The sequence below is a fragment of the Acipenser ruthenus genome, chromosome 23, assembly GCF_902713425.1.
Source record: "Acipenser ruthenus chromosome 23, fAciRut3.2 maternal haplotype, whole genome shotgun sequence".
Classification (NCBI taxonomy): domain Eukaryota; kingdom Metazoa; phylum Chordata; class Actinopteri; order Acipenseriformes; family Acipenseridae; genus Acipenser; species Acipenser ruthenus.
The window spans coordinates 4,493,847-4,615,941 of record NC_081211.1 but is presented as its reverse complement, the minus strand read 5'-3'; the positions used below and the strand labels follow the sequence as shown (position 1 = coordinate 4,615,941).

Genomic DNA, 122,095 nt, shown 5'->3' with positions numbered 1-122,095 from the left:
GTGGTGATAATAAGAGGAGTGATATTAAGGAGGTTTTTCTCTATTCTCTGCAGTCACCAGTACCTGTATAATTCAGTGAATTAACTTAAAAAAAATAGCATTTACGACTGTGTTTGTATTTTATTAACAGAAAAACAAACACAGAACCAAGCATTTTTAGTGTGGCAAAGCCAAGCAATTGATGTTGAACACTTAATTTAGCAGAATAGATTCATGTTGCCATCATGTTTCCATGGTATTCACTGAAGATGGCTGCAGCAGGCGCTGCCTACAGTTACATTCCTACTGTGTAATACAGTACAATTGAAATAGCTGTGTACATGCTAACAATTAAAACAATTGGATTTTGGCATCTTAATTATTACCAATTTAAAATGATAAACAGGAACATGGTAAGGGGCACTTTGTGCTCACAAGACTATGGCGGGCCACAAAGTTACTGCACCAATTATGAGCAACTCTATAGAAACATAGAACCGTTCATACTGACTATTGTTTTACTTTTTTTTAAATTACTATTTGAACCAGCAGGTGGCAGAATTGTCTAATGCTTCACTGGATCTTTTCTTAAGCTTAATGCTAAATGGAAGGCGGTGATGACAGTACTGGCTAGGACTGGATTTGGCCTTTGCAAATAGTTCTCTCCTGTTGAAAAGGATGCAGATATCAACTCGGAGATCTATCAAGCAAAAGAGGCCCCCAAAAATATGAGCTAATCTGAAGAACTGTTTAATGCAAATCAAACCGTACAAAAAAGTTTCCAGTTCAAGATTACATTTTAATGTTATTAATCTGCCCCAAGGCTAAGAAACTCCTACTGCAAGGTATAGGTCATTCTGACTTGATTCCAAAGTAGAAAACTCAGCTGGTTTCCCAGATCTTTTCTCCCCCTCAGTTGTGTACAGAGCTTTAGGAGGCTTGAAGTCGTAGAAAGTAACGGTATAATACAATACTGGGTAACAAAGAAGACACTGAGCACAGGTAGGCATTTTTCTTTTTAACAACCCCTAGGCAGGTGGGTCGATGTTTATTGTAATACAATAAAGGGAGAAACGCCTGAGTCCCTATCTCTTTCCTAGGCTTGCCAGACACACCTCCGTTCATAATCCTCTGACTGGACTCCTAGCTCTCCATGCCAGTGCTTTGTCAATCTCCTGCTACAATGTCGACTTGCAACAAAAATAACCCAGAAGGTCACTAGGTCTTAGTCTTGGGGGTGTGAGTGACTCGTGTGGTGAAGGCATGAGTGTGTCATAAAGTCAGGGGAGTGCAGGATTGCGTCATGGCTGTGTGAAGCCATCCATCTTCTCTGGAGATACCACAGGGAGAGCTGCACTGGCTCTCGCACTCCCACTGCTTACTGAGGCAAAAATTGTCAAACTGTTGCAGCCCAATCAGGACATTGAATACAGTACTCAACATAAATTCTGAAGGTAAAACTAAAAGAAAAGTCAAGCAGACACATGGTTTTGACTAATGCCTTCTTCAGTGTAATGTGACAAATACAGTTTCTTCTTGTGCTAAGCCTAGCTTATTAAGCCAGAGACAGTTCATCTAAAGTTCAAACAATCACAAACTAAAAGCAGGTGCCTTCTTTAATGTAATGTGAGTGATACTTGTGAGAGAGTAGTGTACGTCTGTAACTCAGAGAACCAAATGTAAAAACTAGAAAATGGTAACTATAATATAACTTCAGTACAGTAGTTCATTGTGATGGGAATGTGGATGAGTCAAACATCAACATAATGGTACCTTTCTCAGCATTCCTATACCGGCTGCTTTATTAGGACCTGTCTACCTGATTGGATAGAGTTGCAGATTAGGTTGATCATGTGATGTGACATGTGATCCCTGCAGCACTGAATAGCTGCTGGTTTACTTAAGCATTCCTGAGGATAAAGTCCACCCAACAATCATGCACCTAGTGTATACTCTGATGGACCACAATGCACCCATACATGTGCCAGAACAAGCACGACAGAGACTTCAACCTCCATGGCCTGCGCAATCCCCAGATCTCAGTCCAAACGAGCATGTGTGGGAGGATCTTTGCACTAACTGCATGCATTATTAGTGAATGGATTAATATCCCTTGAGACACCTTCCAGCACATTGTGGACTCTGTGGCATGTTCCCTTATAAAGAGTTTACCATGGAACTTTTGCACGGTATTGTTGCACCTTTACCATGCTTTTCCCATGGTTTTACAATACATTTATAATAGTTTACCCTGGTTTGCCATGTTTATTAATATGCTTTACCATACCTTGTTAGTTTTTTTTATACTGTTTACTTATGCTTTACCAGGTTTCCACTGAGCTTTATTACACTTTGCTGTGCTTTTAGTATAGTACACTTTAATAAGGGTTATGTGAAGGCTTTAGGGAAAATGCTGTCCCAAGCCTGTATTTGGTAATTGATAATTCCGTTTGTCGGTGCAACACTAGTTGTTCATGTTCCTATGTTTTAAAGTGCGTCATTGCTTTCTTCAAAAGCCTGACTGTTAAAGGTTACCTCTTACTAGGAAGGCCTGAGGGAGCATAGCACAATTCTGTACATAAAGGAATTGATTCCTGTCTCAAATGGTTCAGAAAAGCCTCTTATTGTAGAGACATTAGGGGCCAACCACCTGGAGCTTCAGTGAATAAAGGAGAAAGACAGCTTGGGATTCCGTTTTTTTTAGGTCTGTTTGTTTTGCTATTTGCACAATAGAATGATGCATTCATTTTAACATGTCCTGGTCTCCCAGGGACTGTGCAAAATGGCCTGCTTTGTCTCTCCCTCCTGGGTAATATTGTTATCAACTGCTTGGGGGATTTGGTACCAGGAGCCACGAGAATCTTCTATAATAAATCCCACTTCCTGATGTTTAGCTTGTTCGTTTTACACAGCAAGCATTCATCAGCTTCAACCTACATGCATGCAGGCTGTAAAATAGAACTGCAGTTTTCATACTGGCTGTCACTTGTAGGCAAAGTTCTTGTTAAACCTTGACAGGGATAACCATTGGGAATCCCATTTAGACTGCTAGCTTCTTTGCCCTCTTTCTGGATTGCGTGCAAGCAAGCATGCATGTACGCACAATGCCTGTCGCCCAAACACCACGGCCAGCGCAGCCAATTAGCATCTGTTTTCCAATTCAGAAGAAGAAGAAAAAACCTTGCAGCAATGGCAAGGGTTCTGGTGACCTGAGAATAGAACAGTGCAACGTCCCTCAAAGCAAGAGCAAATGTAAATGATGTGCTTTGATTGAGTCACTTAGTCCCAAGGAGTTCCTACGCATAAGGAAACGGTCGCACAAGCCAGGCGTCCAATCAGCGGTGATAGTAGGAGATTACTGTTAATTTGTATTTCTTAATATTTTTAGTTTGGCATCACCTACTTACGAGGATGATCTCACTTGGCAAGAGCTGTTCTCAAGGGAATAAAAAAAACCGTCAGGGAATGGCCGCAGGTCCTTTCACACACCAGTGGATCCTTAAAGTCAGAATAAGCTTTTTCATCTTTTTAAGTTTAAATAGTTGTAGCCTCAGCAATGATTTAATAGACAGATGAATGGAAAATGGCAACAACAACAACAAACAAGACCCTGAACAATAATTAAGCCAACCCAACAAGCGTTACAGATATGAAGCATTACAAACAGTTTATACCCAAATTCAATCTGAAAGGTCTTTATGAGAGTGTTAAGAGATGACTTGTGAAAATTCAAAGCAGGTATTGTGTTCCCCATGCACAGTGTGGACAGGCAGACATGGGTACCCATTTTGATCCTTATCAGCTGTAGTAGTGTTATGCGTCCCCCATGTGTTGCTACAACTGTTTAAATAATGCACCTGTAATTTCTCTTTTCATTGTTAACATCTTGACAACTTCTTACTTCTTACACTTATAACTTTAAAATCTGTTTCAAAGCTGTTTTCAAAATGGCCTCTCTAGTGCACTGGGGTTTGAGATCAGTTCTCTAAATCAGTACTAAATCACGGCAGGAAGAGCGATTAAAAAAAAAAAAAAAAAAAAAAAACATAACAAGAAGTGCTCTGGCTTTTCTGTTCCGTACCACATGGATCGTTATTGCTGTGTTACCTGTTTGACCATATGGGCAATAATCCTTACACTATCAGTGCACTAGAGTGGCCATTTTGAAAAGAGCTTTGAAACAGACTTTAAAGTTATAAGTGTAAAAAAGAAAAATTACAGGTACGTGTAACCCTATATTTTTTGGAACCCCTCTACTTACTCTTTAACAAGTTGTTAAATTGATGTTAACAGTTAACAAAATGTGTTAATTGAAACAAATTATTTGAAAGCCTGCCTACTTTCAGTGGCAGCTTCCCACTCTTCTCGACCCCAAATCTCTTTTTTACTGAGCTGTTCTCTGATAAATATGTAAGCCTGCCACACCGCCTCTTCATTAGAGTCGTGTAGGGCTTCAGGATCGTGGGATAGAGGCGGGTTGTCACTTTCAGAACATAACACAAACAAGACTGTGTGAGGAGGTGGAAATGGCAATTAAAAACCCACATGAAAAACAGCCTTGGCAAAACTATAATGCGACATAAGTTGACGAGCAGGGAATGGGCTGTAAACATTGTTATCAGCCTTGTTTTAGTGCTGCTAAACTCTTTATGCAGACGCCAAGAGAATGTCTTGTGTGTTTCATCTGCCAGCTTAAATTGGGCATATTGTTCAACTCCTGCCCAGCTTTACTGAGCCATCACATACTTCTGTTACTGCTGGAATCCTTTGAGAAACATTGACATTCTTTTTAAGATTAATAGTTTAGCTTCTACATTCAGCCCACCAGGTGGCGCTATGCGTAATGTAAAAATGCAATGGTCTGGAGGAGGACGTTTATCCTTATGTTTCACCTGTATTGCTCGAGTCAAGTAAACTGCCTTCTCCTTACACATTAAGCCATTACGGTACCGAGCGGAATAGCTTTCTGGTGTTTTAACTATATTGATTTCGCAAATGGTTTTTGGAGAGTGTAAATTGCACTTGCAAACACGCAACTCAAAACGCTGCAATTGCTTTTTCAAAATCCTTGTCCTGTGAAGGTTTCAAACAGCAATCACTTCAAACTGTACAAGACATGAAGCCACAGACTAACAAGGGCAGCCAATTATTGCCACCACTTAAATAAATTTTAAAAATCCATTTCACTTACTTTTAAAGACAAAGAGGCTCACTGACTCCACTACAGATGTTTGTTTTCACACAGATCCCTTCTTTTAATCATTTAAACAATGGCAGCATGTAGATCCGTCACCATTTAGATCACTTGAATAAAGCCTATAACCTCCTGCTGCTGCAGGGTGTAGCAGGAGAATGCCTGCTCAGTTCACAGGAGGCTATTTTGAGAAGGGAGGAAGCTAGTGTGCCTGTGACCATTTAAACAAACTAGCTCTCCCAAGTTGTTTTCAGCGGAATTCCATTTTTCACTTTCTCTAATTTCTTTATGCTATTCATTGAATGTTTTGCCCAAGCTTTCCCAGATTAATACTATCCACAGTTTCGTGGCTGACTCAGTGCTTTTTCAACCGTACCACAGTATCTGCTACACAGATAAAGTAAGACAAAAAGGCAGTCATAATTCATGCCTTAGTGTAATAGACATTTATGGATGCAAATGAACCTGAAATGGCAAAGCAGGTTTCAGTGTGTGGTAGCTGCGGTGATAATATGGGCTACATCAACCATAAAGGTACCCTGCTTCAACTTGACACATTCAAGAAGGTTATTTGCTTATCAGCTGATGTTGAAAATGTCAGCTCTATAGTATGCTGTGAAATGTTGGAAGTATAATAAAAATTGCCTTTTCTGTTCATTTTCCCAAGCTGCTTGCAGATGTCATGTATAACCTCCAACTGCTGTAGGTAAGGGAGAAGTAACTAGAGACGCTACCGTAGAGAAAGTATGGACAAGTTTATTAAACAGACACAAATATGGACAAGTTTATTAAACAGACCCCCAAAAATCATGATGATGAAAGACAAAATGCAGATTGCAAGGTCATATATTTGTTCTGTGGCTGAGTAAACATCAAAGTCCAGGGTGAGTTGACCAATGGAACAGGTCATGTGGACACAAGCAACACATGTTTCTAAACTGGTATAGGTGTTCACTGCTGCATACTGCCATCTGATCCTTTGCCTTCCTCAAGCCAGTAAGTCATGTCAGTCATTTTTAATCTGTTGACTCAACCTGCTTGAAAGTACAGTATCACATTGTGAGCGTTGACCTACCTTGCTTTAGGAAAACAAAGACAAGGACCAGCAGTTAGCTATCATACAATGCTGTTTGGATTCATTTACATATACATATTTATCAGGTTTTCACAGTTAATGTAGAAAGATATACTACCAACTATGCTTATTTAAAGCTTTTTAAAGTAAAGTAGCTTATGTTGCTTTTTGACAAGGTTCCATAGCCCAATCCATCGGAAGTCTTTTCCTTGCATATCAATCAAGCTGTTTATATTGGTGTATACTATACTAAAGTAATAGTCTTTGGTATGTGTTGGTTGTCACAAGGGTTCCCCCCCCGTGTAATACTGACTAATTAGTTCCTAATATTGGCACATTATAAAGCAATATAAAGTTCATCTTCTTTACTAAATGACATGCGAAAAATAGAATTCATTATTATTATGTATTATACTGTGTTTACATTTTTTTTTTAAAAACTATGTAATTAAAGTATGGAACCCCTTAGGACTATGTTAAATCAATGCAATTAATGGATTATGGAGATCAGAGTTAAAACACAGGGTATGCAGAGATTTTATTTTATGAAGGGATCTGCAAGAATTAAAAAGAACCATGGCTCTTCGTTATGAAAGAAATTAGCCAGCAGAGGCTTTGCCAGCAAAACAGATGGAGAAACTACCCTCTAACCTTGTCATGATGTGCAATCATTCTGTTGGCTCTTATTGCAAATCATCAAATGCTGTGTTTTCTTTAGTTTTTAAAGTCTGTGTCTAATGGCTTTCAGAAGCTGCTATTTAGTTCTAGCTGCCTGATTCACGTAACCTAGGTTAGATCAGCCAAAGTGCCTGTATAGCCACCAAGTGATGAGTCACTTTGGAAACAAGTTCCTATTAGTTTTGCTGGCAACAGACTGCGGTGCACAAGAGAGTGCTGGTGCTTTCAAATATAAAGACACGACGGTGTTGCACGCATAAACTCAAACTGCAGAGGGTTAAAACATGTCCTGCTTTTAATTTATTCTGCAAAGACTGTGGAGACAAGAGTTACTTGCTGGCTGGAACGACCATAACAAATAACTCGCTCTTGACCCCTCTAAACTTGGCTCCGCTAAACTCCCTAATCATGTAACGCAGGTGGATTAAACCATATTCCAAATGCGAAGAAAAAATAGGTGGGTTTCAGAACAGGCTCATTCCATTAACTTTGTTCCACAGCGTTACTGCTTATTTTAAAGTAAATCTTTAGCTAATAACACTTACATTTTAGGGGTCTACACTGGCTACTCTAGTATGCAATACATATGACTATGGCATATGGCGTTTTTTTTCCCTGTGGAAACCTGTTCCCAGTTCCTTTTACTGCTTTCATATTCGTTTGATTATGACTAACAGAGGATTGTGCGTTTTTTTTTCCAAACACGACTATATGATAATGCAACTAAGTAGTTTCTTTCTAGTTTACAACAGCATCATGTTTCTATTCCTTTAAGAAAATTGTCACCCGTTGACCCCAGTGTCTTCATACATGTGTCTTATCACAGTAAGTATATTCTAGTATATAATATTTAAAAACGGAGCAACTTATTTACATTCTGTACACTCTTAATCAGTGGATACACAGCTTGAATCTTCTTTTCAGATAGAGATTGGTTGCTTTTATTGCCTTGAAGCCAATCGTAGAAATAGGAATAGTTTCTGCATTACCTGAAAGGAACAAGGTTGGTAAATAATACGTAGATGTTTTTATATTGAGACTGCCAGGACATCTTGTGCTGTGAATTCCATGACTCTGTAAAACATCTCTTTATATTTATCAAGCTCTTCACCACAACATGCAAACTGCACCTTTTAAAAATGTTGTACTGTGAAACATGTTACAAAACTAGACTACTTAGGCATGCTTTTGAATCATTAAATAAAAGCCCCTTAAATAAATAATTTATTTATTAATAATAATAATTAAACTTTACTGATGTTTCCAAAGATATTGATTAAATGTGTAATAAATTAAAAAAAAAATATGGTGGTATAATGAGATGCAATGGGTAGCTACAGAACAAAAGGCCACATGAAAAGATGTAGAAATTAAAAGTTAAACAATGACTGTTTTGTCTATGAAAACCGGATGGATCTATGATTATAAGCAGTGATACTCAAAGTCATACATTCACCATTATTGCATTTAGCCTGCTTTAATACTATGTTTATACACTTTTTGCATACACTAAGGACCGGTGTGCTTTCATAATTGAACACACTCCTGGCTTTAACTGTATTTGCCTTCCAGCACTGGTCTTAGGGTTTAGAGGCCAAGCCACTAAAAAGGAGTGGAACATCTGTAATGTGATAGAAAAACCTCAGGTGGAATGGTTAGCTGTCACTGTCACGGGTCCCTCATAAAAGAGCCATCGCTTAGGGTGATTTCAGCTTTATCTTGAATTGAAGGGAATAGCTAACTGCTGATAGACAGGGAAGCTGGCTCCTCGTGTAGTATGGATGTGCCAACATCCAAACGTGCAGAGCAAACACACGCCAGACAAGGGCTGCAGGTGCCAGATTAATAAACCACATTTTAATCCCTGTGATAGCTGCCATTATCCATTAAGAATGGTTTAAAAACCTGTAAAGATGTTGCAAAACTGTGCGTACTGAAAGATAACAAGTCTAAACTGATATGTTAAAAACCCTTTAAGAAACACCCTTTTTCACTATTGTCTCAATCAGGATTACAATACATCACTGGGAAGTATAAATTATTCAAGAACAACCCTAGTGCATATAGAGGGGGTGGACCACAAATTGGAAACACAGCTAATATATGTACCCAGCACAAAGCTTTGTGCAAAAGGTAACATTCTGTAATATATAAAAGATGCACTTTCTGAAAATGTGCAATTCTGATGAAGGGCTGAGGGTGCAGTATTTGCTGCCTTGTCCTAAGGACACTGTTATGGCAGGTCCCCCCCCCCCCAACACCTGTAATGTAGAGTAGGCAAAATGCTGCAGCATTAGAACCCCGCGTTGTATTTTTTTTAAGTGACCACTCTGTTTTTAAACCCACCTTTTTAAAAACAATGATGCGGAAATGTAATTACCTTACAGACTCCCCTGGTACCCTTAATGCTTTCGAGACCATCGACAGCGTTACGTGTCTGTGCACGTCGTATGGGAAGCAGTGTTCCATACAGATGCACTTTTAAATCAGCTTTCTGAATGAGGCAGAGTCGTGAGGGGAAAGGGGTAGTGCTGACACTGCTTAGGAAGCAAGAAGCGGATGCTACAGAGTCTGTCAAAACAGATGTGAATAATAAAACCGTAATAATAACACAAAACAATCTGTGGGGCTTCACGGAACAGAGTTTATGGGAGGCGTGCATATACGTACACGGCAATACAAACGGATTAAAAGATGATAACATTTTAAATAGTTGGGATTCGAGTCCTACGCAAAACCTACTGTCAAATCACACGTCGCTTACTGCAGCGGTGTTCAAAACTTGATACTGACACACAGACCACCCACTTGGAACTTTTTTTTTTAATGCTAGTGAACATCATCAGTTACAGCTGGTAACTATAGTTTCTCTTTATCGGTGTTACAAGCTGACACCAATCAGCATAAACTTCACAGACTCTCAGAAACATGCTAAATAATCAAGGTTGCGTTTGCACGATCTAAATAATGACGCATTCCATCTAATAAGTTTTTGTTAGCACTGTAACATTTGTATCATATTACTTCATTGAATATGCGTCAGAGCTTTATGTTATCAAAATATATTGTGCAATTTATAAAGTGGGTATAGCGCCTTGAACAACAACAACAAAAAGCTGCAGAAATGTTTATTATAAACGAGTTCATGGCGCTCGTTTGTACAAGAAATCGAATTCCGTCTGTTCTCTGCAGCCCCCACAGACGCCTTCAATCGGACCGCCCTGGAGGCTGTCTTAACCGGTTAGGGGCGGACTGTTCGTGGTCCTTTTTTCGTTCAAACCAGCTAGACTGTATTTTGATTAGCTGCTTTATAAAGCAATCATTCTGTGGTCCTGCCCAGCGAGGTTGACAACGTTGTACGTTTCACCCAATTTTTCAGCGTTTATGATGAGGCTACAGAGGAAAAGAAACACAGCATAATTTGATAGAGGTTGCAATACGCTGATTTTCACTGGTCTTTACTGGGTTGCATTTTTTTAAAGCTCCACGCTTGCCTGTTTGGAATAAACCGGGTGTTTGCAGCTCGCTGAAACTGTCTGGAGTTTTTCCCCGTTTTGTCAAAAAGAGAACCTAGACATTTTTTTAGTAGTGTGACAGACTGCAGGCAACTTGGATTCGCGAAACCGCGTTTTTACGAGTTATTGTACATCTTGGGGATAAAAAAAGAAACTAGGGTGCTTTTTTGAAGAAGAGAGGACAAGTCCAGCTGTGCACAAATTGCAGAGCTACTGAACTGTGCAGGAACCATAGATCAAGGCGACGCTGGAGATACCCATATCCGCCGATAAATGACTATTTATACTTCAGTATAGTAAGTAACGGGAAGAAAGTTTATATGCCTTTTAAACGTTCTCTTGCATGGTAATTGAATGGATTAGGAAATGTCTTTTCAATAGAAGAAAAAAAAAAAAACTCTGAACATCCCGAAGTTACACAACTACTGGTGTTCCAAATTTAGAAATATAATGTGTTAGCCCGATTCATTCGTAAGATTATTAAGTTGACCAATTTCACGTTAAGAATTGATTGACTACGTTTTCACTGCATTTATGTACGTCACGATTCGTATTTTTGTACATTTGTAATGACAAACCTTTTTTATATTCATTTTTTTAAATGTAAAATGGAATCGCAACACAACTAGTAGTTTTCTTAAAGTTGGACTGTACAGTATGACGTAAGTGTTGTTTAGTGTCATTTCAAACAAATCAACATTCCTTTTTTGAAAAAAATAAATAAATAATGCTTGAGTGACCTGCACGGCATCAACTTTATTTTATAAGCAGAAAGTAAAATTAAGAAAAAAGGGAATAAGCGACACAATGTTTTTCCGAAAGTTGCCCGGCGTGTCAGCATCTGGAATGGGACTCCGTCTGTCTCAGAAATTTATATTTTTACTCTTTTTATCGGGACTGGTAACACTTTGTTTCGGAGCTCTTTTCTTTTTACCCGATTCGGCCCGTATAAAACGGATTTTCTTACCCAGGGCAGAGAGCCAAACGCCAGCTGTGGAGCCAGACACGACTGCCAAACAGCACAGTAAAAAGAGCGATAAAAGCCACGACCATTTCAAAGAAAATACCCCGGCTGAGGCGGTGACCAGTTCAAAAATCAAAGCCATCAGTCAGAAATCGTCCCCGACAAGTGAGAAAAAAGATGCAGAGAAAGTAACTGTTAAAAAACAGGAGGATCAAAATGAGTCGAAGCGGCCACCGCCAGTCAAGCCTCGGTTTGCGGTGAGCAAACCAGTCGAGCAGGAGATGGAAAGAAGGACGGTGTCGTCCAAGAAGGGCAAACACGGATCCCCGTTTGATTATGAGAAGTTTCGACAATGCCTGCAAAAACCGATCCTGGGGGTTGAGAATGGACAACCAAGTGATCCCCAGACTCGGGAGAGGAGGGAGAAAGTCAAAGAGGTAATTCAGTCTACATTAATTTGCATTAGCAACTCGGCAGCCTAATGTCAGATGAAGATGTTTCACCAACGCTCGTTAAACATCATTCATGGTCCAGAAAGGACCCATGTTAAATATCCATGCTGGTTCAAAAACTGATGCAAGACAGCATGCGCATGTCTGAATTCGATGTTACTGTACACCCAAACTGGAGGCTACTAGAACAGCTGGGTAACCAGTAAGAATCCATTAAACATGCGCTGCAGTGCCCAACTGTTGCTAGATCACCAACAGCAATTTTTCAGCAACAGTATATATATATATATATATATATATATATATATATATATATATATATATATATATATATATATATATATATATATATATATGGCAGTGGCATCCAAAAGACACCCAGAACATTTAGTAAGCAAAAATAAACTTTTAGTTTTAGTGCATTTAGTAGACATTTTGAGTAGTCATTTATCTGTGTCTTCATGTCTAGTCAAAACGTTTGCCACTGACTTCAGAAACTTTTTTTTATTGTTTCATAGACAAAGAGAAGGAGGGAGCTGATACCTTGTATTTGACTAAATGATCCTTTTATCTCCAGTTGTATACCTTGTGCTGTGAGGATGATATTCTGCGTAGAGATATGGAGACAGGTTTTGCATCTGTTGGTATTGCAGGGTTTAGGGCTATTGTATGCATTGGACAGGTTAGGTGGTTGTCTGAAGGCCAGGAGAGGTGTTGCCAAGAAAAGATGTATTATTTAAAATGTAGCAATGTTGAGCGTTTAATTTATGGATGATAATATTTAATGCAATGCAGGATTCCTAAAGCTCTCGCCAGCATCATGTCTATCATAGCCCGATGTCTATAAACCTTTTAACAGATAACCTAATAGAGTATAAATTATAATTTGCATTCATTATAAAATATACATGTGTGCGGACCAGTCTAATTTTTAATTATTTTAATGCTGTGGTTCAATTGACATTATTGGCATCTGCTTTCCTTGCCATTAAAATGTTCAGCGATGCACAAAGCTTCATGCATAATAAGTTCTTCTTTAACACTTTAGTGTCTGTATATAATTCTGTACAATAACAAATTTGAACATGAACTTTATTGAAGGTGCAAGTTCCCTGGGCTCCCACTAGATGGCAGTAACAAGTAGAATGTTTCCCACTAGTGGACCCAGGGCCAAATTTTGCTTGGAGTTGCTGGTCCTGGTTTCTGTCTATTACAGTCAGATACTGTATGTCAAAAAAATAACGTTCTTAAATGCTAAATTAAAAGAATAATTTATGCATTTCATATGATGGTGTTAGTATGTAGAGATAACGCAGCCATTAAAGGGTTACATTATTTTATTATTACACTTTCTAAAAGGCAAATAGACTAGGATCACTATGCCAGTGGAGTTTGTGATGGAAGAAAAAGTGTTGGAGTATTAGCTGATATATTTCCACAGAAACTTGAAAATGAGAAGTAATAACATTTAAACAAGCAAAAAATTGAATTTTTGTGCCTGATATACAGTATATGCAAAATAAATAAATAAAATATTCACACCAAATCCCAATATCTGAATGCATCAATATCTGAATTAATTTGCTGTGAAATATTTACTCTGGCACTGCAAGGCTTTCCGCTGTCTCAAGCAGCACCTCTGAAAAGCAGCACCATTATAATGACATTTTTATTCCCAGGTGTGGTGATGTCACAGAGTCAACACTTTGTCTGTGTCCTCTTCAAGGGTATTCCTCCGAAGAGGGAATAGAGATTTCACTGCTAGGAATCAGAGGAAAACGTGCAACATCCATTTTTTTTTTGCCTGGTTGACAGACTTCAGGGTATTTAAGGTCACAGAGCAGTCAGTATGTTGCGTTTGGAGTTTAGTCTTATCAACTGTTGGCATCTGAGGTCTTTTTTTAAAGAAGTGGCAGGCACCTTGCATCATTTCCCTTTCATTAAAAAGGCTTCTTTTCGCAATGAACTTGGTTCTAACCAACCTGTCCCAATGCAACACTCTTGCTTTGAATATCCAAAGTGTCTTCCGACTTTCGCTGTCTCTGTCTGTTTTCACCCGACTCTTAGCCCATTGTTTCCATCATAAAATTAAACTCTTTTCTGCTGTTTTCTGACAGGTGGAATGGGTGCAATTTACATAAAAGTGGCAGAAAAACTATTCAGTATTCAAATGAGAAGCCTACGTGTTAATGGTGCAAATGACATGTCATGTCAGGATTTCAGTCAATGGACAGGTGAGATTGAAAGGTAGTAAAGGCGGAGAAAAACAAAACAGGCGTGTGTTTCAGGAGAAAGAAGAGAAGATACATTTAATCAGGACAAAGAGAAAAAAAGTAAAGTTAGAGAGCCAATTCTAATGTAGACTATACATTTTTTTTTAATGTATACTGTATTATAGTTTTGGTTATGGAGGATGTTTTATGCCAAGATGAAAAATAAATAAATAAGTACATATTTAAATGAATGATAGAAATAAATAAATACATGTCTAAATAAATACATATAGAGACATTGATTTATCTCTATATTTGTTAGTTAATTAATTAATTAATTAATTAATTAATTAATTAATTAATTAATTTTTCATTTTGGTATAGCATGATCCCTTTCGTCCTCTAAAATGGCAGTACTCTAGCAGCACACTGGGCTCCAGAGTCACTGCACCCACATCAGACGCTTTTCATTTTAGACAGAGCCTGTTTGAAATAGGTTCCCATCTCCATTAGGACCCTTTGAAACAGGCGGAACGACTTTATTAATCTCAGTGTATAGCTCATTAGGCTGTTGCTTGGTTTTACTGATACCATGTCAGTTAGTGAGCGAGTCATTCTCGGGAGAGAAACTGGACACATTAGGTTAGCTCTGGATTTTCACAGTTTTGGTCCTGATGTAGGGCTCTAATATAGGAATAATAATTGTGCCTGTGTCTGATCAGTAGCTGCTTCTTAAGCTTACCTGGTACCCAGCCAAAGGGTTGTGCGTGCAAATCCTGCTTTCCCCTATGTAAGGTTGCACAGCTCAACCCCTTACACTGTACGCAGAGTATATTTGAAAAGATGTTACGCTTTGAATGCTTATGCTTAATTGCAGAGGAACCTCCACATTTGGAGTTGGCAATTGAAGAGCTCTGCGGCAAGATTTTCAGTACCTTGGTTTTTTTTGTATATTTACATGCACCTAGAGCACTAAAGGCCTAGCATCCCATATTACCATGCTTGTTGCCAGGGAGACAGAGTACGGTTGGGTTACCATCCCTGCAGCATCTGAACCCAGGACCATCTGGACCACAACAGAGAGCACTTCCTATTTAATTGCCAGAACGGCTGAGCCCGGACATGGTTGAGTCATCCGTTCAAGACTGGCAAGAATCGAACGATGTACTTGAAGTGGAAGCTAAAAGAAACCTGTATGTGTTGTGTTGAGGGATGTTGGGTTTAATTTAGCATTTAAAATCTAAGAGCAGGCCTGTTTAAACTGAAACACGTAAAAAAGGTTTGTAACACATTAGAAATCCTGTTTTTCAATTTGTTTATAACTTGGTAACAACATAAAGCAACGCGAGCAAGGGCGAAGGCAAATTTTCTGAAAGGAATAGAGCATTGGCATGATACAAAGGTAGCAAGAAACAACTTGGTTGCAGCTAGGAGCAGCTGTTGTAAACAATTTTGTGTTTTTTTTACACTGTTGAAATTGTTTATTCTTGTCAGAGAATGTACTTTTAATGCTGAAACTATAAATACCCCTAGGCTATCCCTTGTGCAACAAACACATTATTAAAAAAATAAATAAATAAATAATGTAATCATAAAATGGTCTGCGAAACCCTGCGAAATCTGTTACTGAATCTACATTAAGATTTGTTTGTTTACGGATACCTCTAGCTCTTCTGAAAAGAGAATATTGTAAAAGAGACCTGGTCCCAGCTGCTGCAATCTGAAAAGGGACCCGAGGCAAATATTTCTTTAAAGCTTGTCACTCCTCACAGAAACTAACAGAAACAAATACATATTAAATACAGTTGAATTGCATCCCTTTGGTGTTGAGCTTTTTGCCTCAACAAACAAACCAAAAAAAAGCAACTGGACTTTTGATTTCAGATTCTCTCCTCATCTGTCTTTAGTGCCAGCAGCTTCCTCCACATACTGGCTTGCAGCGCTGTCAGAAGTCATTTCTAGTTGCTACCAAAAATGCAATGCATTAAAATGGTATATTCTGAATGCATAAGAGGATCCAGTACAATTCTGAAGCTTGCATTATTGACTTCGCCACTGTAGTGTAATTAACATAGTGTCTACTTGGACTGTTGTGTGAGTTCTAATGTGGCGATCTCTTCTGTAAGGTTAAAAGGCATCTATCAAAATATGATTTCTTTTTTTATTAAGTTTTTAAAAGTGGTGGCAAAACTGTGCAGCATTAAATACAAAAATATACACAATATACAGAACCTCTCAAAAGGATATCCACCTCCACAGTTATGTCCATATTTTCACAGTTTCAATATACGTTTTGTGACAAAAACGGCTAAATGTTGAGCAAAGCCACATTTCCATGTGCCACTGGGATCGTCTTGAAAGCGGTTTGAAATCAGGTTTGTTCATTTCCATCAGCAGCAGGTCGAGATCAGCCCCGGTTGGGATTGTGGGCTGGCAGAACTTGATCTCTGCAACTCGCGCTGATGTTGGAAGTTCTCAATAAGCGGCCAATGTGAAGGACGCGAGAGGTGGGCTTTCAAGCTCTGAAGGCTGTCCGGATGCAAATGGGATCGTAGATTGCAGAATGCTGATGGAACCAGTTGCAGATGAGGTTGACTTCTTCAGACTGGTTGCAGATGTGTGGTAAGACCCAACTACAGGGATTTCTCAGTAGTGCATTATTTCTCATGCAAAGTAGACAGGTCCTTGATGTAACATCTCATCCTTGGTTGAATCCCAGTCTCTCCTATTGAGCCTCCAGCAACACAAGCCTGTGTAGGGTCTCACAGGAAGAGAATGCACAGCGGAAAGGTTACAGGATATTGTTTAGGAGAGCAGGGCTACGTAAATACAACCGCAGATCAAATAGGAAAGGCCAGCAAAATGGATGACTTAGGGGGCATTTTATTCAGGTTCCAGAGAATCTGCCCTGAAATATTCCACTAGCTGCCTCTGCACTTTTTCTTGGAATATGTATTGTGTTCTGTCAATTATATGATTAGATATTCAGTTTTAAAACAAATAATAATAAAAAATAAATAAAAACTCAATAAAATATATTATACAGAAAATGTGTGCGCTTCTAACTTTATTATATTTTATCTCAGACAGCCACCAGCGTTATAGCAGATCTCCAAAAAATGACTTTAGGAAATCGGTTGTCAGCGGCATTCCTAGCGGAAAATATTTCTCAATCATTATTTAATTCCCCATTTCTGTGGCCTAGTACAGTACTATCTTTTGGCAGCTGTCAGGAGAAGGTTATGCATCATTCAATTTAGAAGTATTACAATGCCGTTCACAGTGTGAAATTGAAAATAACAGAAAAACAAGCTGAATGTTTTTCCCCCTGTTTAATTATGTTAATAGTGCTTCATTAAACATCAAAGGTACATTTCTGATAGTCAGATAATCCAGGCCAAGTGAAATGGAAGATAAGAGGCCTTGCAAATATACTGTACAGACTTACAGCTTTCTGGTTGTTAGTGCAGATAAAAAAAAAAGTCATTAAACACACAAACATCACCACAGGGCTTTTGGCTTTCCTTGAAATGAAGGATTTTATTCAGCTGTAAATATTAGCTGTTGGGACCGTCTGTTTCAACTACATAATGTTTTTAAACTGAACTCTTTAAACCCTTGTCTGTCTCTTTTACTGAAAAATGTATCTCAGAATTAAACTGAATGAATGGAATAATTACAATGGTCTGTAAGCACAGGATTAACAGCACGGTTAATTTTGAATGTTGTAAAAATTGCATACAGAAAAGAAAACCGGTATTGATATGTAAAAGGGAAAATGTTTAAATGCAATTTGTCCTCAAAGCTTATGCTGGATTAAAATACTGCTGATGACACTAATATAAACTATTAATGCACATTTTAAGGCTAGAATTTACTGTTATTATTGCCAATTGTCAAAATATTGTAGTGAAATATATTGTGATCTCTGTTAGTAGTTTGAAAAATAAGGCTGAACTTGCAGTGTTACATTTTTTACATTTAAAAGTATCTGATTTAGATTTATGTGGAATTTTTGAAAACTGCTGTCTGGTACAGGCTTCAATTACAAAAATGAAAGAAAGGCGATCTTTTCATGAATCCAAGCTACAATTCACTTAGACGATTTCCTGTATGTGTGCATTTGTACATGTTCTGGATGCATTAAACCAGGGAGCATATATTGCTAATGCATCCAGCAGCTTCTCCCGTGAGTCAGTTTGTCTCTTATTGTTTGCTGCCAGGTATGGTTTCATTAAAAGTGCATTGGTGGCATCTCAATGATTTTTAAAACCCCTGAAGAAAACTCTGATTCACCTTGCAGCTTGAGTGAAGCCTGTGCTCTGCACTCTGCTAATTAGAAACCATGTGGAAGTAAATCTGCATTATTTCTCATTTGTTTTATCAATGTCGAAATACCAAGAGTAGAAAGCTGTCATTTTTTAAAGATCAATTTCATAATCATCTCATAATGTCATTCAGTTGAATATATAGCGTCCTATAAATCTGACATCATGGGCAACAGTATATTGTGCTTTTCTCTGTTATATCAGAGGACCACATCCTGTTGACTATCTGCATCACACATCAAAATGATCTGAATTTGTTAATTTCACATCTCAAAGAAACAGACGTCCGATATGAACAATTATGCCTAAGATGTCTGGCTTATGGGACGCTCTGAACTTGCAAAGAACATGATATACAATTAGTTCAATTATTTTATCCAACAAATAATTAGGATAGGATTGACCTTTTCCATCCACCCCAATTCACACTGGGTCAGCATGTGCTGTATAATTATATATAGGACATTGTGTTCTTTGGGTCTCTATGGTGGGGAGGTTCTGCAAGCTCATTTTATCCAAGCGATTTATTAAAATGATAATTGAGCCAGTTGTGTTTTACTGGAGTCATTTTGTAATCAAGGTAGTACACAGACAGTGCTCAGAGACTAAATTAAAAGCAAGGCAATACATATTCACCAGCAACAAAAAAAGCAGTTCAGTTATTAAGCTTGCAAGGAGCTGTTGATTATTCCTATGGGAAGAATACTTCCAGAATGTGTGAAAAAAATAAATAAAATAAAACACCCCTAGAGTATTGTCACTTTGTGAGGCCTTTTCTGTTTTTTTAAAAAAAGAAGTCAATTAACTTCATCTTGTTTCAAATAGTAAATTGCATATCAGTGCAATACAGAGGCTTGGCTTAAGCCTGTCTGAAAGGCTTAGGTATTTCCATCCTGCGTGGTCACTGGCGGTCACTGCGGGTTGCTGTTAAATGAGAAAGCCAAGCTGATTTTATGTTGGAAATTAATGACTTGTGGAGGCCAACATAAAAAGCATGCATACATATAAGGCCTTAACAAGAAAGGCTTTAGTGAGATCTTAGTAATCTTCTTACCTGCTTTATTAACATTATCACCCCCCCCCCCCCCCCCCTTTGTATTATGCTGGATGATGTTTTTATGAAATACTCAAATGCAATGCTTAGATAAAGTGCTGCATCCTAGTATGTTTGCTGTACTGTAGGTCACATATACAGTACTCAGGAAGTGATGAGATGCCAGGAAGCAGCATTAAATACAATGTTGCCTTTAAAATATATGCAGATTGCAAATGTATACATAGAATGGAAGCAGTGGATCAAAATGTCTTCAATTGAAGAGTAAAGGGCCAAGGATAATATAAGCAAACAACATACAATTGAATATATGCAGGCTGCATGTTAGGCATCAATAGATCCTTTTTTTCGGAGAGATCAACGTCCGCCCCCCAGTGTATTGCAAATTACAGTGCAAAAAACCATTGCATAACGTGGCTCATCCTTACACAAAACCTTTTCTTTTATTAGCAACTAGAAGCATTCCCTTCTCGTGTTTGTACTGTTCCGTACTGCTGCATTGAGAGATAATAGCTGAGGCTGTGGAGGATGTTTTCAGCAGCAGTTGTCATTGTAATGCTGACACTGGAGTAAATGCCAGGGTGGGGTGTTGCTCTATAGCATCCGGTTTACACACCGCAACAAGTGTTTGGTTTTTTTTTTTTTTTTGCTCTGTCAGTAACTGCTACTGGGGAAAAGCAACAACTGAACCACGACCCTTGCTGACAAGTTAGATTAATCCTCTCTTATGGCTCCAAAGGCTTCTCAGTGTTTAATGGAATTGCATTTATATGACGAATTTGATAAACAGAATGTGTTATTTAATAATGTGTTTTGCACTCGCATTGAGCCACATTTTTGGTGCAATTTATATTATAATATTTTTTTTGCACCTTTAATGTGTGCATATTAGACCCTTCCTTATCAGCTTTGTAAACCTGTCAGTGTCAACTTTGCTCTTTCTTGAAGTGCTGTTAGGTTAGCTCCTTATTGGCTGATACTGGTGTAAAAGCTGCACTGCTATTGGCTCAGAACGCAACCAATCTTCCTTATTTTATCAGCAACAAGCAGCTCAGACTCCACGGACGGCTCGCTGTACAAGCATATCTAAAACTGCCAAGACTATTTACATTTCTGAGAGCAAGGGTACCCGACCAAGTCATAAGTCATAAAAGGAGGCTGTGTGGTCCAGTGGTTAAAGAAAAGGACTTGTAACCAGGAGGTCCCCGGTTCAAATCCCACTTCAGCCACTGACTCATTGTGTGACCTTGAGCAAGTCACTCAACCTCCTTGTGCTCTGTCTTTCGGGTGAGATGTAATTGTAAGTAACTCTGCAGCTCTTGCATAGTTCACACATCCTAGTATCTGTAATTCGCCTTGGATAAAGACGTCTGCTAAATAAACAAATAATAATAAATCAACAAATCATTTATTTTTATAGACAATTTTACATGTGAAAAGAAAATGATTTTTCTAATACAGAAACCAAACAAACCAGAATGTGTCCCAATACTTGCTTGAGTCTAGTTTGTGAGGTCACAAGGATGGGTCCCATGAGGACAAGCAAGATTGTATGTAACTGCATTATTAAAGATAACGAATCACGTTGGTCAGAATTGTGAATGCCAAACAGTATTTTTGATGTGTTGTCTTGCATGCCAGCTTGTGTTAGGTCAAAAACTGTTTTGTCAACACATTTCCTGGGTTTCTTTTGTCAAGCGTTACATTATGAAATTTATAATTAAAGTTCGGGAGGAGGGTCAGACACCAATCTCCGCATCACCAAATTGAATCATTCAATTTACACATTAGCTAATTTAAATTGTTAGCACTATAAATACCCTCTTCACTTATCTCTCAGTTGCGTTTTGATTTCATCGTAACCCACCACCTCCCCATCTCCACCTTTCTTAATAACAGTTTTTATGTTTTATCAAATGGGGGTCTCAGCCTCGTCCAGTTGGCCAGGCAGCGAACCCTCAAACCAAGTTAGGTTTGATGCCAAATGAATGTGTATATACAGCATACTTTTCTGTTAAATCGCATACTCCGCATTCTCTACAATAAATATTTGTACTAAAACATTTTGTGATTGGTGTTTGTCCCGAACTACTGAAATTATAATTAATTGCAAAATGATTCTTAAAAAAACAGTGTTTCTAAGCTACTAGAAATTCACAAGACTCAGCTGTCTTTTAATGATATGAGTGACATGGATTCCAAAGGATGGTCTTCTCTCAAAAGGTTTAGAGGTTGTGACCCGGTGTACAGGTGTAAGGTTTTCCCAATAAGCAATACAATTGCTATAATAAACATATTTGCTTTTTCACTATCAACATAGTGTTAGGCTACCATGGAAAGCCAAGATGGCACTGTACCAACTTGGCAGCGAGCACTCAAGGATTTAAAATTGTTCTAGAGGGATAAGTGATCGTTCTTCAAGGATTACCCCCACCCCTAATGGCTTCAGAGAAGATGGGGTTGGAAATATGCAGATTTTCCCTGTACAAAGTTTTATTTTGATGAAAGGATTCATCTCAGGAGACACAGCCTTCACCTTGCATGATTGATCCACAATTCCAAGAGCCTCTGATCACATGACTGAGGCTGCTTCATATCTCATGAGATTTTTTGACGAGAAAATTGACAACCCCCCCCCCCCCCCCGCCCCTCACAATTCAGCAGGCAAACATTTTCTATTTTTGTACAATATGTGACTGAAATCAGCTTTGAGATAAAGATACTGGGAGTAGGGAGGAGGCTTTCTATAATTATGGTTCAGTACTGTGCCATGCAATACATTTCAGACTTGGAACACATTGGTGGGGAGGTAGTGCAGTAGCTCTATAACTCACAAAGGTTACTTAGGGGAATCCTCAGTGGGCACTTTATCTTTTCCTGCACAATAAGTTAATTTGCTTCAGCTTCATCAATAATTGACGCTGTTTAAAACAGAATACATTCAGCGGTTTCCTGGCCTGTCAGTGTGATCTTTCATAAGCTTATCTCCAAGTATTCGTGTTTGCTGTACACAAGTTTGTATCCTCCCTCAGTCACAGGGTGTGTCATCCTTAGTGTGTGGAAGAATTCAAGTTTAAAAAATATGCAACTGTGATGCTTTTTCTAGGCTTTTGAGAATTTCTACCCAGGTGCCAATTGCATTGATATGGATGGGGCAGAAAATGAATTGAGAACCTCATTCACTCTTTCCCAGGCCTTCAGAAGTGAAAGACTGATGCATTAACCCATTGGGACATCCCTTGTATTTATATCATTCGATTATTAGTAGTACCTTTTGATCCACGAGTAATTGTAACAGGCAGTGGTGCCAGCATATGAACACCCTCACATGTTAAATGTATGTAGAAACTTATTTTCCTCAACAGTTCAGTCAGATAGAAGGAAATAAAAAGACACTTGTTTGATTTGAGCTCACTATTCATTTGCACTGTGCCTCCTCCAAAATGTTTGTTTGTCTTATTGCTGTTTACTCCGATTCGTTGGGGATTGAAACGATCCTGAAAGCAAATCACAGGCATCAAAATGACTGCACTGTTCAAACATCAAGAAGAGCTGAAATGACCTCTACTTTTAATTATGCAGGCTTCCTGAGCATCTTCTTGGCAGAGGGCTGGGCAGTCTTGTCCTGGGAATATCCAGAGGAATGTGGATTTACTAGGATTGGGTAAAAGAAGTATCTGACACTGTGTAATGTACAGTATTTTATAGACTGGATCTGAGGAACTGTGCTCTGTATGGTATTGGTCTAGCAAAAAGAAATGTGCTCTGTCCTGGGCTTTCTATGCTACAGTACCTTGTGCTTGGATTCTAATACAATGCCAACCGACCCATTGTTGTACATGCTTGATTGAGCACAAGTCTATGACCTGAAGTTTTACGATGTTTAAATCACAAAGCCCTGTTTTGATCTGATTCATATTGCAGGGGGAGCATGACCTGCTTTTAGTAAATAAATGGAAGTGATCGTTTAGAATTATTATTATTATTATTATTATTATTATTATTATTATTATTATTTATTTCTTAGCAGACGCCCTTATCCAGGGCGACTTACAATCGTAAGCAAATACATTTCAAGTATCACAGTACAAGTAATAATACAATTAAGAGCAAGATAAATACAATGACTTTGGTTCAAGCAAGTACAAGTGTGACAAAATACAATTCAATAATACGACAGATAACAGTGTCAGTGATAGTTACATCAGGATATGATTAAATACAAAATACTACAGATTAAACACTTGGCAGATTACAGTACTCTGAAGTACAGGATTAAATGCAGTAAAATAGGGGGCAGATAAGAGAATTTGAAGAATGGGTTCTGAAAGAAACACTTTCTGAAGGCCAGACGACACAATGGATGAACTTAATTGACCTTTGCAAGTCTGGGTTTCAAATAAACTTTAGAAAGAAAAAAAACAAACAGTTGCGTGTACATTAAAAAAAACAAAAAAAACAAGGCATTTCTTCATATCACACTGAGTTACTAAGTATAGCTTGCAGGCAACTTTTAATAACAGTAGGAATCATTTATCACGTGCTACAGCAGATCTGAAGAACTCAAGCATTCCAGGCACTTCCAAACAAGAACAAGTGAGCACACACTTCCTGAAACTTATAGAACTACAGTACTTACATTAAATCTCCTGTCTGAGCTTCAGTTTTCAAATGCTGATCAATGAGATGAAGCCATTATTCCTAGACAACAGCTGTTGATAAACATTCAATCTCCCTTTCTTGTACTCTAAACACTGCTTTAAGTTTCTGTAATACCACACATGTATTGATAGCTGGATAAAACCCTGTATAAGTTGAAAATAAGTGAAGTTTGAGTTTATTTATTTAATAGAATTGAAATACTTCTTCTGATGCGTGAGACTGTTTTTGTTGAGGCGTTTTTTGTTTTACCTGTGTGCGGTAATATTTCTTGGATTTATTCTGTTAATTGAAAGCTGCAACCATATCAGATCCTGTTTGCTTGATGTACCCCCCCAGGAAACTAATGAAAAAAGTGATGTTATCATCTCGTTGAGAATTTTTTTTTGCGAACTTTATACACAGCGCTGGCATATCAAAAAGAGCTTTTAAATGGTAAGCATCATACTCAAGGTTTGTACTTTTCACATTTTATAAATATCATTGAAATTCCGTCTTGGAAAGCCAATAACAAGCCGTATGAACAGTGACAAGTGTCTGTGCATAATAACACCTAATAAGGTTTGTGGGTCCTTGGCTGCTCTTTTACAAAGTATTCCTTCAAGTTTAGGACTGAAGACCAAAAGTATCCGAACTATAGTTTTATTTGGCACTGTTTTCGATGCAAAATTCTTGTCCGTTTGCCAGTAGAGTTCCGTAGAAGTTTCTAAACAGATTTTTCTTCCACAGTAGTCTGACTTTGTTAATTAGCAATATCCATTACCTTTTTTTTGTGCATCTGGGGTAGATGCAGCTCTCGCAGTGATGTTAGTCATTACAGACTCACTGTTAAAGCAACATTTATCTGGAGGACAAGTCTGCTGATCAATAAAGCAATTTCATTGAGGCCGACAACTGACATTGGAAGCTGTTGGTGTTATTTAGCTCAGAAACAAGACAAATGTAAGAGAGGCATTTGAAAGAGCCACTGCCCCACAGCTGGGTTCAGATTTAATTGTTTGGTTTCTATGTACTGTAGGCTTCTGCACATGACATACTACATCCTTCTTGAAAACAAGTTTTTAAAAATAGGATGATGTGCCTTTTAGGTTGTTTGAGGGCTGCCGCTGCCTTGACATTCAGAAGACTGTCAAGTGAATTATATGAACCTTGTTTTCATGGATACCATTGCAGAAGTAGCTACAGCTATGGACAAACGTTCTGCATCACCCCATGGAATTAACTCATTTTGCTTCATAAAGTCGAATGAAACCTGCTGAATAATGTTACCTTAACATATTGAATTACATACCGCTTTGTAGTTTTCCATATACTTCACAAAAAAATGGGAACATTTCTATATAATATGAAATACTGTACTACTATACAGTAGACTTTTGCAATGTCATTTTGTAGTTTGATTAATTACATGAAAGTACATTTTTAAATATCTAAATTCTGTTCATATATATATTAGGTTTCAATCCTATAATTCTAGGTGATGCAAAACTTTTGGCCACAGCTGTAGTATTATCTGAGACATTCTGACCTGCCTTTCAAATTCCCCTTTGATAGTTGAGTTTAGTGTTATATCCAGAATACAACACATATAAGAAAGTACAACTGTTGCAGGGGCACCCACAAAGATACAGTATTGTGTTATTATATATCTCTATAGGTGTCACAGGGTGCCTCGTATCCCTTTTATGAATTTTGTTTAGGTAAGGCCCAACCGAGCTGAAGATGGAGTGAGACAGCACTCTCAAACAGTAAGGGGTAGCCCGGCAACATGTAAATACATTTGCTGTTTTCTTTTTTCGATCTGGGATTCTGTTACCATTAAGGAAATACATGTTAAGAATTTTATTTACGCCCTTGTTCATGGGACAACAATCATAAGAGATGTATTTCTCAGAAGAAACAGAGACAACATGACTTATAATATGCATACATTGTTTGGATGACCTATATGTTTGTTGAGGAAATAATATATCTGCAAATCCTAAGCAGGCAGTGAATAAAGTTGATGTACTGTATGCGTGCTTGAATACAATTCACAAGGGATTCATACTAAATAGTGCAGATTTAGCAGGAGACTTCTGTTACAAGATCTGCCATTGAAAACAAGTCTTTAATTGGAAGGCTTGATTAGGGTATTTGATTAAAGATAATTTATAGGATCATTATGTGATAATATTTTTTATGCTTGCAGCACTGGGGCCTCATCTCATTTGAAATATATCAAGTTGGCCTGTCAGGTTTTAAATTATTACTTTTGTAAAACAAATGATGTGCACATGACACTGACAGTGATGTATTTGTTTCCAGTTGACAGAAGTGCTTGCTTTTAAATATTAAAGGGCTGCATTTGTTCTTCAGTAAAAAAAAAAGAAAAAAATCTGTCCGGTTTAGCATAACTTGAATAAAATGGTTGTCTGGATGGCTCCGTCAGTGACAGAATGGTGCATCTCTGTGTTAAATGCAAGCATAATGACCTCAGCTTAGAGGGAGACAACTGCTCACATACAGATGGAAGGATGAGTAACCAATGCAGTACATTTGCTTGAGTTGAGAAACGATTTATACATGGTAGTTGTTTTTGAGAATATTCCTGTCTAGATCAAGGAGAGGCAACAGCAGTCACTTCCAGTCCAGGTCTTTGTTCCAAGCGTGACCTCATTTATTACATTGCAGCAATTAAACCAGGTCCTAAAGCACTCAGTCATTCATTTCTGCCTATTAAACATGCAGCGATCAACACAGGATACAGTCTGCCTACTCCTACTCCCTTCTAGCTCTAGAAGTGGACGACTGCAAAATTTACAGGCTGGTCATAAAATTGTTCATCCACTTTTCACGGCTGTTGTAAAAAAAACAAAAAAAAAACCTTACCAAACTGATGAACACCATTTGTCAGGAGGTGTTTTGTAACGCTGGATTCTGCTTTTTATATGGATGCTGGACACCCTCTTGAAGAGAAATGATGGTCATATAAAGCAGTAAAGGGCTTTTATGAAACGCATTAACAGCTGGTATTAGCTGCAGTGCCCTCGTGACCCTTGATGTTTGTCCTGTAATCGAGTTGCCCTTCATTTTCATTGCTGTACCCTGAATGTTTTTTTAATGTCGTCTTTATCCCTTTAACCTGTAGATACAGCAGGCTTTATATCCACTAATATGACCGTATAGTTTATTCAATAGATAGCTACAGGGCTAATCAATGAGGAGAAGCCTTCCGAGTGGATGAAATCTGGGGCTACTAAGTGAGGGAAAGTTGTCCCCTAGTTATAGCTATTATATGTCAAGTGTTTTTGGTCTTTCTTTTTTAAGCTCCTGGATTTAAAAAAAAGTTAGTTATGAATTTAAACAAACAGACGCGCTGTCAATGGAACCTTTGCAACGTTTGTTTATTCGACTGTGCTGTGTCGTGTTACTGCAGCATCTGCATGATCAAAAGTGAGAATCAGACAAAGGGTGAAAAAATACATATCAAAGTGGTTAAGGAAGGGTTGAGACAAAAACAAGATTGTTGAAAGGGTTACTTTATAAACTTTTTTTTTTTATTGAAGTATAACGTAAATAAAAAAAAGCAATTGCTAACAGTTCCATTAATGTTAAATACATTATTGGCGTCACAGTCTGCTAATTTAAGAACTCTAAAGTTGCACGGTAGAAACTACAGTAGGTGGTGTGAATTCTAAAAGATGAAAGAGATGTGAACCTGTTTTAATGGTAAGCCACAAAACGCTTTGGGTAACTTTGATGCTGTTTCCTACAGTACTACAAACAGGTGCTACACAATGAAAAGATTTTTCTAGTATGAACTGCTTTCATTGTGCTTCTTTATTAATAGAGCTAACGCCTCAACCTGTTGATAGAAAAAAACACGCAGTCATCCACAAAGTCTTGATTGTTTGATGTCTGCCTCTTTTTGTTTATGAGTAGCACACCGTCACTCACACACCGATTGAAATAGAGTTGCATGCAGTACATTTGTTTTTATACCAGGTAATGAGGGTGGTACATTTAAACGGTATTGTACTTTTCTGTGCACACAATCATCATACTGTTACCAGTTCAGTTTGTGAAACAAATCCCCTGTCTGTGAGTCATTTTCCTGATAACAGAAATCGTCTATCACTCTGACATCCCCAGTGGTCTACTTCCTTGCCATTTATTAAACGAAACTTCACACCCACGTCACTTCAGTATCCATTCTCTCTGAAACAAAGCCCATCGGTGCTGCCATGAAGTTTGTGCAGCTCGTTTTTGTAATATTAAAAAGCTCCAGTGTGTAACGCAACCCAAAGGGAATTTTTAAGATTGATTTCCCATGAACGGGGACTCAATTGAAGCCATTTTCCACTGCCCATCATCTAGGTAGCAGGTGCTGATCCTTTTAGATGAAACATGATTATCGACGGAAACATTATTTTGTGTGTGGCTCCTCTGTTGTGAAGATGAAAGGGACAGCGTTCACCAGGAGTGGGCTGTTGCTGTGCAATTGGAGCCTCTTTCCACCCCTGCATAGTAGCTTACAGTCGACACCAGGAAAGGTGGCTTTTTGCAGTTCTGTGCCCTCTCTGCAGTTTATAACAGCTGTCATGCCACAGAGGCTGTTGTGCTGAGTTTGACTGACCCATCAGTGTTCTGTATTCTTGCATGCAGCAGCAGTGCCAGTGACCCATACCAGCCTCTCTGATCGGTTGAGATAATTACTGTAAGTACCGTGCGACCTTCAAAAGACAAAGTTAAAGTGCAGCAACATTTTTTCAAAATCGAAACTGAAAAATAAAAAATAACCAAGACTTCCGTTTGGTTATTTATACCCCAGGAAACCCCCTCATGAAAACACGTTCATTTCTTTTTTTTTGTATTTCTCACTAAAAAAAAAAATAAGAATGACTTTTCCGCTGCTAAATGGAATTGGTCTTGCATTTTGAATCAGCGTCTGTGGCTCAAAGCCAAGACAAATCACTAAAAAAGAATGAATGTAAAGGATACTTAATGTTATGCTAATTTTATCAAGCTGCCCACCGCTTAATAACAATAACACAGTTTTTTCTGGGAGGTAACTAGATAAATCACTGATCTGAAATTACTACTAAATTCCCATGCATTTTTCTTTTTTGGCCAGTCATTTTACTGCAGCTTATTTCCTCATTAATGTATTAAATTAATGAAAAGGTCTCGCTCACAGTGAACAAATCACATATCCAGAGGCATTCTGTTGCCAGGCAGTAGCTCAACCCCCTTCTCTCAACTTGCATGGGAGCATATTCACGCAACATGTGTTAAATAATAGAATAATTAATACAGTCACTAATTATTAACTAATTGAAATGCTTGGTTGCTACTTATTTGGAATCAGGCATGCTCCTCCCTCAAAATTTGCATATGACCACTCAGGGCTTCCACAGACAGCACCACAAAGTCATAGATGGCGCTTGTCTGTCAAGCTTCTACTGCTGGTCTTGTTCAACCGTTGAATAATTACATTAACATATACACCTCTATGTATTATATTGTACAATACTGTAGTGAAGTTTTATAGAGTCAGGACCTGAGGCAAGTGGACGATTTATTGGTACCAGATAATAACCATTCCAACATGAAGATACCTACAGGGCAACGGTTAATTTACTGAAATAAGACTTATTAGTCGGAACCTTTATAGAGCTTGGCAGGTGCCATAAATCTTGATGCGTAATTACGTTATGCTGAGATCATAGGTATTGGATAGGTTTAATCTGCAAACAGCTGCAATCCAGGGGAAACTAGAGAGGCATGCATGTTGTATTGCTGAACACACTTACAAGTTCTTGTGTAACAGAAGAACCTGAACATACAGAACAGGGTGCTAAAGAAGTAGCACAGCCATTGCAACAAATACAAGTGTATTATCCAGAACGAAAACCTAAAAGAACTATTAAAGTACCTCACTCTCACCAGAAATGGATTTGAAAACAATATGGCACTGTGGTCCTGATAGGGTGTGGTACCATAGCGTTGCAATGGATTACCAGTGTGTATTGGTTCATACCCTTGTGTTACCATTGGTACTATACGTGAAATACAGCATGGTAGCTAATACCTTAGTACAGAACCTACATTGCCAGACTGGGATGTGTTAAAGAATGTATACGGCAAGTTGATCTGCTATGATTGATTGTACTGGACATTATGTTCTTAGTGTTTGGGATTTTACCACCACAGCACCGTTAGATGTAGTAGAAATAATACATAAATACTAAATCAGCATTTAATAGATAAAAAAGCATAAATGTTGCAAATGGCCTGTCCATCACTACACAACCTATTCAACGCTTTGCATTGGACATCCCTGTCCGAAGTCTAAAAACAAGAGTTCAAAGACTGGAAGGGCGTGGAAACTCAGCTGCCCCCTCAATCCCTGAAGAAAGTGTTTCCTCCAGGGGAGGCTTGAGGCAATGTGGCGATGCTCACTTCAGCACTGTGAGTAGATAAAGCGTTTCCAGCCTCTTGCGCTTACGCGAGAATCTTGGGGTGGAGGTGGACAACAGAAACCAGGGCAACTACAGGAGACTGTCGTTTAGCCAAACCAGACAGGACCAGACTCTATTCAGATTAGCGTGTTGTTCTGAGAATTGATACTGTCACTATCTGTCGCATGCTAGCTTTTTACATAGAACTGTGATATTCAAGCATACAGCTGCTTTCAGCATTTCATTATGTTGGTTGTTCAGATTATTGATCAGTTCGGATTAGTGAGAGTACTGTATGTGTCAATCCTAGAAATCCACATAAAATCATTCTATTCAGTATAAAAATACCATAGGTAACAACCAGTACTGGGAAACAATAGGCAACAACACAATTACATAATCGAGTTCTTATTAACATATTACATCCTTGCAGAGTGGCCTCTGGCAGCAGCCTACCTCTGAAAGCGATGTTGAATTGCAACCTTAAACCTCGTAAGGATTAATTATGAGAGGGAAGATAAAGAAAGGCACGAATGTGTTGGCTCCTGCCCGGTAATTATGCACGGTGCATTGAAAGTCTTTGTCTAGACAATGGGCTGGATGGCACCATCCTTTAGTTTTTCATTTTATTGCTTACTACTTTTCAATCAATCAATCAATATATATATATATATATATATATATATATATATATATATATATATATATATATATATATATATATATATATTACTGCACAGTGTTTACTTTTTTTTTCTACACAGCTGAAGGGCTTTTTATCCAAAACGTCCTTGCTTGTATCTAATTGTCCTGAAATAAAGAATTTTAAACCATTTAACCCTTTTGCGCACATCCCCAAAACAACAACTTTTCATTTATATAATAAGTATACATGAGAAGATATACCAGAGCAGTAAGCACACGATACAAGAGATTGTATTGTTGCGCTATAGAAAGCAAGGGAAACATTTGGGCACAGCCCTTCTCGTCAGCACTTCTGAGTGCTCAAACTGCTTACTACACAAGCTTCTCCTGCAGCCTGCCTCCCACAGAGAGTGTCCCAGCCCTGCTTATATATGTGGGAGCACTTTTTCTAATTGTCAGTTGGGGTCAGTTACTCTCAATCACCCCCGGTTTCAAATGCACAAGGATTTCTTTCCAATATCCTTGTAAATAGGGGTGGCTCCACATACCTACAGGGAAGGACACTTTAAAACCCACAAGGAGCTTTTTTTATCTTAATGCATCCTTAATATGAGATGGGGGGAATATGCAGTGTCTTTGTGTTAAGTCTGTTCATCCCTCTGATAGTAGCGTTGTTCTGCTTTTCTTGTGGCATCACATACATAAACGTATCAAAGCTGACACTGCTGTGGGCTTTTTAAGACTCATTCAGCTAGCTACAGATTCCAGATAGGCCCTTCAAGGCTTACCCCTGGCTAGTATCTAATTTTCTTTTGAATTTTCCAGATTTTTAGCCTCGTATGCAGTTAAAACAACTCTGAATTTACTTTTACTCAGCTTCCACTTGTGCCCAATGTTCCTGATATTCCTTGGGGTAACCTTATCGATAAAAAAAACAAAAGAAAAAAACACTGGGGGTCGTTTATGTGCTAAAACTCAAGGGTGCATTCCAGGACTGGTACAGCTGATAAATACAGGGCTCTTAATTAATTTGGCTCTACGATATCAGAAGATGTCTGGAAGTTTGTGTTCTTTTCTCCCTGGGGTGTGTTAAAGAATTGAAACCCTTTTCTTCACAGTAAAAGTATTTTTTAGTTGAAGTTCAGTTTCTGACACCTGCCTTGATTAAACTGGTGATGGAAAGATAATTCCCGGGTCTATAGTAGTCATTTGTATATTGTTGTGAATGGTATTTTCTCATTCTTCCAGCCTTTCGTGACAGGGCTGTGCAGAATGAGTTCAGGGCAGTTTCCATACATATATATTTTTATTTGGGGGTAAGCACATAAAAGCAATACAAAGTGAAGAAGTTTTCAGGCGCATTTCTGTGCTCTAATACCACTTCAGCTATCAGTTCGGACTTTTGATGTCTTGGTAGCAACACCGCAGAACAAGAGGCACTTCATACAAAGCACAGCGCAGTGTTTAGCACTTTTGTTTTCAAGATACTGTACAGAAATAAATACATTCATGAATGGGGGTATATGCAAACTACTGTTGCTAGACTGTCAGTCTAGTCTAAAGGCCAGTTTGAAACACAAACTGTACTGTGTTTTAATGGGAATGTTAACATCTGTAATAAGCAGCAATGCTGCATTGTAAGAGTCTGAAACTCCTATTTGTATTCCTGAAAATGGGCCGTCCCTTACACGACTAATTAACCTGGTATTCAGATGGTATCCCTGATGTGTATTCTGCAAGCTAAATAAGCTGCACTTGTTGCAAGTCAGTCTTGAAGAGCAAGACAGAAGCGGATTTGACTGATGGCTTATAATGGGCGCTGGGTTGCATCCATATGCAAGACTGCACAATCTGTTTTCTTGTCTCATAGAGAGGGTTTTGATAGATCGGGTTCAGTTTTTCAGTAACTGCTTTGCATACCGTGAAGCAGAGCGTTGGAGATCCGATGACATGGTTTAGAAGAAGAAACAAAACTCTGTCAGGGTGATGGACATTCCACGTCTGTGAGCTTTCTGAAATGTGACCTTCACTGTACTTGACAGCTTTACTCAACCTGCAGCAAGTGACCTCCAGGCAAGACAAGCAGCATTCTACTTTCTCAGCTTGTTCCGATCAGTAGTGGCGAGAGGCATGATTGGGAGATCAGCATTTTAGAATTGAAGCTATTCCAAAAGGATAATGCAGAGGAAGACTGTTCTTAAGCCAGGTTCACTTAAGCTTTTGTGCCAATACAGAGCTAATGGTTCACTGCTAATGTTTCAAATTAGATGACGCTGTGAGCCTAAGATTCGAGATGCTCATTCTCGATTCGCTGCAGATGATTTAACCATCACATGCTATAGAGATGTGGTGCCAAATCCAGACTGTCCAGATGATATAATGACTGTTGGCATGCATGAATGGCAATTGCTTCAAGTACTGTAAGCTTTTGGCTAATGCTAGCTGCCTAAGATTATTTGATTTGTGTCGAGGCAGTCGTAGAAACTGTTTAGATGTATCTCTGGGTGTGCCTTCAAAAGGAAATCTGCAGATCCTGTGTTAAACACATTAATAACAATTTATACATCAGTCAGACATTGTTGCAGGATGTTTTGCAGTGATAACTGCTAAAGATACAAGTTCATGTATGAACTGGTGTTTTTCTCAGATATTTTATACGTATGTTCAAAATAAATGAAATGCTTTGTTTGTTTATTTCAATATATTATATGCATGTATTATTTACAGTACAGTGGAGGCCCAGTGTTATGTAATTTCCAGTGCAGTATTAGAAAAGGCAGGCAAGCAAGTCAAAACATTTCATGTAACATCTAAAATGTTATTATTAGTTTTCAAAGCTTTTCTTTCATTATGCCTTTTATGATTTAAATGTACAAGTTCAGCTTGAAAGTTGAGAGTAGCGCATTGTTGAATGCCACTGCCAATGTCGTTCAGTAATTTTCAACAGTCTCCAACTGGGCAAAGTTAAAAAGAAACATTCTTGGCATTTACAAAACTTCCAAATAGCTCTGTTTGTTTGTCAATTCCACTGCAGTGTTTCAACAGTAACCTTTAATTGGAATTGACTGCTACATTGTGAGAGAGAACGTCAAGGCAAGTCAAATGAAAAGTAAATAATTGTTGTGCATTTCAAAAACGCCATTTGATTAAAAAAAAAAAAAAAAAAAAAAAAATTACCCTGCGACTATTGATGTAGGCTATAATTTGGTATGTGCCTGCGTGCCATGAATAGAAAATATTAGGAGCCTTTATCACTAAAGCTTTATGTGTTTCTATCACACTGCAATGCCATTTTGTGTTCAACATGAGAGCTCAATGGCACAGCACACATGGTAGCTGCAACACAGCAGTCAGAACAGGCACATTGCTACAATGTATAACGAGTAAAGGCAAGCACGCATTTCAGATATTTTATTTGTGAATGCAAGTGGATATGTTGCACACAAAAAATCTCCAATGACACTCCCACTTTAATTCCACTCTTGTTCCTTCATGCGTTTACTGTTCGCGAGAACAGCCATGACTTGTCCATCAAACTGCACAGCAATTTGATCCTGGTGAAAAGAAACAACAACAAAAAAAAAGAAATTCAGTATTGTGTAAAGAGACATCGCTATTTGATGTATTACAGGCAGTCATAGTACAGAATAAGTGCAGGGAAATACACAGAAAACAGCATTTCATGCATGGGTATTTTTCATTATTCATGCACTTTTAAATTACGTGAGTTCATAGTAAGCAGATTACGAAATGCAGAGCCTAAAGAAAAGTGGAAGTGGGAATCAGGTGTGCATTCATACTGAAAATGCACATTCACCGGCTGCATATTAAGAAGCACTAGGTGCAATCAAATGAACAGGTAAGTGCTGAAGCCGTATTTGCTCTATAATATACAATCTTCTCCACATTTTGAAATGCCCGCTATGAATCTCGTCTCAAAGCTGCACCCTACTGTGGCAAAGTGCCCCGCCCCTGTGTGCATTTGTGTGTTCTGTGTTGTATATATGCGTGCGTATGTTAATGGTGGTGTATAGATTGGTACACGGGATATAAACGGGTCTGTGTTTCACGTGTGTAAAAAGTGTATATTTGTATTTAGGCACGGGATTGCACATCACGCACGTGCATTTAAAATGTAATATGTGAGCACGGGGTTGCACAGAATTAATTCACGTGCTGGGATTCAAGTGAATAATTAATTAGTAATTGAATCCCAGCACAACAGTATATATAGAGACACGTAGCACTCAGTCAGGGTTGGTGTTCGGTGAGTGGAGAACGAGTGTGGAGAAGGAGAGTTAAAATAAGAACGGAAGAACGTAAATATAAAGTAAATAGTGTTTTCACTCACCGTGTTTGTTCGTCCCTGTTTGTTAGTGTCTGTCCGTTTTTGTCTACCTGTTTATTTTGGCGTGAAGTGCCGTGTCCCGTGTTTTGTGCTGTTTTCAACCCTTTTATTTGTTAATAAACGCTGAGTGCAGCCATTGCACTCAGCTCATCATCAACCACTGTCTTTGTTTTGAATTCCTGTCTGGTCTGACGCCACCCACTCTGGCCGTCTTTGTGACACCTACGTATGAACACACACTGATGGGCTGAAGATTAACATGCAACTCTCCGTTCCTGCTAACTAGCCATCGACCATCTCTTTGCTCCCGGCGCACCGAAGGAACAGATATTGCCAAGCTACTGAACCCTGGAAGCAAGAGTTCAGCCTGACTGGACTGCTTCTCTGCATCCAAACCAGTTGGCTTTGCTGTGATGAACTGGCCCCATCTGAATTTCCTCCCGAGCTCGCAGGACTGCAAGGGCTCTGTGGGTCCCCAGCAACCTTGCGGAAGTGCTACAGGATATGAGCCACTGGGGTCCCCTACATTATCTTGCTTTTAATAAAAGGGAACTGGGTGGGGAATGAGTACAGTGTGTGTATTGGCCTGCATGAGTGAATATGTGCATTTCAGATAAAACTGAAACGCCTTCTGATTTTTTGGTGTGCGACTTTAGTGCTCATAAAAGATTAGTGGCACTGCACTAGCTATAGTTCAGGATGGTACCGGTAGACACCATGACACAGTCACTGGCCTCGCTCATGCCTGCCGACTGTGCCAGATACAATCATGACTTGTTATTGCTATGACTGTATACCACAAAGTATTGGGACAGTAGTTCCTCCATATGTCTTTAAGGAGTGTGGGCCGTCACACAGTTTTACATGGCATGAGCTGCATATTGCTTAATATATCGTACAGCGACTTTTTGTGTAATGTATCATTTTTACACACTATTATTTATGTTTCTGTGTATCCTGTGTTACATTTCCACAGGGGGCAGGCAAGCGTTTCTGTGCATGTGTTTTCTTTGTAATGAAGACAGATTATGTTTTTGCTGGATCCTGGTTTAGCGTGTGGGGTGTTTTACTGACCTAATTCACAGGGATACCATCTCCGCAGGTTTTTTTTTTTTTTTTTTCAGTGTAGCAGCCTGTGGCTGACCCCATTGTTATGCCACTATGTAACAAGTTCACAATGCACCATTGTAATACTCATAAACATTCAATAAAGTACTTTTTGTTATTTTTTTCCAGAAAGAAAACTAGGGCATATCTCTTTCCTCTTGTTCTACACTTCTAATTACGTTTTTTTTCCCCATCAAATTAGATGCTTTTTGCTTCTGCTGCAAACCTGTTGCAGCGTTACTTTCATCACTGCTGTCAGATTCCATTAAATGCAGGTCTATCTACAGATCCAAGAGCTTTCATATGAGCACGATTTAATCATGTCAACTGTATGTACTGACATGGATGTCACATTGCATCTAGAAAACGCCACACGTGTGGAAGGCTTCAAAACAAAAATTGGTTATTTTTGGCAGTGAAAACAGAATTATTATTTTCTTGCCCCATTGATTTCTCCACATTGGTTTAACATCCCCACAATTAAACTGATGGTTTTATCGGTTGAGTAATGAAAAATGAAATGTTTTATATAAAAATTGCCTGGTGTATGGTTTTAATGTTCATTGAAGCACATCCTATATTTTAAAACTGAAATAAGTTTGTTTGAACATTGTACAGTTGCCTACATGTACCAGAGTCTGCCAAAAGTTACAGTTGTACATAGATATTGATGCAATCATTGGAAGACAATATACATCAAACAGCTGTACGAAAACTCACAGTAAATGACAATCAAGGGATTCTTTGGATGTAGACTGAAAGATCCCGATTTAGTGGTATCTTTGAAATCCCTGTGATTGATGACGGGGAAAACAGATTAACAGCAATGATTAATTTAACCTCTTGAGTGTACAGAAACATTTAAGAGGGCTGATGGATTACCCGTTGTTAAAGTGAGACTAAAGCATCATCCTGTGCACTGCTAGCAATCTTCTTTCAGAGATTTGGATTGGACTTTTCCTTGAGGAAGGGTTGCAGTTCGCTTTCAAAATAGTAATTACAGTAATCAACCACCAGGTGTCTCTGTCCCCAATGTCTCATTGGAATGGTTTTGAACAGGAAACAAGCTCAAATGGTATGCTTTAATGCACAGCTGAAAAGTAGTTCTGTCTTAATATGTAATGTAAAGGTTCTGCTGGTTTTACATTTTTTTCTGTATTGATCTGTTGTGCTTCTGCGGCTACTGCTAGAATGGTAAATTACAATTTTGTTCTTGGTGTAAAAAAAAAAAAAAATGTTTTTAACTTTTATATAAAAAAAAGAATAGCTTTTATTTACCTCGCTGGTAAATGGACCACTGAGCATAGCAACTCTCTCTGTTCCGACACAGAATCCAATTTTCCCAGCCTCTCTTTTGTTAGATACCCTGGGGAGACTGCTGTCTCATAGTAGGTTGTCCCGTCTGTATGAGGTATTAACGGGGTAACTACCTGCCAACTGCAAACTACTTTCGAGTTTCGGTGTAGTGTTGCATGTCAATTCTGTGTGTGAGTTTATACTTTACAGCAGGTGATTGCTGCAATGCAGGAAAAGTACATCATTACATTTGTTTTCCAAGTGACAGGCAATCATTACAGAATAGGAGTTTTTACCTGATAGTGTAGCTGACAGATAAAGAAAACGACAGATGGTTCTAGCTGGTCCGGGCTACAGCAGCAGCATCATCCAGCTGTCTTCTGTGGAGATCTAATGCAACAGAATAGAGTAGTAACACAATTCTGCAGGACTTCTTAGAAGCAACTGAGAGTAACTGCATTTTAAGCTCTTAAATAGTTTATATATGTTGGGCAGTTTTAAAGTTAGTATGACAATTTATAACATTTATATCTGCTACAGTGATCTGTTTCCATGCCTGACTTCATTTGTTACAGATGCACTTCCTAGGTCATTTCACCTCACCAGTGTCTTATGGGCCAAAGCATGTTACTGGCTGAAAGCATGTCAGTCAACTGGGAAAGCAGCTGATTGGTTAATAAGAGGAACAAAGCTTTTGAATGGGGTGGGGACAATTTCACTCTCCAGGTGAAATGAAACACTAGTTGAAAGCATGGCTTGCTAACAGAGATATTTTTTAACCAGATATCCTGTTTTTTATTTGCTTTTAAATCCATGTTTACTGCATGTGTTTCTTTAAAAAAAATGCACATTTTAGACTTATAACAAATGAAAGTCAACAGGTAAGGTCTATAGAATTAGTATTATTAATATTTTCTAGCTACAATCACTTAAGCAGGTAATACAATAACACTTAAGTTCACCTGTCCAGTTTCATTGGTCAGCAGTGAATGTTTTTTCTTAAAAAACTTTTAAAGTGATTGCTTCGTCGCTTTTACACCAAAAATAAAAAATAAAATTACCACTTCCAAATAATCAGTACTGACATTTGTGTCCTTATTATAAAAAAAGGACTGTAAGCAGTTTGGTTATGTTTTAATAAAAGCTTTCGGCACTTTTCTCATGAATATTATTTTCATGATGTTGCAACGCTAGCCTCCCTAGCTGCACAATCAGTATTCTGTTCTGTTGCTTTAGGAAAATTGTCATCCAGGTTTAACAGTGGGGATTAGCTAGTAGGTGTGAAAAACATCAGCAATTATGCTCAGGGAGGTGTTAATATCAATGGCATCACAAGCCTGTGGTGTTCAACACAGCAAGCCTGAGCAATGCTGCAGAAGTGTACTTTGGGAATCCAACCGGGCGAGAGCACTGAGATTTGGGGTCCTTCACTAGACCACATGTTCCTCAGCAAACAGGCAGTGTTTTTTATGGTTTTGTTTGGGTTTAACAGCAAGGGAGAGAGGTCTGTGTTTTCATCGAAGTCAAGTGATGCTCAACTTTGGTCCTTGAGGGTCATTCCAGACCAGATCTTTGTTTCAAACAGGTACTAAATTATTTAACTAGCGTGTTCAAATGAAAAAAAAGAGACTGATCGGAAATAGAGTACCCCTGCTGTAGATAGTTTAGAAGTCTGTTGGCACGTGTGTGAATTAACTTTGGATTTAGTAACTGGGAGATCTAGGTGGAAACAGAAGGGGTTTATATAAATTGCAGCGGATCAAGATACTGCCACCCTTGAACATATATTAATGCCATTGGTGTTTTCCCTAGGGGTCATGTTTTTCCTCACATATCTATCACTAATACACATGCTGTGCACTAGATTGGAGATTTAGATACTGTTTAGATCAGTAAAACACACTTCAGTATTTTAAAAATTGAGTAAGTGTCGATTCTGCTGTCCTGCTTTTTGTGCTCAGTTCATTTCACTATGTGTGGACGTTTCAGTGAAGATCTACAGTATTATACAGTTCTGGGCAGGCCAGAGATTGCAACCTAGTTTCAAGATCATGAAGCAGCTGTCAAAGAATAATGTGTTAATAAGATGACATATTCCTTTTAATTACACTGTCAGTGAGCCATATTTTTATGATCTGCTTATTATTGTAGTTGTTTCAGCATGCTCTTCTGTATGAAAACATGCCTTTTAACCCATTAAGTACAAAATAATTGTTTCTTTGAAAAAAAGAGCTGTAGGTGTAATTTGATACATTTAGACGTAACTTTGGCAGTTAACAAAATTTGACTAATTTATTGTAACAATGTAAATGAGAGGTAGATAGATGCCAGTTAAAATTGCTCCAAAAAATTACAAAGTAGCCTGTCCTCAAATGGGTTAATGGGTTAAGTTGTTGTTTATAAAGTGGAATACCCCAGTTGTGCACCTTGAGTTTTAGCTTCATGTCAAAAACTCTGCTGGTTTGTTTGTCCCGATAGACAGCAGACTGCAATCTGTTGTCCATCGGGACTCCAGAAGATATGTTATCACATTTGTATTACTTTATTCTTATAAGAAAAAGTGGACTTTACTGCAAGTTTCTAGTGAAGAAATCGGAAAGCAAAGGGGAGTTTATATGCAAAAACAGAATTGCATTGTCAACCCAGGATGTTATGAAGGCATGGCAAAGTAACCATCTGGTTGAAGAATAATCTCCACCAGGTTATTTTTCATGTTATGGAAATCCAAGATAAAAGCAATTCATTGTGTTGTACCGGCAGGTACTGTTTAGAATAATTAGCAGAGACTGTATACGATTTAAATATCTTAGACTCGTGCTTGTATTTATAATTCTGACAATATTTTAACTGTACATTTAATTATAATCCATGTAGCTCCTTTATTCTCTTGAGTAAAGAGTGGATTCGAGGGTGCTTATGGTTGTTTTTCATGTTCACAGTTGGAATATCATTCAATGGTGATCAGAAAAATAAGTAGTAATATACAGTAGTTATTTAAAAGCGTGCTTTGATCTTGTATTGAAGAAGCCATTATTGAGTTTTTCTTTAATGTCATGCTAATGGAATGGTTTCAACACATGGGAGAGATTGACTGTACAAGTAACCCAATTCACAAGCACTCTCTTCAGCACCAAATCTTAACCACTCTACCACAGAGCCTAGGTATATTTCTTTTTGCATGTATTACATTTTTGCCATGTGTCACATTAACAACACTAACTAGTGAATTGAATATTATATAATTAGGGAATTTTTTGGAGGTCAAAGATAATGTTGCCATTTTTTTTTTTTTTGGCGATGTGAAATGAAATATAATTAATCATTATTTTCATTTCAAGAGCAATGAGTGTGTGTGCTACAGTATATTCTATTGCAAATCTCACACCCCTACTTGTCATTTCAATGCTGTCCTCATTACAGAAATGTTACCTTGCTCAGGATAGCTCATAATTTATTAAACACTTCAAATATCCAGTAGCGCAGCAGCAGTAATAAATCAACAGATTAAAAACAAATATTACTGTACTCGGCATTCTTTCACCCTCAATTCAATATGGACGTGCACACTGGCGATACTTCAAAATACAGAAACTTAGAGGAATTCCTAATCATATTAATACACATATGAGTCCCTGTTGTCTGTCTGCTTCAGTGCAATGTCTCTGGCCCCAGGGCTTGCTAGTGTTTTCATTACGTTTGATAGAATTTGAAGTTCATTGATTTGAATTTCTAGTGTGTGGGTGAGCAGGGGACACTTGATTAATGAATCCAACAACAATAAAACTGCCGTGGTGGTCATGATTTAGCCCCTGTGCCTTCTGTTTGACACCCCTGTTTTCAAAGACCTGCACTGGCCGTTGCTTTGTGCTATTTGTACTGTGCCTTCTGTGTGAAGAACAGCCTGAAAACAAAATCAAAAGAAGCAACAGTTGTTGAAATAAAGTGTCATTATTTTGTGCTGTACTATTCTCTCTCAGAAAAGATCAATTTCTGCAGACCAATTTCACTTCAGCTTGGTGCCATTGTGTTATGCTGTTAGCAAAGACTGTTTGTAGTTCAGGGTGAGTCCGCATCTCAACAATGAAGGTTTGAAGGTTTGTTGTGTTCCATTGTTGTTAGTTAAACACGCACATGCCGCTTTCTCTTTTTGTTTGGACAACAGCATGAGCAGTAAACACTTTCAAAATCAAACAGAGGACTTGGTAATGGACAGTGAGTATTGATCTTATAGGCAGATAGCTGTACGTTATACAGTAATTTGCATTTAACTTTAAACAATTATTTTGTGTTGGCCCTGTGTTCTTGTGATTTCCTCTCTGATTTAACCCATTTTTAAAACAGCCCCAGACTTCAACTTCCATGCTTGTAGTGGGTTTCCGTGCTTTCAAAAATGGGTCCGATTAACATTCAGCAGTATTTGTTAGTCCTACGAGACTCCTCAAGCTTTTAGTATGCTTGTTATTTTAAACGTGCACTGTGACGGACAAACAAGAACTGTGGAATGAACCTGCAATAAAACATTTAGAACAAAGCGGACGTAAAATAGCAACAAACCTAACTTGTCTTGTTGATTCCACAGGTACGGTACTGAATTCCAATTTGCAGCATTCAGCTTTTGTCTGTTTATTTATTTATAAGGCTCCTTACCGTCATCAGCTGCATTGTAGTCACTACAGCAGCTTTGCACTTTTCATCGTGGTCCATGTAGTATCATAGTAACACATCAGTACAGTTCTGTGCAGGACCGCTGGGTATATTTTGTTCCCGTATTTAATGTTGTCCTTGCTGGTAATGCTGTGGGCTCCTAATGGTTCTGCTATGGTTTCTCCCTCCACCCCAATAGTATTTTGTAAACTTTTCTATAAAGCTACCCTCATGAATGTAAATTCACACAGTAACTCTGCAGTTTTCCCATGCTTCTTTTCCCCATGTTTATACCATGCATTGTCCATAGTTTACCATGGTTTGCCATGTTTGTTTTTTAAATATGCTTTACCATACATCTCTGGGCTTTACAATATTTAGGTATGCTTTACTATGTTTTCACTGTGCTTTATTACCCATTGTCATGCTTTTACTATGCTAAACATTTAAGGATACAGGTGGAAGGCAGAGCATGCTGTTGAAATGATTAAGGTACTGGATATCTAATCATTGTTTAATTTAGTAAAGAAATTGATATTATAAGAGTCTGCCAACAGTTAAAATACTAACAGATGTCTGAAACTGACAAGGCTTGCTTCAGCATGACACTCAGATCAGCTAGCTTGATTATTTTGGAGAGATGCAAGACTGCTGATAGCACGCTTTTTGCTGTATTTGGTTGGTTTGTTTGTCTCTGTCAAACAAAGTAGCAGCGGGAATCATTTTTGTTCTTAATAACCATACTTAATTACATTGAGTGTGAATTTCATTACAGCCTTCAGGCGCTTGTCAGTGAAGAGAAAATGTATTGTTCAGAATACAGATTCAAATATTAAAAATAAGTAATAGTAAACATTCTCTTCACAGAGACTGGCACAGCTCCATTTGTGGCACATAAAATCAGAGGCAGTGCAGGAGAGGTAGCAGCATTGGTATTGCAATGGTATTAATGGGGCCTATGGGAAATATACTAGCCAAAACAGATGTTTCTTAAACCTTGGTTCTAAAACCCACCTTGTGATTCATTAACACCATCACTTATCATATAGTTTGCACTATAGCCTCAGATATCCTTAACAACGGTATATACTCATAGAAACGCTATAGCAATGGTAATTATACATAGCAACCGTTCACATTTTTTTCCTCAGCTATCTGAAGATTCAACAAATTCTAAGTGAAAAAGGTGCTAAAAACACAAAAGCTTTAATAAAAACATGTATTGTTAACTTTAAGAAACAACTCTAAAAACACAGACGTATGGAGATAGAGCAGGCTTTGTATTTGTATAATATTGTCTACATTTCAGTTTCCACCTGAAATGGTGTTCGCTGAAGCGAAAAAGCTTCAGCGAACACCATTGCAAAATGCATTCATACAGAAAAACAATATTTCGGTTTATAGTAGCATGAAGGGGGGTGTGGCTTAAGAAAATGACTCCATAAATCCTATCTGCCATGAAGTTTGATTCGCTATGTCGGCCTTATGAAATGTGCAGTTTAGAAAACATGATGTCTGGTGCTACCCTAGGTTTGCCAGCCTTGTTGTTAGTAAGTCTACTCTCTTGGTCATTACCCAACCAGCTGCTTCCCCTGTTGTCTTTACAACCAGGAACATGCTTTGACCCAAAATACACTTCTGAGGTGAAATGACCTAGGAATGGAAACAGTAACAGCACAAAGAGCTTTCGCTTGACCTTGTGTAGTACCAGATGAATTGAAATGATAAACACACACACACATTGTGGCTCCTGGCTGCTGGTTCTGTGTTCCTCTTTTTTTTCTTTTTTTTTTTGCGTTCTGGGTGCTGAAAGTTAATTAAAGAGGAAGCCTAAAAAATGTCACAACATGATGCTTTTTGTCACAAACCCCAGTATTAGAAAATAATGTAAATTAACCAGAATTCCTTTAAGGAAAACAGTGTCTTATAGCCAGTTTATAGTTTAATCCTAGCCAAAAGACAAAAACACGGGTTGACTGATTGTCATGTCAGAAATGGGATATATACTTAAAACCAAAAGTCCTGCAAGACCATTACGTTTCCCACAGGATCCATTGCAAGACTGTTGGCTAGTAAACGTTGGCTAAAATACATCAACTAAGTTGTTTTTAAAACATTAACATATTGTTGCAGTGGTTTTTGTATTATTAATGTGAGACTGACTATATTTTTATTATAAAGTTAGTCTGATCATTTAAAATCCTGAAGCTATCATAGTGTAACAAATTCACGCTCCGTCTTACAACAATGCTGGGGTTCTGCTGAAAATGAATGGAAGAGGACAGCAAGAAGCATTGCAGGAGGAAGTATGAACTGGATACACTGCAGTGCTTGTGAGAGAAATTCTCTATCTCCCGGCGATCTCTCCTGAGTTAAAGTTGTGAAATGTATTTCCAACAGATTTATGACCCATGATGTGTGAATACAAGTATCATATTTGGGTTTTGGAATAAGGCTCCGTGATACAGACAGCATGGGATAGGTAAAGAATTGCATTTCTTGACAACGGCAGGAGGTTCTGTCGTCTCCTCTAACTCGTATGGTGGAATGCATGCTGCAAAACCAAAACGATTTTCAAAACGACAAAACAAAAAATTGTCAAAACTCAAAATCAGTAAATCAGTAAATAATTATTAAAAAAAACCCCAAAAAACAGTATGTCTTATTGAGTGATAAGCATGTAATATGATAATGAAAATGAAAAGAATTCAAGCACATCTTAATGCTAAGACTTTTAAAATACACCATCTGGACCGCGTAAGCCAATCTCCTAGATCGTGACATAATGTAATTTTAATTGTAATGCATCAATACAAAAATGTACACGAGGCACTTACTGTAAGACAATTTAAGAATTACAATTTTAGCAGATCATAATCAACGTTCAACCACTGGGTCTATTTTTGTGTCAGTGTATCTGTTCTGCTGCATGCCCTGTTCTTCGGGTCTGCAATTAATAGAAGCCTTGAGATTCAGACCAACTGAGATTAGCAAGCAAGGAAGGGGGAGTGTGTGGATTCTGGAAAGCTTCTCCTCAATTAATGTATACAGAATAAGTGGTTACAATCCACATGCATCTTCAGATCAGAGGCCAAGCAGTAAACGTCTGATTGGAGATAGAAATCATAAAGAGTCTTTACTGCTGCTGCCACAACTCATTTGATCAGAACCGGACGGATTAACAGGTGTCCTACACCAGGCAAAGATTTTGCAGATGGATTTCATTTTTTTCCTGACAATTCAGTTTCTAATACCCTGAGCTGCGGTTCAGCAAAGGTGGCGGAAGAATGAATAAACACATTGGACATGCTGTCTGCATTCCAGATCATTAAAACACACTCATTAATACAGAGTTAATTAATAAAAGGGTTGATTGCTTTAGGGAACAGATTCAAGACGATTGTTGTTCTTCTCCTGTTCATATCAAACAAACCTGTGTCCTGCTGTGCCTGTCTGCACAGGTGAGGATTATGACTTGGGCTATCCATTTTTTTATGCTTCTCATCTTGTACAGATACTGATATGAACGATGTAACCATTCTGAGTGATCTTTGCAGAGCTTTCTTTGGTGCAGTGTTTATTGGGGCTGCATGCACATTGTGTATTGCTAACTTGCAGGAGAGTCTGTCCGCACCGTTGAACACTGAGTGTTGCATATTCTCTTCCAGCTTTTTTTGTGCATGTTAAAATCAAATCAATGCATATATTGTAATAGATGCTGTGAGTTGATTAGAAATGAACCAGCAACATTATATTGCAGTACTCAATAGCAATAGCTGGAAATGAGTTGGTTGTTTTGATGTTTCCAATGTGGATCAGCTGAGCTACCACACTGAGATTAACCATCATTTTCAGACTATGACACACACACACACTTTAACAAATTCTGTTGGAACGTCTGCATGTTATATACAGGTTGCTATACAATGTGCCCAGTATACTCGGGTTGAAGCATTCTGTATACTTTACAGGCACTTTTCTTTTGTTTGCTGATACATTAAATGTGTTTGCTGTTTTACAAAAGAAAAGAGCACACTGATATAAAATATATCATGGTGTTTTTCATAGGGTAGTGTAGCAGAATTGCATGTTAAATGTATAGATCTAAAAGAAATGGCTTATTACGTAACATTTCAGATGAACTGTAGTTATACAGAGTGATTCATAATTCGCACAATATTGTCGGAGCATCGCAAAAACTGGAGGTTACATGGAGAATGATATGCAAAGGAAAAATATTGTGACGCACTATTGAACCACCAGAGGGTTCTTCAATAATGTCAGCATTTAAGTAGAGCTGAAAACAATGCAGAACAACAGTGCTACATGAATAATGAATCTCCCTGTCTGTTTGGTTCATTGTGGGAACTTACTTATTTTCATAGAGCAACTGACATTATCTCTTTCATCAAGATAGACTATTCTAGGAACAGATTTTGCATGTGGTGTTGCTTTATTTTTCAGCAGTGTGGTTTTTACATTGGACACAAACATGAATACCGAAACCTGTGTATTAAAGTGACAAGCATGAATCATAGATACTCTTCAACTTCCCGTTTTCTGTTAATAGACATAGTAATCAAACCAGTGCTGAAGCCCATAGGTGAAGCATTGTGCAGAGAAACCTTTGCAACACTGCCAGGCTCCCCCAGATCACTGCCCCACGATCAGCCTTGAGGAATCGTTTCAGAAGCATTTGTTGGTAAGAGAATCAGACAGAATCCACGTTTCAGGATGTTAAACAGGAAAGAAATGAACTATTCAACAGCAAACGGACATTGCATTGATGGAGGCACTTAGCTGCAGTGTTTTCGTCTACTCGAGTTTCTTATAGGTTTTACCTTATTACGGACGATTGAAGTTATGAGTGAATAGACAAGGCTATGATTGACAAAAGCTGAATCGCTCCCACGCTGACGGAGGGAGACTTATGAAAGAAAAATGTGCATGTATAAAGCTTCATCTATTCACACATAGAGGTACCTCTCAGCCAAAATACAGGAATTTCATTTATTCTTTTTTTTTTCACTGCTAGTTTTTTTATTTCATTTTTCTTCTTTATGACAACTTTCCATTATTTTCGAGAGACCCTGGAAGGCAAGGTCTGGGCATTCAATTAGCTTTTTTTCTCGTTTTTTTCTCGGTTTTTTTCTCGTTTTTTTATGGCATCAGCATGGCTATTTTTTAACTCCATGAATTTTTCATGAAGTCTTAACGCTTCAGCAGGAAAACAGCCTGATTATTGCATGAAAAATGTCCAGGCTTAATGATCATTAATAGTGTACTTAATGTCAAGATTCCTGTAGTGAATTACTTGCTCTACACAGTATACAAGGGTGTAGTGAACACATCAGTATGTGTCTGTGCCAGTGACTGTGCCCCATGGCCATTTCATAGTACCTGCTTGGTTTTGGACAGACTACCGTGTAGTCTGATTCACACAACTTAAAGGACAGTTTTTAAAGTCCATTTTGATTAATAAAACCAAGTTCACGACATCTTTTTAAAATGGTTTATTAGTTTATTTTTGTTTTAAAAGCACTTTTCAATAAAAGAGAAATTTCATTAAAAAAAAACAAAAAAAAAAACATTCCTTCAAACTGTCCTTTAGGTTTTGGCAATAGTGCCCATTGTATTACAGCAACAGTTACAATTTAGCATATGAAACAAAAAGTATCCAAGTGTAAAGGGCTTAAAATGGGCTTGTAAAATGTTAGATTCTGACTTTAAATGTTGTTCTCTAACAAATAGCATGCAACAGCAGGCTTCATTCCTTTATGAAACGCTAAAACAGCCCGGAGGGTACGTATTTGCTACCATTCAGTCTTCTCCACCCTATTTCTATAAAAGCTTCATCTGTGTTATTGGCTGCTTTGTTCTTTGTTTTTTCAAGTTTTTTTTTTTTTTTTGTAGTGTTTGCAAATTTAGTTTCCAAACAGATAGATCGCCCAGGGCAGGTAATGGCTGATGATTTAACAGCGAGAGTATTGGTACAATGGCTTATTAACAGATCAAGGAAACAACTCCGCAGAGCAGGAGTTCATATGAAAAAGCAGGTTCCCAGCCTGCTGGCCAAAGCAAAGAGTTGAGTTATAGCCCTCCTATACACCTAGAATTCTGCAGAGCCACACAACCGTTTATCATTGCAACTTTTTACACTGGTCATAAAAATGGTCTGTGGTGTTTATACCTGAGGATGTTTTTACCATTGGAATGAAGAAAGTGCAAGTGTAGTTATTTCACCCATAACTCAAGCTTCAAAATATTGGACTATGAAACTTGTTCACAAACTAACTTTTTACCTTTTTCACTGACGTTTTATTGGGGCTATTCTAAAATGCATCCTAGAATCACTTCGATGGTGCAGCATAGTAAAAAAAAACAAACATTTAACCATTAGGAAATGTATGAATATGTTCATATTGATGCAATATTTTGCACTTGTTCTCTGTCTGTCTATAATTGCAGCAAATGAGAGATCCACTACCAATACCATCTTGGTGCCATGTGAAAACAGTGTACATAATATTATAATGGAGCATTTTTCAGAATTGCAGATTATGGCAAAAATGACTGCGTCTGACCATCATTCTAGGTGCATTAATAATATAGTATTTTTCAAAATTATAGGCACCCATTGAGAAGTATGTGTGTCATACAAAGCAAGGGGAAATTATTTGCCATGTTGTTTTTTATTTTCATTTGATGCACTTCTCCCAAGCTGCAGTAACCTGAAGACACTGGACAGAAGCTGCAGGGTAGAGTGGAACTGTTGCAGTATATTGCTCTAGCATTCCAACATACACACAAGCAAGTTCCAGGGAGCACAGCACTAGAGTTTTCAACCACCTCAGGCAAGTGAATAAATGTAATCAGGTTAGCACTAGACATTCCAACCTGAAAAAAAAAGCCCTAGAGGAAAGCAAAAGGAAAAAATGAAATAAGTTAAACTGTTTTATTCTATGAATCACAGAAGCACATGATTTACTGTTGATGAGGTAAGCTTATAAACTGGTTATCTAGTGTCTAGTTTGTGAATGCAAGCTAGCAGATATTTCTCCATAGAGTTTACATAGAAGCGTGTGCAGAAAATTCCAGCACAGTCCTACAAAACATGTACTGTAATAGATACTGGTGTGCATCAAGATGGTTCTGCTAGCTCTAATGATTTCCGTAGTATATTTTTTGGTTACTGTATATTACATTTTTACAGCAGCAGTGTAGTCTGTGAGCTGAAGCCAATATGCAGTTTAGACGAAATTGTCCCCCTGAAATCCACATGGTTATATTTGAGGGTTGCTTAAGTGCTTGAAAAGTATACTGAACAGGGCAGTAGGGCTATTAACTCTCCTCTGTTTGAAACTGTTTGCTGATTTTTTTTATTCATGTCTATAAGAAACATACAACAACGATGACATTTAGTTTTAACTTCTGGCAAAGTATGTGTCTGAATCGTTTGATAGTGGATATTAACTTGGGTAAGACACATTTTTAAACGGATTGGACATAAAAATAGAAACGACTGCCATAACACTGTCAATAGTGCCACCATGGGCAGTCACAGGACGACTCTGTTGCAACTTGACTGCAAAGTGCTTGAATTGTCTTAGAGAAATGTTACCATTCCTCATCTCTAAATCTTTTTAGAGGGAAATTGGAGGTGGAAATCTAAATCAAAGTCTCCAGAATGGCCTACAGAGTCATAAAGCCCATGTGCTCTTTTGTATCGTGAAACCATAATTTGTGAAGTATTAGATACAGAAGCACCTGCCAACCGAGAGCCAATAACTAAAACTGACTTGCAGCAGGGAGACGCAGCTTTTATTAATTACAGACAACATGTCCCTCTGTGTAACAAGGTAATTTGAGGGACATAAAAACAAATACAGTAACAAATATATGTGCCCGTTTTCCCTTTCGTCTCTATATGACGGTGCATCCCTGCTTTCTGCTTCAGTCTTCCAGTGTTTTCCCTACTGCAACCTGTCGCCAGTGTTTGCTCCCATATTGTTTCATCTTTTGTCTGTGGCAGCTGCTGGCTGCCAGGCGGCTCGATGCCGTTATCAGTCACCTCCTTGTGTAGTTATTTCCTGCTACTCAACCCCTTCATCTTGTCATGCCAGCCTTTCTTGTCTTTCCAGCTTGCCATTTTTCTGTCTTTGCTGATTAACATGCATGCTTTTCAAAGAGCACATCAACACACACACCTGCTTGGATTGTGCTCTGTCGCATCGCCATGCACCAGCAATTCAAAATAATGCATCTATAAATCTCACCCCAGTAGGTATTGATTACAGTAGGTCAAACCCAGAATGTAAGGAATAGAACCACTGGTAATGGTAAGAGATTGGTAAGGTTGTGAGAAATGCTGTGTATTGGGATCCTAATTCTTTAAAAGATATCTATAGTAGAGAGGGGCAAACCGGTATTCCATTTTGCTGCTTTGGTGAATCCCTTCGGATATATATATATATATATATTCCCCATATTAAATACTAATGACTGATTAAAATTCCTAATTCCAGCAATACGGTTGCTGATCATGGGGTTGTCTGTTCCGGCTATTAGATCAATTAGATCAGCCTCTGTTCCCTAGCCAAACCTAAGCAATGGATGTTATCCAGCTACCGGACCCTCGAGGGAAGTCCCTGTCCAGACTCGGGAGTGATGAACTGTCCTGTAAATAGAGAGGATGCCTGTGATTCTCCAGCCGAGATCAGCAACCTGGCATGAGCCTGACTCTCTGGCATGACTCAGCTTGTACTCCAAACTTCAAAGCTTTTACTAGGGAGACTACCATGGACCTTATTTTTGATACATTGTAGTGCACCTAGACCTGGGACCCAATTCGCTTTAGGAACATTTATATTCATGCAATAAAGAAACATGAAGACATTTTGATTTGATCAACACCTCGTTGAATCAAAACAGATATGTGCATATGCGCTCTGTTTATTTGCTGTTACATGCATTTGCAAAATTTACAATACATAAACCAGCCGCAATGTAATTTAATTGGCCCTTGGTATTTATTACAAAGGAGATGACGGTTTGATTTGAGTCAACCATGTGAATCACTAATTGATTTACAACATCTGTAGCCTGAGCTAAGGTCCCAGGTAGCTCTTTTGCTCATTAGACTATTTCATGAGGCTATCGTCAAATTCAGAAGGTAGCAGGAGTGTTCTGCAACTTGCAGGCTGCCATCAGGCATCTCGACATGCTACTGAAATGAGCGCTGACAATAATCATACCCTGCTGTTAAAGTATTCAGCAAAGTGCTTAGCATGCAGACCGTGACCCTCGATAGATTGAGTGAAAACAACACCATTAAATACTGTGTTTCAATCATCTGCACAATGCTCTAGTTGCACTTTTTTCATATTGTGCTTACTACTTAAAAGCATAAAGCTTTTCATTTTAGCTGCAGAATATTCTTTCCTGATGCCACACGGGGTGATTGGTGTTTGTTAAATGACGTGCTGATTGCTAAATCGATTATTAACAATTAGAGATTAATCAACACTGCTGTATTTTGGATAGAGTTGTGCGCAGAATAATCAATCATTTAGTTTGGGACACGGTGCATAACGAGATTGTATATTGCTAAACAGGCTTCCCAAGGGAGGGACCAGCCTCAGAATTAATGGTACTTGGAATTCCTACAAGACTTCATCTTATAGACTTGTTTCAGATATTACGGGTAATAGGGTATTGACGTGAGTGTGTGTGTGTGTGAACCTGTTTGTGCGTGCTCCACTATGAAGGACATTTAAAATGTAAACTTATAGCTACCTGCTTGGTAATCATACATTGCCTTGGCTGATCAGAGCAGAAGATAATTGAAAATAATGTTTTTAATCCTGAGTGACTGCTGCAGTACCGCATTTTCGTGCAGATATAGAAAAATGGATTTAATGTAGTTTATTACCGGGAGGTGAATTGATGTGATGATTTGCATTTTGTCTTTTTTTCTATATGCTTCAACCGTGAAGACTGCAAAGGGGAGGGGGGGGGGGGGGGGATCGGGCAGGATTATGAGTGCTAGGCAACGTTCATATGAAAACTATGGCTTGATTATAATTATGTTCCTTGGACACCATGTGGTGAAATATTGTAATTGCATTATTTGACCATTCAACCTCAAGTGGACCTCATTCTGCAGAGGTGTTTCATCCATATGTGGTTGATGAGAAGAGCTGAGTGACTCATGCCCCACATGGTGAGAATGTGTCTGAAAGACTGCAGAGGCCCAACCTCCAATTCTGAAAGGACCACACTATAGTATATGGGAAGCATGTATTAATTCATGAGAACTGTACAACTGCATAACTCATATGAGACACAGCTACTGGAATGGTGTTTTTTTTTGCATTACCAAGGATTTGAGACAAGACAAGAACAGCAAAAAGCAACACATTCAAGGCAGGATTTACTACATTAACTTTCTATTTAACTGCCTGTTGTGACCACCATTTGGGCCGGGGTTTGCTTCCCACAACTGATTTCCAGTAATCTCTCTTCTTGTCTGTTTCCTGGTATTATGCCTGGTCAGCCAAGATCGACGCAAATCAACCTTGTTTTTTCTCTCTGTCCCACAGAGGGCAAACAGTATCCCTATTAATCATTTAGAAAAAGAGTACTCCCTACATCTCTTCCTTGGCTCCCATCCCAAGCTCTGGAGGATATAAACTTTTGACCTGTTGATACAGGGAGGAGTACATTGCGCACTGGGCCACCATACTGGTGATTAAAAGAAAATGTGGTTTTTTTTACTGCAGACCTTTATTTTTCCCTGCTGAAATGTTCAAGATTTTCTGAGGTGCTCATTTTGAGAAAGGCTGGGTGACAACAGGCGAAGCAGGTTAATGCATCAGCTCTTCATCTCCGTGGTTTGAATCTGGAATGGTTCACAAGTCCTTTGGAGCCCAAACTGACTAAAAAGCGATCTATACAGGACCGAGCTTTATGGAAAAGATAGGGGATTGCTAGAGCTATCCCAGTTGTTTCACCAGCATGTTTCTAGACAGCTCTAAAGACTCAAATGTCACAAAACCTCAATATGCTAGATTAATTATTAAATTATTATTCATGTAGCTACTAGTTCCTATTGCAATACAACGAGGGTCCAAGTTTACATTAATTGTTTTTTGTTTAACTTAGCCACTTTTAGATTATATATTTACAGGACTGACTCATTTTTTTAAATGTACTTGGCTCTTGTAGATGTGACATCTGTATATGTCTGTTCCCATTATTCCAACTTGGCTGTTTTTGTAGTTGTGAAATTGTTTTTGACAGATATAATTTACTTAAGCCTCAGTGCGGCTGTGCTTTAAGAATATTTTAAAACCTTGACATCCTAATAATAGGCCCTTGAGTTTTGCCCTCAAACTACTTGGTACTGAAATGAAAGTATTTGAAAGTGTGGGTCTGCTGTCATGGCACTGTGTTTGAGATATAAAAAGGAAACTGCTAACACATTGAAATTACCATCCTTATTTATAGGTGTGAGATGTGGTGTGGTGGTACCTATGTGCTAATTATTGGTCTTCAGACTGCAGTATTTGAGGCCTTAATAGAAATTTTCTATTTTCTGTTTTCCAGATGATGAAGTTTTCCTGGGATAACTATAAGACCTATGCCTGGGGAAAAAATGAACTGCAGCCACTGACAAGAAGTGGACACATTGGGAACATGTTTGGTGAGTACCAAATTCATTCACCATTAAGTGGCCCCTGAATCCATTTCAGCTCTTAATTCAAAACCAACCCGTCACCAGAGGGTTTAGCAAAATACCAGTGTAGTAGCTAACAACAAAAAACATACAGTAGCACTTACTAGAGTAGCACGTCTGTTACGCAAGACCTGCCTGAGACCTCCCCAAGATGGCTGCTCCAAGCCGCTGTCCAAATTCTCCCAAAGACCTTCTCAAGATGGCTATTATTGTTAATAATATTTTGACAGCACAAGCAAACATAAACAAAGCCCTGAATTCCCCCTTTTGTTTTTGTTAAAAAGTGACTTGGATTGCAAACATACCATAATTTATTATTTAAAATAAAGTTTTAATAGAAAAGAAATATTATAAACTTTTAGAGTTTAGAGTTTACGGTAAGAGAGGTTTTACCATTGTGCCAAGGAAGTGAACTCCACTGTCTGAGCCTGTTGAGAGCACATTTCGTCACCCTACACGGTTATAGTTCATAGTCATGCACAATTGAATATTAGTCTGTTTAGTGCAGGGCAGTTCAGAGGAGTGCTCGGAGGAGATTAGTAAATGAGTTAAACACATGCAAGGAAGCAGAAGCATGCAATGGGAATTGCAAAGCAAGGGGCCTGGCTTTGACTGCAGCACAGACCTTCCAGCTGCTGGATTATGAAAGGCTACATCCAGCTGCTGAATTATGAAAGGCTAGATCCAGCTGCTGGATTATGAAAGGCTACATCCAGCTGCTGGATTATGAAAGGCTACATCCAGCTGCTGGATTATGAAAGGCTACATCCAGCTGCTGGATTATGAAAGGCTACATCCAGCTGCTGGATTATGAAAGGCTACATCCAGCTGCTGGCCTTGGAACAAGCTTTGCAGCTCAGCTGTAATGACCGCTTTGAACTCAATTGCCTGGTGGTACAGATGCAGCCGAATTGCTTTGTGGCTTATGTTTTCTGCATTTCCAGCACAGTAGATATTTTGCCCCTTCATTCAATGAATGTATTCCTAGAAAAAAAAGAGTGAAGAAATCTGAAATGAATCTACCTTTGAAACTTAACTGTGACTGATTCATTTATGTCAGCCTTAACAAAAGTGTCAGAGTGCAGCAGGCAATAAGGTTCCCCTTTGGACAAAATTGTGTTTCAGGACAGCATTTCTTAATTTCCTTAACGCAAAATACTTCAAGGCAAGCACACACCTGTACAGTATACGTCTCACTTTATATAAACATACTATGCGATGTGTCAGCGTCAATTACTGTATCTTTGCTAAAAAAAAAAATAAATAAATAAATAAAAACCCTCTACGGCTGACTGAAATACTGTACTGTTTGATCTTGTTTGCAAACTTTAAATAAAAAAAAGAAGCAGTCACTGTTGGTAAGTGAAGAAAATGGTTTTCTACTGAATCGCGGGGGTGGTTTCTAGCTGTATTTTTCATACCACAGTATGATAGGATTTCTGGAGTTATCCAATAAAAGCAGATGATAGTCCCATGTGGAGTTATTGACCTGCGATTTTCTTGGATAGTACAGGTATTAAAGCTGCAGTGCCTGGAAATCATATTCAATTTTATACTAAAATAGCACTTTTGTAGGGTTGGCACTTGGCTATTTTTTGTGCTGCCTGGCCATACCGGGAATCATATAGTTCTGTATTTGTTTTGTCCAGCTAAAGCCTTCAGCAGTGTAGTTACCCAATGTAACCTATTCGCTTGGTCATTGGATTTGAATGAGTGTAAGACAGATTCCAAATTGACATCCAGTAAAAAAAATAAATAAATAATTCTGTATATGAAAAAGCTATTTGATTCTAGATATCTCAATGCTGGTTGTATCAAGTGTAATACAATATTTCACTGCACAAGTACACCACTGTATGCTTACTGTGTATGTACTATTTTTAGTTTTGGAGGAGGAATTATGAGCCCAACAGAAAGAAATAATACTGTATATAAGTGTTTTTTTTTTCTTCTGTTAAATAAGACTTATCATTTAATTGCACTCATTGCTAAATGAAAATGGACAGTGTAAGATAACACCACAAGGATTACCACTCTTCCTTCCAGTGTTATGTATTTATTTTAGTTTTGAAATTACTTTCTTTTAAGTCTGATGACTTTATGTAAAAAGAACAGCTAAAGGATCTGATAAGTTGCATATTCATATTTAAAAATGAAAGTAGATATCATATGCTTATGTAAACTGTGGTGAATATATAGATATTTTTTTGTTCATCCTTTTGTGAAACTGTCGATCAATGGGAGGATTCAAAACCCCAGTTGAAAGTAAAATCTAAGTAGAATTTGCATGTATCCCTCAAGTGAGAAATACTGATGTGCTGTAGAGTAAATCACTGGTGTCTTCTTTACTTGCAAGATATTCTGTTAGCACTCTCGTGTGTTGAATGAACCTGCGTTGATCCTTATTGTATATCTTCTGTTTTCATTAATGAATGCTGTTTCATATGAGGTTTTATATCCTCAAACATGCAGCATATTGATATTTGTCACTTACGAAAAAAGTGAAGTGCAGTCCAAAGTTTTAAAATGAATTTTCTTTGCTCTTATTATCTTTATAAGCTGTATTTACATTACCGGAATACTGTGGTTCTTTTTTTCACATTCATGTAATGCTAATATTTTAAATTGCTGCATTCCGGAACCTTTGCTCCAGGTCACATGGTCTTTCATTTTTAAAAAAAAATAAAAAATACACTGTGCGGCCAGTACTAAATTAAATAAAATAAAATAAATAAATTCAGTTTGCACTTGACTCGGGAAATCTAAAAATAGATTTAAACTAAAAATATTATTACAGTTTAGATGGAAAGCCTGAACAGATGTTAAAAGACACTAGTGCTAATTTGTGTGAATTAAATAATAAGTCTAGCTGTTTATTAGCCAAATGGTCAGGGTTGTTTTAGAAATGGAAAATAAAAATATGGTATGTTTAATACTCACCTGGTAAAGGCATAACCTTGTGGTGTGCCAGGTGAGTCATGCAGTCAGGAGAATGCTGGGGCTCTCATAGTAGTGCAATGCTGCCGTTCTTTGCTTGTGATTACTCTACACAGGGAGCATTGCATTGGCTGGCTGTCCCACAGGTTAGGGAGGCAGAATCGTCATGGGCTGTTTCTTCTTACTGCACATGATCCCTGCAGTAATGGCCATCAATTGTAGAGCTCCAGGACAACCATTGACCTTCAGTTCTCCTGAGCTGTTGTGGGGGTTGCTGCAGTGAGTGAACTTAATGGCACACTCTAAATTGGGAATAAAAACAGGAGTGAAATAATTAGGCAAACTGAGGCGTATTTATTACCATTCGGGAAGTTTCATGGTCTTATCCTCTTGGAGTAAAACGAAGACCTATAGAATCTTCTAAAATGTAAATGGATGTAAGTGCCAGCAGATGTAAATGCTGACCAGTGGGGTGTTTACATGGACCCACAGGGCGATACAAACCCAGCAGCTTTAGCTTCAGCAGTGTGTACAGACAGGGTTGAAGCAAAGTGCATTTGGCAGGCTTTTTAAAATGATTCTAGAGCCAGAAGGGAGTATCAACAGCCTCAGGACATTTTCAATCAGATCATTTAGAATTTCAAGTTTTAACAATTAGTGGTCGTATCAAGGGCACAGGAAATCCTTAATAGTTGCTGGGTTTTTTTTTTCAGCAGCTAGCAGGTATTTATTTGTATTTAACCCTTTAGGTCCTGGAACTGTAAATACAATTTATTCTTGACACCATGGTGTTTTTTTGGGGGAAATATGTTTTTAGCTCACAGCTCAAAAAACATGAAACAATCCTGTAAGCGACACCCCCCCCCCAGTCCCCCATAGCAGCACAACATTTGAGCCATCAATGGCCTTAAGAAGTAGATCAAGTGACTTACATCCACTGTCTGCAAATGTAAATATGTAATTTGGCATAGAGACGGACACGTGTCCATATTACCTCAATAACATGTACTAAAGTATGTACAAACCAAGTTTCATCATGAACGACCAAGCTTTTCTCTTCATATATTGAAAAATTCAAGCATGACAGACAGACAGACAGACAGACAGACAGACAGGATGCCTCATTAAACCCCAGATTCTTATACTCTTAAAAACCGGTACTAAGGAATGACCTTAGCAAGCTCTATCATAACTGGACAAGCACCTTCAGAGTCAGTAAATACACTAACATATGTACGTACACCTGCCTCCACTATTACCCTCTTTTATATGTTTTCCTATAGAAGTACACAGTACTTACTTTTTTACTAAAACAGCATAACAAATCTCCCACTCTTGCAAATAGTAGCAGTAACAGGACCATGTGGCTTCTTGAGTATCATAGAAAGAGACCGTATTAAAGGGGAGGAGGACACTACTATAGGGTCCCTGCTTCTAAAAGTAACCTTTTTTGGAGTATGTTAACAAACTGGACTGTCAGCAGAAAGCTGAATCTGGAAAACAGACTCTGAGGGTTTGTGGACACGGCAACTTTGACGGAAAATGACCGCAGTTCTTCAAAACTTTGAATCTGTTCCGTGTAAAGCCTGAGTACCATTACATATGGGTATGAGGTCTCAAGCTCACTCCAGTGCTGTAAGGTTCAAGGGACGCACACGTTTAGAATAACAGAACAGCAGCTGTGACAGATTCCATACACCAGAGAGTGGGATCGCTGGCAATGCTTTGGATTATTTAGAAAAGGAATAAGCTCTTTAAAATGTGTCCTTCTGACCCTGGACGTAATGGCAGTAAATGTATTCAAGAAAGCCTTTTTTTTTTCTTCTTGAGATTGGCTTGGTCTCTGGGCCAAGTGACACAGTGGAATTGTCTGAAAGCAACATTTCCCTGCTGTTTCAGCCATTGAATAACAAACAGTTAGCACACATGTTTGTTCCGTATATGCTAATGATGCACAGTGTGTTGCGGCTAATTATAGAATGCGAGTATATGGAGATACTTTGAAGTGCAAAGGTGAATTGTTAAGGAAGAGTGAAAAATGCAAACGGTATAAAACTAAAACAACTGAATCGCTCCTCTCTACAACTAAGTTGTTTCTTGCTAGTTTTATACCATTTCATTTTTGTTTCTTTTTGTGTTCTTTATGGGCATACTCTGCCTGGCCACTTAATTAGGACCTGTTCACAAAATTGCTTTTGGCATCTCCCTGGTGTTAGGCATATTCTCTTGTTATAGCATCGTTACGGATGATGTCCACCAAACAGTTGTGCTTTTGCACCCTGATGGCAGAGGATAACAGAGACTTTAGGCATCTTCAATGCCCACCACAATCCCTGGATATTTGGGAAGACCTTGAATGATGCATTCATCAACACAATCTTCTGTCTACCTCTCTGCACCAATTGCTTGAAAGTGTTCTTTAAAACCTTGGCCTGCTTCTCACCGATCATTAGGTATTAAGAAGAAAAAAAAATGCCGAAATGATCAGGATTAGGCTGCCATTCAGCTTTTGAAAAATACCCTTAGCATTTAAAAAAAAAACACAAATCCTCCAAGTTTTAGGTAAATCTTGAAACAAATAGAATTGATTAAAGCTACTTTGTCACCTTTTCTTTCCTTAATGTTGTTTCTGTAATAAAGTAGAGGTTCAAGATGTTGTCAGCCAGTGAAATTAATTGTCTTCCTGAAAAGGTGTTCATAGATAAAATACCATATATAAAAAAAGCCTTTTACAGGAGGTGGGTTTCTAATGGATATTATCTGTCTCTTCCACTTCCCACTAATAGTCTTTCACCAGCAAATGATCCTGTGTGTCAGGGTGCCTTCCTCTCACAAGCACATGTGCCTATTAGCGTGATTACATGGTACAGCGATACCAGGAATGCTGACTCAGTTTTACAGGAGGCTGTGGAGTAGAGGTGTTGTATAGACCTCAGGAGCCAACAGAAGCGTGTTTCCCATCAGAACTAATGGGACAACTTGAAAATGAGTCGCTACATCTCCACAGATAACTTTATACATTACGTTAAAATGTATTAACTGTATATTAATACTGATTTTGTGTCTGGATTAGACCCGTTTGCACATCCGTATGGTATAAAATATACAGTTAATAGGGCTATCAGCAAATGTTAGGTTTCTCATCCTAACTGAACAGAATGTAATTGAATTCATGACATAGATAATACATCATATATTACGGGAAGGGCTGTATAGATTTAAATGGTAAACAGACATAATAATAATAATAATAATAATAATAATAATAATAATAATAATAATAATAATAATAATAATAATAATAACAATAAAACAAATGGCATCATGTTTGAAAAAGTTCCATTATTTGTAGTATGTGGTATTGAATATCGTTTCATACTCTATAATTGAATGCCGTACAAGTTTAAATAAATACAAATGTAAAATATAAAAAGTATACAAACTAAATGTGTATGACAGTTTAAACATGAAACGTCCGTTTACACAGAGGGTTCAGCTGCGTGGGCTAGATTGTTAAAACTATTAACGGCAAATCTTCATTAGTGCACTTTTCTAACAAGAAAACTTAAGACTGCTCACAAGCCACCAAATTCAATATTTGACTTGTGTTTGCGTCCTGCAAAAATTAGCAGTGTTCACGATTTGGAGTAAATAACATTGCGAATCTAACCCTTTTATCTATTTAATGCCAATTTACAGCCTTTCATTCTGTTTTGTATTTATTTAATCAAATTGAGCTTTTCAGAGGATGCATTGATGATCACCCCCAATTATGAACAGATCCTGTGCTCTCCAACAGTGTAGACTAGAGCCTGTCTCGGTCTTTATAAAGGCTCTGTTATCTGCACTAATAGGATTGTCCACAGTGAGCTGCTTAAATACCTAGTCACTGGGTCTACCCCTTGTCTTATCACAGTCTTGTCTTTTCACACGCTTTTTTGTGTGTCAGGAGAGTCAATTAAAGCAGAGGCATTGTGTTTCTCACCAAAAGTTGTCACCACAGTAAATGCAAATGGCACCGCTGCCTGATGGCAGCATGACCCCCCCTGTGTTTACAGGAGATTGTCAAATCAAATACAAGCATTTATAAAGCAATCATCTCTTCCAATGGCGTACTATACCGTAGTTATGCTGTATTATTTGCTGATTTTTACCTGCAGGTTGTGGAACTAAAGGAGGTAATTAAGTTTGTGTTATTAATTATAAATCTGACTTTGATAGAGGGCTGATAAGAGGCACGTTGCTGGCAGGTGCTTCTCTATTCACATTACTGATGGTCTCAAAAGCGATAGGCCATTCTGAGGAACAGGCTTCACTGTAGATTTCTACCCTCCAAGCCCCTGAAGGAATTAGAATTGGCAGTCATGCATCCTCTCCAAAGCAATTTTAATACCAGTTCAGATCAGTCTAGCCGTGGCTGTCCACGGTGGCCCTATGCCCTGTCTTAAAGCAGCTTCTAGCCCAGTCAAATCCTTGCGGATTGAAAAACCATGAAACATGTTTTTGCAACTTGCATGCGATTAAAGCTAGGATAATGAAAGCGGGTTGAAAATTTGTGGTAGGAAGGAAGATTAGAGGGATTTTCTGTAGCTAAAAATATATTTTGAAATTAAATTGAATTACAAAGCTTGAGTGTTCGCTAAATTTGCTAAAAGGGTATCATCCCCAATAAGATATTAAACAGTAGGATAAACATGTAGCAGTTTTCTTTTTTAACGTCACAGTTTGAAAGCTATACTACTGTACATTAAAACTGTAGTAACATTTTTTTCCATTATTAATCCAATTAGCTTTTATTGCTCCTGGGCAGTAGTGACGACATGTGTGGTGTATTTGAAGGACTAATGCAATATTACATGGGGTTTGATTTGAACCCAGGCGCCCAGATGTGATAAAAGGCATAAGATAGTTCACAGCAAACGTGTGGGTTACATTAATGAAAGTGTTTACGAAAACTGGAACATTATGTCTGTTTGATTGAGAGTTTTATTTCATCAAACTATAGCCCTCCAGAGTAAGCCACAACTGGTTTGCAGTACCAGGAAATGCAGTACAACTGTATTGCATCAATCCAGAGGGGGTAGCTGTTGACCAGATTAACCCCTAAGGGCCATATTTACTCCAGTATGTAATTAACTCCAAATGAGAAACCTTCAACTCGTGGGTGCTTGGCAGACTGTGCCGTATATTACTCATCTGTTTGGTTCTAGCTTTGTCATATTAACAGGTGTTTTTCTCCATTCAAAAAGTAGGAGTTAATTAAACTTTATGACAACAGTGCAGCAGTCTAGATCTGGAACACACACACGGTTGCTGGGGGGAGGGTGTATTTTAATGATCTTAATACCACCGCTCACTAACGCTATAATAATCCTGCTGGTGTTTCTCCACCAGACATGATTTATTGACCCATTTGTTAAAATTAATGAATACAATAAAGACAGCTGAATGGTTAATAAAACATCAGCTTTATATTTGTTAGGTGTTAAGACCAGTATCTGTTTAAATGATTTCAATAAACCCTGGCAACATTAAAAAATAAAATGAAATAAAATGGAATACTTGCAGCAATCTCACATTCACATATTACAGCATAAGTAGACACCTTTATTAAAACCTACATGTTCAACAAAGTAGTTGATGTAGTAGAATTCTCTGAATGGCATTTCTCCTGTACAAGGGACTGCAGAATCCAAGATCTAAAGTCAAATCCTTTTGTCTGGATTTCTATATTCCAGCACAGCAGCAACGCAGGATCATGATCTTACTGTATTTTAGATAATAAATAATTATTTTCAACCTTTGTTTATCTCTCCAGCCCATCACTGTTAGATAATAACCTGTCAAAAGTTGAATATATAAGTGCTCACATAAATGATGAAGTGGATTTTAACAAACAAACCACAGAGACCTGTTCAGTAGGGTCATTGGGAACATTGGTAAAGAGCCATTTGAGTGACTAGATTGATTTTTAAAAAAATACATTAGAGAGATTTCTTTACCATGGGACTTATCATTTTATATATATATATATATATATATATCTTTTTTTCATATCTATAGGCACTTCTGGTTGCTAACCTTTAGCTCAATAATATTTCTTCACATCGAGACAAGGACAGGCTTTATGCTGACGTTGCTGATGGCTGAATAAACTGTAAAGGACAAGGATGGAACTTGAATCAAAACTACCACAAGCAAGCAAGCAAAATAAAAAAGAAAGGCAAATGCTATTGCAATATCTCAGTTTAACTTAGTTTTTTTTCATAAATCCATATATATATATATATATAAGTGTGTGTGTGTGTGTGTGTGTGTGTGTGTGTGTGTGTGTGTGCGTGTGTGTGTCACTGTAAAAGCAATATCTGAAACAGAATTCTAGTAAAATATCATATAGACTGAATTTAATATCTTGCATATAATCACTGTATTATTAAGTGTACAATGGGTTTCAAATATTTTTTTTTGGAAATACATAGTCTTGGTGAAAGTGATTTTTGTTTTTTATCACAGGATATCATTATTAATAAAGTAACATGCCTTTAATCCATACATTTTTATATTCTCCATATGTCTCAGAGGCAATATGTACTTATTTTTCTACATTCAAAGCCTTGTATATTTTCTCTGTAATAGCACAGGTGGAATTTCATTATATTTATATCCTGAGAACTGCTGAATCTGTTGTTTACTAAGCGAAGGCATGTTGATCAAACAACCAAGTCCAGGATATTTTTCACTTGCTTGCACTTCTGCAATATAAGAGCAATGTTCTGTGCTCAAATATACTTGTGTTAAAGCTGTCTTGCAGTGCACGGAATGCCTTGCAGTGCTGCTTAATGTGTCTTTTGTTCTAAATCACCTGCTTTCTGGGGACCTTTAACAGTTCCCCACAGCCACCAATTTGCTTAATGTGTCTGGGAATGAACCTTACAAGGAAAACACACAGAATTTAACATGACTGGAATATAAAAATGCAAGATTCCCCATCAATAGTCATATTTTTTCATATATCAGAACGGCAGTTGATCATTTGTTGATGTATCGGTATAGGATTTGGTAGGGGTAATTTCCATCAAACCACGCTTACAGAGGAGTTCTATTGACCTGTGGAACCTTTGCAGTTGCTTTGGGCCCACATTCCAGCAATTATGAGCAATCTCCCTATGATATGTAACCCAGTGCAAAATAACACGACTGTTCCACCTTTGTGACTTTCGTTTTCTCTACAATGGAGCCCTTGCAGCCTATTATTTTATTTAATGCAAGGATTTAATGTGATACAAACAAACCTCCATTCGTGAGACCTCAGTAATCACCCAAGGCCAATTTAATTAAATATTTTATTTTCCTTCAGATCAACCTAATAACAAGGCTGCTCTGGTATGCAGTCCCAGTATCGCCCGGGTGCCCTTTGTCTCTTGACTCTTCAGTTGCATAAACATGACACCCAAAGGGCCTGTAGGAAATGAAAACACATTTCGAAATAGAAATGATTGCCTGTGCTTTAAGCGTTCAAGTCGTTAGATTAGCAAAGCCAGACTACTACTAATGCAGTGGAAAATCTGCCAGCTTTATCTCATGTTGCGTATATGCACAATCGACTTAATCTGTTGTTATTGGAGGCATTAACTTCCTCAACGAAATAGAAATTCATCAGGATGTGTTCAGAGAAAGATATAAAATGGAAAAAAGAGACAGGAGAGTCCCCTAGCTTTTCAACAGTTTGGTGATCCACATTGCAAAACCACCACACAATTTGTCATAGTTGCTATGGATACTTTTAAAGTTTTTAAAAGACGCCAAATGCTGTATGGTTAGTCATATTGGTTTATGGGAGATAGGGGTAAGCGGACACTGTCCCTGCTTGTGCTATCTGCTGTCTAGATAGATTTTCACCAATCCTGCCTCTTCCACAAGCACCGCTTCTGTTTTTGTACAGTCATATTCCAAAGACAATGCACACAAATTAAATAAAAGTGTGTGTTATATATGGGTTGTGCAACAGGTACAAGGTGGGCAGTGTTCTTGGGATTATGGGATTCTGTTTTTGAATACTGAAAATGACATTTAACACATAAGAAAATGTAACTACTGAAGTTATTTTTTAAAATTTTACATGAAAGGTATGTTCAATCAAATAATTACATAGAAAAAATACACAAGTCTTATATATATATAAAAAAAAACAGTTCTGATGACTGTATTTATGTATTTACTGCACTCCTCAAAAATAAACACTGACAACTAAATATTTAACAGTATATGAGCCGCATTAATGTATCTCTTCTGGAAAAGCAGTAGAGTAGTTCCTTTGTCACCCCATTGTCCTCTACCTGTTCCAGAAGACCTATTCTCCTGCTCTATCAGCTTATGGAAGAATAAAGGCATGGAAGAGGTCTACAAATCACAGTGATGTCAGTTGCCATGGTGCTGGCTACAATCTGTCCTGTTGCCTAGCTCAGACCTGTAAAACGCTGTGTTGCGAGCCTCTAGAAGCAGTAGAGTATAGTATGGTGTGTTTGATAGGGTAGTATAGAAGAGGAGTGCGTTGTTCAGTCATGCTCATTATAGTCAGGGTGCACACTATATACATGTTGCATGATATATGAAGAAATTACGCTAGTGCTTTTAAATCTCTGTAACACCTAACTACGCTATTGCAATAGAGTATCATTATCAGTGAAAATGATCTATGTTTATATTTCTACTGCATCAGGCATAAAAAAACCCAACAATAAAATGTAATTATTTCAAGAACAGTGTGAAACCAACACTCAGGGAGCATGCATTCCAATAGATTTTGCTGCAAGAATCTGGAAAAAAGCATGCAAGGCATAATCTTGTCTTGCGCCAGCTGTATTGCAATATCTTATCAGGATTCTTAATGCAACAGTGTCCTACATTTCAAGCTGTATTGCATGTGATTGCCGCTACATGAAAAACCATGTCCTTTTTTAAGAAGTTGGCCAAGCTTCTTTTGAGAATAAATACATTTCTAAATAATCTTCATGTCGTTTTAGAGCAATCGGGCACTGCAAATCCCGTACCAAGTTTTATATTATTATACACTGTGCCAATACTGAGTCATGCAGTGTGCTGTCTTACGAGGAATACAAGTGAGGTGATCTGTTGCCAACCCAACATACAGTATCTAACCTAAAAAGTTATATATTACAAGTAAATTGCTTGTAATAGGACCTGTACCTAATATCAGGCAGAGTCTCAGTTTACATTGATCACAGCCTTGACACACAAGGTTTCTCGAGGGATGTTAAACCATTCAATATTAAGTCATTCATATTGCTGATGATTCAAGTTCATTATTATTTATTAATAATTATTTCTTAGCAGACGCTCTTATCCAGGGCGACTTACAGTCGTAAACAAAAATACATTTCAAGAATCACATTACAAGTATTAATACAATTAAGAGCAAGATAAAATACAATGACTTTGGTTCTAGTAAGTACAAGTATATGGCAAAAAACGATTCCCGAACATCCCGAACATGCTCAATTTGATTAAGGCCAGGGGATTGTGGTGGCCATGAAAGAGTATAAAGTCTCTGTCATGTTCTTGAATGGTGATGGTGCACTTTCATTGTACAGATTGCAAATTTAGTAGATAAATCAGTTCCATGGCATTTTGCTGTGAATATGAGATGTATGTTTTGTGTTGTTTTTAACAATTGGCATGAGAGTTTGATCTTATTTCTTGTGTTTGATGTTGTTTGCTGTGGTGGTGTGAGCCTCTTGCCAGGTCGTCATTGTAAATGAGAATTTGTTCTCAATTGACTCATCTGGATAAATTAAAGGTTTTGATTGATTGACTCACTGCATATGGTAACTTTTTGTAAATGACTACAACTAAGGCTGCCACCTTAAAACGTGTAAGCAGTTTTTATAAATATAAAGCAGTGTAAGCAGTTTTTATAAATATAAAGTAGTGCTTTGTGTACATGTATTTTAATTCTTAGTTTACTTGCGTGACTTACCCATACATTTGAAGATTGTTATTATAGACGTTTTACTTTATCTTCTGTAAATATGTTGACAAAAATTGAATATCTTCTATTTAATTGACAACTGTTTTGATAGGGGCATACTTGAAATGCTATTCAGCAAAGGCTACCAATTTTGTAACACAGCAATGTTCTTTCTCCTTCACATACAGTGCTCCTGTCCATTGCATCAATCAAAAGAGGAGAAAGAAAAGATTGCCGAATTCAGGGCCAGATGCACCTGTAACAATGTTACAGTGTGCAATAAAAAGGATTGCAGACAATTGTAACATATTCCTTATTGAAGAAAAAACATTATAGTACCGAGTCAAGATATAACCCAGTGCTATTGAATTCTTGTATTGATAATTTAGTCTGGAAGATTTTACTATGACTTTTCGAAATTAGTATGAGGGATCAATTTAAGAAAGATGCATAAATAATTTACTTTTTAAAAAGCCATTATATTATCTTACTATACACTAAACATGAAAAAAACATAATTATCTATGTCATATAAATGTTCTATCAAGCGAAGATGATTAGCACAGCTAAAGAAAACCTCAATCTTAGAGTAATTATTACTATTGCAATTGTGACGACTTTGATTAAAATCACCTGAAAAGATGCATTGAACATTTTATCAGTTATATCAATAATGACAGCCATTCAATATCTGCGGCATTAACTAAACAAGATATCCGAAGTGATTTCAGAAGGGACGCTGAATTAATTCCACTAATTGAAATGCGATCGAACTAACAGGTCTTGGAACTAATGAAAAAAAAAAAAGAGATATCTTTAAATATTCTACCCTATAGTACTGGAAACTAGAACAGTTCCTTATACAAGTAGTACTGGAAACTAGAACAGTTCCTTGTACAAGTTTGCCACAGTCTTTTTGCATGGCATTGTTGCAGTCTTACTATGAATTTACCATAGTTTACCTTGGTTTGCCATGTTGCCACTTTTATAGTTTATTAACTGGCTATTACATGACAGTGGCCGTGACTTCCCCAGACAAAGCTGCCCTTATTTCCTTGTACGTTTAACCAGCCCTAAAGTTATTGCTTAATTAACTACTAGGTTACTAGTATGTTAACAAATGTGGTTCATATTTAATTCACAGTTAGTTAATATATATCAACATATTAACTATTATAAACAGTACTATAAGGACATCAGGGCCTTCATTAAAATATAGCCAAAAGTGAACAAGCTGACAGTGTCTTTCATAAGGGAAGCCATTTGTTACAGACCAGAAACGTTTACTGAGATAGTAGGTCACCTTCTGGAGAGGCGATGGTCTGTTATGCTAAAATACACGCCAGGGAAAGACAAAGAAACCTGTGAAATTGTTGAGCCCTGTAACTGATCATCCATCCAAGGCCATACCTGCACTCGAGGGGACTGTAAATGAGGCATGCTGTTGAATTTCCAAAAAGCAGGTGAAGATGAACTGCGTCCCAAAAGGAAGACCATTATGCATACGACTGTACCCTGATGTGGCTCTGAGCAATCAAAACCCTGCCGTGGGATTGGTGACTGGAGTAATCTTATCAAGCGTACCAGCCAAGTTGAAAACCGAAAATATACTTAAAAAAAAAGATAGTTAGCCATACAGTCACATTCAGTTCAGAGCGATCAGGGCCTACCATACCATGACATTTCAATACCGCTAACCTCTTTTGACACAGATAAAATTGGTTTTCTCTGTAAATAATCTGAAAAGCACTAACTCAAAAGTTGTTTTTTAAGGAATCCTGATGAGCCCAAGCCAGGGATCTGAAACCACATCTTGTGATAGAAGTGACAAGACATATTGCCCAACTGTTCTCCGGTTGCAGTTCCTTAGCTTTGCAGCCAACAAGACAAGACAACTCTAGCTAGATTGGAATCGGGAAGCAATGATTGTGTGGAGAGTGATTTTTTTTTTCCATTGTCACTCTTCCACAGGCTTTATTGTGACAGTGCTTTAAACTTGTCAGGGATTGAGTGATTTATAAATATTGTTTTCCCTCATCACAATAAGCTTCCTGCTGTGAAATCTTTGACTTATTGACCTTTTAGTGAGGGTATAACATTTTGAAACTCAACAGTGGAGCTGTATACAGTACAATGCGCAACTCGCAAGTTAGCGATTATACAGATACAGTCGGTTCCATTGAAACGACACCAAGTGACGTCCATTCAGGGTATTTCTTTTTTTAAGTTCTAAAGAAAAATGCACCAGAGCTCTTCAGGGGATTTTTTCACAAAATGTAGTTTATGCTTTTCTATAAGAAAAAAAAGAAGAGTTACCACGGTAACTGATCGATAGCCCACGGTGCACTGCAGTCGCAGTTACCATGCCTACCAGGGTCCCAGGGAACTTTTCTATGGGATCCACTGCATGGCGGAATCAATGAAAATGAATGGCCCACAAATAAAATGAGGTTCACAATATATTTCTGAATATAACAAATATTGCGTTTCATTGCCTTCTTACCTTTTTAATCCCAGTTATGTCTGTGTAAGTGCATCACATTCCAGGCTAATATCATTGTATATTACACGTGAATGCAATAAAATACATTAAGAGCAACATACTTTGCTCAATGTACTGTAGATTCGAAAGCACATAATGGCATTGCAAAAGCTGACAGTGGGCTGAGTGGAGAAGATCAAAGGCAGTCCTGTCACAGTTGCTGATATGCTGGTGTTGCATTTTGTTAAGAGTTGCCTATTGACTTTGCTGCTTTTCTCTCACCATGCAGGGGGACTCAGAGGAGCCTCCATCGTGGATTCACTTGATACCCTGTACATCATGGGGATGCTGGAGGAGTTTGAAGAAGCTAAAAGCTGGGTGGAGAAAGAGCTTGATATGAATTCGGTAAGTTCTCATTATTATTATTATTTATTTCTTAGCAGACGCCCTTATCCAGGGCGACTTACAATTGTTACAAGATATCACATTATACATTATTTCACATTATACAGATATCACATTATTTTTACATACAATTACCCATTTATACAGTTGGGTTTTTACTGGAGCAATCTAGGTAAAGTACCTTGCTCAAGGGTACAACAGCAGTGTCCCCCACTGGGGATTGAACCCACAACCCTCCGGTCAAGAGTCCAGAGCCCTAACCACTACTCCACACTGCTGCCCTTGAATCTCATAAATGGGATTTCAAAACAAGGGGCTTTATTTTCCACTGTGCTCCTGATTTGTTTTATTTGGTAAGGTCAAAATATGATACTATATTCAAGTGTATAATTACACCTTTTATTGCACGTGCATTGGACTGTAATATTTCACCTAAAGATGGGTCATTTTGTACACAACTTTTAAAGGAACGTGGAACGTATAGTCCAGTTAATGATTCTATATACTCTACCAGTGAGCTGAGGATCGGCTGTTGAATTGAAGGATGAGATCTGAGGTCAGTAAGCTGTTGGAGTAAAATAATACTCTTCAATTACTGTGAATACTATTCAATTGCTTCTAAGTTAGCTTTCTGGGTTGGGAGAATTTTATTTTCTTTTGGAATTTTTAAAATGACTTATGGTTCTGTTGGTTTCTTGTCTTGTGAGGATGTACTTAATTGAGTCCTGCTATCCTCACTCACTGAAAGATATTGCCAGTTATGTGAATACAGCATAAAGACACCTAGGAGAATATTTAGTTTGTTTCTCCTGCATAGTGGTTTGGTGAAAAGGCTGTACTCAATTTGTCAGATTGTTGGAGTGTAGTTCCCAGTAAGTTAAGGACAGTGTCTTTCATGTATTTCAAGAAGACATATGTTGTTCAAGTACTACTGAAAACGGCTGACATTTGAAAAAAACGATCTAATTTTCAGAACAAGAACATTTCTCCACGAAAGGAATGATTCTTCTTGTTCAGATAAATGAGTTTTGTCATTACAAATTCTGGCTACGTTCAGTTTCTCCTACTCTATACTGGTATACAAGTTACTCTTTATAAATGTCATTCATTATTTTGAAGGCACCTTATTTAACTTCAGAGATTGTTCTTCGTGAAACACAAGCAAGTGTACTAAGTCTAACATCACCCTTTTATCAAAATCATTGCCCCACTGTAGCTAAGACTGAGATATGCAGCTTTTATATAGAGTACCAGTATTACAGAAAGCATGCCAGGGATACCATTTGCATAACACATGAATGAGTCAGACAAGGGGCAGTCCATAAAACAAAAGTGTATGCTGCATATTGCAGGTGCTTAGTTGAATGTATTAATGTATTAAAAAAAAAAAAGTCTGCTGTCTCCTGTCCCATACTATGTTGTTAATATGTTGCCACTAGCAGAATATAAGAACATTCCAGAGTTTTGGGGCTTCCACACTATGCATATCAATTAAAGTAATTTAAATGTTTTTCAGCCGAGCTTGCGGAGGTACAGAAATGCATCAGTTTCAAGAGATGCACTTCATAACTGAAATAATTAATATTTCTATAGTAATGAGTTCCAAGCTTTTCAGTTGAGTGTTCTGTTTGTTCTCTTGATTATTAGTTTTATTAAGTGCTAATAGTTGATGTGGAGGTCTGTATATTGCACGGTGCAGAACATTACTGTCAATAAAGTACAGACACAGAGTTCATTGACTCTGTTATAAAATGCATTGGTATTATGTGGTGTGTTGGTTGAAAATCTTAAAAAACCATTAAATTGTGTTTTGATATAATCACTACTGTATAGATAACTGGAAATTAATGATCCCGGTGCATTGATATAAACCAGATCTGGTTTTAACTAGTTACATTTCAAATACAACCAAGCACTACACTGCCAGCTTAATTCAAAATGGTATCTCTTTACTTAGTAACAGTGCCTTTTTTTGTAACATGTTTGTTTCATAAAGATAAATAATCCATGCCGAACACCATGCCAAAAAAGAAAGTGCATTATTAAAATGCTTTCAACCAGTTTCAATGAATGAAATCTTCTGCCGCAGGTCTCTTTGCATCCAGCATTTCTTCGTAATCCAGTTATGGCAGACTAATGCATTCAAATTTAATTTAGAGGAGCTGGCATTGTATTTACTGGCAGATAACGACCTGACATGCTGCATAACAACTGACCACTGTTTCATTAGGTTATAGAGGGTACATTTTATAGAATGTCTATAAGGACACATACATACTTAAATGGCAAGATAACGTATAGACCAGACAGATAGATTTTGAAAAGCTTATGCATTAAGTGGGTATAAAGGCATTCAAACAAGAGCTGTTATGGATTGTAGCATCCAAAACTATGGCTGTACATAAATACATGTATTAAACACATTCCCAAACTAATTCTTCATCTCGATATATAATGCACCTGTGTGAAAAACACTTTGGTCATGATTGAAGGTTGCTATCAGTCAAGGTGTTGTGTGGGTTGGTAATGCTGCATTGTACAGTTTTAATACTATTTGGACAACGGGACATTTTATTGAGACAGATGGTGCCTGCATTTAGCAGTAAATGCAATAACAGTTGTAGCTGCAGGGCCTTTAATGACCCATGGTAATGGTCCTAAAATATTGTTGGCTATCGTTTGGTACCTGCCATGTTGTATTGCTCTGTGGGAAGTTGTATTTTTATTTTTTTTTACCACAGCAGCATTGAAAACTACTGATTTTGTTTTGGGTAGTCTGTTTCACTTTCTAGGTCATTACACACCAGTAAGTCTTCAGGGTCAAAGCATGTCAGTGCTGGCTTTTTAATGTTGAAGGTGTGAAGAGGATTCTCTTCAGGTGAGCAAGTATAACAGGCTACCAGAGCAATGAGAATCTTAATATTTATGCAATTACGGTATTTGATTAGCTATTCAAAGTACAGCTTGATATCTGTCATGCATATAAGGTAGTATTTGAATGATTAGGACAGGGGGGTCCAAAGTGGGCCCTTCCACTCCTGGTCTTTGTTCCAACCCTGTTCTAAATTGTTTGACCCAATTAAACCTCCGTCCAGACCCTGAAAGAGTTAATTGTATCATTTTACCTGTTAAACCTGGAGTAGAATAGCCCTCCTGGACCGTGATTGGGCATCCCTGGATTAGATAGTTTGGCAAGGACCCGCTTTCAATTGAGGTGTGATCTCCAATGACGGCCAGAGGTCAGCCAAGGCCAGATGATGGAAGACCACTGCCCCCCCCCCTCCCCAGCAGGGAGAGATATATGAAAAGGAGGTGGTGGAAAAGGCTTTCAGAATATTTTGTGAAATGTGAAAAGGATTGAGACTAGCCTACCATAATCACTTACTGTAGTAAGGATAAAACCAACGCTTTGTTATAAACCTAGTCAAACATTTCATTGATAAGCATTGTGTTATGGAAAATACATTGACAAGATGTTTCTTTGTACAATTTTTTTTTGCCTGTGGTATAGCACAAAAAAAAACATTACAAAGGTAAACAAAAAAAAAGATTGCTATAATAGTCAGGGTTCTTGAATAGCTCTGCACAAGACTTTTAAGCTTCCTTTGACACTTGACACGCAGAAACACACGCACACACACACAACTTTCAACTCAGCACAGAAAAAAGAGAAATCCTGCCACTCAGGTGATGGTAAGAATGGAAACGGTTCCCTCTGCCTCTCCTGGGAACTCTGTTAATAGGCAGTTGTATGAATTTGCCTGCCAGATACATTTTACATATTTTACACATCAAAACTTTGGCAGAAATTTTTAAATACTAAAACATCCCGTAATGATGAGTTTAGTTTACTTTAATTGCTCATTCGGTATTCAGGAGACCTTCTGAATTGCGTTGTGCCATTCCTGCCACCTCTTTCTTTTCAGAGCAAATTAAGCAATTTTCCGTCAAGCTACTATTTAATAACCTGTTTAGCACGGTGGCAGTGCTTTTCTCAATGCAGTCAATTTCCTCTGCTATTTATGCAATAGATCTCAAAGCATCATGTGATTGGTGGGAACAGTTAAGCAGTTAGATCGTCGGGTGGTCATGTATTTTCAAAGTTGGCAGAAAGCTGCCTTAAAAAGAAAAAAGGAATTACCATACTTAATACAGTTAGTCACTAGATGATTAAGACAGTGACACTTGCAGAACTTTTTTAAATTAAATCCTGCCTTGTTCAATGCAAAGTATCATGTATCACTAATATTGTCGCTTCTGGCAATGTCGTTGCTAGGAGTTTTGGTCAACCAGTACCATACTGATCAAGGGCCAGTTTCAGGCACAGATAGCAAGACGTTGCCACAAGGAAAACTAAACTGATTTCCTCAGTGAGTTCAACTCAAATGTGGTGGATGTTTCTATACAATAGGAAAAGGTCTAAAGAAATTAATTGTCACCCGTTATTTTTGCAAATATGTAAGTGTAGGGATGGGGTGGATAATAAGAACAACCACCTACCTCAAAGATAGCCCGGAGATGATGTGGCATATACAGCACACCACAAAATTCCTCATTCAGTCCAACTGTAACCAATTGATTTATACTTTCTTCTGTTCCAGGGGCTATGCTGGCAACTTGCCTGCCCACGCCAGTTCTACATTTCCCAATAGAAACAATCGTTTTCTCAATAGAAACAATAAAGGTGGAAGCTTTTTAAGCTGTCACACAGCTCACCCAAGTAAATATGATAAAATATGCATTTTGAGCACTGTTAAGTTGTAGGATGTAGGAGATGAGACAGAGTTTTCTCAAGATCAGTAAACAATGCAGAACTATTTCCTTAACCTAGCCTCTTTAGACCACCCTTAGTCAACACTTAGTGATTCCTTCAGGAGTACATCCACCAACTGGGTCATGTCAATGAGGTGGGTAGAGAATTTCAGCCACCGATGCAACATTCAAGTGCATCCCACTACTGTTCAATGGGATTGAGATCTGGGGATTTTGCTGACCAAGGAAGATGACTGGATGTTTACTGGTGAATCAATGGATCCAGCCTAGTCTTTGTATTTACAAATGGTTGGAGTCTTAATATTGGAGCGAAGACTGTCCTGCTGTCCTATTAAAGTGGCCTTTGAGTTCAGGTTGGGGTTATAGCAAGAAGAAGAGCCCCACCATTGCAATTTGAGTGAATGATCCATGAAGGTTTATTTGTGACGGCACCAACTAGGGTCCGTTCTAGAAATCCTATGGAACGAAACTTAACATTTAGATGGCATTTTGAATAATTATTAAAGCAACTTGTCCCCATAGATCTTTTATGGCTGCTGCTACAAGTGTCAGAAGAAATCAGCCAAAGCTGTGTGCAGATGTTCCGTGGCAAGGATCATTTCGAACTAACCTAGCATGTCATCGTTTGCAGATCTAAAATGAAGAAGCCCATAGTGAATTACACACTAAATCACTCACAGGACTTATGGTATCACAACGGATCTCCTTGCATTTGAGTGGATCCAGGTGGCTTATCAGATGCGATGCTGCAATGTCAATAAAGCCTGCAAGCACCCCATATGGACACATAGCTCAAAGGTAAAACATGTGGCATCTACCATCATTGCCCTCACCACAGACAGAAGAAGATGCTTACACAATTGTATATGCAGATGTTTGATTGGATTAAGGCATGATCAGGTTTAAAATAGTGCAGATGGCCATTGATTCAAGTTATCAAGTTATCCGATGACCAGATTCACATATACTGTAATTGAAACTCTATCGCGTTGTGTGTTTGTCTTAGATTTCAGGTAGGATTTCCCCATGGAAAACATTACAGTGCTTAATACTGTGAAAACATTGTGCGTCTGTACCCTGTCATCTACAGTACAATGGATACAATTGTTTCTGTGCTCAAAGTTTTGTGCTTTAACATGACTGGAAGTTTTAAGCATATGCTGCGTTCAAATCAAGCAGTGTAATTTTTACGGCACCTTCAGATAGAAGAACCCATCATTGTAGTAAGGCTGTAGGCAATTATTCTGGAAGAGATTTTTCTTCCTTCAGGATTTTTTGAGACAACTCTTCCGGTGTTAATTAGAAGCGAATGAAACACATACGAATTGGAATCCCGAACATGCATTTGGTAAAATATAAAAACGGTATCTCTTTGTTGCTAGTCAGTTTTAGTCATGGCGGACAAGACAGAACTTTGACAGAGGGATCTAGGTGACTGGTTGCTGTGCAATTCTGTATCCAAGTCTGCACAAATTGACGTCTCATACAGCACAGTGTCAGAAATGTATAGAACACCTGAAAAGGCACTTCAGCAGTAATTGTGGAGGGGCCGTTTTTTCTTTCTGAAGCAAATCATGCTAATGATGTCTTGGAGTCAACAGCTTTGAGAATCTAGCCCACTATTGCTTGGAGTTCGTTCATCAGTTCCTTATATTATGAAACTATGATACTATTCACATTGACTCAATAAAGGTCCATTTAAAATGTCTTTGTATATCTAGTCCAAGTAACTTGTTCGGTTTACTGGAACTCAAGTGATCGAAGTTGCTTTTGATGAATGACATTACTTTGGATATGTTTTCCTCACTAACATGTCTTTTAAGGAAATGATTTCACTCAATAATTAAGAAAAGATCACTTGTTTGGTTTACAGTGCAGTTGGCAGTGATAAGCAACCAAAAAAAAAACCTTCACACATAATGTAAAGCTGATGGACAGGTGATTGGGGAGAAAACTCCCATGTTAGCCTTTTCAGCTTCATCATCCTACAACTTAACAGTGCTCAAAATGCAGCTTTTATCATGTGATAGCTTGGAAATCTTTCTCCTGTATTTGTTTCTATTGGGAAAATCAGAACTGATGTAGGCAGCTAGGTTGCAGAGAGTGATGCCAGCTCAGTGAAGCTGTCAAGTGTGTTTTTTTTTAAAAGCCATAGATAATGATGAAGACAAGAAAAGTCTTCCCCGAATACAAGAAACAAATAGTATAAAAGATTGATTTCTTAACTATGGAATTTAATTCCTTATAGTTGGATCTGAATGCAAGTGTTCATGTTTTTTTATTTATGTAAGCAGTGTTCAAGGGTATGCCTGGTTCAGTATGGGAACCTCATTGAACACAACATGCATGGAAACGCTATAGAGCACTTTGTATGCCAATAAGTATTGTTATAAAAACAATCCCTGCTGAAAACCTTTTCCTCTAGCAGACCTGAGTTTTAAGAAACTGGAGGTATACTACTGCAGGGGAATCAGCATACATTGCTGCGAAAGGAAGGCATTATGCCAGCTACACTCTTTGCACTATTGAACTGTTGAAACTGGGCCCCTTGTGTGGAAGAGTTTTCCAAATTAGCCAAGGCTAAGCTATCATTTGCATGTGTCATGTTGCTGTTTATTCACCTATGAGAGTTCAAAATGAAAAATCAGCTAATGAAAACACAATGTACTAGGCATTTGCTTATCTCAGAGGGCCTGGGGTTGTTAAGCTTTTATACCATGAGGCATACAGTCATGGCAAAGCAATTTTTTCTTATAATACCTTTTAATAGTATCATCTAAATACAGTACAGTAGGTATCTCAGATACACTAGCTTTTAAGACGCCAAAGGTCTCCTCTTCAGGTGAGAGCGTAATTCTGTTGCTCTAAATATCGCCACTGTTGGTTGCAGACCTGGATAAGCACTAATTTTGGACCACTTTGCCTGATTCACATTAGGTAGTCCAAGATTAGTGCTAATTGGGATCTGAAAATCAAACGTCCAACAGTGAATGCTAGACTTTTCAGGTTATTTCTGTCTAAAAATGTTAATGTTCTTATTTAAATCATGTAAATGAAGGCGCTATTTAGATCTGCAAATGCAATGTACAGGTCAACTGAATAGGTTCCATGGCTTTTTTTTTTGCACGAAACATATATAATTATGTTAAAATAAAAATGTTACTGGTTGTAGCACCCGATTGTAAACAAGTAATTATATAAATAAAAAAATATATAATAAATGATAATTCTTCTTTTTCTTCTTTTTCCCTTTTTTCTCTTTCTCTTCTTCTTCTTCTTCTTCTTCTTCTTCTTCTTCTTCAGTAGTAAAATGCTGTTCAAAAGCTTACTGAAGCAAAAATTAAAAAGCAAGGAAGATAACATGAAAAAAGCATATGTTTCTATGTTTCTATTTAGTAGAAAAACATTTCTACTAAATGAAGGAGTGGTTCCTTTGTTTCCTTTCACTCAGACACACGTGAGTAATCATCTGAATTGAAGGTTGGACCCCATGTTGTTATCCATCACTATGCGTTTTCATACGAATCCAAGCCCTTTAGTTCCACAAGCAGGAGTGGTCCAGACTGGTCCATACCAGCCTCAAGCAATGCAAAGTAAACAGTTGTGTGAGATGAAAGTGCTTTCCTTCCTTGGGAAGAGTGTTAATGCTTAATGCTCACAGGCAGGTTTCTTAATGAGAAAAAAGAGGTCCTGGAGGACCACTTGGAATTCAGGCAGGAGAATCATGTCCTGGTCCAGGGCCAATCGTTTTCATGAACTGGCTGTGGTGAGGAATCTGAATCAGTGTAAGCATGCTGTGATCAGCGACACTGGGGAGAGGTACAGCAATGTGCTCAGTCCTGATATCTTGAAAGAGCAGATCCAGGTTGCAGCCTGAATGCTCAATGTTGCAGATATTTTACATGCGCTGGAGAAGTTGATGAAAGAATAGGGAGGCTTCTTAATTTGCAATGGCTTTTCATTATGGTGTGTGTCCGCTCCCCCCCCCCCCCCCTTTTCACATCCTCAATAAAACATTTTTAACAAATCTCCCAAAGGTGAAATTTGAATGTCACTTTGACAAATCCTTTAAGACTTAATTCCTTTATATTTCGGTACAGTAACCCACAGTTTAGGGGATTATTCACAGATTGTATTTGGCTATTACACTGTAAAGGGACAATTTGCAATTACATGAGAATGCATTTGTATAGAGGTGTTTCAAGTTTTTGTTTTTCTTTATTGTATTACTAAGTAGAAAATAAAACATTGTCTTTATTGAAAATGGTTAAGCTATGGAGAATGGTCCTTTTGTCATCATTGCATAGTCTAGAGTCCTGGTTCTATTGGCAAAGAAAAAACGAGCAAACCAAGCATCATAAGGTCATTTAGATGAGAGTGTTTCTGCTTCTCATGTAGAACGGTTTAATTGTTTTTTTACATGAGAGAATCAATACAATTGCAACATAACAAAGTTGCCTTCTCCCGAAGTAGAAGTGTCCCTGACATAATCCAAGTAACTGGATACGCTTTCATAATTTAAATTCAGACATAAGTAAGAGGCAAAACATTACTGGGCTTGTCTCCAGTAGGTGAGTTATCCATAGTTTAGTGTCCAAGGGATTTAGCTAAAGCTAAAGCAAGGCCATTCTGACAAAGCAAGATCATCACAGTTTATTACACATACAATGGTTCTGTATTCACAAAATAGACAGTTTGAAAATTAATGTTACAGATTTTGAACACCCAAGTACTAACTATGAGCTGTGACCGGGACAGACCAGTGGAAACCAGTGCTGGTCATTGCTGGAATTTCCAGCGGTGTCAGCAGTTTCATTTCAAAAGGAACCTGTGAGAAAATCAGTCAGTAAAGAAGAAAGCTGTTTTTTTTCACAGGAAACTCTGGGAACAAAACACTTCCCGTAAAAGATAAGAATGATTAGTGTTTCTGTTTCTGTCAGTAGTTTTAGGAAAACATTTTCCCAAGCACTAAGACGCAGGAAGAAACTTACAGCTGTGCCAGTGTCTACATATTTTTTTGAGACAGCCCTACTGTAGCTGTAGCATGAGTACATGATGACTTTCAATGTGTGAGTACAAAATACCACACATATAACACCGCAAGTAATGTGCAGACACTGTTTAAGCTCTCATTGAATTATTAAAAGGATTGTGATGACTTTCACAGGTTTCTTCCAATCCAGTCAGCGTGCCTTTAGATATGACTTGTTTACCGTTTCAAGGCTATTAGTATTGACGTGAACAGCATTCAAACCAGGGAACTCCTGACCGCTTGACTCCCCTGCACTAGCTGCTGGCGACGAAACAAACATTTATTTTGGGCAACTTAGAATTGCGTATGAGACATTTTATACTGCGATCTTTGAAAATTGATAAATACTGATAGCAACCGGGATGTTAGGAGGTGTAGTAGATCTGAAGAGCTTGCTCTCTTGTTGAATGGTCAGACTTTCTTCTTTGAACTGTGTGGTTTTCTGCTCACTTCCAGCCGTTACCTGAGATTCCAATTCATTAGGCAGGCACAGCGCTTCAGTTATAATGCTGAGTTTCGTGAAGTGCGGATTAATGGCTTGCGTGTGTGGATTGCGATATTATCTGGGATAATGACTCACAGATCACAGAAGTGGTTCTTGGATCACAGTTTGTCATGATTATAACCATTTCTCTGAACTTGGAATAATATTAAGCGCTGGTAATTACAGTTTGTTAAAACAATGTGTAGTAAGTGTGACAGCAAAGCCTCTTTTTGAAGAGCATAACTGGTGGTTTAGCTGTCTAGGTTTCATTTACAGCAGATATGAAATGATCACAAACATTGTGTTTCATGCAAATTATGCATTTACCAGCAGTTTGTTTGTCATGTAATTATGATATAAAGATAAAACATATCCCCTCAAACTGCAATTTGGCATTAACATACACACTTCGTTTATGAACGAGAAAACAGATTTGTGAACAAATTAACAAGACACTAGACACATTTTATGGAGGAGTATTAAATTATTATAAATGATATTCCAGAAGGCCATGTTTAATTGTCATATCCAGCTAAATTAAAAAAAAACGAATTTGCAATAGGAACTATACTTGCATTTACTACAGCCCCTTAGATTAGGGTCAAGAGTTAATGTAGGTTGACGGTACGACAGGGTAACGTGGAGATGAATGCAGAATGGAAGCGCTGGACTTGCTTTTGTAGAATGTTGAAATGATATCCCTGAAATACATCCAGAATATATATAATTGGACCATGTGTTGAGCTCCATCATCATGGATATGTATCAGATAGAAGGCCCTATTTCTAGTAGAAAGGCAACATGCTTTTAGTGAATATATACATTGTATAAAACCATAGAAATGGTATGAAAATCAAGACACAAGTTGAATTGTCCTGTTTGCTTGTCTTATAATATGAACATTATTTAATCACTTGCTTCAGAGTAAGGATCAGAGTTCTTGAAGAATATTAGAGAGGCAACAATTAATTAACTAATCTATTATTCATCCCCATGGCTTCAATTAACCGATTAATCTCTCTGGTGCCCTACTACAACACTAATGCATGTTCTCTATTTCTTTTGCTTCTTGCTTTTGAATAATAGCGTGTTCTCAAGGCATTGCTTATTGTCAATTATTACATGCATATACAGAAGGGTTTAAAATGACGAGAACTCTTTACGCTGGTATGGCTAGAAGATTCTACACTCAGACTGCTACCATATTTGTTATGTACTGCTATTACTGCATCTTTATTGGGGTATGCTCAGATCACCCAGTCACACAGTAGCAGTTCCATACCCTCTCAGCGAATCACAGTGCATGATTTTTGCAACAGCTTCTATGTCAAGGGAGCAATTGATTGGTTCTGCAGAAGCTGCTAGAGATCTCCCTGGGCACTTGATTCACCGCAGCAGATTTTTGGAAGTTCTCCAATCGCTGCACCTCCTGGGTAGAGTCGACATCATAGCAGGAAGTGTAAATAATGTGATTACTGACTGTGCAGCTGCTGTAGCTTAAAAAAAATAAATAAATAAATAAATTACATTCAGGGTGGTAGTAACCAAGCTTTATGTGGTTTAGATCTGGAAACAGAACCCTGATTCTGTACTTGTCTGGGAGAGTAGGGTATAATAATGCAATAATGCTATGGTATAAATTAAAATGTACAGACCCTCTCATGTGGTATAAGAGTGTCTTCTCATGCAATGTGGGTGGCCCCTAGGGGACCGTGTCAACTGTTAACTTATTATCATGTTTTAGAACACAATACATAGTTAGTACCATGTATTTTTTCTGTCGGTTGGTAGTCTACTGTACATGAGACAACAAAAAAAGATATGATACACTTTTAGTAGGATGATTGGCAAGCGCTGTCGAAGATCTACCGGATCTCTGGCAGAGAATAAATTGAGAACGCATAAGCTTAAATTGCGTAAGAAGTTGCTATAGCAACACCATATCTTCTGCGTTTTATCTGTTGCTGCACAAATATAAACAGCTTCTTCTTCTAAAAAGCGTAGTTGTTTTTTCAAAGGAAAAATTGTTAAAATAAGCATTACCCACAGAGACCCCTCCCTTCGTTTCCATTCATAGTACTGAGAAGCATGTTTTATCATCTCTCAAGTTTAATTGAAATGTTCTAGTCTAGGAGATATTTGGTTAGCTTTCATTTGTGTCCCTTAAATTAGCAGATACACAGATACGGGGATGCTGAGCATTGTGGGTAGACATTTTAAGCAGAGCAGTGACAGGTTTATATAAACAACATTTTTTTAAAATTAGTTTTGTACTAAAAACAAGAAAATATATATGTTTTTATTTCTAAACCCTTTTCTTAAACTGGAGCAATTAAGTCACTTGTAAAAGAAGTAGCAATAGGTAATTTCCTAGAGATTTTCGTTGTTTTGGAATGAAATGTAATATTTCCTGTAAACCTTACATTCATTTTTTAGTTGCAAACTGTACAGTGGCTATTATAAAACAGAGAACTATCCCATTACAACCCTTTTTGTTTTGTCAGCAAGTGTCATTGTGTCAAGCTGTGGCGATGTCATCTAATTATTTGACAAGAAATCACCACAAATAACTCACAGTGCCTGCTTTGGTTCACTATTGGTATCTTTGTGAGTGTATCACAAATACTTCTCTGCATAATTTCAGCACCACACCTTTTCTTTGTCGGTGGTTCAGTGGTACAAACAGATCAATACATTATTGCACGCTTAGTGGAGTATCGTTGTAAAGGCAACTGCCACTGCATACGAGTTGCAAGCCTTTCACAGGTTCAAAATCACTGATGTTGAATATCATCCAGTATGTTTGTTTCTGTTAGTCTGTCTCTATGCAGTGATAGACCATGGTGATCTAGTTTTTCTTACTGTCTTCATAGCACAAACTTAAATGAAATTCCATTTTAATGTACCGAAATAGGAAATTAAGAAAAAAAAAACAACAACTTGTGAGTGCTTAGGAGACTTTAAATTGTATTACTTAGTTGTTTGATTCTAGTTTTGTAAAAAAAAAAAAAGTGTCTTAATGGCTGTCCTTGCTAGGTGGCACTTATAAGCCAAGGCAATGAAGCACAGGGGGCCTTAATTGGTACCTGCTTTGGAAAACTGACAGCGAAATCTCATCATCGTAAATGCAAAAGACGGCAATGCGTAATTTATCTCACGAAGACGGTCTTGTCTGTTCCTCACTGAATTCAAATTAACCTTTCCAACTCTAATGAGAACTCCCTCTCTGTGACCACCTTAGACTTTGCTCAGTCTCTTGTAATTGGGAGACAATTAGAAACATTTCTTTTGACACCCACTCAATATTAAAGGAGTGCTAACCAATGCTTTCAAATGCATTTTTTTTTGTTAGCGTTATTAATATTATTATGGGCCCCCCTTTTATTGTGCTGTTTTCTTCTTGTTTTTTTTTTACATTCATTCAGGATATGCACACTTTTCATTTGCTATAGGTGGGTTACACGGTTACACGGTTGCTGCTACACCGTTGGAGTGAATCTGAACTACAAAACCCAAAGTTATTACTTAACAAGCAGCAGCAGCTTTCATCTACAGAGTAGCGCTGTCTTTGAAATAACTCTATATTCCAAACTGAAGTATAAAGTAAAGAACTAAAAGATCTGCACTGCATGTGTGAATTATACCTTTTGAATTTACTAAAAATGTCATTTAAAAGCAGCAGCATTACAGTTCAACAACATCTATTCTGGAATTTGAAAAAAAAAAAGCGGAGATCAATTTTTAAAATCTTGATACTCACTGTAAGAACTTAAAGACAGGCTTTCAAATTTGGATCTTATTAAAACATGCCCAAGGAACAATTTCCCATGCTTAGGAGATCAAAGACAAATGCGCGGGACAGAGCAAAATGTGTTTAACATGCAGGAGCCAGGTGACTTGCTCAAGCCACTTCAGTGTACAATACTGTATAGTGCCCAGTCTCAACTGTCCACACTCATTCGTATTAGCGCCTAGTTTGACTTGACAACCAATGGGAAAAAAACACTGTGGCTTTGATTTTAGTCTTTCTTTTTAAATATGCGTTCATGTTTCACTTGCAGGAGAGATGACATGTCGTCTTGCTTGTTAAAGATGAATCACATATTTATTCTATAGAGTATGGCTGCATTTTCCATATGTTATGCGTAACAGGGCAGAGGCAGGACTCAAACCTGCAACCACGCAAGCATCTTAACCGTCATGCAAAAGTGCAAGGCTCCTCTGCATTCGTGGTTATAGCTGTTTCAGCCTCATCTCACCGACATGGGGCACAGTCCATAACGGCCGTGCATCACGCAGCACTGCCCGTTACATAGAAATCAGGGAGAAAACCCATCGATCAAACTATGTTCCTTTTCAATCATGGGAAAATAAAGGTAATGGCATAATTCGCTGCTTAGCCATAAGCATTTGGATTTCAGTATGTATTTGTAGTCCACACAAAATAGTGGTCTCTGCCCTTCTTAATAGGGGTGTAATTATTATGACAAATTGCAGCTGTTTCAATTTGTTTTAAGTAGTAAATTGACCAATTTACCATTATTATTCATGAGCTAGTTAATGGCAAAAATCACTAATTTGTTGACAAAGTAAGAATGGTTTAAATAGATACTGTCATAATGATAAACACAATTCAAATTGCATGGAGTAGTCAGTGGCATATACATCTGTTGCAAGACTCTTATTAAGTCAGGGAGCTGGTGGTCAAATGCACAGGCTAGGCAAACAGTTGCATAGTACTTCTTCTTGGATTCTTCCATTCATCAGTGTAACTGCGCAGGGAAAGTGACTTGTGGCATTCTTTTGGGAGATTGAACAAAATGAACAAGTAACTGCTGTTCATAAAACCTGCGGAATTGTTGAAACAGGATTAGAAAGCCAAAAGAAAAAGAATGTCATGTAGGGACTTAGCAGCATGATCTGCCCAATCAATACATGTGCTGTGCTGGTTTTTACCCTCTTAAGCCAATTTTGAAGCCAAAAGAGAATTGACATACGTCTTGCCTGAAAGACGCTCTAATAGGAATGACATGAAGTACCCTAGTAGATCTAAACCAGACAGCTTGTCCCTATAAAGGCCTTTCTTCTGTTTGGTTCTGTGTCTGTATTTTATACTTCAATTCTGAATATGTACATATTTCAAAGACCATGCCATGGATGAAAAGCTACCTGGTACCTATCCCCTTCCCGCGTGGTAGATCATACTCACCCCCAGTGGTTTAGCTGCAGTTTGAATGTAGCATTGTGTTTCAAATGTTTGCATATCCTGATTTAAAAAAAAAAAAAGTAAAGAACCAAAAGATAATCAGGACATTAAACAGGGGTGCCAGTAATAACCTTAATATAGTTAATAAGAGGTCAGAAAATGGATACAAGGAATATTGTATAGTGCTGTATGATAAAAGCTGATATCCAGTCCATTACTACGCTTACTGGCCGCTCTAACCTCAGCATCCTATATATATAAAAATTCCATTTGATACAAACCATCTGATACAAAGCAATTTCAGATTGCTGCATCACATCAATATCAGGGTCTCCGATACATGCCTAGAGATACGCTATGCTGAGAACTGACTGTAGTAAAGATTCATTCCACTTCCTAAGGCAGTAGCTGCTGTTGATATGGCAGACCTGAGTAAGCAAGTGAAAACAATTATTTTCTAACCCTTTTTTTTTTTTCTTTCTTCCAGAACGGAGAAGCGTCCCTGTTTGAAGTGAACATCCGTTATGTTGGTGGGCTGCTCTCAGCATATTACCTGACGGGGGAAGAGGTAAGATTTATAGACAGCCATTATCTTAGTCATTCCTTCTGAATCTGCGAACTTATGCTGGAGTGTTGCAGGTCAGGGCTAGATTGAATGTATTATGAATGATAAGCAGCATAGCAAGATGTGTTTCTCTTCTGTTGCTTAATATTGCAGGTATGATGTTCTGATGTGATTTCTATTACAGGACAATTTAAAGCCCCTTTTTATATTCTATAGGAGTGCTTACTGAATAATCCTTTATCTATTAGAAGGCGGAAGAGTAGATTATTGACATTTCTACTTAATGTGAATTGATCAGGAAGCATGTACATCTAATGTGGGCGACTGTTGCTGCATGTTTGCTGAGCTACATTTACCACGTGGGTGTACATGTACTACAATAAAATAAAAACAAAGCCTAAAACTCTGACCCCTTCTAGAATTCTAAATGTCTCCAATAACACTTGTGTGTCTTATTGTATAAGAGATGCCATCTCATGCTGTTTGGGCATGAAGACCAGACAGAACAGCTGAGTTCTTGTTGCTCAAAATGTGAGAAATGACACTCTTACAATCAACTTATAAATCACAAAAACTAAGATTGTACTCATTTACTACTCTGAAAAACATAGGCAACTTCAAACAACTTTATTCAGCTGATCCAAAAAGCGTTTAATACACGAACCTGCTGTAAGTGGAATGTTTTAAACTTTGATCCTTCTCACTTCTCGCGTTGTTTCTGCCATTGATACGATTATTATAATACAATATAAGTGTCCTCTTGCTGATAGAGACTCCAAGGCAGATTACAATTCATCATTCATAACACATTGTTGTATTTCACTCCTGTTTTGTGTTCTTTGGCTAGGGATTACTAGAGTTCCTACTAGGCATCAAAAATAAATCGCCCTGTTTTTGATACTCTGACAGTTATTCTTTGGTATTGCATAACAGCATTTATGCTCCAGCTCCCTTTTGTTAAAGTAAACTACAGGGTTTAAGAGATGTATATTGAGGGAGACAGCTGTCTCGAAGAAAACTCAATGCATCCACTAGCTTTGGGGCTATATATTCTTTAATTAACTCAATAGAGAAAAATTAATATTAATATTACCAATGAGAAATGAACAACGTGAGACTGCTTGGGAGAGTGTGTATTATATTACCTAGTTATTTGGTTCTAGCTTTGTCATATTAACAGGCGTTAATTAAGGACTGGAGTTATGCTTTGAAAATATAGCCCTCGGTCTTTCCTTGTTTTAAGGTCTATGTTGTCAAGGCCTAAGGTAGGCCTTAGGGGGCCATGCTCCCCCAGTTTAGATCTAGTGCCCCCCCAGTTCAGATCCCAGGTAGATAAAAAAAAAATACATGACAAATCATTAGTAATAGTAAAGTTAAACACAAAAATATAACTATAATATGCGTTATTTCTGGAAAAACTTCCATGGTTGTATATTTTTACAGATTAGTACCAGTAACCCCCCCCCCCCCCCCCCAATTAGCAGCCCCCATTCTGCTGTACATTATCCTGATATTACAGTGCATTATCCACGCAGAAAGCATGATCTGCAGTATGTAATAGGAAGCTTAGGGCTGCTGTCAGACACAATCTGCCAGCTGCTTGCTTTTTCTGAGGGAGAAGCAGCACAGGAGAGGCCAGACTGCAGCGCAAGGAGACAGGCAGTCAATGGCTCCATGCAAGCGCAGGATTGAACCTTCACGGAAAGGGAGCCAGACACAACATCCTCATTAAGGATGAGTAGGCACACTTGCAGAGAGCCATCCACTTCAGGGGAGCTGACAGTGCCTGCAACCGCCACTGAACCTTTTAGAGTAGGTCAGCAAAGGGGATCACTTCTGAGTTAAATCATCGACGCAAAATTAGCAGCAGCCTCCCAAGCAGCACAGAGTAAGAATACATAACGTGGAGTAGGTGTTTTTTTTTATTTGTTTATTTGTTTGGAGCCAATACTTAAAATGAGAATAAACAGTTTGATACTTTATATGTTCAATTGGAGAATTCTGGATCTTGAAGTACCCTGGTTACATCACATAGGGACGTATCTTAGAAACATATTTTTATTTACCAGGCTTACAATAATGCATTTTTTTTAAGTGAGGTGGGGTGTGCAGCTGTAATTTCTGTCCTCTCTAAAGCTGTGGTTTTGTACAGACTTTCCATTTATTAACTCGCAGTTGCCACAGTTGCAGAGGGGGGCAGAGATTACAGTTACACACCCCCTAGTGGTCATTTCTAAAGCTACTTCAGAAATTTAACTTTTAAAAAATGGTGGGAAAAGAATCAGATTAGTTAAGCCTGGTAAGTTAGACCTAAGCAAAAAAACAACAGATAATGAGAGCGAGTTCACAAAATAGGATATCGATCGGGTGAGAAATGAAATGTGAAGGAAGCGTAGATCAACAGATCATATAATAAGATATCATTCATTTGCACAGACGATTTCCCCAAATTGAAAACATACACGTTGTTTCCTTTCATTTCCAGAGGGTTTGCAGCATGCAGTCATTCCTACCTGAATAAACAACACCACACACTCTCTCTCTCTCACAAATACACACACACACACACATTTAAATATATATACAGACGTCCACATCAACAGCACATGCTCGGTAACTACAAAGTTCAGTTACCCAAGATAACAGTCTAAAATCAATACCAATTTGAAAACACTGAAGGTTCGATAAAGAGCGCTAGCTAGCCTCTCAGTGGTAGTGAAAGTGAGATTGATCTTTAAAGTGTTCAGACTGGGATAAACCCTTGCGCTGTGTATAGCTTGTTCTGTTATTGGTAGAGTCCTGGAGAACCCTAATTAAAATGATATTGGGTGAGGTTACCTCAGTTAGGCTTCTGGATTCTATTGACCTTCTTCTGTCGTATTAATTAGCGTTTCTTCTCTGTTACGTACAGTACAAGTCAGGTGTGAAAGGGCTGGTCTGGGATAGGAAAACAAATTGTTTGGATTTTTGTAATTGTCCTTGCTAACTATCTCTCCTGAGTAATTCCTCCATCTCTGTTTTCAATGGTTGAAAGATCGTTTTGGATGTAAACGCTTTTAAATGTGACAGCTTCGTAACGTACTGAATGACTTACAATGCTATCGAATGGCTCAAAATGGCAACAGCATCTGTTGCAGACAACTACTAAATTAGTCTTGTAGAGTAGCTATTAGGATCCTATTTCAGTGACTACCAAAATAATGGGAATAGGCATGCTGTCTGTTGGAAATGCTGTAGAGGACAGAGTGATAATTGGAGCCAATTCATTTATAACCAGCTGGGAGACCGTGCTATGAAATAACATGTGAGATCTCATTTCCTGTATTATATGTTTATTTATTTTGTAGCATTTGAACTTAACTCTCGATCATTGTATAATTAATTCTTATCTTCCAACTTTAATTCTCTTATCTATACAATTTCCATGTTTTACTTAGTTTCACACCTTTTCTAACCTTACTAGTGATAATTGACCTATTCACACCTACGCATGATTAATGTCTATTACATTAACTAATGCACTATCCTTGCCCTATTGCACTAATATGTCACTACACTACACAGCATGCATGCAAACCTCAATGGTACCTACCTTTCCTGGTAAAGGCACAACTGTGTGAAGTGCAGGGTGAGTCATGGAAGCGCAGGGTGCCATCCCTCGCTGGGGATTTTACAGGGAGCATTGCATTGGTTTTGGGGCTCCAGTGGATTAGGGAGGAAACATTATCATGGACTGTTTCTCCTCACTGCTACAGCAGACACTACTGGCCAGATGCCCGGTGAGCTCAAACGGACACCTGTCCTCCAAGGGCTGGTAGCTCTCCAAAATGTGCTGTTCAGCTGCTGGATGTAACAATGCACTTGGCCGTGGGATGTGAGGACTCCCACTGACAATCAGTTCTCCAAAGCTGTGAGGATTGCAGAGGGAACACAATTTGACATTCTAATAAGAAAAATGGGGGTAAAATAACTGGGCACAGTTGTAGCTGCCCTTGTGCTGCCATTGCATCGTAATAAAGTACAGCTGCATAACGGAAAATCGTACAGTTTTATAAAGTCTGTGAAATCTTGATTTGATTAGGCACCTCCTTTATTTCTATCAAAAGCAGTGTGTCCTGCACTGAAAATACAAATCTGCGAGTATCTGTAAATTGTTTGGTTGTGTATGAGCACAGCATTTGTAGCTGAGCGAGCAAGCATGTAAATGAGTGGAGCTGAAGTTAATGGGGTGAAATCAGGTGAAGAAATGGCGACAGAAGTGCAAGCAAAGTGGCAAATATTACTTCTAAGCAGAGAAGTGAAAAATAGCCAATGTGGACATTTCATGAAAGTGGTGGCAGGATGTTTTATACTGCATGTAATGTTCCTGTGGATTACTAACGAAAAGAAAAGCAAGCTGTGACAAACATATTGAAAGCACGTTACATAAAACAGAAGCTACAAGCCATTGAATCTGCAGAAGGAAAGACAGCTGTACTGCCCGAGTGAGCTGTTTTCTGTAAAGACAGAAGAACAAATGCATTGGAGAACAGTTTACCGACTTACAGAGGCATTCTTTACAACTTGCTGTTAACTACCTAAGCAGGAATTACAATTGGACTTTTCTTCCAATGCAGAAGGTAGACACATTTTCCAATTTGATACCCCTAGCATGGAACATGTTTGTCATTTATAGAACATTCCACAGAGACAGGGTAAGGCATAAAATATTCAAGACGTTACAACAGACTTGATCATGTCCTTTCAGACTCACAAGTATTTACATATTCCACAGAGCAATGAGTCTCCTTCAGGGCGTGCATCAGAAGATATATAAAATAATCATGGAATTAATTAGCAAATGCCATTTTAGTTACTATGCCAGCTAGTTAGATTTGGTAGTAATTTAGGTTTTTGGTCTTAGGTTTACACTGTATAAGCCAGCTAGTTCCAACTCAATTTCTAGTTGCCTTCAAACCAGATTTTGAAGTCGCCACCAAACCAAACGTGATTTCTGTTTTCTAGGGGTAATACATAGATTTCAAAGCTGTGGGTATAAATCTTACAAACCTGGGAGTCTAAAGAGAGGTGGTCTAAATACTTTAATTTCATATCAATTTCTCTTGTGTTTTCCCCCTGGACTTTTTTATGCAGTAGATACAGTAAAGATACAGTAAAATGCAGGTCAGTGAAAAATTAGGTTTCAAAGTTTAGGGTGGCAGTATTTACAGTAAATCCGCCACTGATGAGTTAATTTAAATAGACCCCATGATTTGTATTAAACAGCAGCACAGAGTCAAACATCTGATGACGATGCCATTTATTTCAGTGCAGGGTAAACTTGAAACTCAGCCCAGCACAGACCCAAAGAATTGGGCTGCCTGTGTGTGCCCTGCTGGCGATCCATTTAAACTGAATAAACACAGACCATAAGTCTCACTCCGGTAGCATCTAGCCTGAATGTTTGCTTTAAGGCTTGTTCCAGACATGTAAATAGACAGTGGAATTAAGCCCTTGTTATGCTTATCCATTAGTGATCAGAAGGAGATTTAGGAGTGCATCTACTCTGACCCTCACTGTCTGCTTGTTACTGTGCTGCAGGAACTGCTGCTGCTACTGGTAATGTCACTGTTAAGCAATGCATACCTCTGCCATGTGCTCTATGTGCTATTTCATTCTGATATATAAACACTGTTGTGCCAGCTGTGCTTGGAGAGCAGACATGTCTGAGTTTTAAAGTCCCAAGTATTTGATGACTGGATCAGAAAGTGGTACACAAAGTGATTCTAAAGAAGAAGAAGAGGAGTACATTTGGTACGTTTTTATGGTAAAAGCCCATGGTGGTTTCCATTGACCATGTTTTACCCAGCTTCCCAATGCTTATTATTTTACCATCCATAATGCTTCACTGCAAGGCATTATGCTTTTATTATAGTACATAGTGCTTACTTCAGCTAGTTCAGCCCAATAAAAGATAGCAGCTGAAAGTGGGTTCATGTTGCCTCTGTTTTAGACTTTTTAAATCATTGCCGGGAAGAATGCAGAAGTCCCCTTTGCGAGTCTGCATTCTTGAGTGGCCTCAGTTTGAAGTCTGAGGGGATCTACGTTATTTGTCGTTTAAGTGTTGTGGCAATGACACAGACTTTCAACTCTGTATTGGTCCAGCGGGCAGGATTAAGCCCCACAATCATGTGCACAATTGGCATTCCATTCTGCCCAAGTCGATGCCAGCAAGGATAGTCTGCTAAATCATTGAAAGGTGTTTGTGCGTGCCCTCTTTTATTATGTTGCTTTGTATCTAAAGCTGGACAGAGCCTCTGATTTAGGTCACACCCGCTTTTATTATCTCATTGACTCACAGCACAAAAGTCAACAGCAAAAATAATGTAGCTTCCCTTGTTATTAAAATCTATCAACTCACTGACACATAACTGAAGCTTCACCTGTCAACGTTTATGATACAGTACTTAGTCAGAGCAGGATCATGATAGCTCTTATCACAGTCACAGTCAGGAACTTTAAACACGTTTTCAGTGGGAATTAACACTTGCTGTGATTTCAATAGCACAACAATGAAGGACAGAGTAGGGTTAGGGTAACATTGCAAGGACAAGGGCAATGGGAACATTTTCTGAAAGGTATAAAACAATTCATGCTGTGCAAAACTAGCAAGCAGTTTCAAAGTTACCTGTTGATAATTGCAGCTGAGTGGTTTCTCACTAGTTGTGTAGCATTAAAATGTTTTTATACCTTACATTGAGACTGAATGCAGAGCTTTTTAAATTCCCTCACTTGGGCATCTTACAATAGTCCAGTTACCAGGGTAGGAAGGGTTGAAGTGGCACAGATTGAAATTTCACTAGCTTTAACCACTGGAGGCCAGGGTTCCAATCCATTTCAGTGAGGAAAAAAAAGAAAATTAGTTACTGAGCCCCAGCAGACATTAGTCCACATGACAAAACTAAAACACACACCGTCTGACATGCTTGTGAGGATTGGAGTCTGCTCACAGAGCTGTGAGGTGACGCTCTCGTGACAAATGCCACCAGTGTAGCTAATAGAAAATCACCAATTAATTCCAAATCCAACATTAAGTGGTTGCTCCCTCAGTAATGTTTTGCTTTCTGTGAGTCACCCCATCATAGGGTACTTTCACTTGTTGTGTTTGCCTCACAGTTCACGAATGTTGTGTCTCTGTTTTGTTTTTTTTTAACCAGTAACACCATGCACACTGTACTTGTTTGACTCTTTTTCTGCAGACCTCTTTACTTTAGTCAGGCTGTTGTATACACAAGGACGTCACTCAGTAAAAATCTATTTCTCATGATATCCTTGGACTTTATGCTTCCCCTAGCTCCATCCCCTATCTTGACTCTTAGGTTTAGACACAATTGTATTAACCCTAATTCTTGTCATCGCCCCCTCTTTAATTCTGACTCTAATCCAATTTATGGCCCATGGGGGCCATTGACAAGCTCCGGTAATTTCTGCACATAAAATATTACGTTGGAATTGTGTTCTGTGAAGAAGAACCACACATACCATATGGTAGTTATTTTTTCTGAGGGGTTTCCTCTTATGTGGAGCAGGTGGCATTGTCGTCACTATGGCAACCCTGGGGAGACTGCAAAACAGTAAAACTACTTTCTTTTCCTGTTACGAATGATGAACAAAAAAGTTTAACAGAAAAATGGTGTTTAGCAGGGGGGGGCATTGTACTAGTTTTGTGGGGTTGTGGGAAACAAATCTACATAGTGTTCATAGACTATTTATAAAGGACATTTTAGTAGGTTTGAGTAATGGTCAGAAGTACACAGCTTATCTCACCAGGAGGGTGTAGTGTTTGTTATTGGTATTTGTTTTGGATTTTGGCCCCTAGCAGATCACTCGTATTGAGTCTATGCATCACAGTAGTGTTGGTGAGATTTGAACTCAGCTGGAAATTGTACCACATACTGGTACTGTAAACAGGAAACTTCAACACTGCACTCAAAAATTGCATAACCCCCTTTTGTCAGTGAAGGAGATGGTGGTTATCCTTTTTAGATACTGTTATTTTTACTTTACTTCATTTGAGGAAAACAGTAATGCAGGTCCTTCATCAACAGTGGCGCAGTTGATAAGAGACATCTGGCATAAATTAGTACTGTACTTGTGAGCCTTGAATGGTTCAATATGGTTAAGGTGCCAAATCATAAAGCTGAAGTGCAAGGTGTTTAAAGATGGTCACATCTGATTTAGGTCACAGCTGCTCTTTTTCTCCTGGTTCTAGTCAGTGAAATGGAGGGGGGGTCTCTATCAGACCAAACTGTGCAGGGTTAGGCTGTTAAGTGGTGTGTTGCAACTGGTGTCCCTTATGTTACAGGGCCCAGGCACTATTTTAAAACTAGTATTTCTCTCTCTCTCTCTCTCTCTCTCTCTCTCTCTCTCTCTCTCTCTCTCTCTCTCCTTCTCTCTCTCTCTCTCTCTCTCTCTCTATATATATATATATTGCTTGCATCACCTCCTACAGGAAATAGCAGGAGTGTTTGCAGAGTGAAAACTTTTTTGCCCAACTTTAATCAATCCTCACAGCCTGACTGCATGCGAATCTCACCATGGATTAGAATACACTGAGTGCTGGTGAGTGATAGTCCCAAGGGAGGAATGAATCAGTGTGTCTCTCAGGGTACCCCCACTCTCCACTAATGTGTCTGCTATTTTCCTGTAAACCCGCATCTTGTAACATGGAGCAATATGGTTGTTGACTATAGGATCCATTTAATGAAAACACAAAGTGTTACTACAAAATGTATTTAAATGTTTTGTGTCCCATACTAAATAGCAATCAGAAATGAGCTAAGAGTTATATAAATCAGACAGCGCAGAAGGCTAAGCTAAAGAGCAAAGTAGTGAATAGACAAAGACCATCCACACTGCCTGGCCAATTCATTAGGACCTGTACCTAATATTCGGTTGGGTCACCATTTGCCCTGGTCACAGCCTTGGCATGGCATGGCATAGCCTCCACAATATACTGGAAGCTGTTCAGAGGGCTAAGGAACCATTCTGTCATTAATATTTCACACAATTGAAGTAGAGGCAGAGGATAGTGGTGACAAATGTGTCATCCAAGTTCATCCCATACATGCTCAACTGTATTGAGGTCCAGGGATTGCGGTGGCTATGGAGATGCCTGAAGTCTGTCATGCTCTACAAACCATTTGCGTGCAATCCTGGCAATGTAGATGGGTGCATTATAATCATGAAAATAGCCATCGCCATCAGGGTACAACTGCTGTGTGCACCAAGGCTCAAGGAAACTACAGCTCTACTGGGAACCAGGGTACACCAGTAGACTGTGCCCCCACACCAGGGTGATGTTGAATCCAATTGGGTAGACAGATCCTGGCAATGTCATGGTTTAACATTATTAGGGTTTAACAATAATAACCCTACAGTGTATAGTATTCTGTTTCTTTTAGAGTGAAACTTTACATTTCTAAATAGAAAAAAAAATGTTTGAACTGAGCCTTTCTTATACCACAAGGGCTTTGCATGGATCAAAGTGCAATAAAGAAGAACACTTGATTGCAAGGGTTTGGTTACAGTGAACCAGCCAGGGCAGTTAAATAAATCAGCATTGGATACAATGGTAAGTGACACGCTGCCTCGCAGAAAAAAACAAACAAACAACAAAACCACAGCAAACAGTATACATGCAGTCAGCGATTGCATCGGCTGCTAGTCTGTAACGATATCAGCACAACTGACATTGTGGATAGCAGAACAGTGTTCTCTAAATGTACATCTGTGCAAAGCTAAACTATAGGTTATTAAGAACAATGTGTAGCATTCTTGTAAAGCTCCAGATACCACAGAGTACTTTAATTAGAAATGTGGGCCTGTTAATCACTAGGCCATTGACTTTAATTATTGATGCGTAGTGCAATCTAGTTGGGTGTCATCTGACTGTTCCTGTTTCTACCTGTTTAAAATATTCAGGACTTGCCCAACTTGCATTTCTTTCATTTCCCTCTGTCCCACGCTTGTTGCTTATCTTGATTTAAACAACAGCTGCTCCCCGACACTATCTATCGGGAATGGCTAATTTGAAACCAACAAACTGATTTCCCTTGTGACCTGAGCTGTAGTCAAACCCAGGCCTCCAGAGGTGCAAGTGAATTGCCTAGCTGTGCTTTCCACCCCCCTATTTCTTGATAAGAATTACACAGCATTTTTTGGGTTTCCATGCATTCGTTTGAGTAAAGGTGCATTAAAGATTACATGATAAAACCAGTGCATGCACATACGGTACAGAAGGTCCTCATAATCACATAGTTATCACACAGTGCCTATATTTATATTTAAGTTTGAGAAGTCACCCAGCCAAAACTTTGAAAAAAACAAACATATACAGTATGCATTATAACATGGATGGGTAGGAAACTTAATGTGGTACAATTATGCATGCAGTGACTGAAGGGGATGTAATTGAAATGGGCTCAAAGCCAATATTAAATAATCTGAAAATTCTAAAGCAGTCTAGGAGCGTATGATAAAATCTAGGCAGTTATCAGGGTCGTGAGATGTGACAGACAAACGTGTGCAAAAGGTGTGCTAATCGTACCATAAATAATCTTTTCATCAAGTTCATGAGTCCTGTTATTGATTCAATGTACCTTGCCTCAGTCACACTTTTTATCAACACCTTATCTGTAATGTTAGACGAGGCTCTACTTTCACCACCTTCAGCTGTGATTAACTCTCCAGTGCATCATTAAATCATTTTCCCTTCCAAATTTCTCTCACAGTATGTGCAGATCTCACAAAAAACACAATCCTCCTCTTAGTTTCATTACAATTTTCGCTCAGAATTATATAACTGCCATACAGTCACTTTCCACGCAGCATTAACATGCTATTAACATAACTGTGAGCACTGTTTAACTCGCCGCTGTGACCGGCTGCTGTTATGTGTTGATTTTGAAACTCAACGTGATTAAACAGATAAACGTGATACAGGCCACCGTCAGTGTCAATGTAATAACCTTTACCTGTTCTGTACTCCTCTCTGTGCCTCTCGCAGCTTTTCTTTTTAATGGCATATACAGTACATTACCATATGTCCTGGTAACAAAATACAAAATGGGAAAGGTCTTGATGAATAGGTCGACTTTGGGATTGACTGTCTGATTCTGACAGAGAGTGTAGTGTGTTTGAAACCAAATATTCTACAAGGTAATCATTAGCCAACACATTCCTTTCTAAAGTATAGCAACACACCTACAACTGTCTTGTTGCCATGGAACAAGGTATTGGTGTTTGAATTCAAGGGAGTTTATTTATATTTAAGTGTTCTGAATAAGGTACTTACTGTGACTGCCTCCTGTGTAATACAATACAAACTGTATTGTGCTGAATTTCTTTTATTAAAAGCAAGCATTTTTATATATTATGTGTGTCTTATATAAATCATCCAGCTAGGAATCAGATTAGTCATTAAACCGCGGTAATGTTTGCAGAGTAAATAAAACAGAAGTCCCTGTCCACTAATTCGCTTAGTTGTTAGAGGAACAGTTTGTTTTTTAGTACATTATGGACTTATTCGTATTTGGGAGCACTGAGTTAGCAACGTGGAGTTTCTGAATGTCAGTTTTACTTTTTCATTGCTCCAGTTGGTTCCTAGATATTGGCCCATCTTAGTGATTTCAGCACAATCATTATAATGTCTAAGTTTACGCAGTGTTTACTGCAGTTTGTGATGTTAAATCAAGGTAGCTGTTTATAGTGATCCAGGACCGATGGATGAAAATATCACAATGGCGTCAACGTGCATATTATCAAATTCAAGAGGTATTCTTGTATCTGCAGAAACCCACTGCAAATGTAGACATGTCCTTTAAAATTGCCCAACATAACCTGCCACAATACTGAACAATCCATGACCTTTGACTTACATTGCTTGTTCAATGGCCAAAACCCTAATATACAGTATTACATTTTGCTTGTAATTACAGATTAGTCATTGTCGAGAACCATATGGCAGCCAGTTTGCAATGCCTTCCAAGTGGTACTATTAGAAACCCCTTCTGCTCTGCCAGTAATTCCCTGATTTCTTCCCTTTTCAGTGTCATATAATCCAATAAGCTTTGCGTGGTGTATTTTTAAAGAAATGTTGCCACTAAGCCTCGCTAACAGAATCCCACGTAGGCTATTAAATCATTAAATATAAAACACTTTTCTTCTAACTGCAGCTGCTGAGCAATAATTGAATTACCTTGCTGAGCCAAGGAGAATGTACTGCCACTAAAATATTCATTAATATCAGATTGAAAATCCTACTCAGAAGGCGAGGTTACTGCTTAGTACTTGTTATAGCATCATGTCTGCATTGTATTTCTTTAAAAAAAAAAAAAAAAAAAAAAAATTTTGTACTCAAAGCTTCACTGAAGGACTTATTCTGATTGATTTCCTCGTCGGCACAGGGGAACCTGAATTTTTAACTCCAATGTTTGCGTGGCCACATCACGTATGTGATCTTAACCATGCTATGCTTTGCCCTGTAAAAAAAGCTTATTTTACAGAATAAAAATAGAGTAGAAAAGGCATATACTTGGTTACACTCTGTATTAGGAGAGAAGATTGAGAGACATTTTGAGGCCACAGGGGTTAAACTATTTAAAAAGTCACCAGGAGGTGATGATTGAAACGGAAAATAATATATAAAGTGATTTATATTCAAGAAGAATGCATTAGTTAAGATAGCGGTAACTGTGATATTTGAGACCTGTGACAAGTTACTCCTAAGGAGAAACAGTTACATCTTAAGTACTGTTTGCACGGGACTAAAAAACAGGGGGTCCTCAGAGCTGGTCAAAAGCAGAGGATGTCCAGGAATCTCCCAGACATGGACTGGTTTTCTTCAAGAGAAGTTGGTAAATCTTTTGTGGCCAGAGGAGGTGCTTTTGCACGTGATCTGTGAACAATGAACAAGATGTAAAACTTGCGCAAAACAATAATAATAATAACATAACGTTTATCTTTCTGTGTACAATTAACTAAGTTTGAAATCTAAATTCGTTCCTTTTCCCTAAACAAGATTTACAGAAAAAAAATGACATTAAAAATAAAAAGAAATTGCAAAACTTACCAAGTGCAGACCTAGACGGTCGTCATTTAATTTGTATTCTTTTTTGAATATCAGTATCTTGTCGACATCGAATAAATGTTCAAATATGATGCATCGCTGAAAGCATCCATTTTTATAATTGTATTTTCACTCTGGGGGTGTTCATTGTCTTTTCCAAAGCAGACAAGGAGTATAATTCTGTGTGAAAGTTTCACACTAATTCCTGTTAAAGTACTGTTATAATCATTTATGCGTGTTTTATTTTATAACTTTTTAATAAAAGTCCAAGCATTTCAACAGCTGTTGAAAAGTATTCAGGACTTGGATTAAAATCATGCATGCCGTAAGACCCAAAGCATTTAACTGTACTTATCCCATTAATCATCATCCTCATCTTGTCATAGCCCCGTTTACAGTTTTGAGCAGAATCAAAATATTTTACCCCATGGACGACTGACAAAATGTGTGCAAACCGAACACATCAAAATTGTGGCCCATAACTGCTAACTCTGTGAAGTACCAGAAGATAGAAAAGAAGTACTGGAAAAGAAATAAGAAATAAAACTTCAACTAGGGTTGTACAATAAAAATAAAAGAAAAATTGTATGAATTGGTTAGTGGGTGTGATTTTTAATCTCACTGTTTCCATTCTACACATTCAAACGCAGTCCAATTAGCATGCTGGAGTGTTTAGCTCGATCAGGGTATTTTTTTTGTGTGTGAGGGTTTAATGGTTTTTGCTATAATGACTGCATTTTGAGTCTTTGTGCATGAGTAATTAGCACAGGTTCCTTTTCATTCTTAATTAAGAACAACCAGTTTAAAGGGAGTTAGCAAATCTGAATAATTGGCAAAGGCCTGCTGGATCATTCCATGAAAGTGGTATGTTTGTTACACTGGTGTAAGTCATCAATATCAGGCTAATGACAACTTAGATGTTAGTGGTGATGTTCCATTTTAATAGAATGGCTCTACTAGGTTTTGATTGCCTTGAAGACAATAATAGTTCTGAAAGCACAAACACACTTTATTAATGAAACTGTTTCTAGCTAAGATTTGCTGAGGGGGTCTTATCATTCCTAAATATATTAATCTGCCTGAAGGTCATTGTAGATATTTTATATCGGCTAAAGCCCAGGTATTGATTCCTTTTGTAGCTTTATAAATTAGAAACACAGTCAATTCTGGTATTCAGTTTATTGAGGGCTTTGGACAAGGGAGACTGTAAAATGTGGTGTTAAGCGACTAGAACCCATATAATTTAATTCAATTGCCATTTCTAACTCTGGTGAGTGTCTTGTATTTTTTATAGTCATTTTCAATCATCTGCAGCTCAGCACACATCATATAGGCCTTTTGATATATTACACCTATCCTTGTAATAATTCAGGGTTCCTGATTAGTCAATATAAGTGTCAAGTCTAAAATCTTATTAACTACACATCTAAACCATCATGAATATACTTTGTAAACAATACATTTTTATTTCTTAAATCAGACCTATCCAGTTCATTAAGATTAAAAATGTTTTGAAATGGTCCAATTTTTAATTTTAAGGTTGTTACCCATTATGAAAATCACCCATTATGAAAATATGAGCTTTATAACCGTTACCGTATCACTTTCTGAGCGAACACATGACTGAACAGCACAATGGCAACCTTTGGAGAAAGTAGATGAACCGGATTGTCAACAAGGTCTGTCTTTATTGAAGTAGAGTGGCTTATCTATGGAAGATAGCAAAGAGAACCCAGTGAATTATATTTGAGTGTAAAACTGAACATGCAGGACTACAGCTTTAAGCTTTGAGAGTGAATATACTGAAATTTGAAAAGCGTTCAGGAATGCATTCTTTAATTTGATTACGTGTACAAACAATATAACGGCAAGCACGTTCTGACTTAGAAAGACCGTCAGATATCTACATGTTCATTTTAGAAAATGAACATGAGTTTAATATAATGCATGACAGTATCCTAAACATAAATAAAACATGAGATAGCAACGTGACAGTTTGGCCATACAGTACAGCCGTGCCAGCAATGTTAACCCATTAAGCACCAAATACGTTTCTCTTTGAAAAAATCAGAACACACGCTGTGTGCAATTTGACACATTACATTTAGATTAAAGAGAAAACAACAAGTAGATGCCAGTTAAAAATACTCTAAAAAATTACAAAGTAGCCTCCTCAAATGAGGGCAATGGCACTTCATGGGTAGTCATTTTCTGTACCTAGTCTGGCAGTAGTCAACACTCATCACTAAATCTCACTATAATCAGCTCTGTGTGAGTTAATGAGATGCAGCTACAGCTGTCAGGAAGAGCTCACAGTCTAATTGAATGCAGGTGGGTGGAGGGGGCGGAACAGTTACTAGGGCTCCTCCGAAAGATCGGAGCAGCAGTGTGGAGTAGTGGTTAGGGCTCTGGACTCCTGACCGGAGGGTTGTGGGTTCAATCCCCAGTGGGGGACACTGCTGCAAGGTACGTTACCTGAATTGCTCCAGTAAAAACCCAACTGTATAAATAGGTAATTGTATGTAAAAAAAATTATGTGTAAAAAAATAATGTGATATCTTGTAACAATTGTAAGTCGCCCTGGATAAGGGCGTCTGCTAAGAAATAAATAATAATAAAAATAAAAAATGGCTTTGAAATTCCAGCAATCTGATCGCAAGAATCAAACATATAGTGTCTGCTTACTACTGTTTCTTGTATTTAATATATATATATATTTCTAAGTGCAACGACACACTCCAGGGCACGGGTGGTTGCAGGCGTCTGTATATCTCATAGGAACCGATACCCTGTTGTGTGTTAATGCTTACATAATAAAGTAGGAAACAACTTGTTTCCTTGTATCAAAGCACAATCACTTTGCTTCCCCCCCCCCCCCCCCCTTTTTGCATGTGAATTTGAGCATTTCGATTTGGAAATTACTATTAAAATCAAACCTCATATTTTCTGTCCTTTTTCAGGTATTCAAGAAAAAAGCAATTGAACTGGGAGAAAAACTGCTGCCTGTGTTTAACACACCCACCGGTATCCCTCGCGGTGTCATTAACCTTGGCAGGTGAGTTAGTGGCAGTGCCAGACTGACGGATATTGTAATGTGTTTCTTTCACTGCAAGAAACTGGATCCAGATGCTGTTTCCATTGTCAAATAAATTGGATTGAAGTCGGATTCAATTGATTTGATGAGCAAAGCGTTTGTTATATTTATGACATGAAGTATGTCCAAGTTTGAAAAATCTGTTTTTGAGATGGCTTTTACAGGTCATGGTAGTCCCTACTGACTGGTTTATAGAGAGAACTGTGACCAATAGGCAACATTTTGTTATTTGCAGTTCCACTGCAAAAATGTCAGCCAATCAGAGCAAATGTGAACCAGGTGTGATGTTTCTTCAAATAAATCAAGGTGTGATGAAACACCTTAAAATTATAGTAAGACTTGGGAATTAGAACAAACGTTTACGGGCCTCTTACTGGTACCCAGCAGTTATAAATATTCACAGGAGTGTAGAAGACAAACAATTGTTTTTTAAGAGGCCTATTGTTTGTATCTGCTGTGTCTCAACCAGCCTTTTCACCTACAGCAGCACGGCCAGCTGAAAACCTGCAAACCACCGGCTCCTACTGTACCAGCATACACCAGTGCTGCTCACTGCTGGAATTACCATCAGGGACGGACTTGCCATTAGCGTGTTTCACATTCGAGTCCTGAAAAACAACACTTACTTGCCAATAACACCTAATCAAAATCTATTATCTACCTGCGCTTTAATTAATTGCTCCATCGATCCATGAAGCTGCCTTAGACATAACTCAGGAAATTGCTTATTTTAGTTTGATCTTTCGGAGGAAGCCCTAGTAACTGTGCCGCCCCCTCCACCCACCTGCATTCAATTAGACTGTGAGCTCTTCTTGACAGCTGTAGCTGCATCTCATTAACTCACACAGAGCTGATTATAGTGAGACTTAGTGATGAGTGTTGACTACTGCCAGACTAGGTACAGAAAATGACTACCCATGAAGTGCCATTGCCCTCATTTGAGGAGGCTACTTTGTAATTTTTTGGAGTATTTTTAACTGGCATCTACTTGTTATTTTCTCTTTAATCTAAATGTAATGTGTCAAATTGCACACGGCGTGTGTTCTGATTTTTTCAAAGAGAAACGTATTTGGTGCACGGCTGTACTGTATGGCCAAACTGTCACGTTGCTATCTCATGTTTTATTATGTTTAGGATACTGTCATGTATTATATTAAACTCATGTTCATTTTCTAAAATGAACATGTAGATATCTGACGGTTTTTCTAAGTCAGAACGTGCTTGCCGTTATATAGATGGTACACGTAATCAAATCTGAGGCTATAATACATTGTAGCACTGCATCAGTCTAATTCTTTGTGTGTTCGATGCTTGCTGTAAAAAGGTTAACTAGCATTTTGTTATTACCAGCTCTAAATGAGAAGTTAGACTGGCCTCGGAGAGGTGATATTTCCTAATTTGGTTTTGTCTGTATTTAAAGGGACCCTATTTTTGCATTATTATTTGATTGGATTTTATTAATAAATAGCTAGGGCTCTTTGGGGGGTTTTTTTTGGTCACGTGATGTCCCTTTAATTTAAAGTTATATTGAGCCGACTCCATTTTGAATGAAACTCCTGGAAACGCGTCGATTGTGTAACAAGATCCCTTTTGTTTTTTCTTCCATAACTTGAATGAGACGATGATTCTGTTTCATTGATAATATATAAAAAAAAGGCAGCTCCTTTTTTTAATTCAAACCAAACACAAAAAGCGAGTTCAGTTAAATTGCTTTACCCAGATTTAAAATCTTAATGACTCCTTGCAAACATGTTATAACCTGTTTTGCAAATAATAGTTTCCTCTTAATTGCGATTTAATTAAATTAATTTAACTTCACTCGCTGTTTGCGTTCAGTTTGAATTTTTTACATTATCAATGAAACAGAATCATAGTCTCATTCAAGTTACTTGAGAAAAAACTAAAGTGAACTTGTTTCACAAGCAACACTTTTCCAAGAGTTTAATTGAACAGAAATTAAACTCTTGGAAAGGGACATCACGTAATCAAAAATAAAAACTGAAAACAAAAAGCCCTATAAATAGCACACATACCTGTAACTCACATCAAGTGGCTCACCTGGTAAAGACTCTACTGCATGGTGTGCAGGGTCATGCAGTCAGCTGAGCACCGGTGATTGTACTGGCATGCGTAGTTGCCGATCTCTGCTGGCAATTTAATAAGTTAGGAAAGAAAAACCGACAGGGACTGTTTCTCCTACAGACACATACAGGGCTGGTTCTAGGGGGCTGGTAAACATCAGACATCCACTGCAGAGCTCTTGGATGTAAAGACCCAGTTGGCTTGATAGTAGGCTCCTTGGACGCCTACTGACCCTGAGCCGTTGTGTGGTGAGGGAACATAAATGGCTGGGGGTAAAATAATGTGGCACACTAAATAAAAAACACCTCTTAAAACAGACCACAAATAAGATATCTTTGAGCCTATGTCACAGTTCCCTCCTGAGCTCTACCCTGTAAGTTAATCAGACTTTAACGTTTTTTTGTTATTTTAGCGGCACAAGTTGGAGTTGGGGATGGGCCTCTGCAGGAAGTAGTATTTTGGCTGAATTTGGCACTTTGCACCTTGAGTTTGTTCACCTTACTGAAGTAACTGGAAACCCAACATACAGTGAGAAGGTACAGTATGGCCATCGTGATTATTGTGCAACAACAGAACTAGCCTTCCATGATGATGCTTCGCTATGTTAGATTAGTAAACTGAGCAAGTGGCGCTATCTTTTCTCTTCTAGTAAAGTAGCTGACGAAAATAGCTAGAATAGTTTCTCATACTGTAGAATACATTCAAATTAGATTAGATTAATACAGTTTATTGGTCTGCTTTTTTAAGTGGACTTATCTTTACTATTTCACATACAGGTATGCAGTGTTAAATGGCTAAACCCTTTTTTTTATACATTCTTGTTATTATGACACAGGTCAACATGGGAGGCAGCTTTGCATATAGTTTATGAGACTTTAGGTGTTGATTTTCTCTGTTTGTTAATACATATATTCAACGGCATATAATATAACCAATTGGATGTCATGGGTTTTCTGAAACATTGACAGGTACTAGGATTAAAATGACACCCATTATTTGCAGAACTTCAGGAACCGTTCATCATGGTTGGTTTGCACCTCCTGTTGAAAGTTTTTTTAGTGATTTTTTTTTTAAAAGGCAACACTAACATCTGGAACAAATGAATTACTCAATATTCAATGGTGAGAGTGTTGCTTACAAGCATGCTTCCTATTTGAAGAAGCATGTTCCTCGTTGCTTAGCTAATTGGCTGAGATGTGTGCTGCTGTTTTTGGGAGTTGCTACTTCTCTAGAGTAGATGGCTGCTGACTATCTGTGTGTCCGTGCAGGTGATGAATATCCGCAACGTCCTAAACAAAATTGAAAAGCCTCATGGACTGTACCCCAACTTCCTGAGTCCTGTGACCGGAAACTGGGTTCAACGTGAGTAGATCTAGGTCCTTGTTTTTGCATATCCCTGATCTGAGTTATTATTGCTGGGTATACTTATATCTGTCGTTGTGTCTGTGTTGTGTGAGTATATATATTCTGCTGCCAAGTACACCTGTGTACGAATACATTTGAATAAATACGTTTGTAAAAAACTGCTTTAGTAGTATATTTCAGGGCCAGGTTTCTGCTGTGTAGATTTTTGTACCTTAAATACCTGTATTTTAGGATCATCAAATCAAGACTAAAGAAACCCTTCTTTTCTCTTCTAGACCATGTCTCCATAGGGGGACTAGGGGACAGTTTCTATGAGTATTTGATCAAATCCTATCTGATGTCAGACAAGAGAGATGAACAAGCCAAGAAGATGTATTATGATGCTTTGGAGGTAAATAAAAAATGTAATAAAAAAATAATAAGATGAATGGGTCACTGCATTGGGGTGGTCTGCCCAAGTACTAAGAGCTGAGGAATCAGAGCTAGGATTTCCTAGCTTCAAATCCCAGGAGTCCCTGACTTACTTGAACTTAAAGTAAATGAAAAACGGGCTCAGTGAAAGTGCATCCATAACTTCATAACACTCAACCCTAAATTCTAATGAAAAAAACAAAGGCAGGTAAACAAGGCTTGTTTTGCTTGTGCCATCATCAGTGTAACAGGGATAGAGGAATACAACCATATCAGTAATTACACTGGTGAAGGCACTAGCCAAAACATCTGTCAGCTTGACTTTCTCTATAGCCGAGAAAGTGTAGTAAATGTGTATGGACAGTAGTGTTGGACTGCATTTGAACTGCAGTTCCAGTTTCTTTAATTAGTCAAAATTGACTTTCTTTTTTTCTTCGTGATTTGTAAATGAGGCCCTGTCTTTTTAGAGTAGTTATGCATAATTATTTAGTTATTGAGCTAAGAAAAAAAAAAAAGATTAAACACAACGAGACACACTGACTGTTACACACAAGCCAAAGCATACAAAACGATGGATTGCATCTGTATTGGATTTTAGATAGTTAATTGGGGATGTTTCTTTTTGGCATTCTTAAAGATAGCCTTTGATTAGACATGTTGCATTTTAATGAAGCAGAGCACTTATCAAGCACTGCCAAAAAAAAAAAATACTGTGTGCGATGTTCCAAACCCCCGAGTATTTAGAAGGTTATCTTATTTCCACTTTCATATCTCAGTACTAGTGGGTAAAGGAAAAGCCAGAAACAAACTGTAAAGCTTTCGCTAAAGACTTGTTTAATATCGCAGGCTATAGAAACCAATCTGGTGCAGAAGTCTCCCGGGGGGCTCACATACATTGCGGAGTGGAGAGGTGGGGTACTGGATCACAAGATGGGTCATCTGGCATGCTTCTCGGGGGGAATGATCGGGATTGGAGCCGATGATGGAGAACCGGAGCAACGAAAACACCACATGGACCTGGCAGCCGAGATTACTCACACATGCCATGAGTCTTATGCACGCACAGGTAGGAGAACATATATATTGTTCTGCTGTGATACACTAGGGAAGAAAACACTGAGATGCATTGTCTTGTCTATAAGTACACTCTGGGTAGCACTACAACTGTACAAACAGTAATTCATAAGCATGTTTCTGAACACAGCACAGTGTCGTAGAGTGCACAACATACATACAAGTATACTGCAAGTACATAAGAGTAAAGACTGGAGTAGAAGTCCTACCAGCCTTCTAAAATAACGTTGGCATTTTTCAGGGATTAAGAAGTTGAAGGATGGCTAACCAATGCTTTAAAACACATTCTTAATTGCTTTATTAACATTGTTACTGGTCCCTGTTTTATTGTGTTGAGAAGCTTTTGATCCTTTATATTTTTTTTTACATTAACTCCAAATATTTCACATGCAATGCTATTGATAGAATGATGACAGAAACTTCATCCAGCGTTTAGATTCAATGCCACATTATAGATTCAAAACCTTGGTAACTCCTTTACTGTATGTAGGCTGCCTAATAAGCATGTATACACAGTGTTACAAAAGAAATGGCAGCTATGTAAGCTGTCCCTAGCCAGCTTTGCCTAGTGTGGAAATCACTGTGAAACATACATGATACTCCATGCAAATTGTAGTTAATATACAAATTGTATATTGCTTTGTACATTCTTTGACATCCGTGTCTTCTTATATGCCGCGCTCATTGTGTAGTACAGGTTTTCCAGACCTAAAGGAACCATCACAGTACTAAATTATAGAATAAGAGGGACCTGGCATGACTAACAAAAGAGCTTGTGCAGCTGACCCAGGGGAAGTGATCAAAAAGCAAGCAGAATCTAGAGCTGGTGTCAGCTTGCCAAGGATGGGAAAGCAGTATTAACACCATTATTTGATTCATTTTCACCACTGCAGCTTCTGTAATCTTCCACTGACTCTTCACAAGCAAATGTTTCTCAAAAGCCTCCCCTTGTAAAAGTTTACCATGGTGTTGTTGCAGTTTTGCCATGATTTTCCCATGGCTGTACTAGTTTACCCCGTTTGCCATGTTTTTTAATATGCTTTACCATACCTTGCTATTCTTTACAATGCTTTCCTGTGCTTTACCGTGCTTTCACTATTACACTTTGCTATGCTTTTATCATGAGAAACGTTTATAAGGGTCTGTAAAAAGAAAACGGGCCGATTTGACCAATCTTATACCCTGCTGCAATCTTATACCGACATCAGTGTTGTTTTTTCTGCACAAAAAATAAAACTACAAACTATCTTAAGTGCAGTCTCAACACAGCGCACACTTATATACAAATTGCTGTTTTGTTTTTCTGATGGTAAGGACAGCCAACGTAACATGTTTATTAAAGGCAACTGGAACAGAAGAGAAGCTATATATATATATATATATATATATATATATATACATATATATTGCTGTTGTGTATTCCCACTGTACTCACATGCTATGATGCAGAAATGTTGTTAAAAGCAGACCTTCCTAAAGATTCTAGTCGAAATAACCCTGAGGACATTTTGAATGCAGTTTCTACAATCAGCAACAGCAGCAATAGCAAAATCCATACTTGTGTGATGCTACGGTTTGTTGATTCAACAGTCTATTAACACTGACATGCTGAACAAACCTATTGATCAGACTTCAAAGGAGGACCAATTATTCGGTTCCTGAGACAGATATCCACCAGTGAGGCACAACCCCCCCCCCCCCCCAAAAAAAAAAATATAAACACATAAAAGTCATGTATTCCCAAAGTCCAAAATAGCATATTGAGGTGGGGATGGATGCCAAAAATAATCATTGCATTCCCTGGGATCCTAAGTCTTTTCAAATTACCGCTGGCACTGAATCACACATGTTAGAAACTGTGGATCTGACAGGATCTAAAGGACATTCTCTCACTCCAGCTCTTCTCAAATTGTAATGTTAAGGCAGGGAAGCATTTTGACAAAGTATACATTCATGCTGTAAACAAAGCAATTCTGAATCAATATCATTTGAGCTGAGATGTACATGATGAATTGTTACAGGACAGCGAGCGTCTGTGTATGTGGGTAATATCGACTCATGTAGAAGTTAACGAGCTGGGAGTGCTGATATAACCCATACACAGCTGTTTCCAGTCCTATAAATACAGCATGCCCTCGCTTTAATGAACCTGTTGGGGTGCAAGCCTTTTGTTCGTTATATCGAGGGGTTCGTTATAGCAAAAGGACAATCAAAATGAATGATAAACTGTTGGAGTAAGTTAATGAGATGAGATTGTGAATACAAGTAGAATTACATGGACCTGTTCATCTCATGCACGCAGTGTTCTGCCTTTGCGTTATCCTATTCATTAAAGAATTAAAACGCAGTACAAAAATCTCAAATTTATTCCAAATCAACCCGACATGAAAAGTTCATTAGATCCTCAGGTTTTTCTTTTGTTGTTGTTTTTTTTTTCTTTAATCAATTTTGCTTTGCCGCATGGTTGCTGAACAAGCCAAAAAAAGTTTGACAACCTATAGTATGATTGTGATGTCACCGCTTTGAATACACTTTGCAGTTGAATATGGAGAATACTTCACGGTAAAAACTGAAAGTTGCATGGTTGATGTCATGAATAGGGAGTCTCCATGATGCGTCGTGGAATACAGTAGGCGAACCGTGCACTCTGATTGGTGGAAAGATCCTGAGCAGTCTATAATATACAATACGTGTACGTTACCCCAATTTCCCTTTCCTGCAGATAAACACTTACTTCAATTGGTTTGGACAATTACTTTTTATTGGCTTGACCATATAGGTTGAAACACATGTTCCTTTATCATGTGAAAATGGATTTGAGAAGAAATAGTGTGTTTGTTTACATTTAGGAAATTTAGTTACCATTAAAAAGTACACATTTACCATAATGTGTGCATCATTTATATATGAAAATGTAAGACCAAGTAATTTCTCTTAGTTACAAATTAATTTGTTATCCCAATGCTTATTGTTATTAGTCATTAATCAGGTTGTTTTTTCAGCCTTAAATAAATAATCTTTCTTCGTTTTGTTTTGTTTGTTTTCTCAGCTACCAAACTGGGCCCAGAAGCATTCCGTTTTGATAGTGGTGTGGAAGCCACAGCTACGAGAATGAGCGACAGATACTACATCCTGAGGCCTGAGGTTGTGGAGAGCTACATGTACATGTGGAGACTAACCCATGACCCCAAGTACAGGGAGTGGGGCTGGGAAGCCATACAGGTAAAGAAAATGTGTTCCTTCATTTATAATTCAATGTCGGGATCATGACTACTGCTTTTGAGTATGGGTGATGGTAGTGATTATTGATTATCTGGCCGCTGGTCCTGCCTCGCAAGGGGAGAAGGAAGCCACTGCCCTCTGAAAGATGAACTGATCTGGCAATGCCAGATCAGCAGGATGGACCGTGACAAAGCCATGCACTTCCCCCCCAATCAAGGGGACTGCCTGCAGCAAAGTGGCGATTGGGAGGAGGAGGATAGGGTTGCAACAGCCAGGTGAGGTTTAAATAAGGGGGTAGCGATCGAAGTAGGGAGCAAGCACTCATAATCTCTCCCCCCAATCTCAGCCTAGGCTTCTAATAAGCAATTACTTCTTACAGCTGAATTGATCTGCTTTCTTATGATTTCATGTATAGGCATGGCAACTGTTTGCATCTTTTATTAATTATTTGGACATTTGCAACCCAATATATCTTGTACTGTTAGTCACAGTTTGGTAGCATTGCATTGCCGGAACAGGATGAAGTGATCAAGTGTGTAGTTTGACTTGGCAGTACAGCGTTGAAAAAATGTAGTTATTAACTGTGCCACTTGCATATTAAACAGATGGGGTTACTGAAACAGCACAACTTGCATGCAACAAACACATATTATTTCTTTCTTTCTCCAGGCGTTGGAGAAGTACTGCCGTGTTGATAAAGGCTTCACTGGAATAAGAGATGTGTACACAACATCACCAAGTCCTGACAACATGCAACAGAGCTTCTTTTTAGCAGAAACATTGAAGTAAGTATAAACCCACCGAACACCAGTCCTACACTGTCTATACAGCCAGAAAAACGTGTCACATATTTAGCATATTTTGTATTATATTAACAGCATGTGCTAGTCCTGCATCAAATACAAATCCATAATGCAGTATGCACCATAATGCACATTTTGAATCAATACATTTTTTAAAAGCTTTTCAGGAGGCTGACGAGACCGCATCTAATTATAAACACATTCTTTCCGCATCATGACTTGTACGAACACATCCGATTTTCTTTCCTTTCTGTCTTGCATGTTTAAAAACATGTCTACACATTCGTTTAGATCCCATTAGTACCTATGTTATATGCTAGGAAGGTATTGTAATCTGTATAGTGTATTGGATTTTCTCTGTCAATAAATGAGGGTTATTACTTATCGAATCAATAGGTCTGAAATTAATTTGTGTCAGGATGGAAGGGAGACTTTAAGATTATGTTTAGACTCTACATGTTAAACATGTTACTGCTACTTCCCACAGGTCATAATGTTCTCTTATTACTGGGTGTTACTTCTTAAAAGCTGTTTCTGTTGTTCCCGTAATAATTAACTTTAGCCCTCAATCAAAAGATACGCTTTAGTACTTTAAAAAAATGAAATTAGGCAGATGTTTTGTCCAAGAGAAAACGCTTGTCTAATTGTTTCTTTTGCTAATCAGTGCTGTGGTCCTATGGCTGTACTGTTAATTGAATAGCACCTCTTGTATTATGATTGAATCTAAGTGTTAGATGTTGGTGTCGAGTTCTGTTTTGTTTTTATTGAATATTAGGAGTCTGTTATTTTGGTAACTGGTCTTGTTCCAGGCTGAGCTTCTTTTATGCAAGTAAATTTTCTTTAAACCTTCAGAGTCAAGCGGTTTGAGCCACCTATTCTTTAACTTAATGTCATGATTAATAGACCTCAAAGAGAAAAGCATCCAACACACAGGTGGTTTAAGAACGGCTGAGCCTTGCAATACATTTCGATAGTTTAAATCTTCCTCAGGGCAACCCCTCAGTATTGCTGTTTTTAATTTCTAGCAATTCAATCGCTGGCTTCAGAGCCAAGTGGCCGTGTATGTTATTGGCACCTCTGAATATCTCAGGGTGCTCCTGTCAGCTTACTTATTAAAGTAATTTATGTATATATCCAGGGATACCAAGTTGTATAGGCAATAAGGCAAGAAATCTACAGTACCACCCACAAGCACCACAAACACGAGGGTTATGTTATACTGCTGTATATCTAGTGCATATTGGGAATTTGCCAAGACCCAGCTGAAAATATTGGATTTATTTCACAAGCTAGCAATGACCTTGTGACAAAAAGGTTATGGCCTAAAGTGCAATGAAATCTAATATATTCAGTTAGGTCATGGTATGTTAGATTTAAACAATGTTCAGCAAGGAAAAAACAGGCTTTATCTAGTCAAATGTGTACTCACCTGTGTTGTAATGTACGTATGTGTAGTAAGAAATGACTGTACTTCTGAGGTATAACCTATAATCGAGTTCGTAGATGTCATTCATAACTTCTAGCCACTGTGGGTATTAGCAGATGCTAGACTTGTGTTAAGAGAGGGCAGAGAAGCTATTTACCTGAGGTCAATACAAACAACCTGGGCAGTTGGCTTGATGGTCTGATCAAACAGAGCTCCCAGATGGCTAAACTATGAAAGAATGTGGTAAACAGAACTCTAGGATTATGGGTAAATGGTTACTCCAAAAAAATTTCAGAAGTGAATAATGAAACTTGACCGGCAGAATGATTATTCTGTGTGAAATTTAATGGATTTACAGACATTTTTTTATTGACTTTAATAAACATCACATTAATTGACAACAATAACAATACAGCAAATGCTCTGGATCATCACTTCGACCACAAGCTAACGATCGCGTGCCGAGACTTTGTGCTAAAAACAAGTCACAAAATAGCAAAAGGATTCTCTATTGAACTGCACCATTAAGTTGCTATGAATTGTGCAGTCTTTCTAAATGGGTCTTACTGTAATGGTTCAAGTACTGTGTTTAGGTTGCTCGACTTACGTTCAGGAGCTACTCTTGAGTTCTAGTTGCCTGACATAGATTTATGTACTCGAGTCTAGATCAGCCTTTATTGACTTTATTGAAGTACAGACGTGCTCAAATTTGTTGGTACCCTTACAGCTCATTGAAATAATACTTCATTCCTCCTGAAAAGTGATGAAATTAAAAGCTATTTTATCATGTATACTTGCATGCCTTTGGTATGTCATAGAATAAAGCAAAGAAGCTGTGAAAAGAGATGAATTATTGCTTATTCTACAAAGATATTCTAAAATGGCCTGGACACATTTGGATTATAGTGATATTTCAAACTAATTAGTTTCTTTAATTAGTATCACACATGTCTCCAATCTTGTAATCAGTCATTCAGCCTTTTTGGCAAGTCACATCAGCTCTATGTTCACAGACGAAAAAATGAAGCTTTCAAAGAAAAGAACACCATACCTACAGTGAAACATGGAGGAGGCTCGGTTATGTTTTGGGGCTGCTTTGCTGCGCCTGGCACAGGGTGCCTTGAATCTGTGCAGGGCACAATGAAATCTCAAGACTATCAAGGCATTCTGGAGCGAAACGTACTGCCCAGTGTCAGAAAGCTCTGTCTCAGTCGCAGGTCATGGGTCCTCCAACAGGATAATGACCCAAAACACACAGCTAAAAGCACCCAAGAATGGATAAGAACAAAACATTGTACTATTCTGAAGTGGCCTTCTATGAGTCCTGATCTGAATCCTATCGAACATCTATTGAAAGAGCTGAAACTTCAGGTCTGGAGAAGGCACCCATCAAACCTGAGACAGCTGGAGCAGTTTGCTCAGGAAGAGTGGGCCAAACTACCTGTTAACAGGTGCAGAAGTCTCATTGAGAGCTACAGAAAACGTTTGATTGCAGTGATTGCCTCTGAAGGTTGTGCAACAAAATATTAGGTTAGCGGTCCCATCATTTTTGTCCATGCCATTTTCATTTGTTTTATTATTTACAATATTATGTTGAATAAAAAATCAAAAGCAAAGTCTGATTTCTATTAAATATGGAATAAACAATGGTGGATGCCAATTACTTTTGTCAGTTTCAAGTTATTTCAGAGAAAATTGTGCATTCTTCGTTTTTTGTTGAGGGGTACCAACAAATTTGAGCACGTCTGTAGTCTGCCGCTTTGAGTTTCCTTTTGGTTGTTTTTTTCTGCCAATACACTACTGTGTGTAATTTAAAGCAAATTACTTTAAAAAAAACAAATAGAGGTGTAGATTTTTTAATGATACACAAATACAAGAAACATAATTTAATGCAAGAAATCACACAGTTATTTAAATGATCCTCATATCGGTGGTACTCAGGTGCTGTTTTGAGTGTGGCACCTGCTATGAGGCTCCGGGGAGTAACTTTTGTGGAATTGTGTTTCTTTATCACAACCCAGGTATCTGTATCTGCTGTTCTCTGACGATGACCTACTCCCTCTGGATGACTGGGTGTTCAACACTGAGGCTCACCCGCTGCCAGTGATCCGCACCGAGTGCATGCAGGGGGGTGAAGCCGGCAAGATCCAACAGCAGGAATAGCACAACTTATTCTGAAAGAGGAAATAAGCCTTTGACCAGTCCATTGGGTTGATATGCATTTCCTTTCCAGTAAAGGATGTTGTCATGACGTTGTGGTCGTATTTGTGAGCCGGGACCGTCCCCATATGGGGGACAGACGGCGTTTCCGTGGACAATCAGACATTTAATGAGAACTTTCTTTTTTTTCCTCTGTGAGGAGACCTATAGTGACCCACAACAAGGGTCGCTGAATCATGGGCCATATTGTGAAAGAGTCATTGTCATTGTCTCATTTGTTTGTTTTTTAAAGGTCTTCTGTCTGTATCTTTCTATAGAGTACTATTAGACCAAAGGATGTTGTTTCCCGTTATAATCCCACATGGTTTATTTTTTTAAAAAGTATTTTTAAATGTTTTTGTTTTCGCTGTTAAAAGCTGTTTTAGTTGAGTAATTGAATATTATTCCGTTTTTGAGTTAGACAAATCTAGATAAAGCAAAGCTCTATTCCTTTTTACTCTGTGTCTCTGATACAGTTATCAAATTTGTCCCCGTTTAGGAAAGCTTGACCCTCTGTCACATTTACATGCAGCTTGTTTTCTGTTTCATTTACTATGCGGTAATTGTTTATTTAGCAAATTATGTAAACGTTTTCAGCCATCTTAGCAAATATTCAGCCTGCCACTTACAAGCATTCACAAAACAGCACCACGTGGATGCAAGGCATTCAGACAACTTATTGTGTTCTCTGGGCCCTGATTACAGAACCTGATAGGCATGAAGTAATTAAAATTAGCCTCATGGAAAGACACTAGAAGGGCAAATGTGAAATTGTTTCAGATAGTCAGAGTGTGCCACTGGTATGCATATTAACTCAGACACAAGATACAGACGAGGTGTGAATGTGTAACAAGGCTGTTTTAAAAGGCGTTGAGATAACGGGAGCAAGTTTGTGGTCCTGTTTGCTGTAAATAATGAGAGAGAGAGAGAGAGAGAGAGAGAGAGAGAGAGAGAGAGAGAGAGAGGGGTCGCTTTCCACAGTTTCCTGAAACGATGATGAGTTTTACGTTCAGTGGTTTTATTTTCTCAGGTGTGTTAAAAGGTTAAAGTTCTTTTTTTATGCTATTATCAATCCTGTATTCATGTTTTGAATACTGGGTTTGCTGTGAGCACCCGTTGAATGCTTTTTCTGAAATTTCACTCTGCTTCTTTTGCAGTATGTATTGCTTGATACTTTTCAGTCCAATTCCAAACCGTTCATAGTAGCTGCAACATTAACGTGAAACAACATATTATTGCATAGCTACTGCAAGGTGACTTACTGTATCGTGGCGTGCATTATTTAATTACCATAGGTTTCTTACTGTGCAATGTTTGCAGAGTTGGTGCATCAGAAGTAGTTTTTGATGCAGTAGCTCCGGTTTCTTATTGATTTGTTTTGAGTTTACATTCTTGCAATTTCTCTCTTCATAACCCCTCCCTCTTGCTGTTCATGATACATTCCATGATTTATACTAGATATTAGCACAACAATTTTTAGCGACTCATATTAATTAACTTAATATGGGATAATATATCCCGCCTGGAACTGTGTAGTAATATGTTTTGTACTTGTGAATGTTGCTATAACGTTATTCTAATTAGTAGTAACTACTTTTCCGTTTCCATCGTTCTATGTACTATGGGGGTTTACAGCTGTCACATGACCCCTGTATGATAATAGGCCTGCTCTATTTCTTCTGTGGTTAATGAACAGAGATGTGTTCACTTACTTCACCTCGAAACCCACCATGCAGCATTTTCAAACAAACAAACAAAAAAAAAATATATATATATGAAATGACTATCAACAAATCTATCATCTTTATTTTTAAAATTAACTTAAAATAATAATAAAAAAATAATAAAAAATGTATGCCTTTTTGTTGTCGTTGTTGTTGCATTCTTAGAACTCTTAAACCAGGGCAAAGGGTTTAGAGTGATTGACTTTTTTCATTTGAAAGATAAATACTGTAGTCGTGAGATACAGTACCACCAATTCATTCCACTTGTTACCTGAGCCAGGACACCTGCTCCATATTTGCAGTACTGTGGTTTGGGTCACGTATCATCTTCATGCACTCTGTTTACTGCGTGGATTTGTGTTTTCGGTAACACTTTTAAATCATTCCGACTGAATAACATCTGAATGTCTTATGCATTTCCTCTGAGTTATTAATTCATGTGGATTTAATTTCCCCGTATTCATTCCATGTTCCTTTGTAACAAATGATGACCACATGTATAAGACAGACATTCATGCATAAAGTAACACTTCTCACAATCCCCAGGTGGACAAGTAAGAGGGTATATTTTCTCAAAATGCAATTTCACTGCAAAAACGTTTTTTTTTTTTTTTTTTTTTTTTTTTATGAAATTGGGCTCAACATATATCTTATATTTAAGCGTTCTGGCTGTCAGGTTTTAAAGTAGTCTAAAATAGGGGCTATGTCGGATTTAATGCACAACTTTGTAAAACTAAAATCGACACTTAATTTTTAATTGCTACATTTTCAGAAGAAACCTGGTTAATACCTAATTTATACTTTTGTATTCAGGAATCAGGCTACATCTGGTAAAATCGCAACATCAGATCATTTCCTTGTACTGAATGATATTAATTTGATCTTATTTTGTTATTATGCATAGTGATTAGAAATGTGACTATAGGTATATTCACTGGGGGCTTCCCACTGCAAAGTCCCACCTGCGATGTGTACTTCACAGAATTTCAATTGTATTATTAAACTGAAGTGGACATTAAGTACTCATAATTTGCTCTAAGGTGATGTTAGAAACATACAATGCATTATTCTGCAAAATGAACTGGGTATTTGTTTGCCTAATAGTCTCCTTGGCATTGTGAAGTATTGTTTATAGCAATAAAAGAATCGAAAGGATGAATGTGAACAAAAATGATATTATAGGTTTACTACTGCTACACAATTTGAAAAGAAAGAAATATCTATATATATATTTTTGATGCATTATGTTATCAGTGCGTATTTATAGAATAAGCTGTTGAGTATTTTAGATATTGCAAATATAGTCTTAAATAATTAAACTAAGGATTTAATGAAATCAAAACTATAGCATCAATGGCTATAACCATTGTGGTGCAATTGAGCCTTATTTATTAAATCGTGGCCTAAAACTCGTTAATATAATTGAATTAATACAGTAACTATAGTGTACAACGAGGTGACAGTCTTCACAATGGGGAAAATCAGAGACAGTTGTCTCGAGGCACACTGTGATATAACAAGTCTTTTAGACTTTCCTTTATTTAAGGAGATGGATAAAACAAGTTGGTTAGGTTCTTTTTGTTTTTACCAAATCAGTCATTCAGCGACTGTTGTCGCTATGGACCCATTGTGATGTGTGTTTATCCAATCTGTACTGTGTCGTGTCATCACAAGATAACAGGATTTAGAATCCTAATTACAGGGGGTGACAGGGATATTCCACTTGTCGTATACTGAAGATGGATGTATACAATATATATTCCTGGAGGGGAGGGGGCCGGTTCTAATTGTTGTTGTCATTCTGGTTGTCTCATTTAATAAAGGGTAAACCATAGTACAAGAGTTGGCGCTGCAAACAAAAATAATGTAATGTGTTAAGTGGCATTATCTGACACAAAATACTGGAGGTTTGAGTTTAAAATGCAACAGCTTAAAGGCCATTTTTGCAAAGCATGTGTTGAGCCTCATTAAAATCAGCAGAAAACAATGTGGAGATCTTAATGCTGTGAGGAAGCACAATTTCAAAGTCAAATGTCAGGCGTACTACTGTACTCAAATGAGACGTGTTGTCTTTTTTCTTCCCACGCTGAGATTATGTTAACATTTCCAATTATGCAGCTTTGGAGGTAGGGGAATAATCAGTTTGCAAAAATAGATAGATTTGCAGTTGCGCGCGATGTTGGTTTGTCAAGGGTTTGTGAGTCGCACACACAGAAATGAAAAGTAGCAAGGAACTCCAGTGGGATGTGGAGCTAAAGCTTGAGCAGAAAAAGAAAGGAGGGAAAGGTCACTGTTAAATAACTAGTGCTGGTAGAAGTATTTCAATATCCCTACAAACATTGCTTGAAATTTATTCCAAGGCTAAAGTTAGTGTTTGCCTGGAGTAGCGATAATTTTGCTTTATAAGAAACTTTTCAGCTAATCACCATCAGTGTTAGGTGTCTCCTTGTTTTACCTGTAAATATATTTGATACCTTATACAGTACACATATACACAAACACAGAGGCGTCATTCGAGTTTTTTTTTTTTTGTTCAGTTGCAGATTGGAACTACAGATGGAATCAGGTTAGGAATCTATGTTTTGAAATTAGAACAAGATGAGATTGAGTTTAAATGTGCCTGTGGAAAAGTGCCAAAATATTAACCTTTGATTGTAATTTCTAAAGAGAATTTGAATGAATCCATAAGGTCTGCCCATTCAGAAACACATCGTCTCTTAGTTTAAACACAGTATGTCAGCACACTTTACGGTGCTGTTATTATGGTGCCTCAGCCATACAAAACGTTCTGTGTTTGTGTGTGTGTGTGTGTGTGTGTGTGTGTGTGTGTGTGTGTGTGTGTGTGTGTGTCTGTGTAAGCGGCGGCCATCTTGTGCGTTCATTTTAGCTCAGTTTAAAATGGCCGGGTTTTGGAAATGACAATACCAACCCTGACTGGGGCAGGAACACAATGCTGTATTACACCCTGAAGAGCACAACACCTTTCTGAAACACCTACGAGAAGCCCAGTCCATATTTTTTGTGTCAGCACCGAATTAGCACATCAGCTAATTCCGCAAACTGCATTGTGAAAGTGGTGGGATTATCAGATCTATTCACAAATTAAAAAAAAAAAAAAAAAGTGTTCGACGACACCTAACGCAGCTATATATTGCTATCTATTACTTTCATCTTTGCATACATTAACTTTTTACATATTATGTAATGTAATGTTTGTTTTGTAATTTCCTAATTAAGTATTTTTGTGTTTTTATTTCAGTGAACTGTGAACTGAAATCACTGTGTTTTTTGAACCATTAATATATAGTTGCTTTGAATACCATGGAATGGAGTAGCTATTGTAAGGAGCAAAAAATATGATTTTCATTTCCTTCATAAATGTGACTTTTTTTAAAACATAAAAAGACCAAAATATGTATCAGAATGATTATATTGTAACTGCATTTTTCTTTTCAAAATAAAATGCTTGATATATTACGTATCATTGCTGTTTGTTTTATTTGTTCTCTAAGTTTAATTACTACATTTTGGTAGGCCAACATCATGTGTTTAAAAATATAATAATATATTCATGCTGTGGTTATTGAATTGACTCTAATTAGCGAAACACACTGAAATGCATACTGTAGCTCCTCATTAGGCAATTAATATTTCAGGGTGATTAATTATTCACGCAACATTGTCGGAACATCATGGAAACTGGAGGGTACGTGGAGGATGATATGCACAGGAAAAATGTCTATGACAGAGACACTCTGACACACAGTTTGGCCACCAGTGGGTTGTTCAGGTATAAAGAGGCTGGGTGCTTAGCCTCTACTGTGTGAATTATGATTCACCTTGTAAGTAAGTATGTATGTATTTTTTTTTCCTGATGTTATGGATGCACATCATGCAAGATAGCTTAAACTGCTATTTGAATACGATTTCCACATTTCCAATATCTTTTTATGAGTTATTATGTATATAAGTTGTACTCATTTTTTTTCAACTGGATATGAGCTGTCTTGGTGAGCTCTAGTTTCCAATAGATTGCATACACATCCTCATTCTGGACCAAGACCATGCAAAGCCTAAAAATGTGGTCCTTTGTGTCTTGTTATATGGTCTTATGTGTGTGTGTGTGTGTGTGCTTACAAACAAGACTTGTGTAGTGGCGTTGTTTAAGCAAATTTCCTGATAAATGAACTTGGTACCCTGGTTCTTGTAGTTACAGTTCTTAATATTAAGACTGAAACATCAGATGTATCACCTTTCGCTCTCTCACACTAACAGCTACCTTTAAGTTGAGGACTGTTGTACAGAATAGCCAGTGCTGAATACTGTACACATGCAAATTAAACAACGTACTGCTCTTCTCTTGTGCTGCCTTTAGTGAAAACATTCAAGTCAGATCGGAGATAATCTTCCTAACAGCTGTTGCATGTTTTATGTACGTACATGCATGGCTATTAAAAAAGGTGCATTTGAACATTATTGACCATGTATAGTAGTTCTCACTTCATCAGTGTTGCTGCTGTCATCAAGTGTCAGTGATATTTGCTTCTTCGCAAAGGTGAATTCCTTCTTGACCCTGTAATTCCTGGTAGCATTATAAACCAGCAAAAATAAAAATCTATAAAACATAATTTACACATACACCACGCAGCCCCCGTGGACTCAGGCTTTGTGCTGACAAGTTGGGCAGCCAATCAGATGACTAGAATGGTCTGGGTATCTAGTCTTGCTTAGCAACCACCCTACCTCCCCCTGCTGTTGAATTAATTGGACATTTAATTGTGATTGGTATGGAGCAGATGTTGTTACCTCTGAAATACAATTAGTGGTAAATTGAGCTCGGAAAACCAATCTTCACAGCCGAAACACATTTATGTATTCTAATCTATGTTCACACTGTCGAAAGAAAAAAAAAAAAAAAAAAAACACTGCTGGTAGAAAATGAAAACATTTCAATGTTGGAAAATCAGCTCTAATCACCATGTTTTCACAGGGCAACAAGTATTACCGACTTATCTGAAATGGAAATGTATACAATCCCGGAGCTGACCTGTTACAAATGTAATTTTCAAGTGCTTGAAAGTGTCAGAAATAATCTGTTGTCCATATTGTTCATGCATGTATTTTGTAACCCTATTACTTAGAGCAGATTCCAATCCCTTAGCCACACAAAGTACACAGGTCCTGAAAATGTTTGTGTTCATAAAAATATTGAAAATGAATCCAAAGGCCTTTCCAATTGAATGAAAACACTGTGAGACATGTTTTCAAAGCACTTTGAATGCCTTTTTATGAACTTCTAGTTCTTCAAAGGAGAAAATTCCATGTAAATTATACAAATCCTTAGAGTGCTTAAAAGGCCATGAAAGGTTAAAAAAAATAATAAT

At 38.0% G+C, this 122,095-nt stretch overlaps 1 protein-coding gene across 2 annotated transcripts; it reads left to right on the top strand.

Annotated features, from left to right (window-relative positions):
* The first annotated feature begins 10,234 nt into the window (after positions 1 to 10,234).
* On the top strand, positions 10,235 to 120,188 carry LOC117413200 (mannosyl-oligosaccharide 1,2-alpha-mannosidase IC-like). 2 transcript variants are annotated; one of them, XM_058997524.1, is made up of 12 exons: positions 10,235 to 11,842; positions 54,202 to 54,298; positions 70,028 to 70,143; positions 86,126 to 86,206; positions 102,272 to 102,366; positions 104,900 to 105,023; positions 105,756 to 105,849; positions 106,128 to 106,243; positions 107,110 to 107,329; positions 110,387 to 110,559; positions 111,229 to 111,344; positions 114,810 to 120,188. In XM_058997524.1, the coding sequence occupies exons 1-12, from the start codon at positions 11,249 to 11,251 to the stop codon at positions 114,949 to 114,951; spliced, it is 1,968 nt and encodes a 655-aa protein (XP_058853507.1). In that variant the 5' UTR covers positions 10,235 to 11,248; the 3' UTR covers positions 114,952 to 120,188. The 2 variants fall into 2 exon arrangements, with proteins under 2 accessions (XP_058853507.1, XP_058853508.1); XM_058997525.1 differs by lacking the exon at positions 10,235 to 11,842 and adding an exon at positions 16,454 to 16,692.
* Positions 120,189 to 122,095: the final 1,907 nt, after the last annotated feature.

Coding starts and splice junctions, on each gene's coding strand:
- LOC117413200 (XM_058997524.1), top strand. CDS start 11,249: ATGTTTTTCCGAAAGTTGCCCGGCGTGTCAGCATCTGGAATGGGACTC. Junction 102,367..104,899: donor GGTGTCATTAACCTTGGCAG/GTGAGTTAGTGG, acceptor TTGTTATTTTAG/CGGCACAAGTTGGAGTTGGG. Junction 110,560..111,228: donor GGGGCTGGGAAGCCATACAG/GTAAAGAAAATG, acceptor TTCTTTCTCCAG/GCGTTGGAGAAGTACTGCCG.